Genomic DNA, 134,833 nt, shown 5'->3' with positions numbered 1-134,833 from the left:
AACTTAAATTAGCAGGGGAGGTTTATTCTTTTATCTAGGCAGTAGGTTATTTATAGCTTTCTATAGCTTATTTAGTAAGAAGATAAAGTAAACTTTAATTAAGTTTAGGAGCTTAATCTTATATAGGTTGCCTACTTTATTAAGAATCTTATACGGTCCTACTATTTTATAGTCTAGCTTATAGCTAGGCCGTTCTATCTTTTAGTTCTTTGTTATAACCTAGACTATATCGCCTATAGTAAAGTTAGGCTTACGCCTATACTTATTTGCCTGCTATTCTATTAATTTCTAAGCCTTTTTTAGGTTTATATAGGCTACTTTCTAAGCTTCTTCTAAGCGCTTAGCGTACTACTAGGCTTCCTTATAAGATAGTTTTTTACGTATAGTCTAGGGCCATTTTAGTCTTTCCCAGTTAAAGCTTATATAGGGTAGGTAACCTATTTCTAGTTAAATAGGGGCAAATCCAGTAGAGTTATAGGGTAGGGTAGCTTAGGCGTAGTTTATTAAGGGTAATAGTTTAGTCTAGTTATCCTAGAAGTAGTTAATAAAAGGCCAGAGTTTTTAGTCTAAGTATTAATTCACAATCTCCGTTTAACCGTTTGTTTGGGGGTAATATACTATAAAAAGCTTTAGCTTTGTTGGAATGTATATATTGGAATATATGGACAGGTTGCGTAGTTATGTGTCCCTAATTAGTCATCCTTATAGTGACTCATCAACCCCCCCCCCCTATTTAGGCACTGCGATCCTTACGATCCTCTGCGAAGGACAGACACGAATGAATCAAAAACCAGAACTACTTATATTGCAATTGCAGTACCCCCCAGGTGATACCGACAAGCTTAATACCTAGGATCTAGGTAAACTTATTCTAAAAGACTGATATAAACTGCGGCCTATAGTCGGATATAATAGTGTCTAATAGTCCGTAAATTTGGTAGACGTAGTGGATATACAGTTAAGCTGCCTCTTTAGTATCGATATTCTTATAACAGAGAATTAAAAACAGGCGCTTGCCGAAGCGGTTAACTAGGATTATAACTATATTATATCCGTCACGGCCTAGAGGTAGCCTATAAAAGTCTATAAAGACATATTACTAGGGGCGGTTAGGTATTAAGAGGGGTTTTAATAGTCCTAGGGTCTTATCTCGTGGAATTATGGACCTATAGTAGTTATTGCAGTTCCGTATATAGCGGTTAATATCTATAATTATTCCGGGCTAGTAGTAGCGGTCGCTAATAATCCTGCGGGTCTTATTTTTTCTAGGGTAGGCCGTAGAGACCTAGGTATATGCTTCGGCAATAAGCCGAGTTCGTAAGTTCTATTCCTTTGCTACCACTAGCTATTTATGGTGCTTAAGTAGTCTACTTTTAAGGGACTATAGGCTAGAAACGTTCTTTGCCTTTTTGCAGTACTCCTATAAAGAAGGGGCCGTATAATTTGCCTATAGCAGTTTATTAATAAGGTCTAGTTTTATAGAGTTAATAGGGTATATCTTAGCATCCAAAGAGTTTATATTTAGTTCTACCCGTATTTAGAAGTTAAAGTACTCTAGTTATAGTAGTGTCTAGGTCCGTAATGAGATCTTTATAGCTATATAGTTACTTAGGTCTTATTTACGCCTAGTAAGAGTATCCGCACGGTTTGTAGCGCCTAGTCTATATATAATTAAGAAGTTAAACTAAGATAGGATATCCGCCTAGCGTGCTTATTAGGCCGTAAGGGCCTTAGTTATTATAAAGTATTCTAGGGCCTTATAATCTAATACTACCTTAATAGGTTTAGGGGTCCCCTCTAGCTATATACGCCAATGCTAAAAGCTAAAGATAATAGCCAGCATTTCTTTATTATGGATGTGGTAGTTTAGTTTAGCATCTATTATAGTTTTTAAATAGTATATAACAGGGTGCTATTCTCCGTCCAGTTGCTTCTAGAAAAAAAATACCAGCTATTACGCCGTCTAAGGCATCAGTTTTTAGCATTAAGGGCCGTTCTAGGTTAAAGTAGGCAAGTAGGGGGGCCGACACTAGCCGTTTTTTAAGCTTATTAAAGGCCTATATATATAACGGAGCCTTATAGCAGGAACTACGGTAGACTTATTAATGGGCTAGGTATATAGGTATTACAAGTAAGTCAATAACATAATAACAACTGGTGGAGTAGTTGCCCAACAGATTAACTCTAATTGTATTCTAAGAATTACTACGAGGAAGGAACTATCTAGGTAGGGACTAAGGGTCCTTAAATACACAATAGTACTCCTATAAAAGTTATTGCTCTATCTGCTCTGTCTACTCTATCTACTCTGCCGTAGATCTTGCAGATTATATAGATTATATAGATTACATCACGTGACTCTGCTTACTATTCCTCGTTATATAGTTCTATGGGTTCCATCTTAGACCGTGCTTATATTAACTAACTAGCTTCTTCCAACTCCTCTCTAAGTAGTTATAATATTATACTTAAAGCATCCGTAATACTATCTCCCTCCTCTCTATTTTTGTCCTTAAAGATACCTAGCATCTCTAAGTTGTTTACTAGAGGTATAATATCCGTCTAGTTAATTTAGTTAATATTATTACTTATAATGCCTAAAGCTTCTTCTTTTTCCTTAACTCTTTATTATACGCGTATAGTTTCTTCCATACTATCACTTAGTAAAGTAATACTATCTCCGTATTCTTGTTGTACGAAAAAGGGGTTAGTTTGTGTTATATTAGCGAGTCCTTTATCTTAGCAGCCCTCTTTTTACTTAGAGTGTATAAAAGCAAACGTTCGGTTATCTTGCGATATTCGCTTAGTTTCTAACGCTAAGTATGCGCGTCCTATAACTCTTAATAGTCTCTAAGTTCCCTAAGTAATTTATTATAGGGTCTTATGTTTAATCTACTGCTGCGAAGCTTAATAATAAGTTGTCTATTACCTTGGCGGAGCTTTATTGTTTATATAACGCTAAAAAGGAGGCTGTTAATGCTTAGTAACGGGCTCTTAATTCTCGTCTTGCTGTGTCTACTTAACTAATTCGTCTTAAAAAGGTTTGTAAGAAGGTCCGTTTAAAGGAGTAGAAACTTATAAAATAAGGTTTACAGAAACTTAGCAATAAAAAAACGGATTCTCTTCTAATAGAGAAGGAAACAACTCTAAGTAACTCGGCAGTTACTCTTCCTAAGTCCCCCTTAGGTAACTCGTTCTTTAGTAATTCTTCTTTATTAATATTACCTAACCTTTTTTCTTCTAATACTTCTATACCTTTCCTATAGCGTTTTTTAAATTTATTAATAGCTCCTAGGTAGTCTCGTTATAGCCTATCTACTTTACTTTATACTATGTTTTATTGTCTATATCCTTATAACTAACAATCTTTAAAACTTGCCATTTATCTTCCTCTTATCCTCTATATATGTCTGCTTTATAGACCAGTGGCTTAATATTTCCATATACTAGCTCTAGCATTACGATATATTATATAGGATAGATTTTTATCTTAGCTAATAGGTTTAACTTAAATATAACCAGTGAAATTCTTTATATAATTTTAAAAGGTCCTAGTCTAACATAGTCCAATTTCTTGCTTGGTTAATAACTCTTGAAATTTTTATATAGTAGCTATACTTTATCTCCCTCCTTAAGATCTAGTCCCTTAAATCTCCTAGCGTCGTAGTACTTTTTCATTCTTTGTTATACCACCTTAGCTATTTCTATAAGGTCTGCATAAAGATTTATTAAACTCTTTATTCTTTACTTAGCTATACTACTTATCTTCTTTACTTAATATAGGAATAGTAAGGTCCTTAGCTCATATCCGTAATTCGCCTTAAATAGTAACGTACCTATTCCTTCTTATAGTATTGCATTATATATAAACTATATAACTAGTAATAGTAATACCCAATTATTTTATGTATGATTAACATAGTGCCTTAAATACTGCTCTAGTGTCTAATTTAGTCTTTCCGTTTAACCGTCTATCTGTAGATAATATACGGTGGAAGTTACTGCTTAAACTCCTTGCTCTGCTAAGAATACTTCCTAGAATACTGCTACGAATCTTAAATCTCTATCCAATATAATTTTACTTAGTACTCTATATCTTGTAAATACTTCTTTAATATAAATTCTAGCGACATCTTCCGCTAATATTTCTTCTATGCATGCTATAAAGTACCCCCACTTTATAAGCTTATCTATTATTACTAAGATCGCGTTATAATCTTATCCGGTAATAGGGTTTCTTAACTTTAGTAACTTAATAATAAAGTCCTATAATATAACCTCCTATAGTCTCTCTAGTATTTTAATAGGTTGTAGCTCTCCATATAGCTTATACCTTATTAGTTTATTCCTTTAGTAATCTAGATATTCTTTTATAACTTATCTAGCTAGTCCCTAGATTCCATTAATAATATATTCCTCTTAAAGTCTTAATACTAAGCCTATAGCTCCGTTATGTCCTTAAGTTAATCTTTTATAAAATATCTTAATAAACTCCTTTGCAATAGATCTTGGTACATATATTACTTCTTAATTTTCGTACTACTTTAAGTCTAGATCCTCTATTTATGCGTCTAGGATCTTTTATATCCAATTACTCTCTAGTAATTTATAGATCTTTTCTTCTTGTATTGCTATAATCTTTGGATAATTATATCTAATTAGTCTATCTATGTCTTTTCGCAACAAAGCCCCTAATGGCTTTTTATTATTTTATAGTTTAGCTTTTCTACTTAGAGCGTCTGCTCGTGCGTTCTCTGTACCCTTAGTATACTAAATCTTGAAATAGTATTCCACAAGCATCTTTACCTATCTAACTTATCTATAATTAAGTTCTTTCGTTATTAGGAACCCCGTTAGGTTTTTATAATCCGTTTTAACTATAAATAGTTTTTCTATACCTTATAAGAATAATCTCTATTCCCTTAATACTATAACTATACCTAATAACTCCTTGTTATAGATGTTATAGTTTAGTTCTGGTAGTGTTATCTTTCAACTATAGTATACCACTAGGTGCTATCCATCTTAATATTTTTATAGAAAGTACGCTCCTAGTGTATAGTCTAATATATCCGTTTCGACCACTATCTCTAATTATAGTTAATAGATTTTAAGAACTGGCTCTTAGGTAAACAACTGTTTAATCTTTTTAAATAGTTCCTTTTATTCCTCTCCCTATGCCTATAGTTCTTCCTTCTTTGTTAATCTCGTAAGTGGCTCGATGTTCTTTAACCATTAAGCTATAAACCTTCTATAGTAATTGCAGAACCCTAAAAATAACCTTAGCTATATTACGTTTTCTAGTTCTTGCTAATTTACTATAGCCTTGATCTTTCTTAGATCTATACTAAGTTGGCCTAGTTTAATAATAAATCTAATAAAATTGGTCTTCCTAGTAAAGAACTCGCATTTCTTAATTGCTACTAGTATCTGTTCTTCTTATAGTCTCTTTAAAACCTATTTAACGTATTCTCTATGCTCTTCCTTACTTATTAAGTAGATAATAATGTTGTTAAGGTATACCATAATAAATTTATCCAAATGTTCTCTTAACACATTATTAATACGCTTCTAAAACGTTGCTAGTATATTTATAAGCCCGAATTATATAACTAATAGTTTATATAGTCCTTCCTTTAACCTAAAGGCTGCCTTCTATTTATTACCTTCCTTAATCCTAATCTAATAGTACGCCTATCTCAGATCTATCTTTATAAAGATTTGCGCATTGCCAATCCTATCTTAGATTTTGCTAATTAAGAGTAAAGGATACCTATCCTTCCTAGTAATGCTATTTAACTATCTATAGTTAATACATAGTCTAAGTTTTCTATTCTTCTTTAGTACGAATAGTACTAGATATCCTGCTAATAACTGCGATAGTCTAATATATCCTTTTTAAAGATTTTCTTAGACAAACTCCTTAAGTGCTTATAACTCTTTTTCTGTTAACTTATATATTGGGTAGAACCTTAGACTTATTCCTAGTTCTAGCTTTATCTTATAGTCCCATACTACATAATTTAATAGCTTTTTACTTTCTGGCGACCATAGCTTCTTACTATACTTATAGTATCTCTTTAGTATATAGCTTAATCCTTAATTAGTCTCCTTATATATTGCTCCAACTTAGTACTATACCAACTTAGTTTATTATCGCATCTTGCGTCATTATATATCTCTAATATCGACCTAACCTATAACCCAATCGATCTTTAGATTATATTTCTATAACTAAGGCATTCCTAATACTGCCTTATTATTCCCTAATAGTAATATATTAAAAGATATCTTAATTTATCTCCCTTTAATGGTTATCTAAATTAGTCCTATTTTAAGATTAATAATACCTCCTCTATAGGCTATTAGATCTCCTTAAATTGTTACTAATAGGTAAGGGTGCTCTTTCTGCCTGTGTAGTATCCCTATCCTTTTAACTGCTGCTAGTAAGATATGGTTCCTCGTTGCTCCACTATCTATTAGTACTTCAAACTATTAATTTTACTAATTAATTCTTAGGTTTAGGTGTCGTTCTTAAATTCCTTTAAGGGTTTAAGGCTCTACCACTGGCTCCCTCTAGTTCTATAGGCCTCTACTTTTCCTAACTATTAGCTGCTTAATCCTATTACACTTAGCTTATTCTTTAGCCAATACCTAGTTCGCTTTTTATCTTTAATATACCACAGATAGGTGTTCTTTAGATATTTCTACTATTATCGTCTATCTAAGCATTCTTCTATAAGGAATCTTCCTGGTTAAAGTATTAAATCTCCTTCCTTTTAAACTTCCGCTGGATGCTAGCTGTGTATATACTTGGCATTCCTATACTATTGTTCGTCTATTATCTAGTACATCCTTATAGGGTATTTCCAATTCTTTTCTTTCGGATTTTTATGCATTTTATATATATTATCTATACATACAATCCATAATAGCGTATAGTATGCTAGGTGCTTTAGGTTAACTCTTAGCTCGTCTTTATCCTTAAGTTTAAACCTTTATTATGCTAATCTAAACATTATAACTTTATTCGCAGGTACTAAGACGTGCTTTTTACTTCTTTAGTCCTCTAATCGTTCCTCTAGATCCTTTAATATTATAATTAATGCTCCTTTAATATAATTTATCGCTTTTTCCGTAATTGGGTGGTCTTAGATAACTTTTTCGTCTAACCACATATAGAAATCTTCCCATTCGTCATTACGTCGCTACCTATACCACTTTTAGTATAGCTGCTAGAGTATATACGGCTTATTTATAAGGAAGTATCTTCTTATTACTGCGTTATAATAGCCCTTTATATATCGTTCTTTAAACCTAGTAGGAATCCCTAGATCCTCTTCTTGTTTCAGTTCGGTAAGCCATTTAGCTCTTAGTATGCCTATTCTCAGCCTATTGGTAATTCTTCGTACGGGTACTCTATCCTTTATACGTCCTAACATGCTAGATCTCTTATCTAGTTTTTATTCTTGCTATAAGGTAATTCTTACTCTAAACTCCTCTATAGTTTCTTTCTTTTCGTATCTTGCGAGTGGATCCTTAAAGTTTTCTTACTTCTTAATCTTAGTATTAAACTCTTAATCTTTAGTCTAAACATCTTATTTAACTAATAAGTCCTCTAGGTCTATATATCTATCTCCTAATCTAACTACTATTTATATTGCTAATTCTCTAATCTGCAAAGAAGCTCCTTACCTCTTATTTATAAGTGTCCTAATTTATACTCTAAATTCTTAGTCCCTTAGATTCTTTAATCCTAAGCTTACTTCTAACTTAAGCTTAGCCCCAGCCTTAGTCTAACTAGGCTTTCCTAGTATCCTCGTCTTATCTTAAGAGTCTTATACTATTAGAAATACTTATCCCAAGCTTATTTATATATTCTTAAACTAAGCCGCTGCTTTACTCTATTGGTTATTATCCGTTATAGGTCTCTAAGCATACCTTATCTCGTCTTAAGAATCTTAGTTATCTCTTATCTTATCTTAAGAATCTTAAGCCTTTAGCCTTTTGCCTTTATTAAGTGGTAAGCTAGCACTAGCAGTTGTTTACTTGCTTAATTATCTCTAAATATTGCTCCTTCCATCTTATAAAGCGATAGATGCCGTATCTAATAGTATTATAATGCCCGTTACTAAACCTTGCTCTATAGCGGTCTCAGTCTCTACTTTTATTGCGTTATTAAGGTTTAGATACCCCTAGTTAGTTCCTTTATTATCCTTATTACTATTAATTAATAAGTACTCCAACTCTATTATTATTATTACTAATCTTTATCCGCATGTTACTGTAATATCTTAATCTAGCTTATAGAGTTAATCTTATTCTTTATTTAACTCTTTAGTTCCTTTAAGTCCTCTTAACTCTGGCTCTTATAGCCAATAGCTTATACTATACTTAGCGTCTTTATAAATTTAGTATGCGTTATTATAACAAAACGCAAAACTTTTAATTAAACATTCTTTTGTTCCTTGCAGCGCACTATTATCCCTTTATACGTATATGTTATATACTACTAGTTTAGTTCCCTTTACTACGTAATAACTTTAACCACTTCTACAGTCTCTAGCGAAATAACCCTATTTTCTATAATTTATATAAGCTCTATCTTTAAACCATTACTTTTGCTATAGAGTTTACTTAAATATCTTCTACTACTAAGATCCTTAGTTCAGCCTATACTCCTTAGTTTTGTAATTACTTAATCCTCAACCTCTAGGTTTCTATAGTTTCTTACTCTATTTCTTATAGGTTTTTTTAGTACCACTTAAGTCTATTAGCTCTGCGCCATACTATAGTTTCTAATTTAGCTTTAGTTGTTACGTGCTTTACATCTTATATAACTATAAAACTTTATCCTAGCCTCTCTTAGCCTATTCCCTTTGGAAGATCCTATTGTTAATCTTAATCGCTTAATCTATTAATTCCCTTAGGGTATCCATATCTTCCATCAGAATAATTACGTCCTAGACTTTAGCCTTAAGTCCCTATTTATACTATACTATAAGCGCCTTATTATTCCACTTAAGTTATATAGCTAGCGTTTGGAATTATATTATATACTTAATTACTAAAGTTTATTATATTAGGTCCTAAAGCTTTCTTTCCGCTATAGTTGTTGCTTTTAGGTCCCTAAATATTTATATAAGTTATTCCGCAAATCTATTCTAGCTTAAAAACATAAACCGTACTTCTTAGTTTGTTATTATTATTCTATTTACTTATATCTCTATAAGGTAAGGCTTAAACTATTTAAGTGCTCTTTTTAATAAGAACAATTCTGCATATGCTACTTAATCCATAGTTATTACTAGCTTCGCTCCTTCTTACGTAACCTTAAAGTATATTTGTATAAGAAATCCTTTAAGCTTCGATCTTTCTCCTAAAAATCTTTTAATTAATGGTAACTTAACCTTTACTACTTCTATCCCATTAATCCTATTTTTAAGTACCGCATTATCTTCCATTAACTGATTAACTATTACTTATAACTGTTTTACTATCACAGGTTGTTATAAGTTAGTGTTTGCTATACTAGTGTTGTTACCTAATCCTAACGTAATTACCGCCGTTAATAGCGTTGTGGTGGCTACTTTTGGTAGTATATTATTCGACTTATTAAAACCGTAACTATGGTAGTAATTGTGTAACGGAGCCTTATAGCAGGAACTACGGTAGACTTGTTAATAGGCTAGGTATATAGGTATTATAAGTAAGTTAACAACATAATAATAACTAGTAGAGTAGTTGCCTAATAGATTAACTTTAATTATATTCTGAGAATTACTATAAGGAAGGAACTATCTAGGTAAAGACTAAGGGTCCTTAAATACACAATCGTACTCCTATAAAAGTTATTGCTCTATCTACTCTATCTACTCTATCTGCTCTACTGTAGATCTCGCAGATTACACAGATTACATAGATTATATCACGTAACTCTACTTACCATTCCTCGTTATATAGTTCCACGGGTTCCATCCTAGACCGTGCTTGTATTAACTAACTAGCTTCTTCTAACTCTTCTCTAAGTAGTCGTAATATTGTACTTAAAGCGTCCGTAACAATATAGTAGATTCTTTAATTAACGTCTGATACGGATCCTATCTAGGCCTACGCAGACTACTCCGTACACAAGGGGAAAGTAATATTGACAGGAAAAACCCCTTGCTATTGGGGGGAGGAAAAACCCTATAAGCCACCTTAGTAGGATAAAAAACCCCGAATTGCTATGCCTGTACGAGCAGCGGCCCTGCGGGCCTACAGCTTATCCTCCTCTTTGGATGTTTTGAACTCCTTAGGAACCACTGCTTCCTTCTCTAGCTTATCTAAAGCTAGGGTTCACTATGTCCTAGCTAGGCCTTGCCGATCGATTGCTGTGTGCTTATAGTTATGCCCTATATCTTAACCACCCCTATATACTGTCTCTTGTTGACTATTGCTATATACGCCATACCTCCCCCCCCCTAAGGCCTATCGAAGGCGTAAGGGGGATTTATCCGTTCTACTATCCTAAAACTGAAAGATAAAAGCGGGATGTATGTGTATATGTGTATCTAGGTATCTTTTATGCCTAGGCCCCAGTCACTAGGCCCTCTCTAAGGGCACCACTCCGTTAAGAGGAGACAAGGAAAACCGTACGGGGTTATCTAGCTGCCGCTTTTAGTAGTATTATAGCAGTACGGCGAGTAACCGCATGCTCCGCGGGCGATCGCCCTGGGGGTTGGGAGGGGCCGTATATTTGCTTGTTCGTTCGTTCGTTTGCGTTTACTTGTTCGTTAATATAAGGTCGTTAATGCTTTCTACTAGGGGACGGGGGGTAATATCGAATACTGTGCATCCATGTTGGATTGTACAGGTGCCCTGGATAGGAGAATATAGTAGTCGTCGTACTATAGAGAGCCAACAGTAGTGGTTTTCAAGATCTCACCATCTAAAAATTTTTCACCACCGCCCTCAACGCCTATAACCACCACAGGTCCTGTCCGCACGCTGTGCGACGTCTCTGCGTTGGCTCTGGATCTGAACTTCGAAGACCAGGTTCGTAGCCGTCACCACGTACAGGTGCAGAGTCCGATTTTGACGGCCATCCGTAACAATATATATATAGCGTTAAAGTAAAAGGGCTGGTCTTTCCTAGTAAGGCGGTTAAGAGGCTAGGTAATCCTGCTATAGTTTTTAATAAAGCGTTAGTAGAAGTTATAGAAACCTAAAAATAATTATACCCCCTTTACGGTCCGTAGGGGCGTCCACTAGTTAATTACGGCCGTTTTTTCTAGGTTGGCCTTAATTCCGTCTATGCTAATAATAAAACCTAGGTACTTTATACGCTTAATACTAAATTCTAACTTCTTAATATTAGCCTAGAGGCTAGCTTTATGGAGCCGTTATAGGACTTTATAAACGTGCTCCTTGTATTCCAGTTCGTTCTTTAAGTAGATTATAATATTATTTAAATAGGCCGTATAGAAGTCGTTAAGGTAGTTAAAGAGTATATCGTTTATATACCGCTAGTACATAGCTAGTCCATTAGTTAGTTTAAAAGGAAGTACCTTATATTTATACATTCTATAATAGGTCCGAAATATAGTAAGATCCTTAGACCTAGGGTCTATCCTAATTCGGTAAAAGGCCTAGCGGATATTAAGCTTTATAAAAACCTTAGCTCTACTTATTTAGGTAAGAGTCTTATTAAGTAAGGGCAGTAGGTAGCGGTCCTTGCGGGTTATATTATTTAGCTTATAGTAGTTAATGCAAAAGCGTAGTCCTCTATTTAGCTTTTTAATAAAGAGAATAGGTAAGTTAAAAGGGGCTTAGCTAGGCTTAATAAAGCCCTTATTTAGGTTATTAATAAGATACTACTTTATAGCCTATAATTTGGCAATAGACTATAGGTAGAGAGGGCTAAAGCTAAGGGTGCTTCCCTTGTCTTGCTTAATCTCGATCTTATAGTTATATGGTCAGTAGGGTAAAAGCATATTAGACGCTACCTTAGAGAATACGTCCTTAAATTTCCGGTGTTAATTAAGTAGTTTTTATTCCACTAGTTCTTTATCCATAAGCCTACTTCCCTATTTACTAAGCTTACTTTCCTTTTCCTTAATTATTTAGTTAATTTTGTATAGGCTAGTTATAAAGGCAACGGCATTAGGCTAAACTAGGTTCTAGTAAAATTCTATAGCGCCAATATAGCAGACATTAACTGGTAGGAGGTCCGTAGGTTTCTTTAGCGTCCGTTAGGCCGTAGTTTATAGTATAGGGTTTATAGTCTTCCTCAGCTCACGTTCTATTTTCCATAAGTTGTCCTTCCTATCTATTAGTTTAGTGTAGCGTCTAATGTCCCTAGCCTTCCTTTGTAGCTGCGTAGGGCCTAGGTTCTTTATTAGGGACTTAGCTAGGCCACTACCAACTTCCTAAGTCTTTAGTGCGGGTGGTGTAATATAGGCAGTTTAGGGGCGGCGTAATATACGGATCCGTTGCGGATTAAGCTGTATATCCTTCTCAAAAGCTTAGTCCCTACGCGTCGCATCGGCCTAGTAAACGGTGTCTATTTACGGCTGTATAAGGTTTTCTATTATAATACTGATCTCTTTTATAAAGGAAGGCGTTAAAGGCATAGTTTTAGGCCAGATAAGCTGCCTATTCTGTACGTTAAGCTATAAGCCTAAATAGGCTAGCTATTTTCTTTTTAAGATTATATTATAGCTTCTAAGGTCCGTAATAAGAAAGGGGATATTATACTACCTTCGTCCGTTAACGCGGAGGTAGATCTATAAGATAGTTATAATAGGTAGCCCTATCTATCCGTTATAACCGTAAATAGGGATTGGTTTAGGCAGTTCTTTAAAGGGTGCATTTAAAAAGTTAGCTAGTTTTACAGCGCACTTTATATTAATTAAGGTAAAGGCATTTACTCCTAAGTTAGCTAAAGTAGAGGTTAAAACTTAATATCTATTACAAAATAAAGTATAAGGGATAGTGCAGCTTCTTCTACTAACTAGCTAACCTAGATCAATATATAATATATTAATCCCTTTTAACCCTAGAGAGAAGTCTTCCTCTAGGGTTCCTCTTTTTCTAGCTCTATACTATCCTTCTAAATTAATAGGACCTTATTTGTCTTTGCCTTTATTAGGCAGTTCCTTATAGGGTGGCCTATTTAACCGCACGAGAAGCAAGCTTTTTAATCGCTAAGGGCCTATATATAGGGGTCGCTATATATAGGCCGGGTATATACCGGGCCTGCAGTAGGGGTAGCTGCATAGCTAGCCGCTAGGTTAACTATAGGGGTTGCCGATTATACTAGGGCACTATAGGCCGTACTTATAGTACTTATAGCCTAGTTTATAAGGTTTTTAGTTTTTAGCTAATTGGCGCGTGCTTTAATTCAATAGAGGCCTTAGTTAATAGCTAGGCAATAATCTATAAGTTTCTTTAACGTCTATGCCGTAGTATAAGCTGGTAATATAGCCCGCTATAGGTCTAGGATAAGCTTATTAAAGAGGTCTAGTAATAGGTCTTCCTAGGGGATCTAGGCCTATTTAGCTAGGTGTAAAAAGCGGGTTTAAAAGGCTAAAAAGGTCTCCATTATTTTTATATTTAGGCTTTTATAGCTAAGGTAGGCGTTTTATACTTTAAAAGGGTCTTTATAAATAGAAGGTAAGTATTTAATTATTTCTTCTTTAGCGATAAAGGGGTTTGCTAAGTCTTTAGTATATTATAGGCATAAATGCATTTAGGCGTCTCCGCTAATACGGCTGAAAACGTAAGCCATTCTAGCTTAGGCGTTAGGGAAGTGGTCTATATTAACTTTAAGCTTATCCCGTAATTAAAGCTTCCAATTATTAAATATAGGGTTAGTTCCGTCTGTAAGTAGTAGGGGATCCGCGACCTTTGCCGACCGCTTTAGTGCTATATAGGCCTTAATAGGTCCACTAAGGCGCTAGGATAGGGCCTAAAGGACTATAGTAAGTCTTTAGTTATCTAATAATGACTTATTATTAGATATAGGGGTATCTCTAGCCTTAAGCAGCTCTCGTAGTTATTTAATTTCGGTATTAGTAGCCGCAAGCTCCGCCTAGGGGGTTAAAACGTTAATTATTTCTTTATCTGAAGTATTTAAGGGTCCTATAGCTGCTTTACCTACTACTATAGTTTGTAGCATAGTGGTAGGGGTATTAGGTAATTCTAGGTAATTTCTTTAGGGGTTCTGGTCTATGTATATCTTATAGGTCCTTTCCTTAGGGTTCTATTCTTTTCTTTTAGGTCCTATCCTTAGGGTTCTGTTCTATATTCTTGTAGATATATTTAAGTTCCTTCTTAGGAAGAAAGAGTAGAGTAAGCTTTAGATAATGTTAGCGACTTAGTTAATTAAGGCATGGGCACGGCAAAAGGGACGCGTAAGCCTATATAATTGGATTGTTTATAAACGAGAATCTAAAGCTAGGGAAAGGAAAGGAGAAAAATAGTAGCGCCGTTTAATGTTTTATAAGATCTTCGCGTCACATAACCGCAATATGCGGCAATCTGTAGCAACTTACCGGTGCGTAGTTCTGCTAAGTTCTGCTAGTGCTGTAACACTTACTACTCTATTAAAGGTTTTATAAAGAAGTAAGGCTATAAGGGCTTACTAAGATACTAGATATGTAGATGGAAGGAGGCTAGGAAGCTTATAATATAAATATAGCGAATAGTATATAAATGCGAGGTTTGTAGGCTTCCTCTATACCTTTAGTGCTTTAATAGCTTTTATTTAGTAGGCGACGACTAGGTAACTATTTTTAATCCTTTACTTCCTTATACCTCTAATATTAAGACCCTAAAGCTAATTAAGCCTTTATAGCAGTAACTTTCTTAGCCTCCTTTAAGCCCTCCTCTACTGCCTTTAATTAATCCTCTATACTAAATAATCGCTAATTAAACCGTTTAACTACCTGTAGCACCTTACGCATCTTATTTAACGTATATAATACGTCCTCCATTATAACCTTAAGCTAATCCTTTACTGGTTTATTCTTATTAATGTTAGAAACGCGTATAAAGCGTATACGTGGTGGAAGTTTAGGGGAAGACTCTAATGGAGGATTTTCCTATATAATTAGCAGCTGGTTGATGGAAGATGGCAAGAACGTACGACTATAACGTTATGCATCATAACTTTTTACTTAACTTCCTCAAATAAAATCTGTGGTTGGTGTTTTTGGGGTTGCCTTTTGCAGTATTTCGTTGGCATTATAATGTTAAGGTGTTTTGGTGGGGCTTGCTAATAAAATTGCGCTAGCTGGGGTGCATGCAGCATGCTAACCCAAGCAAAAGCGCCAAAGGCGCCCAATACGAAAAGTGACTTTTGCCACACAAAGGGATCCCTTAACCCGCCAACGTCCACAAATCAAGTGGTCCGTGCGGGACACCAGGATCAGAACAATGCGTATACCGTATAGATTTGATCAATACAAACTATTAACTATGCCTTCCAGTTGTACTTCCAATGATATAGACCTCGTTCAGCCGACCCAATGTATCGTTCAACCAAATCGTGTCTTAAAAAGGCCTCCCCTAGAGTCTTGGCTGTTGCCCGATTTTGAACCTCCATATCAGCTGTATATTCCTAAGCACGCCGATTTTAATGCATTGATTTGATTGGTAAATCCTTATCGATAACGTGTGGACGAATTTTGGCGGGTTAAGGGATAGCTTCCTTGATCGAATCTATATTTATAAACTTTGTATTTAGATCTACGGCTACCCGCTTACGTCTTTTTGGGCCCTTAAGGTCCTTAAGCTGCGATTGCAAGCTATATATTCGAGCCTCCTGGTATATAGTATGCGCATTAAGTTGCTTAAATCGTCAAGCTACTTTTTATAAAAGGCCCCTTGTCTTCTAATTAGGCGTACGCTTGATGCGAAGGCCCTATAACATATTATATATATCGCGTGGTTTCTTTAGGGTGGCAAGAGCGTTAAATTAATTAATTTTAGGTTGCTTAAAGCTTAAAGCCTCCATTATAGCCTTCTTTTTAACCTGCAAATATTTGAGACCTTTGCGCGGATTCTAGGGGTAGATACTAGATGCGCGCTACCCAGATTTAATTACTCTTGCTGTTAGGCCTTCCTCCCGTGCCTTATAGTAATATTTAATAAAGCAATACTTTTTAATTAGAGCTGCATCGTTAATATATATAAGCTCCGTAATCTAACGTACCGTACAAATACCCCGATGCTACCTGCTGGCGCGATGCTCCTATTGAACATGAAGATCTCCTTAACGTAATCCACGCCGACATCCTAGCCAAATGCAAGGAATCTAAACGTGCCCGTAACTTATATGAAAAAATAGACTTAGAATTAATGGCGGAGGAGCTAGCTAAAATAGAGGCTAATCCTGAAGCTGCTGCCAATGGAGTAGAGGAAGATACTGCAAGTAAGGAGGACCGGCAGCCAACGCCTGCATTACCAATGACAACTCTCCCTAATCGTACGCCTTCGCAGGCGCCGTTACGATCAGTTTCCCGTACTCCTTTACAAAGCTTATCATCGTCGGCGTTATCAGGACAGAAGAGACTAGCTACTTCGCTCGCTGCGTAAGGAAGCCGAACTTAGCCGAGACTATTAGAGGAGCGATTTTAAAGCTAATATTATCGAAGTAAACAAGTACTTAAAATCTTAATATAGGCGTCTAAAGCTAAAGGCTTTTAAAAATAAGGCGTTAATTCTATTATTATTAATTTATATAGGGAAGAGGATACTACTAAAGTTGCCGCCAAAGCTGCTGTTAAAAAGGATTCTAATGCATAAAGCAATGTAGATTAGGAAGCTGGTGAAGAAGGAGGTGGGCAGGGAGGTAGGCAAGGTGATAAGGGCGATGGGAGCCAGGAGGAAGATGGGGCGGTAAGGAAGACACTATCAAATATATCGTTGTCAACGATTAATCGCAACTCAATACTATGCCAAACCTTATAATATATCAAGCATCATCTGGTGGAGCCAGTTCGAAGCTTCAAATGGGCCATTGGTTGGTTACAGAGGTCAAATTTGTAACCAACCAGACCAGTTACATCACTAGTCCGACACAGGAACAGAAGTGTGACAAGAGATTGAGTTAGAGTTAGGGCATTCAAAGTCTACAACTAGTAAGAGAAAGGTGATCTGCATGCGAAAGCGTTAGGAGAAGAAAGCAAGAGAGCGGGGAGAAGAAGTTATCTGAAATGAGCCTGACGAGGTGAACCTGAAATGATGAGAAGACTTAGTCACGTGTCAAAGTCCTTTGGAGAAAGACCACACTAAGTAGCATCCATAGCTATCCTACAATATATGCACTTTCCCCGTCACCCCAATTCCAAATAAATATTTCTACAGATACAAAAGAAGAAAGGTTCCTTAACCACAGACCATACGCCGTGCTTTTGTTGAAGAAAAGCCCATGCCCAGATCACTGCCATAGGCTCCGCTCCGGTGCTCCAACTTCTCGGCTGTCCGCACCGGCCGTCATCAATCGCGGATAGCGATAAGAAGATGATGCAGGAAAACAGCCAAAAATAAGCAGGGACAAATAGTAGGTTAGAAAAAAGGATGAACAGTCGAAAATCGGAATGTAAATAATATAAACCGAATCCGACTCAAAAAGTTCGCCATCAGATCCATTCCATGCAATGAATTCCCGGAATACCGTTACCCTCCCGCGCACGTAAATGCATCGAAGAATGTGAAGCAGACATTACTAGGTAGTTACTTGACGCGTTGCACTAACGCGTAAGGTTTCGTGTGTGAGTGAGTTTTGTTGTGTCCAACGAGCGCAACCGCCAGAAGTGCGGTTGGTCTTAGTTTTCATCGACGAAAAAAACTCCCGCTTTTGAGTGACCTGGTTCTATGCGAGAGGGCGAGGACTCTGTTGGACATGAGAGAAGAGTGCGCTGAATAGCCTCTCGACCTGTAAAACAAAGCACGCGTTAGTCGAAGAGCCGGAAACATGAAAAATGGCGTAACGTACCTCAGGCGCAGCTTTAACGAACGGCAAATCCCAGAATTGGTAGGTACGGTTCTTCAGAATCTCTAGAAGAGTGATGATAAGGCCCCATGGGTGAGGACGATGGACAAGAAGTCGTTCGAGCAGCACTCTTGTGATAGTCTGCTGAACGTCTAGAACCTGTTGGTCTGCGGTAGGAGAGCCGAACAAGTGAAGGATCGCATAGCTGAAGTAATGTGTATGGCTATTAGGCCAGCGTAGCTGATTGGCTATCGAACTGATGAAATGGAAGCGGGCCTCGGGACGGAGTTCCTTTGCTAACCTCTCGAGCAGCCTGGCAGGCGGAGAGGTGGCGTTAAAAGTAGGTCCCTTGGCACCTTGGATGGCAAGAGCAGTCGAACCAATGTACAGGACGATCGCATTCAGAAGAACTGAATCAGCTGTCATTGGCACCAGTTCAAAGCCAGTAATTCTCTGTTCGGGGAAGTACGTCGCTTCGCAGATTTTCTCAATGTCTTCTGCATTTTGGTCTGTGGTTTTTAGAAGGTTGTCAATCGTATCTTTGATCCCAGCCTGACGGATAAGTCCCTCGAAGTCACCTCGAATGGTCGGAGCCTGCCTGATTTCCTCAAGACGATCGACTTTAAGGCCAGCAGTGAACGGATCGGGCATCTCCAAGATCGTGGAAGGGTAGGCACTGACAATGAGGTTCCGGAGCTGTGTGCAATGCATCGGAATACTATTGCAAAGGCGGAAGTGATTCTCGGCAAGGAACTCTGGATAGTCATGGTGAATGACTAATAGTACTCTTAGCACACCACGATAGAAGTTGAGTGCAACGAGGGAACCATCAATTGGCTTCACAAGCTCGCCGGTGTATTTCAAAAGGGCCTCCATGAGCTGTGTGTAGAGGTCCCAGCGCTTGTCCTTAGCAACTAGGTCTGCGCGATTATCGTCTAGAAGAGCCGGGATAAAGATTCGATGCGCGATAAGAGCTAGCCACGAGTAGGAGAACCCTGAGAAGTATCTGGGTTGCAGAGCTAAGAAGGCCTTCCCCAAGACAAGGAATATGTCTGTTTTGAATCCTGCGAGAGAATTGTCTTTGGACGCAACATGCAGCTCGGAGAGAATGACTGAAAAGAGTCGGAAGAAGACCTTTTGATTAAAGCGTTCCATCCGTTCGCGATAGTGATTGCATAATATCAATATCACTATAGAGAGGATAGAGTCCAGATACTTAGCTTTGCTCTCTTTCACCGCGTTATCCTCCTCAGCTTGATAGACAACGAGTGATACAATTAATCTGCCGAGTGCATCCGCATTAACATATGCGTGATCCAAGTTTCCATATGGGAGTGACTCTTCATGTTCATAGGAGTTCACCGACGCATCAATACAAACACGGAGAAATTCAGTCACGTCCGCTTGAGTCCTCATTACTTTCATCAGGTGCATTTGATAAATGAAAGCAGCAATCGACTTCTTAGGAGTGTCCGGATACTGGAGGTGAACCCATTCATCAAATATGTATTCTAGTTGATCTTTCTTGCCTGTTGGTGGCGGAGTCTGAAGTGCCTCATCTGCTGGGAGTACTTGTAACTTCGCAACAACCTGTTTTCCAACTTCAAGGTCAGGGTCTTCCGACAACCATTGGGTCAGAGCTTCGATTGAGAGTGCAAAGTCAGCGCGAAGGGCACTTGGATGCTCATTCAGTAATATCTCGTCCATAAGGTTAGAAAGAAACTCCACTGCAGCAACGCTGCGTCGTTGTACTGCTTTCGCAATGGTAATGTTGATACGGTGAAGGTCCATAAGCCCGACAGAGATAAGGCAAACAATTACGACTGCATTGAAGACTCTGTCATCATCAATTGTTGCCAACCAGACGATAACTTGTTTAGAAGTTCCGAGAGATAATTGGCACAGATTGGCTAGGAGCTGTGTCATGACTTCAATCTCCAAACGCCTCTCTGACTCAGAAAATATGTGGCTAGTGACTTTACCAGCGACTGCCAACGCTAGATGCTCCTTCTGAGGTCCAGAGTTCTCAATTGTAGCTATGAGCTGCTCGAAGAGGTGATGAGTAGGTGCCGTGGGGTGCAGGTCCTCCACATGTTCTTCGGGCGCTTCCCTGGCTGATCGTTGTAGGTCATTTAGAAGTTCTTCAACCCGGTGAGCGCGATCGGGTATCGAAGGCTCGATGTAGCCATTAAGTTGTTGTGGAGTTGGTGGCACATGAGCAGAGGGAAGGTTTTGTAGGCGCGGCTGTTGTTGTGCGGTTTGTCTTGGGACAGCAGGGGGCTCCGCCGGAGTTGGTAGACTAGGCACAGAAGCAAACTGATCTTGCAAAACATCCGGTACCTGTCGTCCGCTATCCTGCGATGCGCTGTTTGTGTGAGGGATGATTCCCCGCGACTGGCGTCCGAACTCTTCATAGATAGCTAACTGCTCTCTATTGAGACCACCTGCTGTTTGCTTGTACGGTTCGGGAATGAAAAATGCCCAGTTACTGATGGAGGGATCCTTGAACGGCTCGTTGGGACGAGTGGTACGGAATAGTCGGCGTAATCTCACTCCCTCTTCAATTTGCATATCAATTTCTGGTAAAGACTGCATTTCGGCAGCCTGCTCAACCATGTTGCACACCGTATCGAGGTTGTCGTTCACAAACATGAGAACATGGCCTTCCGGAAGGGCCTGCTCGGGCAAATCGCGAGCCATAAGCCGGATATTATTCATGATGCTCATGCGCAACGGCTCTTTGCAGGTGACCAGAGCTAAGGCTCCAGATAGGGCCTTGACGACGGTGTGTGCGGCTTCTCGCAGTCGATTCTCATCAGGCTCCATGGCAAAGTCCTTTGCAACCAACTGAGATGTTGATATCGCTGCAATAGTAACCGAGCGCTCCACAACTGGAGCAATGATTTCCTGAATGGCTTGCTGGGCTGCAGAAAGGAAAATCTTGCGCAGCGTATTCTGTGCAACAAGATTACTTCCAGAGGGAGGATAAATTAATTGAGAACTGAAGTCTGGTAAGGTTGCGGTGATTGCTGCGGGAGAAAATCGTTCACTTGGGCCACGTCCTCGGTTTAGACTCATGATCGAGAGGTCACTGAAAGCTTCCATACTGTCCGGAACGATGGGAAGGAATTCTTCGTCGTGTTGAGGTCTGGCACGAATGCTATCAGATGGTTCTATGGCTTTGTAGTCAAGATCTAAGCCTTTGCAAAGAACCTCAATCTCGAATTTCTGGTTGAGCTTGAGCTCCGCGCAGTGATAGAGCTCGAGAAGTACACGAACAATCTCCATCAACCAAGGATTTGGGGGTTTGAAAACTGTAGATTTTGCCGCTTGCACCAGAACTTTGCAAGTGAATGGAATGACAATCAAAAGGCGGTCTGTGTCATAGCCTTCAATCAGCAGGTCTTTGAAGGAGATGTTCCTGAACTTGATCGGTTTGTCTCGGGCAATAGTCAAGGAGCCAAGCCATCCCCCAAGGTTCTTCAAGTGAGTTCGCTCGGTTGATGAACTTGATATTGACTCAGAGTTGAGCATTCGGATGACAGCAACATAGGTTTCACGGAGAACCTCTGCCCAAAGGATTTTGTCATCAAACAAACCCAACATATCGAGATAGAGTTGCTGAAAGTTCGGCTGCATCTTTGCTCGCTCCTCTACAAGATAGCAGGCGAACCACTGACGGTGTTTGTCTTCGAGGGCTTCCGTAAGGTCTTTGATTTTATCCTTGAGGTTGCGCTCCGAAACGTTGTTCAAAACAAAAAGAACCTTGTCCTGGACATCTTCATCCGGCTCCTCGTACAACTCTGGCCGCAGAGGGGGGTCAACATGAAGGCAAGTGAACTTGGCTACGGTAGATTCGGCGGCAAGGAAATCCTCTACGTTGGCGCCGTTTGCCATCCCAACGCCATTCTGAGATTCGCCGTTCATTTCACCTAACTGTCGTCCAACTATTTCCTCTGCCTTCACCCAGATCTCGGTTCCTTGAAGGCCTGGAACTGTTAGAAGCTGGTCGCAGAAACTAGGCCACTCTTGTAGTCGGTTAGAAAAGTGGAGTAGTGCTTGAAGGCCGAACTTGTACATGGAGTCTTCGGGTCGATATTCCTGGACTGCTTCAAGCACCATCGCCAGGCCCACCTGGAGTGCAATTCGTGAAAGGAGACTGTAGTTGATAATGCCGCCGAACAGAACTGCAGTAGTTGCCAAAGCTTCCAATGGGTATTCACCAAAGCAGTTGTATTCATCGAAAAGGCCATGAATCATGCAGGCAAAAAGGTCTTGCTCGGAAGGATCTTCAGATGCTTTGTAGTTCTGGAGTACGCCGATGATATCCCTAACGTCGCTTTCACCACTATACATGTTCTTATAATGTTCTTGCATCTTCTTGTCGGCATCTTCCGGAAGGCCGTTGCCATCTTTTCCATTTGCATCAATGATTTCGTCAAGCCCTTCGCCGTAGTTGATGAGTCGTGGGTAGGCTTGTATGCAAGACCTTTGAAGTTGCACGAGCTCCGCATCTGGTAAACCGCATTCTTGCAAAAACCCTAGCAATGGATGGACTGTTTTGACGGCCAGTGGCACAGTAGTGGGCGGGTGTTCTCGCTGACTCTGTAACTCAAGGTCGGCCTTCGCTAGAAGGAAACGAGTTAAGATTGTCCTGAAGATCCCTCCGACTTGTTGAAATGTTTGCTGTGCCCATGCTTCAATATCGAAAAGGCCCTGAGCGTGCGCCTGTGCCGCGAGGTCAAGGCTCAGATCATTGCTGACAGCAATCAGTGTTTCGAGCCAGCCGTTGGATTGAGCATGTTCCATTATGAACAAAAGGGTCATTTGGTCAAGATTGTAAGCATCAATAAGTCTTGAGATGAGCCACTGGTTATCCTGGTTCCACAGACCGTAAAGCACAAAATTGTAGTGAGGAAGTTTCTTGGTCAGGAAGGGGTAGAACAGTTGCTTCAAAGCCTGATCCTGGAGTCCCCCCCAAGGCTTCGGGACAGCCGCAGCGGAAACAACAAAAATGTCTGTATTGGCGTTGATAACTGACTCTGGAATTCCGAGATTTTGAGCGGTGTTATAGGACTCCTGGGACCGGAATATCATGCTAAATAGCGCAGTTGTTGCATCCAACGAAACTAGTGGATGTCTAGCAGCTTGCTCTGCGTAAGTCTTTACTTCGTCAGAGGCGTCGGCGAACAGCTCGGTTGTAAACGCCTGCCGCAAACGCGGTATCTGAGACGCGTCCAACTCCTCCGGAGTGCACGAGAGAAAAGCAACCATAAAAGATAGCTGGGTCAGCTCATGTGCCCAAGCTCCTCCCCACAACAGCTGGATATCAAAATTCTCATATTCGTTTGCCAATGGTAATAGAGCTTGATATAGAGCCAAAAACTGTTGCTTTGTGACACGAAGACCGTCTCGATCGAAAGCATGGATCACGTCCTGCCAGTCGAGACGTTGTCCAGCACGGTGCTCCCGAAGAGCTGATACGAAATTACTCGCATTGTAAGCCTGGCCATTCTGTGTGATGACCATGAAAAGGAGAACGCAAGCCACTTGCTGATAGCTGATATCTCTTGTTTCCGCCAACGCGAGCATATCCTTGCAAGAATCTAGCGTTGCCGTTGCTCTTGGGCCCGCTCGTTGCACCATTTTGACCAACGAATTTTGGGTAGCATCCGTGAGCTCGATGAGATGCAGTGCTGCGCTAATCTCTGCTGGTATCGGCATACCTAGTTTCTGGTATCTTAGATTCACTGCATATAACAGTGAATGCTTATTGTCGTCGTTCCAATCGCGAGGAGGGTCCTGAATAAGTCGGTCGATCACAGTGGCTAGGAAATTCGATGGTAACTCGTCCGGTCCGTCAAGATGCGGGTGGGCGACTGTCATCATGAAGTCCTGATAGTTGTTTGAGAGAATGGCATCGGCTAAGTAGTGTTAGTCCGGATCACAGCTATTAGAGGCGCGAAAACTCACCCTTAGTTCGGAGGTCAGACTTCGAAGCGGACTTGAATGCAAGCGCTAGAGTAGTCTTCGCGACAGGATCTAGTTTGAAGTGCGCCATGAAGGTTGAGAGATCGAAATCACGGAACAAGTCTCCTTCTGGTGTGTCGACAGATTCTGCGATCTTGGATGCTTGTTGAGGATCATGCCTGATTTTCTGCATTTCACTCACTAGCAAGGAGTAGCTTCCCGAATTCTCAGAATTCCTTCCAGCTCCGGGGAATATCTGGCCAGCGTTGCCCTGAAGCAAGCGGCGCAAGTATTTTGAGAAAACCTCCATGCCGTTGGAATCGATCAACTGAAACCAAGGGTTAGAAAAATGCGGCGAAACTTAGCACGAAGCGAGAATTTGACCAACCTTTCGAATCTGATCCGCCTGCGTCTCCCACTTGGCTTTATCCTTGTCTTCCTTTATAGAACCGAATTGACTGAGGAGTAAGAAAACTTGTGCGATGACGATTTTGGACAAAGATTGACCGGACGGGGCAGACGTGGGGTTTGTTGTGGTGCTGGGCGATCCGACAGCACTAGATTGTGAAAGTGAAGGTGATGCGCGAGCTAGCTTTGTGGTTCCTCCGCCGCTGCTCGGAGCACCTCCACCACCCTGCGATGCGGTAGGCAAGGCTGCGGCGGAGGAAGCCAGCTGTGAGGCGGTAGGGGGCGCTATGGTTCTAGATCGGGTGGCGGACAGCAGCTGATTCGAAGGAGGCTGCTGTCCCGCGTATGAAGGTGAAAATGGCGAGGAGGTCGAAGATACGGAAGAGTTGCGACTCGCGACGTGTCGAGACGATGGAGGAGGGAGCGATGGAAAAGTGGAGGTGAGTGGAGAGAAGCCAGCGCGTGATGGGCTGCTGGGCGAGGGGCTATGGCGATGTGAAGAAGTGAATGCGGTGGAAATGGGAGTTAAAGGACGTCCGCTCTGGTGCTGACTTGAAGAGCCCCAGGGAAATTGCTGGCTCATCTAGACAACCTTCCCATCGGAGGCGCGTCAGCGGCTGGTGAAGGTGATGAGTAGGCGTAAGATGGAGGAGTATGCTGAGGTGGTGGTAGTGGGAGGTAGATGAACTGAGGAGCCCTCGTTGCGCTTGCGGCTCTCGCGACACAAATGCGGTCTTGGTACTTTGGGGAGACCGACGCTTTGGCACGCAGCATCCACACCCAAAGGGATATTCAAAGCATTCATAGCGGGCAGTCTTAGGCCTGCATCATCAATTATCACGCGTAGCAATGTATCTATATCGCACATCGACCGGACTGGCGAGCACTCGGGCGTTTCCAGCAGTCTGTGACGAAATGCAGGTCCCTTGCTGCTTCGTATCGCACCTCCGTCCACAAAAACAGGTACATATACGGAGTGCTTCACAGGTGGACATGTTCTCGACATCGCATCTACAGCCGATACAGCAGTAACAGATTATTTGCAAAATGGGTGATAAGAAGACCACTGGTTGGGCATTGCTACAAGTGAGCTGGCAGCCACGGGCAAGCATGCATCTCGCCGACGGGCTCACGCTTGCAATACGCAGAGCAACCCCAAGTATATGATCTCTAAGCAATCAACCGGTCTCAGGCACATCTCGGCTGATTCGACAATAGTTAACGGTTAGATACTAGCGAATGTTTGCTGGTGAAATTTGGTGAGAGAAGCTTTCGTTGCAGTAATCACAGTGACGGGCTTAACTTATGGGCTTTCAGACACGCGCCAAGGCTCGTTGTCCCGAGAGACGGATTCTGTGTTTACGGCCTCAAATCCCTGCCCCTCTTCTCCCTGCTCCATTCCACCACCACCGATACTCCATACCATCGTTAATATTGCAATATCTAATTGTTAACCACATCTGACTGAGAAGTCTTCCCTGACCTGACCAAGGTCTACGCAATCACTTCGTCGTGGCATCCACAACAAGAAAACGTAAACAGAAAGGCGCAATGCCTGGGGCTACCGTCTCGGAGCCGCCTTCAGTGTCGCTATCATGTATTGCAATCGCATGTCCTCTCTGGGATGTAATACTAACTCTTTATAGTTGCGAACAACTTCTGGGGCAAAGATGATGCCGGTGTTGGCCCGCTGCTGGAACGTCTGCACAATGCCAAAGTCACCGGGGATGAATTGAAGACTTTTTATACTGGTATAAATACTTTAATGCTATCAAACCATGATCGCTTGCTTACATATCCATAGCTCGAGGGGCCATTGAAGAAGAATATTCCAGGAAACTTCTCAATCTTTCCCGCAAACCTCTCGGTTCCTCCGAATCCGGCACCCTACGGATGTCCCTGGATGTAGTCCGTGCCGAGGTGGAATCTATGGGGAAGGCACATCAGAACATTGCTGCGCAGATGAAGAGCGAACTGGAAGAGCCGCTGGCGGCATTTGCTGGTGGAATGAAAGAGCGCAGGAAGATAGTACAGTCCGGTATTGAGAAGCTGCTCAAAGTCAAGACGCAGCAAACAATAGCAGTAAATAAGGTGTGCGAGATGCCTAAAGCGATTTGCTCTGTTGCTAAAAAAAAACACTAGGCTCGAGATCGGTATGAACAGGACTGTCTGAAGATCAAGGGATTCCTGGCACAAGCGCATATGGTTATGGGTCAAGAAGAACGAAAGAATAAAGCAAAGCTTGAAAAGACCCAAATCCAGTTATCAAGCACAAGCAACGACTACGAAGCGGCTGTGAAAGTATTAGAAGAGACCACAGGCCGGTGGAACAGAGATTGGAAGGCTGGGTGCGACGTTAGTATACTTTCCCGGACATTATCGCTCAGCTAACATGATGTAGAAATTCCAAGATCTCGAGGAGGAGCGGATAGATTACATGAAGAGCAGTCTTTGGACATTTGCTAATATCGCATCGACTGTCTGCGTAAGCGATGATGCCGTTAGTTCTCGCAGTGCCCCTTTTCAGCGAGCTGTATCTAACTCACATTGCCAGGCATGCGAGAAAATTCGGCTCTCACTTGAGGATTGCGACGTAGAGAAAGACATAACCAATTTCATCAAGGAAGCCGGGACTGGTCAAGAAATACCTGATCCACCAAAATTCATCAACTTTTGCAGGGGAGACGTCAACGACACTACATCAGAAGCATCGGATGAAGGGAACTACTCCGTAGCTCAATTCCAACGGACGATGAATCCAGCTTTCCGGACTTCATCGCCTCAACCTTCCGTTTTTGAGTCGCACCATGATCCAAGCAATCCCTTGGTTCGAGAGTTGGGTCTCCCTCAGACTGTTTCAGCAGAGGAGCCATTAGTACAATCACGACAACCCCAACACCATCCACAGCCACAGCCCCAAGTCCGGCAGCGGGCACAAACGCAACCGCAACCGCAACCGCAGCCGCAACCACAGGCGCAACCACAGGCGCAACCACAGGCGCACCCCCAGCTACAGCCTCAAAAACAGCAGCAGCAACAGCATCAACCGCAGCGACAGCATCAGCCGCAGCAACAGCACCAGCCGCAGCACCAGCCACATCACCAGCCACAGCAGTTGCAGAAGGCCTATCCATCAAGAGGACCTCAACCAGACCCACGTTTGATTCAAGCTCAACAGCAAGCTAGACAACAACAGGTTAAGCAACAGTATCAGCAGAGCCAATATGGAGACGTGCCTAAAGTGCCGCACAATGACTACCCAATGGATGGAATGACGCAGTTCTGCAAAATTGGGGCTCCCTCCGAACGTACAAACATCCCTAGCCCTATTCGTCCATCAAGCAGGGACTCTCACAGCGATTACTCTTTCTCGAGTATTGAACCACCAAGTGGCTCTAATTCTCCAGGGAAACCAATGGCTCCGTCTCCAGTTCTAGTTCAAGCTCCAGCCCCAGTCCAGCCTCCAGCTCCTGCTCCAGCCCCTGCCCCTGCCCCTGCCCCTGCCCCTGCTCCAGCCCCAGAACCTGTCAATGATGAAAGGCAAATACAGAAAAAGAGGAGTGGATTTTTCCAAAACCACAGCCCATTCCGGAGGAGAAGCAAACATGAGAGAGAAGCCCCAACAGCGTCAATTAAAGCACCAGGGAGTCGGAATACTTGGGCTCCTTCTTCTAAGAGAAACAACAATGAAAACATCAGCCCAACCCGGCAACAACAGCCATATAGCTCAGGCACCCGTGGCTCAATCTTAGGAGGAGAAGCACGCTCGACAAGCCCTGAGCCTGTCGACCCTCGTGCAAACTTTCAACTGAATATTGGCAATAACGTTTTTGACGTTGCCTCTCCAGATGCCAGCAAGCAACCCCAGGCGAAGAGTAACGAACAGGAAGAACTCGACCCTATAGCCCAAGCCCTTGCGGAACTTAAAGGGGTCACCAAACAGTCCTCCGTCCGTATGTCTGCGGACCGTTATCACGGCCTGGCCACACCGGCACCACCAGGTACACCTGGGACATCCTCCACGCCGGTGCGAGGCGTTCCTACGCCACTCACCAACAGTGCTCTTAGCGCAGCGCAGCGTGGTACTCCTCCACCCTCTTACGACCAACCTATCTCCCGCCTAGGCGCACCCAAGCCCGCTTTCACATCGCGCCAGATGCAGCAGACAACAAAGAAATACATTGAACAGAAAACTAGCATGTTCAACACCACCTCTCCTTCGCGCACCTCCTACGAATCCCGTCCCTCTAACTCTACCGCTTCCAACTCTCGCCCACCTACGCGTAGCACTGGTCAGAGTCAGGAGGTGGTTCGCGCAACTTCCCCAGCTCCACCTCGTGCCACGAGCCCGAGGCCAGGCCTCTACTCCACTCCATCAGCCCAGGCACCACAAGTACATCGCGCAGCCTCGCCAAATCCTTATGCTATTTCTTCTGCTGGCGGACGCCCGCGTGCGCAATCCTCAAGCCCGATCAAACAATACGGAGCCGGGAACAGAGACTCCTGGTCCTCGCGCGGGGGTTCCCCAGGCCAAGCTCCTATTCCACGCGCTGCTTCCCCCAACCCGACGTACGCAAACACGCGCCAGGTACAAGCATCGGCACCGGCAACTAGGCCAGCGTCTAGGGCTGTGAGTCCGGCACCTCAAATGCGACAGCAGCAGTCGTATGACCAGCCAAGACCCGCGTCTCGAGCCATTAGCCCAGCACCCCAAATGCGGCAGCCACAGCCCTACAGCCAGTCAAGACCTGCGTCCCGTGCGATTAGCCCGGCGCCTCAGTTCCGCCAGCAGCAGCCGTACGAGCAACCCAGGCCTGCGTCCCGGGCGGTCAGTCCAGCGCCTCAATTCCAACAGCCGCAGTCGTATGACCGGCCTGTATCCAGGGCTGTGAGTCCCCAACCTCAATTCCGACAATCGCAATCCTACGACCGGCCAAGTAGCTCAAGGGGAAGCGATATGGCGCTGCAACTCGCGCCAGCTCCCGGGAGTGAGAGAGGCGAAGGAAGCGTGTATGGGGGAAGTCAACGCGGCAGGGGTGGCAGCAACGCGAGACCAATGAGCGTATACTATGCTGGCAGTGAGGCGGGGTATAGCAGTGCCGGTGGTAATGGAGGGGGGCAATTGAGTACGAGGGTAAGAAGCAAGAGCGTTGCGGAGCCTAGGCAGTACACGAAGGAGGGACGGATGATTTTGCATTATTGTGCGTTTTCCCCATTTTTACCCCTCCCTTTTTTTTCACTTTTGCCCTGGAGGACTCTGCTAACGCAAGCCTAACCACAGCCCGCGCGATGTATGTGTACCAAGCCCAGATTCCTGAGGAACTCAGCTTCGCGAAGGGCGACATTCTCGCCGTGCTCCGTCTGCAGGACGACGGCTGGTGGGAGGCTGAGGTAGTCGGGAAGAACGGCCGGCCGGGTCTGGTGCCCAGCAACTATTTGCAGAACTGCTGATATGATTGACGTGAGAACGAAGCGAGAAGTTGATATGTTTGTGGATTGGTATGCTTTTGGAGCGTTTGGATCTGCACTCCAGGTTATGGCATGACTTTTGATACATGATACACCTTCTTGTTTCTTCCCTTTTAGGGTCTGGGCTGTTACTTGCATTCGCTGAACCAGACTTGATTCTGTTGACTTTGGATTGCATGAATTGGGTTTGTAACATATCTCCTAGCAACGAAACTTTGTGCATTCCAATAACTGGCGCTCTGCAAGGCTGTGCTGCGTTTCATAAACTCAGAATTACATAGGTTACGGGTTGCTATTAACATTACGTTAAGGTTGAGCATTTCGCCACTGTAATGCCGCGCATTCTCTCATTAAGTCCATCTCCCTCCATCAAGTCCATTAAGTCCATCAAGCCGTTTCTACCTTCAATCCTAGGCCTCATCATCCTTCGCCATCTTCCTCCCTCATCCTTCGCATCTCCTCCGTCGCAATCTCCCTCCCCTAAACCAACACCCGCACCAAATCGACATCGGCGCAGCTGCTCGGCGCAGGATAGTCTTCCGGGGTGTAATATTTGTATCGCCAGAACAGCTGAGGGGCATTATGCCACCAATCGCAAACTGCACACAAAAAAATCAGCAAACCTCCAACCCACATTCTCTCCCTCATATCCCACATACCTAACCAACCCCCCCACTGCGTCCTATCCGCCATCACCAACACCTTCTCCCCGCCACTCTCCGCAAACCCAAACCCCTGCACATTCCCCTGTCCCGCATTCACCTCCACCTCCGACCAGCCCGCATACGGCTCATAGCGGAAATTAAACCCATACGGCCAGTAGTTCCCGAGATCGAACTCCTGGAACGCGCCACCCGCGGGGTCGGTGGCGTTGAGGAAGCCGGCAATGGCCCAGCTGCGGTTGGAGGCGAAGAGCGGGTCGTTGAGGCCGGCGCCCGTGTGCGAGGCGTAGAGCCAGAGGCCGGCGAGGTGGGCGGGGAGCGTGGCGTTCGCGGCGGAGACGGGCTTGAGGCGCGTTCGGAGGTGGTAGAGGGGGCCGGTGGGCGTGAGGGTGGGCGTTGGGGTTGCGCTGGTGGTGGGCGTGGCTTTGGGGAGGGCGAGGGCGAGGGCGAGGAGGGGGAGGGAGAGGAGGGTGATGAGTGAGGGTTTCATAATTTTTCTGGGTTTAGTATTTTTATTAGACGTAAAGGGTGTTTTGAGGTTGAGGTTGCAAAGTAGCGACAGAAAGACGAGGTTGTCTGGTAACGATTGAACAGGAGTTGTCGTTAGAAGCAAGCGAGTGAATGTCCAGAAAGGATGCGAAGTAGTTGATGATAGGCTTGAGAGGAGGGAAAGCACTCGGAATATATACTCGCTGGCAGATGGCGTGTTGTCATCCCCCGTCGTACGACGATCTGTTAGCCACTACTATATTTCCAGAAGTGTCACTAGACGGTGAGCGGTTTATTGCTGGTTCAAAGTACCCCCAGTCTCGAATAGATTACTTTCACGGGGCCGGGTGGCAGCGTGTGCGAGAGGGGTATCCAAGGTAGTTTATTGAGGAGGCTCGTATTTGCAGCTCTCGTGACGTATCTTCCACCACTTGCTGGTCTCTCGGGAGACGCGTTTCATCGATGCTGCAGTCCGAGCAGAAAATAGACCGTGCAGGCTACTGTACCATTCGGCTGTGGCATCTTGCTTTATCTCGAAGCTTGTTTCCCGCCCCGAGCATATGAGTTGACCTATTGCTTGGACTTTCTTCTGATGCCGTCCTAAATGGTTCTCTAGAGCTATGCCCTTAGGTATCGTGCCCCTCCAGTCACCAAGTCCCCCACTTTATCAATTTTCGCCTACTTTTATAAGTATTGACGCCTCTTTTTATTAAGTGATCGAATATATATATATATATATATAGGCACTACTTTCTAAAGCAAGAGGTTTAACTTGGTAGAATTTAAAGATTTTATAAAAATAGAGCCAAATTTTATCAAGTTTATAGAATTACGCGTTACCCTCGTGAATTTTAGATCTCTACACGAGGCTTTGGACAAAGCTCTACCTGGAGCTCTACACGAAGCTCTACTATGGTATCCGGCGAAAGTATTGTACATTGTCGATGCGTTGCAGGGGGGTTAGGTGGCTTGTGACTTATTTTTAATACATTTTTGCGGCAAATGAAAAAGGAGGAAAATTATACAAACCGGCTTTCTTATTGGTGTAAAATGCTCTGCAAGGAACCTCTGCAACACACCGACAATGTACAATACTTTTAAGACTATCCCTTGTAACGGTACAATTCGTCCTATGGTTATCGATAAGATCCAGCCCAATAGAACCAATCGGATTAAGTTGGATGCCCAATTGCTATTTTTTTTTCAGTGCACGGATCACTTGCTGGTAGGACGCTACCGTTGCATGGGATACAATAAAGAGGCTCTACAGGAGGAGGCTCTATGTAGGACAATTGAGGTTTCATCTACGCCTGATGTACGACGTATAGTGTAACATTCGGGCGGACTTTAAGGGGCCGATATGCATGGCGTAATCTTAATTTTATCAAGTACACCTCTTGCTTTAGAAAGTATATGTTAGTAGGGGGTACTTGGGCAGTCTCTTTGAGCTCGGCAACGTGCACGTGACATGTCACGTGACAGTGCGCGGGCTACCTTGTCGATATCTTCTCGGGCCCTCGAGTCCCTTAGATCCTTCCTCATAGAGCCTCTCATTTATATATTCCATGCCAGCCTAGCCACTGCCCTGACAGTATATATATACAATCACTTGATAAGAAGAGGCGCCAATACTTACAAAAGTAGGCAAAAATTGATAAAGTGGGAGACCGAAGGGGAACAGTATTTCTAGGCTCATGCTGCGATTGGCCCTAGTGCGAAGAGGGAAAATATTTGCAAGGGAAGTACCCCTTCGCTGGTATCGAGACATCCTTCTGCTGAAGGTACTGTACGGAGTGGCAGGATGTTAGTCGCACTCGAGGTAACGAGCCGTTGGCAATAAAAAATGAGTGTGGTAGTGATTTAACGGTGAGCATCAATATTGCATCATCACAATATCGCTGCTCAATAAAAAGCGTAATCCGGTGGGCTTACTAGAGATGCACGAGGTAGTATTTGATACATGCTATTAGGCCGTGTGAACATATCACTAGCCAGCCCATCTGCCAGCGCCACAATGGCACATCTTGTGGCTGGAGCTTATGGTGAAGCCAAGCGGCCAGAGCTTGAAACCAGGCAACGAAATCAACGACCCATGATTGTGTACCTCAACACCATCGGTCTATTTCGGACCGTGTCAAGGCTCCATTGTGCCTCCGAGGTGGTCATACAAGAAGAGCACCAGGTATTCCAAGACGTGTAAGACCAGGAGGGTCAAGGTAGGCAACACGTCGAGTTTCGTGCATGGAAAAGGGGGCGGCCGAACTGACCAGACAATATCTAGTGTGACGAAGTCCATCCCAACTGCGGGCCCTGTATCAGGCATGATGTTTCTTGCGATTATGCCATGCGGGATGTGGATTCTCCAACCCCTTCTACAGAAAATTTGACGCCGGTACAGAAGGATTATCTCAATTCATCATCGGATATAACCACGCCGTTATCCTATGAACAGGAGTCAAGAATCTTCAGATCGCCATCCTGGATTAGGAGGATACTCCAAGCACTCGAATGCTGGGGCTGCGTCTAGTGCACCATTTCAGCATGATGTTGCTCTCAACAGTGTAAGTCATGCCGCCCGCGACTATGATGCAGTATCCCCCTTAACACTTGCTCGCCCAGGGCATCAATACCAGACAGTCCAAGCAAATACGCATTGTTCGTCGACGTCCCCTAAATGGTCTTCTGCGGTGGCGCAGAAAACCCGCTCATGAATCTCCTGACAACATCTGCTCTCAATCTCCGACTGCTCAACCCTGACGACCAACCGGCTATTATTGTATCCGCTCACTACTTTTGCCTCGCTCTGAAAGGCTACAGAGAAATGCTCCGCAGGGTAAGCGGGGAGAACTCGTGCATGCTGTTCGCCTCCGCGGGCGCCATCGCAGTGCAGGAATTGTTGTCGCGGTAAGAGCTACCGCTAGAAACCCAGTATACCTTTCCAATCTCCTGGTTCCGGGCGCGGCGAGGCCTACGAGCCGTGGCCTCTACCACGGAAGCCTAGATCGCGCAGTCAAAGCTGAAACCGCTATTATTTATCTCCCATCTGCGACCCCTGGATTTCCATGGGCCAAGCCAACCACTTCGCGTACCTCCTTGGAGGACTAGAAGACCAAAATCTAAGCCGGCAGAACTTAGAGGCTTATTAGGGTGCAGTTTAATACCTTGACCTGGCATATAAATTGCACCAGCAATGTTATGATAGACCTACCGTACAAAGGCATATCCTGGCATTTCCAGGCAAGCTCTCGAAGGCATTTGTACTCCTAGAGATCTATAGCCTAAGGGCATTAGTAATTACCGCGCATTTCTTTACTCTTTTCAAGTTTATCGATGAAATCTCGTATTTACAAGGGGTGCCAAGACGGGAGGTTTTGGGAATTCTCTCTCCTGCAGGAGAATTGGGTGTGGGCTATAGAGTGGCCGATCCAACAGATCGAATGTCCTCTAGACACAATTCGAGATGAGGAAAGCAGTCACCAAATATCAAGAAAGACCCTGCCTAAGCCAGAACATCGACCACCGCCTGAGGAGAACGGATTTTGTTGCCAGATCCACCAGCAGAGGCATTTCATACCTCCCGTTGATAGTCTATGCTACGGATATATATTATAAGCTATTCTCTATGTATCAAGCGTCCACCAAGAACAAAACTACAATCTATTCTCGTCCCCAACAATCCAGTCACTCTATAACTTAGGGCTCCACCTCAAACGCACCGTTTCTCTGAATCGATAAAAGATCAGCGGAATAGGGCATATTGCCAACATAATAAACACGAGCAGTGAATTTCCCCACTCGACGCCGAGCGAGTCATACATCTTCTAGCCAAACAGCGGGATCATGGCGCCAAACACGAAACGGAGGACAGCACTCGCGGCGGCTGCGGACGCAGCATAGGCAGTGAAAGCGTCAACCAAGTATGTAGCGACACAGGCCCATTCAATTAAAAATGTATCGGTCAGTATCTAGACAAAACCGAGTACAGCCCGTTTGGGGGGAGGGCAAGAATTCCTCACCATAGCCGCGGACAACCCAAAACCAAACAGCAACGTCCCAACAATCGGTATGAGCCAGAAACCGGGCGCCTCAGCGCTCCACCCGTACCAGAACAAGCCGACGCACATGAACGGCGAGAAGTACACCACCGGCAGCAAGCGGAACTCCGGCATCTCCCTCCCGCCCGCCGCCACCTTCCTACGAAAGACGCTGTCACTGACAACCCTCACCGTCCCCAAGCCGACCAGGCTGCCAATTCCCAGCCCCAGAAACGTCAAGCCGACCATGCCCGTGCTGAAGCGTAGCGGCCGCCGAAGACATCCGAGAACGTCGTGAGGAGCAGGCAGAGGTAGCCATAGCCGAGCGCCGTGAAGACGGACAGCGCGAGCACAATCGGCGACAGGAACAGCAGCTCCATGGGGCGGATGATGCTGCGGGCGAACAGCGTGCGGGGCCGCAGCCCGCTATCCAGCGCAGCAGCGGGTTGCCCGTCGCCCTGTGCATGCGGCGCGTGCGTCTCGGACATGACGAGCGCGCCCGCGGCCGTGCCCGCGCTGCCGATGATGGCAAGCAGCCGGAAGGCCCAGCGCTAGCCGCGGGCCATGGCCAGAACGACATGGTCGCGCCGCGCCGCTCCTACTCGATGGTGTCGGCGATGGTGCCGGTGGCGAGCGTCAGCGGCGTGGATCCCGAGCAGCCCACGATGAAGCGGAAGCTGATGAGCATGTTCAGGTTCGCGCTGACGGCGCAGGCGACGGTGAAGGCGGCGAAGAGGATGTTGCAGGCGAGGTAGAGGTGAGAGGGCCGAAGGCGAAGCCGAGGACTTTGGTCAGTCAACTTCAGTTGGTTTCCGGCCTGAAGACAGCGGGGAGGGGTGTGAGAGGGGGCTTTACGTTATGAAGGAGGTGACGGCGACGATGTAATCATTGCTCCATTTTTTCCATGGCCCCCAATTCAGCGGGTTCTCTGGGTCGTCGTCGCCATCCCACCACACAATATTCGGGTCACTGTCAGCAAGTCCTACGGGCTGTGAATCCTTCCCTATATCCGTAACAGTCATATCGATACCGTGCTCATTTACGATACCTGCGTTGGAAGGTATGGCGGTGTCATGGCCCTTGAAAGCTGCGAGTTGGATAATCTCCTTTTCGCCGGAAACACTGGGACATCTCCAGCGTGCTTGGTGCTGTCGGAATCCGTCCCCGCCATCACTTCATACTCTCTGCATTTTATATGAGAATTTCCATTATATACCATTACTCCTACCAGCAACAGTTGGAACGCAGGAGAAAGCGGTGTTGCTGGAACTTTTGCTTTTCCTAAAACAGGCAAAGCGCCGTTCGTGTTCGTGTTCGTGTTCGTGTTCGTGTTCGCGTTCGTCTTGGGATCGTCCTTTTTCAAACCCTCCATCGTGCTTCTTTCTCCTTTCTGGCAGAACATCCTGCTCCACTTCAATAGATCTCATCGCAGGATGCCTTGATACCGGGTGAATATCTTCGGGCCCTACGCCCCCTTTTCGCGCGTGAACCTTCGCTTGCGGTTGAACAAGGCGGATTCGCCAGCCCGGCTCAGCCATATCCGACGCAATAGTTACGGCCCCGTTCATATAGCAGAACTACACTACCTCTGCCTTCACCCCGTTGCCAAGCGGCCCGGACGATTCGCACAAACTGCAGCTTCCCACCCCTTGCACCGCCTCCCCCCCGGAGTCTCCTTTCGCCGCCGTCTTGGATCGTCCACTCCCCCCGGCAGCTAAGAGAGAGGTCGCTGCGGAGGACTTCCAGCGGCCTGGGGCACGGCTTTGCGAGTCCTCTTGGCGCGCTGGGAGAGTCGGCCTGGCGGTACCGGAAGGCTCGTTGTGCGGTCCGCATGGTGCTTCCTTGGGCTGGTGCGCAGAAAGTTGCCTGGTGATGAGCGGCGGGGAAAGAGGAGGGCTGGGGGGTTGGGTTGCGATGGGGATACCTGGTTGGGGCCGTTGTGCGTGTTCGCGTTGAGCTTCGTTGTCGTTGCGAGGCGTGGGTGTAGGGCCAGGCTGGTGAGGGAAGAGCGGTATCCTGTGCGCTCCTGAAGGGAGATGTGCGTGGAAGGGGTCGTTCAGCTGGTCCTTGACGGGTTATGTGGGGTTTGGGTGAGCGGCTTAAGAACTTCAGAACTTGGTGGTCAGAACGGATGCAATTTTCTTAAGCGTCTGAGGCCGTTGATGAGTGTGCGGTTGGGAAACCGAGGATTGAGTGGACGGCTCAAATGCGCATGGGATGGAGATTCTAACGGCCTGGAAAGGAACGTGCGAGCTCATATACGCCATCACCAAGCTCAGCAAGGACTACTCCGCGTGGATACCAGGCCCGCAGATGCCATCACAAGCCAGACTCGTGCAGCGCTTCGTTCAGCGGCCAGCCCGAACGTGCACTGCTGCAAGCAGGCTCAGGAGGAGGCCTAAGATGAAGACTCCACAGCGCATGCCGTTAATGCTGTCGAGCTCGAGTATCTGAGCCGCAATTCCAGCCTTGGTTATGAGCGCATCGTGTGTTATACCAGCCGTCATCGCTTCTCGTCACAAACATCTCCCAGGACAAGTATGTGGCGGACGACTAATTCACGGAAATCGCAACCGGCCCGTATGCGGAGAGCTGCGACGTCTTAAATAGTGCTACCTGCCTGCCTCTGCCCGTGTCGGTTGGCTCCTCCAGCTCCTTGGGATTTACAATGTTAAGCAGCAGCCACAGCCTCAATCCGTCGGACTTGCCGAACCGCGTTTCTTCGTAGAAGCCCGAGCGTCCGAGGGTGAAGATCCCACGTTGGATGAATTGTGTTTCGATGGTGTGGCGCAAGATGCAAACAGGAGCGCGGATCCGTAGAGTATTTCGGCAACCATATCTAGTTTTCGTGCTGCTGTGAACATCTAGAACGTTTCCTAGTCGTGCGTATAACGATTATAGGCAACGCGGCTGTCCTATGTGGAAAGAGGACGCCAGAAGCCGTACGCTGTCTGTGGCCTTTCATTACGCGTCGTCCGCTCCTAGTCTATTTTGCACTCACGCATCAAGGATGAGAACATATCTTCTGTCTTCTGTTCGCGAATCCCACTCCGACTCAACGAGGACAACGCCTCTGTATTCGACAGTGTTGTGGCTTTGCTCAGAGCGGATGGAATCTACCGTTTTCAGTAGAGGATCGGCTACAACGGGACTGATTGACACAAACGAGGTGTCAGAACTCGTGAGGATCAATTGATGAGAATCTAAGCTATTTATGTAGGGGGACCTCCCCCCCTGTAGAACCCCTGAGCTAGGCCCTATATGGCTTTCGACACGAGGCGTACGGCTGTTAGGTGATGTGCACTACAAATTTGAGGCAAGGAATTTGGAAATTGGAGAACCGCTCCACAGACTGACAGAGAACTGCCCCCTAGGAAACGTAGCATTTCCTAGAATCCTTCGAAAGTTTATATAGAATGGTCGTTTTTCAATCTCAAGAACCCATTGTAGATCCTAGTAGTGGCTTATTATCACACTATACCTCTCTTAGCACTACATCGATTGTTCTCGTCTCAGACATGCTTTATAAAGCCGGGTATGAAGAGCAGGCAACGTTGGTTGAATTATGTTAAGTTCAAGGACACCCCGCGAGGTAAGGCTTATGAAGGAAACCAAAAAGAGAAAGTCACGGAACGCAAGTTTGCGCTTGTTAACGTTTCGAGACGATTTGGAGCAGGAAAAGACACTTCTTCTCTTGTACCTTCTCGTGATATGCAGATATGAGCTTACAACGGGAATAAAGAATATGACCGGTCACAAAGGAGCTCGAGTCAGCAGCATGACGGCTTGGCGAGTCAAGGAAGTCCGTCTCCAGGGTATGTGCGCCAACGCCAAGCGCTTGGGTAAATTGACGATGCTAAGGCAGAGTCTATTGTCCAATGCATAACCGAGCCCATATCCCAGAAGTGAAAGTCTGTGTCTTGCATACCAGTATAGAGGCGTCATGGCCGGGGTAAGTCGCATGGTTTCCGGCGTTCTGGCCATACCTAGTCCTTGAAGGCTGTCAATAGGCTTCGGCATATCGGATTCGCGGGTCTTAGCATTTGAATGAATCCTATTTGTGTATCGTGAAGTTTTCAGCGGCGGTATCGATGCTAGGGTCCAGAAGAGCCGGCGCCGCAAAAAAGCCAGCGACGGAGAAGAGGCCGCGGAATGACTATTGGAACCCGCTGCGGATAATTCAAAGTTTAGGACTCCGCGGACGCGATGCTTAACGGAGAATTGCTTCCATTACCAATTCTGCCCTCAATGCGTATTTTATTGAGCTGCTTTAAGGCCGTAAGCTTGACAGCGGGTGTTTGCTGCTGGCGGAAATTGCAGGCGGACGTGGGATGTGGGGATATTTTGGCATGGTGTAATATCGATGAAGGGACTGTTTAGGTCTATGAGGCATGTAATTTGATGTTTGACGTAAGAGTCAACTGCGATCGAGACGCATCTAGATGCTCGTTAGATTGATCATAGCGCAAAAAGCAGAAAGAAATCTCAATCCGCGGTTGAGCCTGACAATGAGCACGAATCGAGTTTCTCTCTGTGTGCACGCTCACAGTACCACATCTTTGAGTGCATTGTGTCACCACCAATCTCATACTCTGTGTTCTTGTAGTGTATCAAAGATGCTTGTAAGTTGTAGCACCGGGCCTAGATGGATGAGTGCAAGATCCTGCAATCGAGAACTACCGATTATTCATAGTATCTGCACCTTTGAAACCACGGCGTGCCCCTGACTTATCCTGCTAGCGCGGGATGAAGATAGCGGATCAATGTTGTGTTCCGTAAGACGGGGGGGGGAGCTGTCAACGTCATTGCTGAGCACTTGCCAGCACATGCTCAGGATCGCCAACGGGAGACGATCAGAAGTAGTAACCCGAGAGGCACATGTTCAGCCCCGCTGTCAGACTCGTCGCTTAACCACAGGACTTCTTTACGAACAACTTCGACTCGAGCAGCGTCGCTTACCCAAGAGTCGTGCTCAGCCGTCTCGTGACACGCAGTACAACAAACTGCGGAACAAAGGACTGGACATTCTAGCAGACGCGTGGCGCTTTGGCGAAGCGCGTGGGCAATCGCAAAGCAAGTGACCATCTGCAGATCGCCGAATGTGGAGGCGTTGGTTTGGGTCGGCATAGCCTATCCCATGCGCAGGAATCCCGTGGCTTCGTGAGAAAATGCGGGGCTGGACATATTGTGCAAAGGGCTGGGCAGCTGTGTCACATCGGCGTACTGGTACCTTCCATGGCACTGGACTGTGAGGACTTTGGAAACTGCAGGTCGCTAGTGTCACGCCAATTTATGTGGATCCGAGGCGGAAGAGGCGTGTGGAGCGTGCGAGACGCTTGGAGAAGTCTTGCGGACATCTGGTAAATACGATAGGCAGTCGGACAATGACGAAAAATAGGGAGACATGTCTAGGAGCTGACTCGCAACTCCAGACGAGGTGCATTAGCGATATGGTCAATAACGTTTAAGGTTTCACTCATGATACGTCGGGTAGGAGCGATTATGGCTGACAGGTTTCGCAACAGGTATGAATAGTTGTCCTGAAAGTACGGGACGTGGTACGGGATGGTTCGATGATGGCGAGGTTGGATGGAAAGAGCAAATACGGCCATCTATCTGGCTAAAAAAAACTCGCTTATTAGTTTTGCCCGGGAACTTTCCGTGCCGCTGCTGCGCCGCGATGGCTACTGTTTCTGCTGAATGTATGATTCGGTCGTTTGTTGCCAAAAGCATTGAGTAGGTGAATGGTGGTGGTGAGTGTGGCTTACCATGCGCTTCGCCTCGGGCGTACAGGCGACAAACTGCCACCCACCATCGGCCCGATGAGACCGGATGAATGCAGCGGTTGAAGGCAGTTGGAGGTGCGGGGGCGACAGGGCTGGCAAACGGGCTCTTCACCGGAGGGACCAGGCAACGCAGTAACGCATCATGGGCCGGTGAGTAGCCAATATAGTTTGACTGGGCCAGCCATGGGTGAAGAGGAAGGGCTCGCCACCTTTCGATTAGTTCCCCAACCACACCCCGATAAAATGACTGCATGGGGCGATCTCGGTCGAATAGAAGCACACGGATTAGAAGAGAAAGAAAAGTAGGGCGCTATGGGTGATATGGGGTGCTGCGGGTGCTGTAGGGTGTCGTGGGTGAGTGCCGTGGGTGCTGTAGGGTGAATAACTCAGCGGCGTTTTTAGAACAGAAGACCTTTGGGTTGGCCCTGGGGTGCTTTCGCGTCTGCATCACAGCGATCCATAAAGGGCCATTTGCTCTTGAGTTGAGAATCCACACCCCGATCATCTGACCTTCTGACCTCTTGCATCGCCGAAACAGAACGCCTCTCCGCGACGCCGACCATGATTAGACTTGCTTAGACTTGCTTGCACTTTGCTCTTGCACACTCCCGCTGTGACTCTTGCTGCGTGGTGATTCCTCCATCTTCGAAACTTCCCATTTCCGCATCTTAGATTTAGAAATAAGCGACATACACGAGGCAAAGAAATTTGCTTTTGTTCCGAAACTCCGACCTGGCTGACTCTGGATGATGTGCTCCGTCTGACTGCTCATATCTGTGGCGCCGACGCGAGCCCTAGAACTTGTAGGGATGGGATACCCCCATGGCCAGATTGCGAGTCCTCCATCGCCCATCGGACCACGGTGGATGGGAATCTGATGGAGAACCCAAATGCGGGCTACGCCAGAATATCGCCCAAAGGTGTCGCTCCTGTGGGGCACCGCGCCTCCTCTGACTGGTTCGTCATTAAAGTGCTCTGCATACCTAGGCGTTTTGTGCCACGCGGGGCCTTCTAGAGTGCGTGCGACTGCAGCTGTGAGTCGCGCCAGCATCCTGGTTGGCTGCGTAACGCACTCGGCGCAGCGTTCCGTATGCTTGCTTTTTTCCAGGCTGAGGTCAAACTCCTGGGGGCGGAGCCTGGACGACATGCCACCCTCCACGCCAAACGACAGACTATGGGATTATGCTTGTGACGGCAATACTGCAATTCACAAGGCATTTTCACAGCGTTTCCATAGAATATTCTCCTTGCAAGGGTGCGCTGCTAGACAATTCACGATTTTGAGTATAGAAGTCACCACCGGGCAATGCAGGCCAGGGTTACAAAGGCTGTGTATACGTGCTGCAACTACGGTTGCCTCACTAATGTATGTTTTGATATTGCTCTGGCTATTGCAGCGAGAGTTGGTATGCAGTCTCGTCGGACATCGTTAACGTACAAAGTGTGAGCCAAGCTGCGAGCCTGCTCTGGTATCGAGAAAGAACGAGAGTAACGTGATGTGGAAATTTTTCAATCCATGGATTTCGTCCAAGTCCGGAATATTAAGTAATAAAACTCCATGTAAATGCGTCAAACCACTACTCCAGTCACAACCTGACTAGGTATATAATTGTAAAACGAAAGAAATCAAAATGGACATGTATCCGTGTGCACGTGTAAATATCAAGAACACCCCGCCATCTAGGCATCGCTAAGCTCCCCCAAAACGCGAAAGGTAATAAAACACCTCCGTGGAAAAACATTTTCTAACCATCCTCGGCGTAACGGTAATCCAGGAATATTGTCCGAGGAACCGGAGCCTGGCGGATGCCGGATGCGCCATATCTAGTTTGCAACGCCTGTGGAACCTGATCGATACAAAACACCATACAAAACACCACCGCTCAGAGAACTATCATCTCATCACGACTTTTCGAGTAGGAAAATAATGGAACATATAAACACATTGTTGAAGAAACGTAGCAAATGAGGGGAACTTTCCACAAGGTGGCTTGGATCCAAGGCATGTCCCGTATCAATAGACGTGCACTGGGGCCACCATAAGTGGTGGCTGGAAAGACACATGTTTGACCAGATTGGCAGCCTGGAGAAACGAGTTGTACCAGGCATGTGATGGAGGGGAAACGTATGAGGGTTGGGGTCCGCGAGGAACACCTTTCGGAGCAGTCGGAACATGGGTAAAGGATGATGTTGACGAAGCCGACGAAGCCGACGAACTAGATGAGAACACGGAGTCGTTGTCTGAGTTTGAGCTTCCCGTGGAGGTTGAAGGTTGAGGGAAGGGGAGATCAAGGGGAGTCAGGGAAAAGAGCGGAGCAGGAAGAGGGGTAGCTGGTGGAACAGTTCCGGATTGGTAAATACCGTTAAAAGCGGCACCCCGGGCATAATCCACAGGCCTGAATGGAGGAGAAGACAACGGCGCTGGCGCTGCTGACCTGGTGGTAAACCTTGGGCATCTCAGAATCAATTCCCTCAACTCGGGAATCGTGGTCCTCTTGGCAGGGTTGTATTCAAAAATACGTCTGAGAATAGAGTCAAGCTCCGCGGATAAAGGAAGGATGGATCTCAGAAACTTCGGGTCCTTCATGTACGCCCGGAAAGTGGTATCATCAAAGGATGCTCGCTTCCATGGATTACGACCACAGGTCAGGTTTACCAGGATAACACCCAGTGACCACACATCATTCGGCGCTGATGCATAGCAGGAATAGGCCTTGGGAGACGAAGTTTGACACTCTGCGAGAAAAATGATAGAGTTAGTTTCTGACTTGAAAGAAATGAACTCCGGATTGGAAAAAAGTTACCTGGCGACATGTAGAAAGTTGAGCCACATCCAAAATCGGAGGTAATATGGTCATCCGTGGCAAGTCCAAAGTCGGCCAGTTTAACGGTCATTCCTTCGTCCGTCACCAGGATGTTTTCTGGCTTCAGATCCCTGTGGTAGATTCCGATGGAATGACAATATTCAACGGCATCAAGGATTTGGAGAAAAGCCCTCTTGGCAAGAGCATCGTTGCCGATGTACTTTCCTCGTTCGGTGATATTGGAAAAGAGATCGCCCTCAGGACAGTACTCGATGACCACGTATGTGCAATCAGGAGAGTCCATAATCCGTACCAAGGAAACAACATTTGGGTGGACACTGGCTTGGTGGTGCAGCTGGATTTCCCGTTGTTGGAACTTCCTTTGCCGTGGCTCCAAACCCAGCTTGTTGAGGGCTTTGACGGCGTAGGGAATGTTTGTCTGGATGTCCACGGCTGTGTATACAACTCCATAGGCTCCAACGCCAAGAATACCGGTCAACTGCAACCAGCCAGCCAGGACTTGGCCTAGTCGTTCTTCCGGCGCGGAGAATCCATTGAGGGTTGGCGATGCTGGTGGGGTTGGCAACATGCTGGTGTAGGGGGAGGGGAATGGGTCGTCCTCAAGTTCCACTAAAGGCCTCAAGGACTGATATGGTTTCCACAAAGACTAGGTGGCCTAATGGATCGTAAAGACCAGAAAACGGAATCCTTGGACTGGGTAGGAAAAAGAGAAGCAACAACGTATTAAAGAGAAAGGCTCCAGGCGGACAAGCAAGCGTGGCAAAGGTGGAGGAGGCGACAGTAGGAGTGAGTTCGAGCTAAGGAAGAGGATGAGGCTGAGAGAATGAAGCTATGGCAATGGGTAAATACACGTTGAAGGGCGAAGGAGCGGAAGGAGAGGCAATGGAGGAGGATGGTTTGGTATGATGTATGATGCCGGGCTGGGCGGCGTAGGAGGGTGATAAGTGGTGCACAGTAGCTGATGGGCCGTTGCAGGGCGAGACATGCTTTCTACAAATAGGAAGGATCAGGCTACGTGACGCTATGACGAATACGGGAGTGCATACAGGCCCGCACGGGCCTGGGGCGGGAGCATCCATGTCGGTGTTGGGCCAAACAGGAGGCTTGGGTGGGGCGCGACGAAAGCAGAGGCTGACGGGCTTGTTCCAGTGCTCGGGGTTGACGTTAGCGGCACCGGACGGGCAGGCCAGCAGTCATGCCATGGCTCGCCTTGCCTCGCAGCAGCCAGAGAGCTAGTGGGAGCCCACCCTCGCAGCCAGAGCAACCCTTCTCGCCCTCTTGCACGCCCGCAGTACCCTTAGCCCGCAGGGGCTTAGAGCACCGAGCAGCAAATCAAAGTCGTGGCGCCTGGTCACTGCTGCGGTCGCATGCATCGCTTTTCTTCCGGGGCCAGCTTTGACACTCGACTTGCTGTGACACAGACTCCCGCCGGGGCTCGATGCTCGCAGTGCAGCAGCTTTCTCCCGCCAAAACACACCAAAAGCTCACCAAAACAGCTGCATGCGTCCTCCACCACAGTTCCACTGCCCTCCGCCGTCCTCTCACGGTGCTAAGCGGGCCCGACGACCACCCGGCAACCGCGCCCGCATCAGCAGCGAGCACTGTTCAGCAGAGGAGGCTCGGCAGGCCAGCAGACGCCAGTGGTGCACAGTAATGCAGCATCAGCTTTGTGCCGCTGCCCGCCGCCGGCCCTCAGCCCAGCAGGTCTTGCCCGTATCGAGGCAGGAGGCAAAAAATATCGCATGCACGCGGCTTGGTGCAGATTTGCAGCGAGAGGGCCTGCGAGCGTCGCTCCCAAGACCGCCAGACAAAGCGCTGGTTGGTCATCGTCGCCAGCCTTCTGAGTGGCCTCTGACCCAACGCCCGCTCTGCACACACCGGAGGAAGATGGAAGATGGCAGGTCGGCCCAGGCAGATGTTGCCGTTGCCGGCTAGACGCCTGCAAAGGCGTGCGAGATGATGAGAGATCCAACGCTCTCCAGCCCGAACCCCAGCCGAATCCCAGCCGCCGCTGGGCCTCTGGTTGGCTTTGAGCTGACGAGCGCTCGTAAGCGCACGGCCGTTCGATAGTCTCGGCCTAGCCATGTTGGCGTTGATCGCGAGCACATACCATAATGAGGCCAAAGTCACGCCAAAGTCGTTGTCGACACCGAGGTAATGAGCGTGAGACGCAGATCTTGCAACGCCTGCGGCACCGTCATGCTTCCTCCACACAGCTGCTGCTATTCCCTCCCTTCCCCTCCCCCAAAGTCCCTCCTTGTCCTCCCATTGTCCTCCAGGGCCCTTGCTCGGTTCTCTCCTGCCTAAACTTGGGTTGCCGCCGGCCTCATACATACATGACCCACGGTCGCTTGGCGAGGAAGGAAGTGGCTGGCAGCCCTGGTTTGCGAGGCGTAATATTCATAGCAATCGGAATTTTAGCGACGTCACGTTTTGTGTTAGTGGTGTTGGAGTCACTGTGATCGCTGTTGGCTGTCTGAGTCGAAACAGGACTCCCAGCGTTCCCAGCATTATTCCCAGCAAAACCCGCGCCTTAATTTTGCAACATGCTGCCGCCTGAAGAAAAGGGTCAAGAGGCTATCGCCCTTGGATTTGCCGATGACACATGGCTTGTTGCAGCTGATTGGGCTTCGTTCCACCCAGCGGCCTTCTGGAAAACTGCAAGGCTTGCGGATTGCCAGTTCGCCTCGTCACAGGGTCCGCCTCGATTGGCCACATCTCACATATTGTCAATCTAAGACGGGCGGTTGGATGACTAACAGGTGTTGGCTTTGCTCATCACTGAGCCGGAGGGTAATTTGCGGCACTAAGACTGCTTCCACCAGTGACACGCCACGCACCTTGGGATTAATTGCAGTCTGCTCTGCAACATGGCAAATGGCCCGCCGAGATATTTCCAAATCCAGCCAGTCATGATTTTTATGTCATCCACTTTGTCCACCTCACCTTGCTGCTCATCTTCTTTTGTCTCTCATTTGGTTTCACCCACGGAAATCTCACTGTGGTCACAAGGCCCGCACAGGGGAACCCTATTCACCATCGTGAGCTGAGAGGCTGTCCTGAAGGTGGCAGAGCGGCGCCAATCTCAGCCAACGACTGCCTTTGACTGCCTTCGACCACCAACAATTACCGAGACCCTCCGAGCCCATGAACAACGTGGCCGGTTGCGCAATGAGCCCACAAAAGAAAGTGGGCGCCTTCTGACAGACCAGCAATCGCGATAGAGTTGCGAGACGCTGCTGGGCCGCAGGGCCAAAACAAGAAAAGAAGGCCCGCCACACTTTGATTAAGCCGTTAGCTGCAATTTCTTGTTCGTATCCGTGCCCGTTGAGCGCCGGGGCATGCAGCCGTGGCGCCCAGTCCAGACCAGGGCTCTCGCCGATGGGATACGATCCTGTGCGTAGTGCGTAAAGCACCTGCATATTTTTTCTCCCGGCATGATCCGTGCTTCCAACCATTGTTTGTTTCCCGCTGCCTTAAGCTGCCCATGCGGATACCAGCGGGAACCTGTGAAGGCGATCGTCGCCAATGTCGACACCAACTATGCTATGTCGGTCTCTAGGTGTTCAAAATAGAAAGAATTTTCCAAGGGCATGGCTGTGGTATAGACGGAGGCTCCGTTTTCGGTCCACCCGAAATTGCTGTTCGCTTGCGCAACAGCCTCAACCCCAGGCAATCAAAACTGCCCAAACTGCCCAAACGGCCAAACTGGCAGGCTGGCAGCTGGCAGACTGGCAGATTGGAAGACTGGCCTCTCTCCCAACCGCCGCGAGCATGCTCCAAGTTTGAACCTAGGGTTTAGTCAACGTCGGATTTATTACTCCGCATTTCACCACCAACAATCTTTCCTTTCAGCTCGAGCTCAGCGCACGCTGTGTCACACTCACCGCTGGGTATCCCAAACCAGTCCAGGTCTAGTGGAGCGGACACGCGGCTGTCATTGCTCTATCTTATCGATACTACTCTTCCGCCCCTCATCAAGGACCCCGCCATCACGATCAAAACTTGCTGCGGTCGAAACTCAGACTGATGACCGCACTTGCATCATCCAACGTCCCAATCAGTGGCTCCAAACGCTATCTGGTCGTGATGTCGAATGGTGGCTGGCTGACAAAATTGTCCGATCATCCCAGCAAACGCTGTGCCGCAACGACCAAACGTGCTCCACAGGGCTATGAAAATTCCAGAAGTCCAGGCACCGCGATCTTCGTGAATGGCTAGGTAGAAGATTGGCATATGACATCGTCAGCCGCTTTGTGGGATCATGGAACTTGTCGCTGCCCAGTCCAGGTCTCACGGCTAACCGCTATGCCAAAGAGTAATTGCGGTAATTGGAGGGATCTCGAAGATGCGGTGCAAATAGCCGTCACACCGCCCCCAGCCCGCGGCAGTTTTTGCTTTGCCTCAGCCGCGAATGATTCCAACGTCCGAGAAGATCTAATTCTGATCTTCATGCCTTGGATGCACGATGGACATTGCATGGGACCATCCTTCGTCATAATTATCGTGATCATAGTGAACAAAGCAGCACGGGTTGGAATCGAAGGCCAAGCATCTCACCTCAGAAAGATGAAACGAGGTTGCGCAGATCGAGGCGCTAAAAACGGCCGTATTCGACGGCCACTTTGCGTTATCTCTGTACACAACATCAGCCCGCTTGAGCAGAATACTGGGTTTGGCCCATTTCCAATTACCTGCTCAAGCGCCCTTGGTTGAGGGTTCTTCCATGACGTGTCAAGCCATTTGAAACTGAAGCTGCATGAGTGATCCTGCAGAGCCGACTTTAGAAGAATATCGGTATGCCATGTCTCCGGTCCGAACGTCCGCACGGGCAGTCAGTCAACGACATCGTTCCAGCTGTTGTAAACCCGATGCTAAACACAATAATGCCCTCAGTGACACAACGTTTCGTGAAGCCGCACCAGCAGAGCATGATTCCGGTACAAGGCCGTGTCTAAGCACAGATCCTCCCGGCAGAAACAACGCGTATGAAAAGCATAAGCAACAAAACCCGAGCGGCTTCTGAGGGAACAGGCATCCAAGAAAAAAATTCGATCAACCAGCTGAGAACAGCGAACCATCAGGCGTCCACAATACGCTCAACGAGAGGGCCAGGTTGACCTTGTCGACGGAAACGGGACACAATCTGCGAACCATCAATGAGAAGCCTAACAAGACTTCGTCTTTCGATGTCGCCGTCTCAAGGCTTCCATCAGCGTTCCCGAACAAGTATACGACGACGAGCAATTTCATTTTCGCTGTCCGCGTGCCCTTTGTGCCATTTACCGGCGAGCTAATGAACTTTGATCATCTTCTAGAATCTTGACAAGAGTGGTAGCCGCGAAGCTTAACGTGGCAGTCGAAATTAAGAAGAAAATCGTCGGCGTGGCCTTGTCACTTTTTACTCGCCGCTTCATCTTTGTCAATGACGGGTCGTTTCACTAGTGTTTTGCAGATGGCCCACGATATCGCTCCCTGAGGCCCACATATTTACCGACGACGAAACCCGACGGCAGGGAACGCCTTGGAGTGCGCCTTGTTCGGTAATTTTTATGGAGTCTTCTGTCTGCCTAGCGAGGGCGCCATTCGGATGTGTTAGGAAGGATGTCTGAGATCAGAAAACTGTGTTGAATAACGGGAAGGTTCGGAAGCGTTAGTAACGTGCTGGACGCCGTCGAAATTGTGGGTAGGTATGCGCAAGTAGTGTTGTACTACGTGGAAAACCGAGCACCTCAAGCTCTATTGATAATTTACGAGCCTCATCGTATTGCGCACCACATATTACGTGAAGTGACATTGAACGTGCTGTGATGCTCTTCTAGGCCAGATAAGGTAATCGAGCATTTCGACGGGAAAGTGCCGTCCAGAATTTGAAGGCGCGACAAGAGCTAGAGCACTCCATCCACAGTGTCCATATCGAGAGCTTTTCAGAATTCATCTGTACGGAAAATATGTGTTTGCAATATCCGAAAGCTGCCATCCAACGACGTATCTTGTTTCTGATGTTATCATTCATAAATCTTTTAAATGCTAAAGGCCTTTGCTCGACCGAATTATTATGTTACATCTTCAATTGCTAGTTGAAGAACGCAAGGAATCGACCGCGTTGAAGCCAGGTTTTCAGCGGATGGACTAGCTAGGAGGTAAATATTTTAGAGTAGGCAATGAAAATATTCGTAGTGCTAGGAGGAAACCATGGAACTTCAGAATTCTCCGAGTGCGTTACTCACAACAGAGAGAAATTTTTTTATCAAAATTGAGGTGGGTGGTGTGCTGCCGAGGTTTCCGCCCCTAGCCCATTTAGTCATGGCCTCGCATACCAAAACCCACCAATTTAAGATAGGTTTACAACTTTACTCAGGCTCCAATAGCTTATTTAAAAGGTTAAAAAACTTCTACATAAATAATATCAATAATAAAATACACTATAGCTATTTTATTTTTATTTTTGTTAGAAGGCTTTACAGCTAAAGAACTGTCTTCCGAATGTGACGTGGTTTTATGAGGCCACGACTAAACAGGTGGGCCTCGGCCTTTCCAATTAAATTTTCCCACACTTATTAAGGGGTCTGTTCTTCCCACACGAAAAGAGATAGCCGGAGTTAGAAGCAAAAAACTTTGAGCATCCTAGGACTTGAACCTAGAGCGATTTGAACGCTCAACCTTCTGGAGATTCCATATTCTGGAATCAGACGCGCTACCTATGTGGATGTTAGCTTTGATTCAAATAAGAATTAAAGGTAAAACCTCCCATTGCGCCATAGGTCCTATTTTGAATGGTTTGGAAATTAAATGTAATATGTAGATAATTAAAAGAGTTGAATATCTTCAAGGGCGATAGGTGGAGGTATAGCGGCCCTAAAACATCTCCACGCTTAACTAAACCCTATTGGAAATGGCTATACACGCTCATTTATCCTTCGTAGGTCTTTTTTCTAGGTCCTTAGCAACTAAATATCATCTATTCTCAAGGTTTTGCAGTTTGCGGTAGAGATACCTCCACCAGGGGTTCTAGAATGCTCTCCTAGCCCAAGAAGTCGGTTTTGGCCCTAGAATACTACACCTGCAAATACTCTCCGCTATACAAATTTCCTGTGCTACAATAATTAAATATAATCGCTACGGTCCTTTGAGTAGTGAATGTCCCTAATTAGGAAAGTCACGTGAGACCCTCTATAGTCCACTCATGCAGCGTCTAGAAAATAAAGATGGATTAATTGCTACCCGTAGATATTCGCAATATGTGGAACACAGTTATGGTAAAACCAGGCTGTTATACTAAATTGTAGGTTAATAAGATTCTACATTGAAGGGTTCTCTATTAATCCCTTCTATGCTATCGAACCTTAGATAAGCATCTAAAGAACTCTAGAGCTTTATACCAGGGGAGTAGGTTTGGTATTCTTAATTACTAAAGTAATTCATGAAGGCATAATTGAAAGACTACTTAAGTATATGCCGGAACGGTCCATAGGATAAAACCGCAGCGGCTGGGTGCTAGCAGCATGGGTAATGTAAATTGTATTGTCTATTTAAGCTGGAGAGCATCCACCGATGCCTAAAAAAATCTAACTCGAAACTAGCCTCACAATTCCTTCGTTACTCAGAAATAGCTAACGCATAAGCTGGATTTTAGTAGAGGCACTGGATTGCTGGTTGATTGGTTGCACGAGATGAGTACACTTATCATCCCACTTGTTGCTAATTTATGATAACGCAAAGAAGAACTGCATTGCTTTGCGGTCTAGGTGGCCTTAGAGGCGGCCCTAGCATTTGGCGAACACTGACACGTTGCCTTCAAGAAGAGCAAACTGGGAGAGAATGCTCAAGAAAGGAGATGGGAATTGCACTAAGAATTTTTTGGATTCTCTGGTGCGGTTTTCCACTATAATCATTGTAAGTAAAAGCATGGAATACACCTTTCAAAGGTGGTAATGTCACATGCCCATTTTGCAGTCGTGATTTACAGTGGTTGGCAGAGAAAGAGTTCAGATGGATTCCTGAGAAGCGTAAAGAACATTGATGAAAAACACTAACCATCTTGCCAAGCTCTTTCTGCTGTTCCTTGAAAGAAAGCCCGGGGAAGTTCGAGCGGTGCTCTTTAACTAGAGGTTTGGAATTAGCATGAGGACAAGATTGCGCCCATAGTGGAGCTCGAGGCCATAAGCCAAACGTATCGGAACTGTCGAATTTGACGATTCATATCCTATTTAGAAAATAAGTGCGAGGAACATACAGAAATTTTGCATTAGGACAGTGGCTTTGACAGTGCCATTCTTCGCTGTTCCCTTGGGCGGACGTCCGAGGCCTCTCTTTACGCCAGCAGTTGCTGAGGGTTTAGGTTTTGCTGGCTTCGCTTTGGTACGGGGAGTTGTGGCGGCCATGGTCAATTGTACGTCGGGCTTTTATGACTAGCTACGTTGATTCTGAGCTTGATATGATGTATTTTGATGTAAGAAGTCGCGTGAAGTGTTGTTTTCGATGGAATTGATGGTGAAGGCGAGCCAGGGACATTTCATAACAACGTGTCCCTTGCTAGCGTTTCCAAATAGTTGCGCTAATCGCAACTGGAATTTTGATACGTCCGTGCTTTAGTCTGAATGGGGCGCTGGCGCTTCAGGGCCTACTTAGATGTACGCCTTCCTTTCAAGTACCTTGAAACGGCTCACTACAGTAAAAACTCTTTAGTACGATATTTAATTACAACGATATACTCTATATTACGATCTACACCCCTTGGTCAAAGCTTTTTAGTGTAATATACTGACTATTTACAATATCATTAAATTTTCTCTACCAAAATCGTTATAACTAGTAGGGATTTTGTATAGGCCCTACTTTGCCCGTAAGGTAGATGCTCTACGCCTTTTAGGATACCCGACCACGCGTCGTTATCTCAATCCAACACGATTATCCAATCACAGGCTGCTTACATAACGCTTACATCAGCTTGGATGGTACTCGGAGCGGGAAAATGTATGTGTTTTTCGCTCACGCCATACTGAGAAACCATTAATCAATCAACCACCAACCAACGCTTATACAACCGAAAGGCCAACGAAGGTTGTAGATCTAGGCGAGGCGAATCCAGCACCGTAAAAATAGTTCCAATTGGCCTGGTAGTTGTTGCTGCATTTGGGTTCGGGCAACGTAATTAAGACAGCAATCGTAAAGCCAAAGGCATTAGCCATCACCACTCCCTCCTGTTTAATCCCCTTATTAATACTTATAGCAGATAAGCTTTTAAACAGCTAATATAATAATAATTAATAATAATAATAATTTATTGCTTAACGTCCGATTCGGATCCTTATTAGGCCCACGCGGACTACTCCTTATTTATATATGGGGAGAAAACTCTATTTAAGAAAAATAAGAAAACCCCGTGATCCATCTCCCCGCCTTTTGGGACTCGCCTGCTTAGCGCCTACAAGTCGCCTATAGTGCTCTACTACCTTACTATTTAACCTTCTTGGGAACCACTGCTGCCGTAATAAGCCTATAGACGCGCTAGTATTATAAACTATTACTCTACTACTGTAGAGTTACTAGGGGGCACCTGCTGCTTGCCCCCTTACCTTTTATTACTATTTCCCTTACAACCTAGAACTGATTTAGCACATTTTAACTAATAAGCCACTGGGTAACCGCCTTAAGGCCTTTTTATATTGAGAGTAGTATATTATAGTTCTCTATGCTAGCTGCTGAGAGCATTATTTCTTAATTAGTGCGTAGGGGGCATAGCAGTATTACATATTTTGGTGTCTGTCTTGGCTAGCTATATTCACATCTTAGGCTACTTACTAGGACACCCACCCAGTAAAGCCAATCTTTTAGTCCTATTATTCCTATTCTTAAGAGTGTTGCTATTATATTTTCTGCCTTTATTAGGCCTTCTCAGAGCCCTTGGGTATTTACCCCCTATGGCGTTAACTATACTATAGCTTGGGTTTGTCTTACCTAAGTTAGCCTTTATACTTTTAACTCCTATTTACCTCTCCAGCGTTGGTCCAACCAGTATTGTATTGTAGTAGATGGTTTCCTAGTATTCTTATATATTCTACTTTGGCTCCTTTCTCTATCTTACTATTGTCTTTACTAACCTCTTACGCGTCTCCCTTCCTCCTCTATATAGGCCTAGGCCCTAAAGCGGCATTATTCTTCTTCTGCTTTCTTTACCTGTTTCTCTAATATCTCTTCCCTACTTTAGGGTTGTTGGTTTATTCTCCTACGGGGCACTTTAGGGTCCCTCTATAGTTTATTTAGGCGTGTTTTAATATACTTTATAATATTAGAGTTACATTTATTTTACGTTCTTTATATTATAGCGGCTTTAATATATAACTATAGGGGGGGAATATTAGATTCCTTCTTAAGTAGTGCTGTGGCCGTTCGCTTATATCCGCCTATAATACTCTAGAGGCAGGCTGTTTGGACCTTTTAAAGTAGTTTAAGGAGTAATTTTAGGGGGCCCTTCTTAGTTTCTTTAATGGCCCAGATACTGGATCTATATATTATGGTTAGCCGGACGACTGCTATATATAGTAGGCGTGACCTTTAGAAGCATGGACCCTATATAGAATTAATAATCCTAGATAAAGCGATAAACTATGCTTGGCCTTTATAGGCTGCTTATACCACATATACGCTCTACTAGAGCTTACTATCTACCTATACTCCTAATACCCTTAGGCCTTAAACTGGTTAACCCTTAAAGCCTTAAATGCAAATTATATGCTAGAGATCTACAGATTAGTTACGTTTTCTTATAAAATGGATTAGCTGGTATTTCTCTAGTAAGAATTGGACTCTATGGCGTTTTGCCCACTCTATATAAGTGTTATGGGCTTTCTCTAGTGTTCTGCAGTTCTCTGCGGCTATTAGCCCATATATAATTAGGTTTGTATTATTAACGAAGCCTATCCCCTAGGTCGCCCCTTCCTTAAAAGAGTTAAGTAGGTTGCTTATAAAGAAAAGGAAGAGTATAGGTAAGAGGGGTAATTCTTGTGGTATTCCTGTTGTAACTGCGATAGGGGGGCTCTGGTATCCGCTAAAGACTAGTAATATTTCTTTCTGGCCTGTAAACCCTTGGACAAATTGTATAATCCATTTTAGGAAGCCCTTTGCCCTAAGGATATGTAGGAGACGCTCGTGGGGTATATTGTTATAGACACTACTAATATCTAGGCTAAGCATTAATACTATAAAGTCCTTTCGCATCGCCTATGCAGATTTAATGGTAGTAGTAAGTAGCGTAAGTGCTGATAGTGTTAAGCGGTTCTTTCTTGCCCCTATTTAGCTTTGTGGTAGTAGGGCGTATTCCTCTACCGTATCTACTATATGTTCCGCTATTACCCTTTCTAAGATCTTATTAAGGGTATTTTCTAAGGCAATAGGGCGGTAGCTTCCTGGGATTGAGTAATCTACTTTGCCTTCTTTTTATAGGATAACCGTCATTATAGATCTTCCGAGTCGCGGGTAGTAGCCTATAGTAAAGCATACTCTAGCTATATCTATAAGCCAAGGTGCTATAAGTGGCCTATAGGTTTTTAGGGCCTTATTTGGAATCCTATCTAGTCCTAGTACTATATTGTTTAAAAGGCGGCTAATAGTTCTAGCCATTTCCTCTGTTATTATATCGCTGTTAACCCGTAGGCGAGTTACCGGTGTTTCGCCCGTGATATTACTAAGGTCTGCTAGAGCTAGTTAGGGGAAGAACCTTTCTATAAGGATCTTTGCCTTCTTATTGTTGTCGTTTGTGGCCTATAATTCTCCTACTCTTTATAGGGGTGGTAGGTGTGGGTCTTCTGCTAGGCGCCCTGCCTTTTTCTTTACCTATTTTACTATATCCTAAAGGCCCTTGTTATAGGGGAGGCTTAGGTTAGAAGTATACTTATTTATAAACCGTCTCTAGTTATTTCTTGCTTCTTTTTTTAGGGTATTCTTTAGCTAGTTTCTTGTATCTTTATATTATCTCTCGTCTTTAGGGTTATAGCTGCTTATATATTTTCTTCTTGCTCATTATTAGCTAGCAACCAGAACTGCGTATTATATAGACTATACGTATTACATATAGGGGCCCGGTTTTAAGATCGGGCAGTGCTCTTCTAGCCCATTTTTAATTACTGCCTAGATCCTTTCTAGTCTTCGGTCGATTTCCTCAGGGGTAGTTAATAGGCCTCGCTTATTTAGTATTAGGTGGATTTCTTCTAGGTCTTAGAGTTATTATTTAACTGCATTAAGGAAACTATCTATCTTAAGCTTCCTTATTGCGTATCTTTTTCTATTTAGTTACGCTTTAGTATCTAGGTCTAGCTATATTTAAATAGGGATATAGTCTAGAGTAAGTGCCTATTCTTCTTTAGGGTTACACCTTTTAAGTCTCTGGTATAGGCCTTTGTCTATAAATATAAGGTCAATTATACTTCTAGCGGTGCCTTATTGCCATATAATTGCTCCTAGGGGGGTGGCTAGCTTAAGGCCCCAAATATCCATAGCTCTTAGTAGGCACTCTAACTATTAGTCTGCAGCAACATAGATACCCCCCTACCGCGGGTAGTAGAGGTTTATATCTCCTAATAGGATAGACTCTGTACCTTCGGTTTCCAGTAAGCTTATTACCAATATAATATTCTCTATTTATAGGACCCCTTCGACCCTAGGGTTATACACATTAATAATTTATACCGGTCCCCTATATGTTTAGATTGTTATAACTACAATGTCTGGGTTAACTGCCTGCCATAACCATAAGGACAGGCTGATAGCCTTGCTAATCATAAAGCACACACATGTGGCTGCTTTTGGTTCGTATAGGAGCTAGAATCCTTGGGGGCAGTATGTTGATTATGTAAAGGTATTATAATACGGCTCTTGTATAGCAAGGATATGGTGTTTCTCTAGGTCTAGACTGTCTAGTAGGGGCCTTGCGAGGCGGTGGTTTGTGTTGCCGCAGTTATATTGTATAATGGATAGGTGGCGGACCCCCGGCGAGGGTCCTTCGACTCTCCTTCGTTCCTCGCTTCTTCTGTTTCCACTTTCTCTAGGATATTCGGAGCTTCTGTCTCTTGTGTCTACACCCTGGTTACTACTCATTTTGTGTAGAGCTTTCCATTCCCGTGTCTTGTGTTCCTGTTAGCGCTTCTATGTCTGAAACAGCTAATATATTATAGGAAGGCCTCTTCTACGCGATTCTACCCCCCCAGTAACACTCTACTTGCTGCGGTAGGAACGCCGCTTCGCTGGTCGACGTTTGGGAGCAGAGCTGGAGCTTCAGGACGTTGCGCGCGACGACGCTACAACGAGCTCAAATTTGGTAAATCGGACTATGTAGTCTTCTTTACCACGGTCGATTTAGGTATTCTAGCCGTTAGAAATAACTTGAATCGTCATGGAGGTTGCTAGATTTAGGTTCAGAGAAGGTGTATATTAATCAAATTATTCCGCAATCGCATTCCCAGACCTTCTAACGAATATTTGACCCAAAAAGGTTTAGTGCATCGGATGAAGGTCTGGGAACGAGATAAACGCGCTTATCTTATCTCATAAATTAGACCCATCGTTGGTACGTGCACTACGCGCACGTGCGGGTATACTGCTCCTAATCACCAACGAATTTTCCACCGAGGTCTGAGAGCTTATGGTCCTAGTTGTGGTGGTAACAAAAGTTTTAAAATCTCTGCCTTACTGCCAAAACTTATATACTTCTCTAAGTCTAGTTATCTCTAAAATACTAAGAGCTAAAAGCCCTTTGTAACCTCTATTGCCTCCACGTTATAGCGATATCGTAGCTCCATTCTATAAGAAGTTGGACGTGGGCAGTTGGTTAATTTTGGTTGAAAATCTACGAAGATGTATTTGAGAATCCTAACTTACGTTCTTCGACGATGTATCTCGCCCCTTAATATTCTAGATATAGGGCTATAGTATATATTTATGAAGACATAATCACCTAAAGAACCTATTACATTAAACATATATAATATAACTATCGTGGTTGAGACTGTAAGGGGTATTTTATCCCTTACTCGGGTGCATCGTCCGAGGGCTGCTTAGGGGTAGCCAAGGCCTAGCCGAAGGCTAGGCTTGGCACCTTCTTATAAGCACCTCGGGCTTGCAGCCCTCTTGCTCTCCTCATCGGTTCGTCTCTCTCTGTACGAGGCTATTGCCATAATCTTTACCATATCGTCCTCTCTTCCATCGACTCTCCTGTGACTCATGCTCGGCTTGCCTGCTCCCTACCGTACACCTGGGCAGTATGCCTTACAGAGGCATGGTTCGTAGAAATACACAAAATTCGATTGTTAAAATATTCAGTTTGTACCAAAACGACGCCCATAAGCTCTCAGACGCTCCGCAGGAGATTTTTGGGGGGTATAGGGAGCCGTTGCACGTGCTTCTCCTGTCCCGTAACCAAAATCTACTACGGAGCGTCTGATTTATGAGATAAGCTACATCAGAATAAGAATCATCTCGTATCAATCTACCCACTAGCCTCTACCAGGTCTGTTATTCGTATGACCGCAGCCTCTCCAGACTTCCGAAGCCACCAGCTAAAACATTACGAAGTGCGCCCTCCACTCTACGTGTGCCTGAATTGACCGTATCTGCTCCTTGCCTCGCTTGCTTTTTTAACTCTCATGTTTCATACATATCCATAAGGGGTTTACGGGCTATTCCTATCGGCTTCAGAGAAGCTGAAGGGACACTCGATCAGTGGAACAAGTGGTTTTTCGAGAGTTTCACATATGTATTGCTCCGATATCTAGGCTATCTCACTCCAAGCATATCGTTTGATGACAGTAGCAATCGTTGGACAGTCCAGTGGTTTCTCACGGAATGGATCTGTATGACAGTTGCTGAGAATATCACGAAGCTGGTACTAGAAGACAAAAGGCCATGGCAGACCATACTGGCAACTTTATATCCGAAGCCCCAGACCTTCCGCGTGCTCGACTGCATAGGCTACTGTCACGACGAGATCAACGAGAGATTCGGCCTCATATTCTGCATACCACTTCAATTCTCTAACACCGGCACCACACCCGAGATGCTCATCCTGCGCGATCTCCTGCAGTCCCGCACGCAGTCCAAGATGCCTTTGCCAACCCTCCACGATCGCTTCCGCCTCGTGGCCAGCCTCACCAATTCACTCTTACAGCTACACGCCGCCAAGTGGCTGCACCGCAGCCTCAGCAGCGCGAACGTCATCTTCCTGCGTCGTCCTTCTACCGCCCACCCCGGCAGCAACAATAGCAAATCCCTCTTCGAGGATCACTTCATCGTCGGCTTCGGCTACTCCCGCGAGGACGCCCCCGGCGCGCTGTCGCTGCCCGTGTCCACCACGGCTTCGGAGGCGGCGTACCAGGACCCGGAGCTGGCAGCCGCTCCGCGACAGGGGTACCGCGCCGCGTTTGACGCGTACAGCCTGGGCGTTATACTCATGGAGATCGGGTTCTGGCGATCGGTGGACGTGTTCCTGAAGCCACAGTATACGGCGGCACAGAACCGGGACCGGTTGTTGAAGTACCAGCTCAGCGGGGACTTGGCGGACCGGATGGGAACGGCGTATGAGGAAGCGACGATGAGGATGCTGTGTGGGGAGGCGTATGATGAGGAGGATGGAGCAGGGGAGGGTGAGAGACTAGTGAGATTCTTTCAGAGGGTGATTGTGCCGGTTGAGGGGGCGCTGGACGGTAACTTGCGAAGCAGAACGGTAGATATCCCATAAGACATACTTGCTTGCTTTTTTCGTCACTGTCTTACTGGCTGGTGCTCAGGATCGGTTGTTTTGAGTGTTTTCAAGAACCGCTGCCATTGTGGTAGCGGGGTGCGGCCTAGGAGCGTGGCGAGGCTTTCAGTACGGCTTTTTAGGAGGGAGACGGTCTGCGGAGATTCTCCTTGGTGCTTGCGCCACTCGAGGAGGACGGGCTTGTGGTCTAGGAGGCAGATGTCTCGTTTTTTTGGCTCGTTGCAAAAAGGGATGGTGGGAACCGACATGGAAATAAGCGGCGCTGTGCCGTAGACATGCACACCGGGCGCGCTGCGGATCTGGAGCATCAAAGTGTGAAAGTGCTGGTCCGAAGCTCGTGCCAGACTGTCGTATGCGTCTTGCGCTGCCTCGCGTATGGCCCGGAGCGTGTTGACATTATCCGTAGACGTCGACCGGAGACCCATCATGGCGAAATCGCGGTGGTAGTTGGCCGCTTGGCCTTCCTGGAGCAAGGCGTTTAGTCTATTGTTCAGCGTTCGGAGATCTTGGACGATCTTCTCAAACTTCCCACGGTCAAAGAGCCAACGCATGGCGAGCTTGGCGGCGGTGACCCTCCGCCTTCCCCGGAAACTTGGCTAGGAGATAGTTCGGGGCCGCCGATGATATACCTGATGGGAGCGCGAACCTCGCCATCTTCCGCAGGTGTGTCGTCTTTCAGTCTATATCTGGTCCTGAGCGTGCCCGCGTCTTGAGTGATGACCTCTATCTGGCGGAGCGTGCTGATGACGGTGTCGAGGTCGCTGGTAGGAATGAGGCAAGTGTCGTCGAATAGACCAGCACTGCGGCTCCAGAGTACTAGTCTCCTCTCCTCAATCTCGAGACAGGTGGAGGCCTCGCTCCCCTGATCGCGCATGGTGCGCAGGGCGCCATAGCCTTGAACGCAGCTTGAGAAGAGCGCGATGACGCTGAGCGCTAGACCGGCAGCTTCAGCCATACTCTCTCTGTGCGGCGTTTGCTGGCAATTCTTTGATGCCAAAGTCGATATTAAGCGTCGGCGTAGTGTGAGGAGAAGAGAAGTTAAGTTTGGGGTAAAGTACTTGTCTCAAAAAGGTGACCCCAGCCACAGGGTCAAGCCATATATCGGGTGATCTAGAACGCATTTATCAAGGCCCCAAAACCCTACAAATGGACTTTAGATAATTCTCAAGTGCTATGTTCTATTCGGCTTAGCGGCTTGGGCTTCTCAAGCGTGGTTTAAGATGAGGCTGAAATTGGAGTATTTCAGCTCACATCCCCATCCACCGTCGTCGAACATTCGCCGTCGTGGATACGCCCATCTTTTCGCCTATAACACGCTGGCAAAGCCCGGCATGGCATCATCCTCAAATCAAAGGCCGACCTCGTCCTTGAGACACAGTTCGGCCGGCTCTGAATTCCCGAACGACCAGCCTTGCACAACAATCGACTTCGCACTCGCACAGCTAATCGTCTTAGGAGTCTGGGTGCACAATAATATACCGGAAATCTCTAATGGAACCGTGCTTTCGGACAACCCACTGGCATTTTCATCCGCCTCGGAGTCGAATTCGCAACCTGTCGGCCAAGGATTCACAGCATCGGTTTCTGTGGCGAATACTATCATCCTAAACGGTTCAACCATGTCCGATCTAAAGTCTGGTCTAGATTCGGCTCTCTCGTCTCTCTCCACGGAGGAACTAAGTTCGGAATTAGATTCTGGAGGGATAGTCGTGGAGAAGAGAGTCCGAAGCTGGCAGGGCGACTCCCAGGACTCAGGAATGGCCATCCTTAGAGAACTGAAAGTCTTGATCTCGCCTTCTATACGCCGCCATCCAAACATTGTCAAGCTGGTGGTTTACGCATGGGAGGATTCTCTGACTGAGATTCCTCGACTGAGATTCCTCGAATCTCCCCCGTGCTGTCTTTGGAGCGAGCCGCTGGCAGTCTGGCCCAGTTCCAGTCTCAGGCGAAGCTGTCATACACCCAGAAGAGAGATATCATGCTTGGGATATCCCTTGGGCTTTCTGCTCTCCACGTCGCTGGAGTTATACACGGAGATCTGAAGTCTGAAAACGTGTTGCTGTTTCGAAAGGGCAGCGACTATGTTGCAAAGCTATGCGACTTCGGCTTCAGCATCCTTCTCGCTGACGTGGAGGGATCGAGGGCCCGCCTTCAGTGGAACTGCTCTCTGGATGGCACCGGAGTGTCTGACACAAGACGAACTTCTTACCGGGACGTTCAAGAGGACCGACTTCTACTCGCTCGGGCTTTGTTCTGGAGGCTCCCTCTCGATGGCTACAATCCATTCAATATCCCCGGACTTACCAGGGGTCGTGACCACGACGTGCTGAAGCTGTCTGCGGATCCGTCTCTTCTTGCAATTGCTCAATTTTCTATACTACTTATCGAAGAGTTCAAGTCGAGGTCTAACGAGATATTCCAACTACTCGCAGCAACTATTCAACAAAACCCCTTTCACCGGAGTCTTCGAGCCGTCCTAACTATACTTGACGACCGTAACTTCGCAGAACTCAGCACCAGTCGAGTAACACTTAACCCGATGGAAACGCTAAATGAGGAAAGCGGATTTTTCGACGTCCGAAATCTTCCTGTTGGGCTCCGCCACAAAGCCTTGAAGCATCTTCAAGCAGGAGCGAAAGCTATGGAGGACGCTACACAGAGCCAGTTGCCTGGGTTCTGCCCTCTCTCCAGGACCCTGATGAATTACAGTCTCGGCGATGGCGGCTTGGACATAGACGACGATCCGGAAGGTGCCCTCCGTCTGCTGGCAGAGTGCGCAGAGAGGCGAAACGTTGCCTTCCAGGCAATCGTCGTCAGAATGTATGACTATTTCGGAGTCCAGATGCCCGAGGCTGTGGCCAAGCACGCCAACGAATACCTCGCGAATGGGGTAGCGAACGGCTCTCTTACGGCTTGCTTGGACTACGTGACCTACTGGCCACAACTCAAGTACCAAACGGTAGATGAACCCGGAACATTCTTGCTCAACTTGAAGACGCGGTTCTCGGGCGGGGTAGGCATCGAGGTAGACGGCAGGGTAATGCTCCTCCAGGACACTGCCCTCCTCGAAACTCGACTCGCCAGCGGCATGAGCAAGACTTTGTTGAAGGCAGCATATGGGCTGGAGCGAGGGAACAATCTTATTCATGGGGCTGCCATGCTAAATCTATGCGAAACGGCAGAAATGCTGATCCGCAAGTTCAACATAGACCTGAATGAGCAAAACGACGACGGAGACACCCCCTTGCTCCTGGCCTGCCGGCACGGCAACTTCGAGATGATCGTCAGGCTCCTCGCGAACAAGGCGCGGCCCAACATCGCCAACAAGTGCGGCGAAACGCCGCTGCATTGGGCCATCAACGTGCCCGACAAGCCGTCCGAGTTCGGCGGGCGCCCGATCCCGAGCATCCTCCAGCTCGCCATTATGATGCTCGTCGACGAGAAGGCCGACATCAACGCAAAGGCGCAGCTGTGGTCCTCCAGCGCTGATTGGTTCCTGCGCCTGAAGTGGGCGGCAGGAACGCCGCTGCACCGCGCCGTCTCGCGTCGCAACTTGGCGGCCGCTGAGTACTTAGCACAGAAAGGGGCGGATCCGCTCGCCGCGGACGGGCAGCGAGAAGAGGACTCCGTGACGCCGCTAGATATCGCGATGCACCACCACAACGCGCCGATGCTAAAGCTGCTACTCGACGCGTGCCCGCGGTACGACGTCAACAGTATCGATGAGTATGGGACCACTTTGTTTAGCAGAGGCATCTCCACCGTGTCGGTCATGGAGATGATCATCATCCACGGGAAGCAGTACCCTAAGGCCATCGCCGACACGATAGACGTCCTCTTCTCCCGCGGCCTCAACCTCGACGTTGTCCAGGTCACAAGCGACACGAGCCCGCCCGCGCCATTGAAGAAACGCAAGGTCCGTGGCCCCAAGGACAACTGCTACGAATTCGACGCCCTCTACCTGGCAACCTACTTCGAGAAGCTCGCATGGGTGCAGTACCTCCTCACCTCCCCAAAGTGCGCCGCAATGGTATCCCGCAACATCAACCGCCCCAACGATTTCATGGGCCGCATGCCCCTGCACACCTCCATCGAGGCCGGCTGCCGCGGCATCTTCCGCGCCCTCCTCGCCGCGGGCGCGGACCCGTCGCTGCAAATCAATCTGTACGGCGCCCGGATTGCAGGCAAGCACGGCCTTCAAAATCGAATAGGCTGCCTGCACCTCGCCGCAGCGCAGGGGGACCCGGGCCTCTTCTTCACGAAGCGCCTGCTGGGCTACGACGTGGACTTGGAGTCGGGAGACATCCGGGGCACGACGCCGCTGTGCCTGGCGGTGCTGGAGGGGCAGTTCCATGTCGCGGGCGCGCTGTTGGCCGCGGGAGCGGATATCAATAGGCTGATGGGGCCCCCGAAGGCCGCCAAGGACAGGTGGGACACGGTGCTGGAGAGGGTGATTTCGCAGGGCGCGAACGACGCGCGCCGGCTGCTATACCTCCTGTCACCCGAAGACAAAACGGGCGGCGACAAGACGTCGAGAGCCCCGTGGCTCACACGCCACGGCCCCCCAGCCTCCTTGAAGCTAGGCAACACCACGGCGCTGCACTTCCTCCTCGACGCCAACGCCTCGCGGACAGACTCGACGTTTATGGCGTGCCTACGCGTGGTCCTAGATGCCTGCGCCGCTACACAACCGGACCTCCTGAACGCGCTCGCGCTCCCCCGGCGGCAGCTGGACGACGACACGGAAAAAAGCATTAAGATGGCGCCACTGCATCTGGCCGCGATGCACGGGAACGCGGTCGCGGTGCGGATGCTGCTAGAGGTAGGAGCAGATCGAAGAGTCAAAATGGCGCTAGGTGTGCAACCGCTGCTGGTCGCTACGGAGGGGTTGAAGCGGCGTAAGGGTGAGAAGGAGACGAGAGGGTATGAGGAGGCGATTCGCCTGCTAGAGGGACGAGGAGAAGGGGTTTCTGGGAAAGGGGGTGCGGATATGGGAGAGCGGCTGTCGAGTTGGTTGGTGGCTTTGAGTTGAAGTGATAAAATTAATCTCACCCACTATCTTGCGGAAGCACTCCCGGCCCAATCCATGAGCCAGTGAGGAACCGCCAGCGTCTTCATCGTGTCAAAGCAAGCTCTTGTGTTCCCAACGTCGATCTGCCTCCCTCACCGTCGTTTTTCTCCCCATCTTTCGTAATGATCAAGAAATGCCAATCATGCCCTTGTGCGATAAGGACCGGTATTGCCGGCGATTGCAGCGGCAGCCGCTCTCCCGATGTTCCACTTCATTTAGCCCGGCAAAGCAATTTGAGCCGCTCCAACCGGGCATCAGTTCATACCGCTATCTGAGGTTTCCCATCGGTCCATGACTTCATTGGACCTTTAGTTTCGATGTTGATGGCGGTGGGATCGCGGCGAAGTCTTGTTGTATGGTTCCAAGACTTGGAAGCTGCGCCTGACAGTGGAAGAAGGGTGCGCCAGGTATGGGTAATGGTGGGATCGGGGTTGAGGGCGACGACATAATCAATGCGCAAGGGAGGAGGGCTCAATCCTCATAGAATTTTTCAAATGAGATTAGTATGGGGAAAATTTCAGGAGCAGATGGCACTTACACATTATGTATGTCAAGAGTATTTTGCATCTAGATATCTCAAGTATGAGTTTGAGTAACTGTAGATTGACTTAGTGTTCCAGTCATCCTCTAACGCGCCTCCACCACGGTCTTTCTTTCCTGCTGTTTTTACAATATCCTTAACCTCGCAACTTGAGGGCATTGATCTATATGCACTGCGATGCTGCGGTTCGTTAGTCCAGGGATATTGAAGTCGCGTCTTGTCCGATTGTGTAAGCGCATTATGGCTTTCCGTGAGTGCGGAAACTCTATCATAATACCCAAGAATACCAATGCCATCTGCAATCTTTGAATGGCAACTCGCACGGCTGCGACGTCCTCTGGCTCCTCTCCCTCCACGTCGTCGTCGAAGTTGTAAAAGACGACGGGCTGTTCATCAAAATCTTCGCAATGCCAGTTCTTTTTGACAAATCTGCACCTGCGGACTTCTTCTCATAGATTTCCAGAGCGTCTGTTCCCGCGGACTTCGCTCGTTTGGGCTCTGGTAGACGGGGCTGGATTTGATTCCAGTGCCGCATAGGAGTAGAGGTTCAGGGTTGGGCTAGGCCGTTGGGTAACGAGGCTGTTGAGCTATTAGGTTATTGGTTGTCAGGGAAAGACACGGTAGCGTGTAACAGCAGCTCTTCGCTGTTGGCCAATAGCGAAGTGACACAGTGCCGGCTGTGGCGTAGGCCAACATCCCGCGAGGCGAAATGTAGCCAACACATTATCCCTTGCACGGATAACCAGATAGCAGTAAAATCAGCCTTTTACCTTTAAGTGATTTCCCTCTCTCGCATTTAAGGACATTCCATTATTGTCAGAGAAGATAGCTATAATGAGTTCTCGTCAGATGACCGAAGCAGATTCGTCTCGGATTCAATCTTCCTAGGTCTGTCCATCCCTTAGCCTTGGTCGACCATTAGCTTAGACTCCCTTAAGCAAAAAGTGGTGGGGATATGTCGTCCAAAGGCTTTGCCGCTCGAGCACAGTCTACTGCTGATCGAAGGGTTGCGGGTGCCCTAATCAGTAGTCGTGGAATGAATGCTGGAGGGCCAAATAGTGGGCGGACTGGCGGGAACAATCAAGGTGGACATAATGGAGGGTGGTTTCAGTGCAGCCTCATGTGATACTATTTGAACCGCTAGATGCTGCGGAATTTCTTGACAGTCCTCGATCTCCACTTCTATCTACAGCGTTGGTTGCGACAGCTCGCAACAAAATATCATAGAAGTTGTAAAACAGAACAGTAATTCTCCAGCCCCCCTGCTTCAATTTCCTCCTCCGCAACCTCTAATTCACTTCTCCGTGTCCGTTTAGCTTCCTTCAACACTGGTGCAGAGCTTTTCCGCTTCCGACCGGGGTTTCCTTTCACCACGGCAGCTTCTTTCGTATCACGCTTCGCTTGTGCCTCTACAATATCCTTATAGCTCATCACCTTCGCTTTCCCCACTGCCTTTGATCGAGTCGATTGGCGACATTCTCTCTCGTTTTTCTGCTGGAACAAGAGCCGATTCTCGTCGAGGAGGAGGGCGCGCTCAGAAAAAGCCTTTTCGGTGGCATTGACCAGCTTCTGCAAGCAGTATTAGCTCGGCTCATCAAGCATGCGAGTATCCTGTTTAATTAGGCTACACAGCGAAGCAAGAGCCTCCGCTGTCACTGGCGTTTAGAGTACTTACGGACAAGATTCCACCTTCACTTCACCTTCCCAAGGAACGCTTTCGGATACCTTTGAGTACCCTGACTAGGTTGAACGGCCACAGGCCGGCTGCTGACCAACTTGCCTTAATATTTCGGGGTGTGAGCGACCTCTCCCGTGCAGGGCCATGGGGAGACGTGAAATGCTACTTGCCGACTGTATCTGTGCCTCCTCGATACAGTCGTTCAATCTCTTCGCGGTATGCAGCCTTCAGTAGGTTAAAGCCCGACATTACAGGGCTGAAGCTTATGGGAGGTGTGTGACGGAATACGGCAAAGGATGATGTTGTTCTTAAAATAAGACTGCATGACCTCGACCGACTCGTGAGTGTCGAAGCCGTCACAAATGAGAACCCGTGGTTTCTGGTTAGCCCGCGCTTTGGGCTGGGGATTAAAAACAAGTTTGAGTTACTTTAAGCTAATCTTAAAGTTAGTGTATTCAGATTGTCAGCATGGGTAATGCCATCCAGGTTGGGGTATACAGTCCGGTTGCTTCGATGGGTTGCGGCGGGCCAGATGATTATTAGAAGGAGAGGCCTACCGTCTGCGAATATGCACTCGATCGCAGTCACCATTTCCCGCTTAACACCCGCGCTTCTATAAGTTCGCGGGTCGTCCTTGCCTACCAGGACTTTGAGGGAGCCGAGCATGCTTAACATGACTCCCGTTTCGTCTATGTTGTATATATTCTCCGGCAGAATAACCGGGTCATGCAGTTCCTTTCCGATTACCTCAAACCAGTGTATGATCTTATTATAGATGATATTACCATGCCGATTATAATCTAGCGCCTTGACCCGTTTATGTTGAAGCTCAGGATGGCGTCATGGAGGGCCTGAGGCTAGTTCTTGCTAGGAGGTGTGATCGTATCGTCGGTCGCGGGAGCCTGAAAGACGGAGGAGCGCTATTAGTGCCCGGGTACCTTAAAACCTGCTGCGTACATTCTCTCTAGATAAATTTCACCCCACATTCCGTTCGCAGTGTGGCGGTATAAAGCGTCCATAGGCAGAGTTCTGGAGGCTAAGAGTGATAAGCAACGGGAGGCCCTTGATTCGTCTCTACCTTTGGGATATTCATAATCCAACGGAGGAATAATTTAAGACCATCGATATTCTCATTCTCAAACGATATATGTTCGGTCTTTCGAATGATGAATTTGCCGTTCTCGTAATATGCTTGAATTACACGTGCATTCCTTCCGGCGATTGAGTACACAAATACCTAGTAGCGCTACGTTAGTAAATACTAGTAGCAATTCTTATATCAATAAATACTAACTGGGACAATTTCGTGCTTTCGATACTCTTTATCCCGCAGTCTACCAGCCATTAAACATGCTGCCCAGCATACCTCGCTCCATCGCAGCCTGTTATCTGAATCAACTCCATCGGTGAGTAGGGTTCCAAGATGTGGTATCGACGGGTTAAGCGTATCAAAGACGCCCTTAGCATGGGATGGTGGGTCCGTACGGCTACCAACATCGTTATACGCTTCAAATGGTGTATTATTTCGTAGGCTATTACCGCAATTAGTATGAAAATTAACTAAGACAACAATGTCATCCACCTTCTCCAAGCATATTTACTTTGGCTTGCTAAGCCTCCACTATGGAAAGTTGTATAAATAAGCTGCCCCATCTGGATCGCTGCGAAGTAAACTCCAGGTCCATTCCGCCGTGGCCACTTCTCAACCATATTAAACATGGCGTCAAACTCCTTCTGCGGGCAGAGATCGCAGAATTGTGGACCAGAGTCAGCTGGTACGCCGGTTTCAATATTCATTGTGGCTACCTCAATGCCGGCCTTAGCTAGATCGTCGCTGCTTAGATATTGTTTTGGGTGACTTAGGAGTTCTGCAAAGAGATTGCGGACATGGTAGTAGGGGTGGTCTCGGTTATCTTGGGAGTTGGTCGTGGCCATGGTTAAGGAGAAGGTGGGCAAAGTTCCTAACTAATGTACCGTGCTTCTGGAGGAATGATTGGAGTCAACGTAGGTTTACGGACGTTGTTGTTCCAAAACGCAGACGCGAGCTGCTTGGCTGTGCTGTTTTAACTGACCTAAGGGTGAGAAGCCTGAACTAAAGGCTGAGCGCGTCTGTGCAAGGAGGGTGGCCGTTTCCGAACCCCCCCCCCCCCTTGGTCAGCCCTAAATAGTCCCGTTTTTAGGCTACAGTTATGTACCACGAAGCAGCAGAGAAGCCTACTCGGGGGGCCGCTGCTGGGGCCTGATGGTGGGCGGTGACGAGATCCCAGTGGACACTTCACGAAAACGAAAACGACAACTTCACATTGTTTATTATCGTAGTACAGCAAGACACAGCTTACAGCGTGGCGAGCTTTATTCCTATCGAAGATATACATCCTTGAACAGGTGCTTCAAGACTATCTGACTGTCGCCACCAATGTCGAACCCCAACATCCTCATCTCTGGTTCCGGCATCGCGGGTAGTGTCTTCGCATTCTGGCTGCTCCGTGCCTTTCCCAACGCCAACATCACTATAGTTGAGCGCGATCCTTCCCTCCGCTTGACTGGTGCCAGCGTCGACATACGCAGCTCAGCCGTGGACATCATTAAATGGATGGGCGCAGAACAGGAGATCCGTACTCAAACTACAAACGAAGAGGGCATACAATTCGTAGAAGCAAATGGCAAGGCTGTGGCAACACTCAGAGCGACCGGCAGATCAGACATTCAGAGCATCACATCCGAGTTCGAGATCTTCCGCGGGGAGCTTGCGAAGATCTTCATCGATTTAATCATAGAGCGGGTGAAACTCATCTTTGACGAGTCTGTCGACCACTTTGAGCAGCGCGACGACGGAGTGGCCGTCAAGTTCGCAAAGAGCAAGGAAGTGAAGACGTATGACCTTCTCGTGGCTGCAGATGGCCTTGGCTCGAAGATTCGCGGCATGATGCTAAACAGCCAACCGCACGAGCAACTCCACGACGAGGGCGTCCATGTAGCATATTTCACCATCAAGAGCGACCTGCTGCAGGGCGGCCGCCTGGCCAAATGGTACAACGCGACGGGTGGACGCGTTGTCTTCCTGCGCCCCGATCCCGATCCTGCTGGCCGTACGAGAGGCAATCTCATAAATGTGACCACGAGGGGAGATATTGAAACGAAGGAGAGACTCAATAAAGCTCTTCGCGAAGGCAATGAAAGCTACGTGAAGCTGATGGAAGAAATGTTCCGCGACGTAGGCTGGGTGGCACCAGAGGTGCTGCAAGGCATGCGCGAAAGCGACGACTTCTACTGCTCTCTGTTCGGGCAGATCAGATCACCCAAAATACACGATGGCCGCGTGGTCCTGCTTGGCGATGCCGGCTACGCGACACCCGGCTTTGGCACCAGTCTCGCAATCATTGGCGGCTACGTCCTAGCTGGAGAGCTGTTGAGTCATCCTGGCGATGTCAAAACGGCCTTGGAGCGGTATGAAGAAATAATGCTACCGTTTGCAAAGAGTTCGCAGGGTGGAGGTAACGCGATGCAGCTAGTCAATCCGCAGACGCTATGGGGCATTAGAATCAGGAATGCGAGTTTAGGTTTCGTGACATGGACGAAGCTAGATAGATTGGCGATGGCTGTAGCCTCGGCGCTGGGCTTCGCCGGGAAGAAGGTCTCCATGCCTGATTATCAATGGCCGGCTAAATGAGGATGGCATCCCTACTTACTCGAAAAGCAACATGCGGTTCTCCCCTCTTGTAACTGGAGTATGAAGTCGTTAGAAATGGGACTGCCATCGACAAGGTGTTCAGTCCCTGAAACCGATCTCGAATACTACTGTAGCACTCTGCTTTTACTGTAATATGTTGGAGACTACATGATTGGATTACCGGAGGGCGAGAGGGAAGGCGCCTGAGCACAGGGTGAACAGCCTGGGTGGTGGGTGAGCGGCAGGTGAATCGTACCTGAACAAAGGCGGCAATGCTGACCAACCCATTTCGGACGGCAGCAAAAAAATCTTATCTCTTAATACCTCAGGAGCTAGCAAAACCCAAGTCAGGTTTAGGGGGAACCCTACTATTTAAGGGCATTTATGTGGACGAAGTTAGTAAATTAAGCCCTCTCTGCTCAACCCATTTCGATGATAACAGCACTAAACCTAAGGGACATAATGACGATATTCATTCCCTGGTTTAAGGAATGTCGGGATATAGCAAAATACCACTTAAAGGACCCATATCCACACCGCCCAAACGGATCGCGTGCCGAGGCCTTCTGGCGAACTGGTCTTAGTGACCATGCAAGTGGGTTCCGTCCAGCAGATCCAGCCTACGCACAGTACTATCGTGCTGTGGAGCAGAACATGATTCTGCTCTTATCAGACAAGGGCTCTCTGCGACTGATCCTGACTTTGATAATCGACTCGAGACAAATGCAATGAGAGTCTGCGCAGCCATAGGCCTTTCAGACCAGGATTACCATAATTTAAGCATCGAGAGCAGCAAATACTTTACGCCCGCCAGTCAACGTTTTATTGGGCGCAGATTTTGCGTTACACGGAATGGTTATATGAGACGGGTACCCCCAGGCACGAGATTGGCGATTCTATCCGCACCTTTACGGGCGGAAGGACACCATATATTCTTCGTCAAACTTCCACGGGCGGACAGCCACCCCAAGACTGGAGAGGACTCTCAAGCTGAGGAGTCTAGCACCTTCAGCTACATCCTTGTAGGCGAGTGCTACATGCACGGCATGATGGATGGTGAGATGATGAACCTAGGTAAATTAGTGGAAGATTTTATAATAAGCTGAATAATGAGCCGTCTTTATGCCATCAATGTGAAGGAAATCCCTCAATTAGTCTCTTGGGTTTTAAGTTGCAAAAAAAAAAACTTATTTCTTGATTCAGGCATCTAGAGGACGCTTCAGATTTATCATACCTTTAGAAAATTACCTTGAAAAGGTAATTAAGACAGTTCACAATAGAATTCATAATGAAAGTGGAACTCGTACAGAGCCTCGTACAGAGCTTCGTGCAGAGAGCTTCGGTATCAAAACTTAAGGGGGGAACCCCCTTAAACCCCCTTCACTGCGTGGCCAATTCACCGCATGGCAGATGCACTGCCTAGCAGACGTTTTATATAGAGCACTAAGGGGGAGGCCCTCTTGACCCCATTTTCGTGCAGGCGTTCGTATAGGCGTTCGTGTTCAACTTCGTATTTCCTACGATATAAGGTCATACACATTTTACACCAAATGTTGACGTATTTTAGAACAAGAGCAATAAAATTAGTATATTTAATTAATACAGTATATAGTAATTTTTTAATATCATTTAGGCAATAGCATATTTTTTCTTATTAAATATATTAAATATTATAAATATAGTAAAGTTATAGTAGTTAATACTCTATACCCTAAGTAAAGAATATCTTTTCTATAGAGTTTACTGATAAATTTAATAGTTGCTCTAGTGGTTTAGGTATACACATCCTCCCCCTTAACGCCTTCTGCCTCCCTCCCTCCCTCCCTCCCTCCCTCCCTCTCTACCTCCCACTACCCTCTATCTCTATTTTAGGTTAATTATCCCTTATTTATATATATAGTTGCTAATACAAAGCTTAGGGAAACAAAATATCGAATAGGAAACAAGAAGAGAGGCGCAGAGGTAGAGACAAGGGCATAGGCAGAGATAGAGGCACGGGCAAAGTTGGGGGAAGCGGTTGGGGTAGAAGTAACGGTAGCTTTTATGTAGAAAGTATATTTTCTTTGCACGTGCATATACTATATACTATATACGTATAATATAAGTATAAAATATATAGATTTTTAATACAAGATATATATAATATTAATTTAAAATGTATATAAAGTCTATAAGTAAAACTCCATAGCATCAAAATCTAGCTCTAAAATACATTAAATACCACCCCAAATCAACAACAAAAATCGACTCAAGATGCACCAAAGTCTACCCATAAAATGTGTCGACCATACACCGTAGAGATTTGTGTAGTCTTTCTAGTTTATTACTGCTGCGTGTTAGTAGAGCTTTTGCAGAGCTCTGCTCTCAACCCTGAGCTCGTCCGCAAAGCTAGCTCTCTGCCTGAGCAGAATTTCTGGCGTTTTGTGGCTATAGCAACTGGCGCATTTTTTAGTTAAGTACAGCATTATTAAAAATTTCGCCAGGATCCTACAGGAACTGTATTAAGCATTTGGGGCGTTCAAGAGGTTTCGGATGAGGGATGGGACCTACTGCTCCCAACTCCATGGCATAACGCAAAACAAACATTCATGACGTCCTAACTCATTGGTGGGCATAATACGCTAACGATTGTCCTGAACGCAGTGACTCCCTAATAAAGTGACTCATAAAGTGACTCAAATCTCTTTTACCTCAGCGTTGGGCAACCTGAGTCACCGAATGCACAGCCACAGGATCAAGCCACGTTCAAAAGACTCCCGATTTCCAATTGCGTTTCAGTGTCTTCTTCCTTATCTATCTAGTCTTTCATTTTATCAAAATAATAAACTCAAGATATACAATCGTTCTGCGAAATTGTTAATGGCTCCACAAACTCGGCGTTCGTCTGGGAAGACCGCCGTTTCCAAGAAAACGACCGTGTCTAAGAAGGTCGCGGCGCCTAAATCTGCTTCCACCCAAACAAAAAGTAAGAGCACAGTAGCTTCATCATCAGCCGGGGGGATGGAAAGCAGGTCTATCTATTTCTGGCGCGAATATGGCCATGATTATGGTTTCTTGTCACAATGGTACGAAAGTGCGTGGGAACATGAGGGCACGACTTACGTCTCTGCGGAGATGTGGATGATGGTGCAGAAGGCGAGGTTGTTTGGTGATGAGGTTAGTAAACCATCGACTTGATTGATTGCTGTAAGCAGGACATGTAATAGTTCGATTTGTTCCCAGACAATCGCGCAAGCCATGCTTGAGACGACTGACCCGAAGGCGCATAAAGCCCTTGGAAGGAAGGTTGGGGATTTTGATCCAGAGGTCTGGGATCAAAGTGAGTATTGCCTTAGTTTTATGGCTCGAATTTATTTGAGGTTGACTTACTGTAGACAAGAATCGTATTGTCGAGGAGGGTAATTGGTATAAATTTACAAAAAGCAAAGATCAAGCAGGGGAGTTGCAGAAGTTGCTCCTGGCAACTGGAGATAAAGAACTCGTTGAAGTGAGTTACGCCCAAAACTAAGTGTTGTTCCCGTATGCTCATAAACTGGTAAAGGCATCGCCGTTTGACAAGATCTGGGGTATTGGGTTCACCGAGAAAGGAGCAGAGAAGAATCGGCATAAATGGGGACAGAATTTGCTGGGGAAGGCGCTCATGAAGGTGAGGGATAGGCTCAGGGATCAGGAGAAGGCTGCTGGTGAAAAAACTCCGTTAGAAGAAGCCTAGGGAGGAGTTGCGAGTCATGGACTGCTGTATTGAAGGTAAATTAGGATGAGGGCCAGAAACTATTCGGAGTTTATGTGTCGGTCAGAAGACGTTTATGCTCTTCTTAAATCATTGAAGGAAGGATGGAAGGGCACAGAATATCATGTAAAGGCCCAGTGAGTGTAATTCCGAGATTCTCACTACTGCAAGTAACTTATTGAATAAATTGTTTCTCCGGCTTGAGGATGCCATACGGAGCTATTTTATGCCTTTTATTCTCATCTCAGACAAGCGGTTACTTCCCGCAAAGGCTCTTCCTTTCACCTTGATAAACGAGGTAATCTTGTGAAGATGAATGCTACGTTGGGTATCGGAGATTCATTATATTTCTGTTCAGTGATGACAATGTGTTCTCCGGTAGCATTATCGGCTCATCACGAACTCCTTAGCCTGAACCTCCTATGGGAAAATTTCCGAGGTACTCTCAGTTCCTCTCGCCCCATTGCGGAAGAGTATTGCGTACAGGTCCCGTTGCCTTCGCGGTAAAGCTCGGTGGGATAATAAGACCGGTCCCTTCGCCCATCTGTAGTGTTCAGACCCATTCCGGTAGCCCATCCTGCCACCCGAGCTTTCATGGCTACTTTGTTCGTGGTCCGTCCTTAGAAAGTAGTTGAAGACCGTGGGTACATTAGGTCTCTCGCACCAAGTATTAATCAACACGAAGTATCATAATTTCACCGCACTTGCGTATTACGGATGTTGGTCTGGCGGAGAATGTTCCAATATACTTGTAGTCCTTAGCAGGAGAAACTTAAGGCAGGCTGGCTAGACACGATCGCGCGCTGGAGAAACATGACAGCTGCAAATCCGTATCTTAGCTCGAAGATATTGGCATTGCGAATTCGGGTGTGCAACTGATGCTGCTGTTCGGAATGGTAGTACGTGATGGAAAGGAGCAATATCCGGCTTTCGAAAACATCGATGGCTTGGTGAAGGTTCAAGACGCGGGCTTGAAGCCGAGAAAGGTGACGAAATGCGGAGGTGGCCCGTGCAGCGTTCGCTGGGTCGTCTTCGGGAATTAAGCACTGGAACACTTAGCGTTCATGGTATATTCCAACCACCTCGCCATGGCTTTGACGTTGTTTGTGTCTTACCTAATTTGATTGTAAATAGTTGAATTTTTCCAGAAGACATACTGTGTCCACCATGATTACATTTGCAGCGAACAACGAGTTCTTTCGAAAACGGAAGAGAGTTCACCGTGCGTGTAAAACATGCAAAAAGCGTAGAGTGAGCCAACTAGAAATCATGTTCTTGATCGTACTAATAATTACTCGTAGAAACGTTGTAGTCATACATTCGATGAGGATACGGAGGGTGGAAGCTCTTCGAAGACCGCAAACTTTGCTGCATTGGTTCCTACTTCTGACCAGGATACAGTTCAAGCAGGTCTTTCCACTGAATTACCAGCTCCAACTATTGAGGCCGAAGCTGACGATGGGATACTTCTGATACTAAGCCCACAAAGTCACCATGAAAACGCTGGATCGACGACTCCTCCAAATTTTGTTGGCTACCTTAGTCCGGAGGCTGTTCTCCGTGAGAAAATCCATGAGCGTGGACAAGCTGCCCGTTCCCAGTATGTCCCGGTTGGGCAATGGCTTCAAGGCAGAGAAGACGAGAAAGACCCCGGCGTGGGTACCGGATCTAGAGCTTTAGCCACGCCCTTAACCCGGACTAGCCCTCGATCATCTCAGTCATCTGCAGTCCAACAAGCACTTCAGGCGTATCTAGATGCAGTAGGTGTTTCAATTATACCTCCGAGGCGGCATCAAGATGCTTTGTTGAATATATATCTTGAATGTGTTCAACCACTGCTACCTATATTGGACCAGAAATTTTTCCAAGCACGCTATGCGCAAGGCATGGAACCTCGCATGTTGATACAAGCAATATGTATCGTAGCGTCCAAACATGAAAAGGCCCGTCCTCATCTACTTCTTTCGGATGAACCTCAGCCCCTCAGCCCTCGGGAGTTTTCTCAAAGGTTATACAACTCTATCATCACTGCTATTGAAGCAAAAATAGAGGCAAACCGCATCGTACTGATCCAAGTTCTAGCCCTCCTTTCACTACATTGCGAGGGTCCAGATGGTGCCGAACAAGCCTCTATGCACTTAGCTCAAGCAATTCATCATGCTCATACATTCGGCCTACAATTTGGACGTCAGTGGAAGCATTCAAGGGACTCTTCCCCGGAAAACTTGGAGGACCTCTTCTGGTGTCTCTGGAGCCTTGACAAAATTAATGCATGCATAAATGGTAGACCACTAATTATGCATGACCGCGACAATGGCCTTGCGAAGCTACCTACAGATCCCGAAAGGCGACAGAGCCCTTTTGGCGTATGGCTTCAGATAGCAGAAATGCTGGATAAGGTGATTGACTTCTATCGACCTGGAGTTGACCCGGCTATGACAGGGTGGGAAGATGATTTCCTAGGATTCGAAGAGCTTGTTGGTGATGGAGAAGATAGACTGAATGGCCCAATGATAAGTACGAACATATTAGCTCTCGTTTAAAATAGTAGACAGTTGATACTGATTGACCCAGCACTTCTCGCACTCTTCCACCACGCCGTAGCGATGGCCTCGCACAAGTCGTTGTCTGTCAACGACCCAGTCCGTTCCACCCAATCCTACATCCGCCAAAGCCTGTCCGCAACAAGAGTGATTTCAATCCTTAGTACTGAACCACATGAAAACTTGCCGCCATTACCAATCATTCCTTACGCACTTTCTCTGGCCATGTCGGTTGTCTACCGCCACTTCCGACAACGGAAGCTACAGATGCACAAAAATCGTGCGAAGGAAGAACTCAAGAGCTGTGTCACGCTCCTGAACCGGTTGAGGACATCATGGTGGACGGCCGGGGCCATGGCAGATTTAGGCATGGCAGCTCTCAGCAATGCGGACCGGAGCAACAGACCAAAGCCAGCTCATATGACTGAGGAAAACGCATCTCAAAAATCTGCAATGGCCAGCTTATCCCAGAATAATGACCAGCCTCACCAGACTACGATCGACAGCGCAATTGATCCGCGCCTCCAGGGACGGCAACTGACAATTTCTCCACGGGTGAGCTTCCACCTCGATACACTTCCACAAATGCCCGGGCAGCATCCCATCAGCAGTGAACGTGCCGAACAGCCACCGCTGAACGACTTAGACGTTACCGAATCCTCTCCAGGTTGGCTAAATTTTGATAATGCATTCGAGAATATAGATACTCTACTTGGCAGTGCTGGAGCAGATCTTTCGAATGAGCTTTTGAAGCCCTTTAATTACGAGGGGCTGGATTTCTTTGACACTGGGACCGGGTCTTAGAATTTCGAAGCGTACGTAGCCCAGAGAGAAAGGATGTCACCCACGGTCTAGTCAACAGTCTTCTGCAACGGCCCCGGCATGATTCTCATATAATAGTAAAATTTCCGTAATGCAAGCAGCCGGTAACGGATCGGGTAAATGGTATCTAATACGTCTCGCATATTCGCCCTGAACCTTTAAATGCAATGCCTCGCTCAAAAAATTTCCAGTCATTTAACATTACAATTGTCATTTCCAGCCCTTTTACTCCCTGGGGTGCTCCGTTTCCTCCCCTTGCTGCTCACTCCTACCCGACTAAATCGTCTTGTCGGCCTCTACAGGATGCTTACCCAGACTCTCATACCACTGGACGACACTTCCAATCAGGAAAGCCCAGCTACCCCAAAACGTGCTCAGCGAAGCTTGGTACTGCGCCCAGCTCGCTGACTTGTACCCGAAACACGGACACAAGGTAAAGCCAATCCCGCCTATGAGGTTCCAAAATCCAATATGCCACCCCAGAGTCTTGAAAGCAGGTTTCCACCACTTGCTCTGAGTTTCGATCATGAAGAGCGTTCCGGAGACTATGAAGCCACTTCCGCCAATCACTTGAGGCGTCCAGTATATGCCATCCGTCAATCCCGGCGACATGTGGTCGAAGATACCTGGCAGCGCCGTAAAGCCAGAAATCCAGAAAATAGTGGCGCCAAAGAGCTGCGCCAGCGAAGCGATAAAGCCCAGTTCATGGAAATAGTGATTGCGCAGGTTAGCGTACGATGGGAACCAGACCCAGGATTTCCTTCTCTGACTGCCCGAGGTTGAGGCTGCTGAGGTCATCGTGTTGCTGGCGCCTTTACCGACCAAGTTCCGCTTGTTGCGGTGGTGGTGCACGCATGCTGAGGCGGACGGACGTAGTTGTAGCGTCGCACCGCCTTTCTCGTGGGTGAGCTCGGAAATGACGCGCTCGATGGCCCAGCCGAAGCAGCCGGTGCGGTTCTCGTTCACGGCTTCGAACATGAGGAGGATGGAACCGATCTCGAAGATTGTGGCGCCCACAAACGCGGTGATGCCGCCGCCGTACAGTATCTCGGTGCCGAACTCGGTCGATGGCTGGACCAAAGGAAGGAACACGAAGAACGCATTGATTACCCACACCACACTTCCCAGTGTAAATATTGTTGCAACGTCGTATGATACGTCCCAGACGGGAAACTTAGTGAACATCCGCAGGATCCCACGCGCTATCTCGCGCAGTGAGCTGGTCGGAAGAGGCGTGAGGTATTTGGTATCTGCAGGCGAATTCGCTAGATTAACAGCGAGCGCGTGCCGCCCCTTGCGGTTGTTTCGGGACGTCCATCCGTACGCTACGGTGGAGGCGGGCTGCTCGTTCTCTGACTTGGGTTTAGCAGGGCTGGTCTGCCGAACTTTTTCACTGGAAGACTTGGGGGATGCTTCGTGGTGCGCCTTGAGCGAGGAGGTAGGCTGGAAGTGCGCGCTTGTTGGGTTTAGGAAGGGAAATGGACCGGTTACTCGAGCTGGGTTGAGGCGGAGGGAGTGGTGGTGGCGCAAAGGGAGTCGTTCGAGGCGGAAGTTCTGGCTTCGTCTGAGGGGAGCTGGAGGAGGTATGGAGCTTTCTGCAGCGTCATTCTGCTGCATAGCTGCCAATTAGTATCGCGGGTACGAATATAGTAGGATCATAGTAGACATGGGGATGCGCAGAGGTTTTGAGGCTGGTTTCGAAGACTGGCATGATATCTGCTGCCAAAGTAAATGGAAAATGTGGAGAAGGTGCCTGCCAAGTGCCAAGGTTGTCAAGGCCAGCGATCGGCGCCACACGGGCCAATGCACGGGCCACCTTGTAGATGCCTTCTCGAGCGATCGAGCTCCATAGGTTTTCCCTTATAGAGCCTCTTAGGTCCCCGCGCTCTATCAATAATTTTTGCGATGGTCGGATCTCCGATTCCTCTATAGCTTTGTACAATATAATTGCAGATTATATGGTTAGAATAACCGCGAAGGGCCACTTCTTTGCTTTGCTCTCATGAAGAAAACATCTATTTATTATGATTTAATACATCAAGCCCTCTGTCGCCAGATATTTTTCATGACCATCTTTTTGTCACGTATGTAGTGAGGAAAAGTTGTGGTGTTGAATCACCGAGACAATGTGAGTATTACGAAAGATTATCTTATATGAGGATCTGCCCGGATTTCCTGGTTATAGTATAGATAATCGCTTCTTTATCCTCATATTTGCTCCAGTAACCTATCGATGATGATCTGTAAACCTCTCAAACCCGCGCATCATCATAGAAAACATCTTCACCGCACCCATTGGCCTCGGTGGGAGAAATCACGTTTCTGCAGCTTTAGCTTCCTCACTCCCAACCGCGACCAACTTTCCGACGACCAAGTATTTCTCGGAGAACCGCTCCTCCCAACCTTGCAGAGCCTCCATTTCTTCAGGGCTTAGATCTTTCAGAGTATCCAATGGCGCCTCTAGATCCTTCGTCAACATCTCCTCGTCGAAACTTCCGCATGCCAGCCCTCGGCTAGCGTCGCGCCCGGCAAAGTTGGCGTAGGGTCCACCGGGTCCGTAGAAGTTCCTGCCGGAGGTCACGTCGAAAACACGGCCTCGAACGGCGAGGTAGACGGGCATACCGTTCAGACCATTGTATGGAAGTAATGTAGGCGGCGTGAATGTCCGGAAGACTGTTGGAGGAGGGGCTCGCGGGAGGGTTTGCGGAGTTGCAGGTCGGAGTCGGAGATAGACGATGAAGACGAAGAGGGAGAGAAGGATGATGTTTATGGGGGTCATGATAGGCGCTCTGAATGGAAAAGTTAGCTACATGTGTCTGGAGTATGGCTTTGGGCATAATGCTTACGCTTCAGCAGCCGGAGGACTTGAGCCAACAGCTAGTTAAGTCAGTTAAGGTTATCAAAAAATTAGTACAGACGTCTTCACTCACTGTCTGCCATTGTTTCTCTTTTTCAAATTGTCAGAGCCTTTAAGAAATGCTTGAAATCGACAAGTACTGCTATGTATATGTGGTGTATGGGACCCGAGGTGTGGGTTTCGGAGTTGGGCTAGCGGGGTGGCTTATGAAAGCGCATGACGGAATGCTAAAATTTCCCAACACCAAAGAGTGTTACTCGTAACCCTGGTTGTTCGTCCAAGCTGCATGTACTCCGATCGGCTTCTGAGTAATCTCCACCTCTAAACTCTGTGTTAAACCCTGCGACCCCGAAGACGAGGATGTCTGCAAATTCCCGTGCATAATCGAGCGCTGTGGAGTATTTGTCCTACAGGGTCTCTGCTGATCTGACTTCAGCCGTGGCCCACTCTCGCGCAGGCTCCATGTTGATACACTAAGAGAATCACCTCATCACCAAGGGCTCGCTACTAACTGTCATCGTCAAAGCCACAATTCTTAGCAAGGACGTGTTCTGCACCGGACACGGTCGAGAAATAGTTTTCTAAGGAGTGTTGACCAACGTGGTACGCGCTTCGAATCATTCTGAAACACTGGCCTTTTGATGAAACTTCATATCCAGAACTTTGATTTGGACATCCCCTGGCATCCTTTAATTGGCATCTAGCTATCCCGACTTCCCTCGGCGCCGACTCTCCCGGAAACATTGCATCTTCTTTGAACGAACCGTTCGGGAGGCCTTAAGCATTCCTGACCTGCAGCTTGCCTTGGGAGTACGAAGCAACCTTTGACTGCTGCGCCTCATAATAAACCTACCGTGACTTCTTTCCCTCCACGCTTTTCTGTCTCTTCATCGCCTGTGCCTGCCACTGCTCCTCTGTGACTTCTCGACTTCTCCCTTCCTTTGTTGACTAACACTGAATCTACGCGACTGCACCATCCTCACTGAAGAGACGTGCCTGTTCAATACAACGTCTGCTTCCACTTTGTCTGTCTATCTGGTAAGTGCGACCTTTCCTTGAGTACTATTCCTTTTTTGCTTGTTTCTCTCCATTTCGCCTCCACTCCTCTCATACAAACACCAACACTACCAATCGCTGTTGCGGACTCCTATTGTTCTTTAGCCTAATCACAACATAATTCTTCACCCATCGCTTACTGGAACTCCTTCCTCTCCTGCTCTTGTTCTCATACCCAAGACCTATCGCCGAGACTGGGACAATGATTGCAGACGGTCCTATCCATACCGAGAAAGAAAAAAAAAGGCTGGTCGTATTTGCCCTTTTTCCTACCTACGCTTGCTATCCGCCTTGATGGTGGATCCAACGAAAACGTAGCCGTCAACTTTTGCCTATGCTTTTTAGCCGGTATCGTTGCTCAAACTTATGCCATCATTTTTATCCGCCGCCCCAAGGAAAAACGGCACAATTCTCTACCTGCACGCTTCTCATTAAGGAGAAAGCCCAAGGGTGAACTAATGCTCCCGGTCCCCACTAGTCGGGAGCGCATAGTGCAAGAATCTGAGACGTCTTTGATTACATCCGGGCATGACCGTCCAGAGTCTACGAATCTAAAGGAGTCGACCAACGAAAGCATGCAGCCTCCGGAATACAGAAAGAAATCCTCGGACGAACAGCTCCGTAAACGCAATGATCTGGCATGACCGCACACATTTTCTTTTACCTCGTTGTTTTTGGTATTATTGTTGACTGAGAAGGCTGTGAGTCCTATGCTGAATTTCGAATTTTCATAGTTCTTCCACCCGCAATCATGTGGAAGCGGATACAGCGCCCCGGCCGTGAAAGAGAAAAGCAGATCAGCAATCCGGTCCTGATCGAAACGACCTACGACGGAAAGACACTTGGACGTATTCCTAACATCTCGGACCTGCAACCTACTAGTCCCGACTCTTATACATCGCCAGCGTACGCTGGACATAATATTACCGATGTCTCTACAGAGCTTCCAACACATCCTTTGTGAGTTGCAGACGCATAGCTTTTGCTACCCAAAAAAATTTCCGCATCACTAATGATCTTTTAAATAGATCTCTAGCTCCACCAAAGAATCCTTATCGGTTATCGGAAGCTCCCACAGCATCTTCGGTTTATTCGCAGCCTTCTCCTGGTATGAGCTATGACTGGCCGGAACACCATATGGCGGTCCAGCCTGTATCTAACTATGCAGATGTTTCGCCACCAAGCTCCCCTGGAATGGAAGCTCAACATCGTCCTAGTGGATTACCCACAAGCCGAGACGTCTCTCCTGTAGGCGCTCATGCAGATGGTCTCGAAACCTCTAGGAGAGAAACCCGGCCAGGAAGTCACATCCCCGTCTTACGAAAATCCCCTCCAGGCCGAGCGTTGGGTAAAGAGCCAGTTGCTAACTCTGGACGAGGTAGAACAGCGTCTTCTCGTCTTACACGATGGGACGATTTTTCTGGCGAACCTACAATGAGTTATGCGGGAAAACCTGCCCAAGTCGTACCGGAATCTTCGAATTATGCACCTTACGCCGGCAGCAGACCTCAGGACCATGGTATTGGATATCAAGTTTCTGTGAGTGGTGGACAACAGAAACCAAAGAAACATACATTCTCGGAGCGCGCAACGCGCTTTGGCTCAAAGGCTCTTTCTGTAGAGACTAAACCCCGAGAAGAATGGAAAGGCGCTAGCGGACGAACAGCGATCGTTCAGCCCCTGGCAGATAAACCAAGCAAAATGCCACTCAGTATACCACCCCAAAGCTATCGAATGCCTAGTCCGGGAGTATCAGATGAATCAGGCCGTAGTACTCCGTCCTCGGCTGCGATAACGGTGAGGAGAATACCTATGGGGGCTGACACATTATCCGTCTCACCCAGCCACGACCGACATGACGCGCATGATGACCCCATCAAACCGACCGTACCCCTAAAAGTTGGGAGAAATAGTCCTCCAAGAAGCATTGCATCCCCGACTTCACCAAATACTCAAAAGCACCCATATCCAAGTCCAATTACGCCGAGTGTGCAGAATCCAATACCCACATCCATCGCCCCAAGCTATACTCAGTACGAAGACATCGTAGACTCATATTCAGGCCCCTCCCAGTCAAACGTCCATCGCAAGTCTATCGACAGCACCCACGCCTTCAATAAAGACGACAAGGTGCCCGTTAGCCGCTTCAGCTGGACCACCTACGCAACGAACACGACCTACCAGCATAGCCCGCCGCCTTCACCTCTGCCCACCATACCCACCGCCACAGTCGCTACAATAACGCCCACTCCTGCCGTCTCCGTCCTCAACCGCCGGCGGCCAGTCGCCAGCGTCGCCTCCATCTCCACCCCTACAACCCGCAAACCTGTCCCCTCGCAGCAGCCGCAACCAGACCCCACGACCCCGGGCCCATCCCCCCGCTTCTCCATCGCCTCCAGCAAGGCGCTCCCGCGCCCACCGCCGGAGCTCGAGTCCGTCGACCACGTCTCGAGCCTCGAGGCGCAGCTCGACGACCTGCGCCTGCGGCGCCGCAACGTGAACAGGCTGCTGGGCGACCTGAACGGGACGCAGCCGCAGAACCCGCTGGTGACGGATCTGGCGAAGCGGCGAGAGACGGAGAAGCGGCGGAAGGAGTTCGAGGACGAGCTGGCGGAGATTGGGCGCAAGGAGCACGATGTCGGGCTGAGGCTGCATCGGGCGTGGAAGCGGAGGGAGAGGGAGGATGGCGCGGCGGGGACGACGTTGTGGATTCGGCGCGTCACGGAGTAAGGGGGTGGTTTGGTGGATATAATGCGGGGAGTTCTACTTTAACTTTCTTGAGAATGGGGTGGGGCGGGCTAATGGAGCAGGTACTCGGGCGGAGGGCGTATATTTGGAATGGCCGTTTTGTGGGGCTTCGAGGGCTATGGCAGATATATACCTTTCTTGGGATGGGATCGGGTGGAGATGTTGTATGGTACCTACCTGCTACTACGCTGAATCGAGACATTATCAGTCGGATTCGAAATGCTTGGCGGGGTTGTCAGTTTGCGAAGTGGGGCCCCTGGACTGGTATCAGAGGATTGATCTGCCGTAGAGTCTTGATTCATAGCCTCTATGGAGCATGCTCGCGCCGTCCCTCATGAAGCAATGCCGCATCTCTTCGTTACCTACATAAACCTCTCCAAATGTAACCTAGCCACCGTCCCACTCATCTCACCATCCCTTCCATATCCGGAGTATGCCTTACTCGGCTGTCGCTTCAGCAGCTATCCACCCGGAACTCCACTACGCAGGGCCGCCTCTAGAAAAAGGGTGTAAACGGCAGGACGATAGGGTTTGGAATCATTCTCTCTGGGAGTGGAGGATGAGGGGGTGGGAAGAAGAGGTGGGCTCACTTCTTGCCAGACTTCTTGATGCCTTGCTGGCCGGCGTTGAGGGGGCCTTTGCCTTTTGCTTTTGCGGCCATTTCGGCGCGCGCTTTGGCGTCTGCGATGTGCTGGCGTTAGCTTGGGTTTGTTATGTAGACTGACGTATGTGTGTGGACTGGTTTCTGGCCATGAGGGACAAGCGTCCTTTTCTGGTGTGTCCGGGTGGTAGGTGGTGAGACAGGTGGTGTGGGCGGGATGGGTGGGGAGCGGAGGGGTGAAGAGGGTATTGGTGGAGGAGACGATGTGGAGGATATTGGGGGGTGTGTTGAAGCGTGTATGCGGAGTGTAGTACGAGAGACGTCGGTGTGATAGGCCGTGCGGATGGTAATAGCCGTGGCTGTATGAGTGATGGGTGTGCACATCCGGCTGAGGGTGAAGGGGCGACGATTCTAGGTACAAGAGAGAGGAGCGGTGGAGCTATAGAAGAGGTAATACGGACCGGCTTGCTGCTTTGCCTTGAAGGCCTTATCCTCGTCGTCCTCCTCCTTGTGCTGCTTCTTGGGCTTTTTGTTGTGGATGGGGTTCGTGCCGGCTGCGGGGAGCGGTCAGCGGGGCTGTCGCGACTGGGGATTTAAGCAGTTGGGACATCGTACTCCCTTGTCCTGAAGGCATGGTTGCAGGATTAGCGTGTTAGTGTGTCGGAGTTGTTCTGGTGTAGTGGTTGGCTGTGTGTGGGCGCTGAGCAAGATCAGGACGGCGAGGATGAGTTGTGGTGAGGCTCTTTTAGCGGAGCGACATGTATCCACAACTGCAAGTCGCCGAACAACGGGAAAGGTGTGGGCTCGAGACGGGGGAATTGATAGCGAACTGACTTGACAACTACCTTTATTTCCCGGGCGCGGCTTGGCGGTGGGAATATAAAGTATAGCGATAGCTCCCCTTTTTTGCCCTTTTGAATTACATGAGCATCTTGCTGAATTTGCTTCATTTGCTGGAATTTGTACACTATGTACATGTTGGTATCTTGCACGCCATTTAGTTCCTTCACGTTTCACATCAAAACCATCCCTTCGTATGTACAACTCGAAGTTGTTCAAACACCAACGATGAAATGCCAAATACCCTCCCAACCAGCTGACCATAATGCTGAAATATATTTAAGACCCTTGAACAAGATCAGCTGGGCTTGATTGGAACCATTCCTTCAAGAGCTGGCATTATTTCAAGCGCTTTATGGTCCATGGCCCAGCTTCCGAGGTCATTGATATGGCTTTCAAACAGTGGAGTTAATCTCGTGCAGCCAGAATTGATGTCCCAGTAGTGGCAGGCCCCGTCCGTATAAGGCCAGTTCACGGATACAAAACCGACGAACGCACCAACGACAAAATCGCCAGGATGCTGGTAGAGATACTGTCGCAATTCCGGCCTGCAACAATTAGCATGAAACCAACAAATCGAGTGGCCGCAGCTCACCAAGGAAGAAGATCGACAAGAATGTCATATGGCATACAATCTTGTCGCGCTAAGGGCATCAGCCACTCTGGCATATCGTTCATGTTCTCAATGCTCGGCCATATGTGCCACTAGCGTTGCTTCAGTGTTGGGCTTGGTCAGCAGAAGTTCTCAAACTTACCCGCATCATTTTCGCTAGTAAATACGCAGAGGCGAGCCGTACCGGCAGTGGTTCATTCACCAGCGTTTTGCCGACCATTCGCGCAGCCCAGGTTGGCACCGGGTGTCCCTCCTGGGTGTCTGTGAAGCCCAGAAGAATCGAATCAACATCAACCTCACCACGGCCGAAGATCTGTACTTCATTCCACCCATTTGCTAACATTTCCCGCTTAGATCTTCTATAAAAGCTGCAGTCGAAGCTGAACTTGTTCGCCTCACTCGGCTCTAGGTATGTGAAAGAGGGCGCCGGCTGTATTAGATTCTGTGTCTGGCAGGCTAAAGCTGGTTGACTCTGTTTCCGACTTTCCTATCGTCAGCCGAGTCCTGATTCATTATGCTTGGCTTCCCTAGTCTATTCTAACCTGTTGTCCCGAGACGATCCGCCGTATGAAGACGCTGTAGGGGTTTGTGATAGCTGTGTATATACTTCGGGTCCGGAAGTTTCCATGATGTCACCTTGCTGTTGGGGCGCCTCCTGAATACTGATCAGTCCATAGGATCTTTATGCTCCCATGGAATAGCGCTCACCTGGAAAGATTTTCTAATTTCATCAATCGAGTGATGCGAAAATCCGTGTTTCTTTATTTCACTAGCCCATTCCAGTGCTGCCGTTTGGTTTGGTGTTACAATCAGGAGCGGAAGGATCGATTTAACATCTTCAAGTTCTCTTTCCAGTCTCCTAACATGAGTACGTAGTTGTGTCGTGGTTTTTCCATCCTCGGCAACATCGTATATACATGAAAGATTCTTAGACTGGCACGTATTGCACCTTGGTCTTACTCCATCGCACTGCAAGCTCAACTTTCGTGTCAGGCCCGATTTTTCTACATTTGGTTGTTGGGGAGAGTCTGCCTGACCTTCGATTTCCGCTTCCTACAACTCTCACATGCGATAGATGTTATTTTTCCTCTAGGAGTTCGAAGGGCGTATGTTCCGGAGATAGGCGAATGGTTTTGCAACCCCGAGTTTCCGAAAGATCCAGCAAGTCCCTGCTTAGGAGCAAGCGGAGCTTTATGAGCTAAGTCTGTCGAGGGGAGTGGCCGAAGAACAAGTCCGGAAAACTCTGGCGGGTTGGTCTGGCTTGGTGTTTGCTGTGAAACCCAAGATTGTGGGGAGTCCTGGCTATTCAACTGTTAGCATAACTTTTTCTTAATGATTACAAGTATCCACAAATAATCCGGAGTTGCCAACAGCATGGTGGCATGTTAAACCATGCTCTCTGATGAATTATAGGCATACGGATCCTCGCCCCTCGATGTCTCTTTTCGGGAGTCTTCCTAAAGAGTGCTACTCGAAATTAGCATTTGGTGGCAGCTGCCTCATTTGAAAAGGTAGTAGTCCAAATTAGCATTGCCGCTCGCGAATGTTTTAATGCTCGGGTAGGAATTCCAAAGGTTCCCAAAGGCTAGGGATGTTCCAAGGTTTGCAAGGTCATAGCCAGCGCTGTCGTTGCAATGGCCTGATTTTAGACGCCACCGAAGGGTTCCTACCCCTAAGGCCGATTTGGAGGCAGCTGATAGAAGCATGAGTCCAAATATGGTCCCAGTTTTAATAAGACTCGAGCAGTTCTTGTAATAAATGATTACAGATCTTAGACGTTGCTGGTCGAAGAGCAAAAAAGGCCAATAGTCATCATGGAGTTTGACGGAAATTGAAGAAAATGCCAGTATATGCTACGATCTTCATGCCTGATGAGGGAGATTTCTTTGTAAAACGCGAGACATCGGTCTAGTTGAGTAATGTCGATAGGAGGCTTCTTGACCGAAGCCACGGAAGCGGGGCTAAAACCGGATAATACAACCGAGGAACGAATCGTGTGCTCACCTCTGTGCGCCATACGGATTATTAACAGCATGGGATTGGCGTCGCAACATTTTGTGATGATGGCGATCTTCGAAAAAAATACTGGGCGGTCCGTTCGAAAAGCCGTTACTATACCAGTAGTTCGCCTCTGAAATGGCTGCATTAACTCCGGAGTGCGGCGTACACATGTAGTACTTACCGAAGGACGCATTCGTCGTTCCTGGAGGCATGAATGCAATCATTGCTTTTCTCGAGGGCTGGAGAAAATTTATTTGTCGATTGTTGAGCTGCGGAGACTTCAACGGGACCCTGTGTTTATGATCGCCCTTGCATGCGGCGTCTATTTCTATAGTCGCTGTTAAGACTGTATGCTTAAAGAGTCTACTAAGGTTGGCCAACCTTGACGTCTTTTGCTGCTGACAAGGTTGACGCGCTGGACTAGACCGCTCTAACAGTTTGTGCCGCCGCAAGGCCAAAAAGCCTCAGTGCTTCCCACCTTGACGGCAGAGTGGGATCTGGACCAGAGCCAAACGCCGCGGGCGGGTCGGCTCAGGAATGTCGGTATTGGCAAAGGTTCGGGGCTTGAGATTCTGCTCCCAACAGCTGGAAGAAAGGTAGGGTCAAAATGGACTTCATCGAGGAGGGCCACACGAGTTACAACTGCTCGCCCAGCGTCATATCTAGCCCCAACCATTAGCCCTAGCATCAGACTCTCGTGCCCCTACCACGAAGTTTGGGCGGGCATGGTAAGCTCGGTTCAGAGGCTTTTGTTTCCCCCATGACGCAGCCGCCCAGGCTGGCTTTGACGTGTGGTAAGGCCATCTAAGCTCCGGCAACTACCATTCATGTAAAGTTCTAGACCCTTGGGTTGGCCAGGTTCGTCTGCTCCAAGNTGGCATTTGGTGCAAGCCTTAAGGCACCCCTGCTACATGAAACGGCACCAATTGAGACGGTGGCAACACTCAATACAAAGCCGTCGAAGACCAGCCCACGCTACTGTCGGTCCGATGGCGGTTGAGGAGGATAAGCGTGCAACGCCATTGGAAGGCGCACCGTGCTTAAGAATTTAATTGTTGTTATTATTGCTGTTGCCGTTCGATGCGTCGTGAGCCTTCGATGTTGAGGGGATTATGGCAAAAGTGCTGCCATTCCCTCATGTTGATTGACGCTGTGAGGTTTCCCCGTATCTTTGAAAAATTTACGCCAATCCCTCCGCGCTGTCTCTCTAGATGAGCTGCTCTGTGGAGGAGAAATGAGACATTATCAGCTACTCGCCGCGCAAACGTCCGTCGCGTCCATCTCCCGCTAGCCAACAATGCCACAAGCAGTAATCCGGGAAAACGACTCACGGACCGTGCACAGCCCACTGCCGAACCGCGTCTTCAGTGTTTGCCTTCTGCATCTGATTTCTTACTTGAGCGTACGCTTTGCCCAACCCAGCATGTCTAACCCATGCCACTTCGTAGGGTAGGACCATGCAAGCAGGTGGCCCATGTGAAGGCTCCCATGTGCTAGAGTCGTCCGATCTTCACCTGTTGATACCGTCATCCGACCGTTGTTATCCAAGTACACTACTCAAGCGGAGGCACTCAAGAAAGGTAGGCGCTAAGATCTACACTGCACCAACAGCCTTCGATTTCATTGCTAATAAAACCATTATTTCTCTACGGACAGAAAAATGGGGTGTCGGAAAATACCCTCCGAAAGACCTTCCGAAAACTGGGCTGCCGCCTCTTGGTCTGCTATGCGTTCTTTTTCCCCGCATCCGCCTTTGGGACTTTGAAAACGCCACGATCTGCCAAGTCCGCCTTGAGGCGTGAGTGATGCAGGTTCACACATCCCCAACCTACGCTACTGCTGCTTAGGCTTCAACGTCCGCTCACGCTCTTTCGGCTTGAAGACTCTGAAAAAATTTGGTACACGTTGGGATTCTTTGGCAATCACATTCGCCCTTCAGCATGTCATGCTTGGCACTTTAGCCGCTGTCGTCAGATTGCTCTGGCAAGATCGGGGGACTGTTGAAATTTAGAACTACTCTCCGATCAGGAGAGCGCCAAAACCGGGGTACTCTAAATTTGGCTGGTTCTTTTGGAAGGTTTAAGCTGTCCGTACCGCCCTGATATTTAAGTGGCTTTAGCTTAGTTGTATGCGGCCACCATGTCTCATGAGCAATCTAGCGTCTTCTTGTAAGAAGTTCAACCTGGAAATCGCTCATCGAAAGACGCTCAAACTCCAATTGACGATGCATGTACCTTCACCATAACTCAACTTTGATCGGCCCTTTGGCAACGAACCGACCCGCCGGAATCTTGCGCGTCTGATTCGTAAGCTACTCCGACCCTTGGAAAGGTTCTTTAAGTCAAATTGTCTTGTCCGTTCCGTGTGCATCGGTTGGGCCTTTCCATCATTCCGTCTGCTTACCTACCCATAGTTTATTCCATTAGATGCAAGAAACATCATTACACGCAAACTTTTACTCACTACAATGGCCTGAAACTCCAAGGATTCACCTAGATTCCACTTGCGTCGTTGTAGCGCGAAAATATGAACACACAGGAGACTACTTTATTAACAAGCGTTAATCACGGATGAAAAATAACGCCGTTTCATTTCTCTAAGTTTTCTATACTAATTCTTCTTGTCAACAATTGGGATCACCCTTCAATTTCCAATGCCTCGTTCGGGAATGGTTCTGAGAAGAAACTGAGACAGCAATAGTCTTTATCACGAGAACGCTGCTTTATTTCACTACCATAACCCTCATGAATGCTGTGATTGGGATCTTCATGCCTGACCAAGAACAAGCAGGTTACAATTTTCTCCAAGCAGGGCTATCCTGACATAAAACATTTCCAACTTTGCTTGGCATGGGCAACCGTGGGATCCGCACAAACTTGTTATAGAGTGTATCCATAGCCAGATGCTAACCGTCTAGTCATATAGAAAAAGGCCAATACGTAAGAGACTGTTCCAAACTATTCAGTAATAAACTTTCCCTAGTGGAATTGGAGCGAACAGAGGTCGCATAGAGGTATAATGGAAGGGTGGAAACTCCAATACGCACTTATAGGAGAGCACATCACATGGAGGCAAGAACTTCGTCGTTCCTTTCCTATTCCGAAGTAATTGTAACGGTTCCTGTTTATCTGGTTACTAGTTTTATTAATGATAGCGATGAGACAAAACTGATCTGACCATTACGTATCCAGTTGTAATATTAAGTATCCAGACTTGAATCAGAATCATCTGCATAATGGCACTGCGTTAAAGCGAAGCCACCATGAACTTTAACTTTTCGAAAAGCCTTGGAGCAAAGGCATTGTTAGTCAGCAGTCTAGTTGCGCTAACCGGAAGAAGCCGGGATCGCGAAAGCGACTCTAGATTTTTGAGCAGCAGGTCCCCACTCTCATCGTCACTTCCAATCACCGACCCACCATCGCCAACAATTTGACATCTATTTCCGCATACATCCATTCTCACTTCCTCTTATGCTGCTGGGCGTGTGAGTAAACTGTGAGGTCTCAGGGAGGAAGGGTACATGCTGGTTCGGCTTCTTGACAAGCCTCCTCCATTTGGTCGAAACGCACGCTAACACGCTTTTCCATCATCACTCGTAGGGGTTTCCTGAGGCTACAGCCATTTCATGATGGCTTCAAGCTCGGAATCAGAGGGGGAAATCTTCGAAACTACGGTCGACAAGGCATTTGCGACAACTCGCTCTATAGATGACAGCTCGATTGACCGTCAATCCAGAATTCGTGCTTCGGCCTCGAAGTCACCTCGAAATACAGTAGAACATGTCTCCGAGCGCTACAAGTCACGATCCAGGTCTCCATATCGACACAGATCTCCTCGCGGGGAGAAACGCCGCCGTGATGATGACTACAACAGCGAACGCGATCGATCGGACCCTCGACGTTTCAGGGTACACTATGAGGACAGATCTTCCTTCCAAGACGGCCGTCGAAATCGAGTGTCTTACGCAGACATAGATCGAAGCGATCCCCCTCCATCGACACGAGGTGGACGCGATAGCTATCGAGACGGGTGCCCGCGAACTCGCAGCCGCTCACCAGGACGCTCAGGCCAGAGAGGGGATCGCTATGATCGTCGTGATCGATACGACAGGCATGATAGGTCTAGGCGTAATGACAACTTCGGCGGCAGGGATCATGCGGGCAGATCGAATGGAGTAGACAGCCGGCGTTCTAGAGAACTGTCAGTGAGCGAACGGGGCGACCCGATACCCGATGCTCACAAGTCATGGAAGAATGCTGAAATTCGCCGTCACGATACTCAGCAGGACAACGCTAAGACCCACTCTTCTAACGGAGTGACCACGTAAGAACTTTCTACCAATATCTAGTCTGTCGATTCGAGGCTAACATTAAATTTCAGGTCCATCGAATCTACTAATGGTGTTGGAACCTCTCCTAATGAGACACCTGTAGTTATTTCGACCGGCGAATACACTGAATCAGCGATCGAGGATGAAGCAGCGCTGGAGGCATTACGAGCTGAAAAGCGGCGAAAGCGTGAAGCCATCAAAGCTAAGCACAAGGGCCAGTCTGCGCCTTTGCTACCTCAAGTTCTACTCGGCAATGGTTCAGATTCTAACACTCCTAACCCTGACACTCCAGGCAATCGTTCTGAGCGTTCTGGTCAGTTTATTCATTCTTATCAGAGTAAATTTTCTAATGCCCATTGTTTAGTATCCCCAATGGTAACATCCCCGGGAACTCCATTGCAGGATTCCACTCCAGACTCCCCTGCTGCCTTCATAGTAGATAACGACGAAGGTATTAGCAATCATAGCCCCGCTTATCAGCCAATCAATGATGGAGACGGTCCATCAGCTGCTGACTACGACCCTACCATGGACATGGAGGAAGATAGAGCTCGACAAAATCAGAAATATCACCAAGAAGATGTATCGGCTGCTGATTATGACGAGACCAAGCCTGAGGAGCAGAGGGTTCTCTTACCTGAACCCGAAGCTGAAGAACCCAAGTCAACGCAGCATCCGAAGAGTGATTTTGATATGTTTGCCGAGGATGACGATGACGACATGTTCGCTCCTGAGCCGAAAACCAATGCCACAAACGGAGGGCCCTCTAAAGCCGTACCGATCCCTAAAGCCAGAGAATTAGATCAAAGCTTACTAGACAACTGGGATGACGCTGACGGATATTACAAAGTGTATATTGGAGAGCTCCTTGATGGTCGGTACCACGTTCAGGCGAGCTTGGGGAAAGGGATGTTTTCCGGAGTTGTTCGAGCTACGGACAACAATACTGGCAAACTGGTTGCCATTAAGATCATTCGGAATAATGAGATAATGTACGCTCTCCCCTGATGATTGGTGGGTTCTATTACTAATTGGTTGACAGGAAGAAAGCCGGGCTTAAAGAGGTAGAAATCTTAAAACAATTGACCGAGGCAGATCCAGATGATAGAAAGCACCTGATTCGTCTGGAGAGACATTTTGAGCATAAAGGCCATCTCTGCATGGTATTTGAGAATTTGAGGTGAGCTGGAAGATTGAGACCATCATTTTTAAATCCTGCTGATGGTGAACTAGCATGAATCTTCGAGAACTTCTGAAGAAAGTCGGCGGAGCCGGCGGTGGTGGGATTACGCTTGAAGCTGTTCGATTCTACGCTCACCAGATGTTCCTCGGCTTGAGCCTGCTAAAAAAAAGCAAAATCCTCCACGCCGATCTCAAGCCGGACAATATTCTTGTATGTATTGTGTTCCCGGTCCCTCTTCAGCTTTACTAATCCATGTAGGTCAATGAGACCCAGAAAGTTCTCAAAATTTGCGATCTTGGTTCCGCTGCCAATGCTTCTGAAAGCAACGAGATCACTCCTTATCTTGTGAGTCGATTTTACAGAGCTCCGGAAATTAGTAAGTCATATTGAAGACTTATTCTATTACAATACTAACCTTTGATCTAGTACTGGGCATGCCTTTCGAATATCCTATTGATATGTGGTCCGTGGGCTGCACACTTTTTGAGCTGTGGACGGGCAAAATTCTCTTCACTGGGCGTTCGAACAATCAAATGCTTCGCTCGATAATGGAGTGCCGCGGAAAGTTCAGCCTCAAGATGTTGAAGAAAGGCCAATGCGCTGCTGACCATTTCAACGACAAACTGGACTTTCGCAGCGTCGAGAAAGACAAATTTGGAAAAGTGAGATTCTCGGTCTCCTTTCTCCTGTTTTCCCTTTCCTTTCCACAGCATACCTACATTTCTTGCATTCATCTCGGACATCGTAATCCTTTGCCATTCTTAAAACAATATATCTCATCGCTTAGATTATTTATGGGCCTCCATAGACTAACTTACTTTGGTCATGACAGGATGTGGTAAGGTGGATTACCTTTATAAAACCCACGCGCGACCTCAAATCCCGTATCGCCGACGCATCCAAAGGCCTCAAGAGGCCTCCGGATCCTAAACAGGTCAACCTATTCGCCGACCTACTCGATCAGTGTCTACATCTTAACCCAGAAAGACGGATTACCCCGACAGACGCACTGAAGCATCCTTTCCTTCAAACAAAGTTTTAAAAGGTCAAAAGTATATTCTCTTAGCGGCAACACTCACTGTCGAGTTCACATCTATATAGTACATTTAATATTTTGGGTAAGATACCCATTTGGTATTCAAATCGTAGAGAGTTAGAATGGCAATTGGCGCATTGCTAGAATATTGGCTTACTTAAGATACTTATTATTGGTTCCTAGACCATGATTAACTGTGAGAGACAGGAGGTGGAAGGCTGGAGGCCAGAGGCCGCATTGATGATGTATCGATGGAAGGTTGGATGGTTAGCAGGAATTCTGGTCATCTCAGTATCGAGATAGGGCATATCCTGTAACTACATAATACAGTATCGAAGAATTCCGGTTGAGGCAGCCAAATTTCCATGATGAACATAAGTCAAAATGTGCTTCCATGAACTCTTCTCTTCCGACCGAACTGTAGAGCGCTCAGGCCAGCTGAGACGTTTTTGCGTTCAATTTGCCAAGCCTCTTTGTTGTGAAAAGGTGTCTCCAGAGGCTACTCCTAACCACAAATCAGAACCAAGGAATATCCCACTTCTCGATGTCAATGTCAGCCGTCAAATGCCAAAAATGCGTGATAGAGCTCCTAGAAAAAGGTAATTCGAAGCGGGCACGGAAAATTATCATCTCCTCTAACTTCGGCCTAGGCAGCGGTGCATGGCGCGTGAAGAACACGAGTTTGACAGACCTAGAACAAGAGGTATATCACCCGTATCTAAGCATATTATACCCATCTTACCGTGCTTAGATTGGCTCTCTGCATAAAGTGTGTGTCATGTACGTGACTTGAGGTCTTAACAAAAGCGGCATTGAGATTAACGACGCTTTAGCTTCGCGCATACGGAGCAATTGATAGAATGCCAGGAATGCCGCTCAAGGCTCTCAAAGCTCTTTGAGATCTCATCCAGCTTCTGGAAGACCTACTGCCAGCGATCTAATGGGTATTTTCGCAGCGAAGACAGCTATGAGGGAGACAACATCAGTGGTTATAGTATACATTAGCAGCAATAGTTTATTACTATCATGAACTAAGCAGGCTCAGATACCTGGTGTCGATTTCAGGTGAAAAGAATCCTAGAGAATCCAGGATTCGATAAGAAAGACTACGCCTGGTTTGATATAACAATTATCACCAGATGGATGCAAACAGGCCAGAACATCATCATCAGTTTTGACACCCCTGCAGCTCTCCGGATACATTTCCCTTACCCCCTACTAGAAGACGTAGACGAATGCTCCATTCACGATCCATACTGGGTCCACCTCAGGCTTCTTGAGGAGCTGGTAGTCGAACATGATAAGTCCGTATGGTCCATTCGTAATCTTGTGAGGGAAACAGAAACATTACGTAGTGAAGTAGCCAAGGTGCGTAGTATTCCTTGATGCAAGACAACGCTAACAAAATAGACTCGAAAGTCTTTCTCGCAGCCTCCAAGTCCTGATTACCTACGCCTTCACGAGATAGCAAGACATGCTGGCCATTCAACGGAGACCTTGGGCGTAGCCGTGCAGATTGTAGAGACCATGATTACGCAGCACACCCTCCTTATTCAAGGGAGTGCATCAATGGACTCGGGAGCGCGCAGGATAAATCGCCAAACTAGCAAACAACTCTTTTTCTATTCTCAGATGCTGCAAGGCCTTAAGGCCCGGTCAGAGGCAAATAGAGAACGTCTGCAGAACGAGATCACTCTGGTCAGCCACTCATCCTGCACACGTAATTAGTTAACTTTGCGCTGATCCTTAGAAGGCTTTCAACACCGTTGCACAATTCGATAGCGGGGTCTCCGTGCAGATAGGCCAGGCAGCGCAAAGCGACAGCGCGGCAATGAAGACGATCGCGTTCTTGACGCTGGCATTCCTGCCCGCAACTTTCATCTGTGTAAGTCGTTCAAGCAGGTGAGCTGTAAGATTAGATGCTGATCCATCGTAGGCTGTTTTCAGCATGACTTTCTTCAGCTTTACCCCAGGCGACTCAGGACAACCGCCGAAGTGGTCCGTTTCGGATAAGATATGGATATACTGGGTCGTGGCGGCGCCGCTAACGGGTATTACAATAACCCTATGGGTTGTGTGGCAGCGGTATTTTCCGGTGAAGCCCATTGGGGCTAGTTAAAAGTTATGGTGTTACAATTGGGAACGTGTGGTGTATGAATGTGCTGATCTGAAATTGGCTGTGCAGACTTGAAAATGGAAAGCTCATGAATGCCAGAGAGAGCCGGCATGCTTCTGCGAATAAGAACTTAGTTTCGCGTAGTTTAATCTGCGCGATTAACACACGCTTTTAACCGGGTGCGCTAAGGTGGTATACACGCGCCTGCGAGTTATTATATAGATTGGCGTTGTACTAAGCTTAGATTGGCGTTATACTAAGGGGCCGTTGGGTTGTAACTTCAGAATCAATCTGGAGGCTCCAGAATATAGCCGATCTGAAGCTCAAATCTGATTCTGATGCAATCGTTCGGTAGAGCTGACAACTTTCTAATCTAAAGCTCCTTCAGGTCGACAACCGCCGTCAAATTTACAAGCTAAACCGTATACAGTAGTTGAAATGAGGTTCCTAGCGCCAGATTGAAAAGGAGCTCCAAGCTCTTGATTCAGAAATCAGATCAATCTGGAGCTCTCGCATACGCGCCCGACTGACGACTTTTGGTGATATGGCGACTCTACCCACCCTGATCGCGATACCGCCCTCTATGATGTTATAATATTTAATTCTTGTGCATAGTGATGAACTGGATCTGAGGATAAAAGAATGAATGAATCTATCGAATCTAACTACAAGGAATATGGGCCTTAATATAGGCCTATATCTACGGGGTCCGGGGTGACTACTACGGATACCGAAGTGGTTGCTGCGGAGACCGAACAAGAAGGGACTCTGCTTATGTAAGCAGGAAACGCATGTGGAGGACTCCTCTAGTACTATTATTATACCCCCTAGTGCTCCACCAAAATAGAAGCAGATTCTTCCTAAATTAGTATTAAACTTGTTTATATATAAAAGAAACACCTCGTAATCCTCTGAGTGTCCTATAGGTCCTATTTAACCTCTCCCTAAGCTATAATCGATTACCTGTCACGAGCTCTCTATATCGTTCCCATCCCCCATTTAAAAGTTGTCAGTATTGGTTAGAGTCGTCGAATGGCGTATCCTCTGAGGTTTTGCCGACCTGTGTATGATTTCCTACTTAGGTTTAGTGTCTATGTCGCATTAAATGAGGCCTAGCTGCTTAACAAAGTTCCTGAACTAAGTCATCAATAGTGGCTTCGTAAGACCGTCTGCTACTATACTGCTTATAGGAACGTACTGTAGGTAGATTACGCCGCTTTAAACCTTGTTACAAATATAGTGCTAGTATAGCTTAAAGTGCTTAGTGCGCGCGTGGTAGTTGTTGCTTTTAGCAAGGCTAATAGCTAGTTAATTGTCGCCATATAAATGTATTGGTAGTAGATCCTTTTTAGTATAGCCTAAATTAGTAAGCAATTAACGGAGCTATAAGGCTTCCTTAGCCGTATGCGTTATCGCTATATACTTAGCCTCTGTAGTAGAGGTTGTAAGAATTAACTGCTTACTTGATTTGTGTGAAACTGGGCTACCCGCTAGCTTATAGATATAGCCAGAAGTTAACTTTTTGTTAACTGTATCTGCGAACGCTGTATTGCTATAGCCGTGTAGTTATAGGTTAGGTATATTACCTAGTGCGCTTCCGCTATACTCCCTATTATAATTAGGGGTAGTATGGTCTGTAGCTAACGCCTTAGTAAAGGCTTTTGGAGGTAGCTGCTGCCCTTAGGGTAAGACGAACTCTATGCCTAAGTTGATCGTCCCTATATAGTAGGCGAGTATCTACATCGCGGCGTCTATATATAGCTTAGTAGGGTTATATAGGAACTAATAGAGCTTTCCTATAGCCTAGGCTATATTGGGCTAAGTCCAATTGCATGGATATAGTAGAGAGCCTATTAGTGATTAATACCGTTTTACCAGCTCTAGCGGAGCTTAATCCTTAAGCTCGCGTGGCTTAAAGTCTACTATAGATAGGTGGATTGGTGTAGAGGCTGGTGTGTAGTCTTCTATATGGAACGTATATAGGATCTTCCTAATATAGGCGTCCTGTACTAGTTGAATTAATCGCGCCTGGCGGTTTCTTATAATTTAAATACCTAGGTAGTATGTAATTGGGCCTAAGTCTCTTACTTTATACTTATTCCTAAGTGCTTCTTTAAGCAGTTTAATTGTCCGTATATCTTGTTTAATTAAGATAAGATTATTAACGTAGATAATGATTGTTGGAAATATAGGGTGACTTACCAATAACGACTACTTGAGTAGGGTTACAGTGATATTGGTTGATTCTTATTGATAGGAATGAGGAAAGGGGTAAGGAACTTAAGGTTCCTTACCACGCTAGGGCCACGTTGACACGTGACGGTAATATGCTTCATGCGACGGCAACTTGCCTTATTCCCGACACTAGCAACTCTTCTTTTTATGGTTGCTATATATATATATATAAATAGATAGTATATAATAATACCAGACAATATGCAATAAAACTAGATAATATGTAACAAAACCAGACGATATATAATAATGCGGCAGTTAGTAGAATTTAGTGGATAACGCGAAGACGGGTGGGCCGCTAAGACGCTAGTAGTAAGCGAGCTAATGGCGATTTTCTATGCCGGGTATGGAAAATCCTAATTAGTTGGCAGAAGTCCACACCGCCACCTAAATTAATTAGGTGTGGCGCTCTTGGCAAGGATCTAACTAATTAGATAACTTTAACCGGCGGTTAAAGTTTTATAAGATCTTAACTTCTTTAAATTTCCCTCTTAACCTAACCTTTAACTTATATATGTAGAGTATTTATATTAACAAACGTCTCTAGTGCCTTGTTTGGGTTTGCCTTTATTATTACATCTACTAGGTTATTTTAGCTATTAATTTATTAGATTTTAAAGAGTTTTTAACGCTTATAGGACTGCCGAAGTGCCATAATATCAATTATAAGACGCTTCTCCTTTATAGTACTAAGCTTAATTAAACACTCGTAGAGGGAATATAAGTCGGTATATACGATTATAGGGATAGCGGGAAGTTTAAGCCGGTCTGTAATTATCTTAAGGGTAGTTCTAATTGCAATTGCTATATTAACTCCGCTAACTATTTTATATATCTTTAATACTAGAACACTTTAAGTAACGCGTTTACTCTTAGTTAAGCTCTAATAAATAAAGTTGCCGTAGATTGTAAAGTTATTCTCTCCGGTAGATTTGTTTATAATAATAATTTTATATCCTAGCTAGAAGCTAAAATCTTTATTATTTATAAACGATCTATTAACGAATACGAAGAGCTTAGCGGTAGGAAGGTTAATAGGCACGTAGAGTAGTCCCCTGTTGAGATGGTTTATTTGCTAGAAAAGACGCTTATTTAGGGCAAGAACGTTATCCTTAGTTAGTTCCTGGTGTTAAGTGGCAATAGAGAGATTAAAGGAAGCCTTGGGTTAATAGATAGAAGCTATATAAGCTCCGCGAGCGCGTTGCTCTATATATCCTTGCTTTAGAGAATTAACGTTAATAACGTTAATCTTCTTGCTTTAACCTTTCTGGCGTAGAGCAATAGAGCCCTTATTTAGGGAGAGGATATATCTATTAAAGAGTAATAGTATTGCTAAGTTAAGTCTTTCCTTTAGCTTTGTTATAAGGTTTGCCTTTACTAGCTTATCTTCTTTAAGAGCTAAGAATTGGTTATTTTCTAAAATAATTGTATCGTCTATTTATATGCTAATAATTCCGAATAGAGTTTCTATAGTTGTAATAAGGAAGCAGGGATTAAATATAGAAGTAGTTATTAAAAGCTTCTCCTTATAGTGCTTGCTGTAGGTAGCCCACTAATAAGTTCCTGCCTCTGTAATTTTATATAATGGCTTAAGTACGACCATAATTATATCCTTAGGATATTAGTGGCGAATTTGCTCTGGAAGGTATGCTAGTATTAAGCGCTAAAGGCGCGTCTCTAATTGGGTATAGGCCTAAGTAATGTCTTATAGGTAAACCGCTATCCTATTCTTTATTAAGGAGGGAGCTAGTATAATAATGACTTGTTAACTAGCTTGTTAAATTATAGGGAATTACGTAAGAATTACTTCCTTACTATTATTATTATAACCTTAAATAACTAGCCTTAACTTCTTAAATGGGGTATTAATAGCTTTGCCTTTAATCTTATTAACTATTCTTAACTTAAATATGCGGACTCTATCGAACTTAGTAGGGTTATATTTCTTGAATTTAAAGACTCCTCTTATAATAAGACCGTCGATCTCCTGCTTATTAGATGCTTAGAAAGGAGCTCCTAAAGTTATAATGCGGCCTTCCTTTTAGAGCTGTTTTACAAGTTTAAAGTTAGCCTTTTCTTTAGCTGTTATAAAGGCTATTAATAGTTTATCTCTATTCTTAATAGCGGTAATAAATTGCTCTTTAAAATTAACAAAATGTTAGCAATTTCGTGATCCCTTTAGGCGACCTCTACCGCGTTGTAGTTGCGGTACGTCTACTATAATTATATTAGAATCGCCTTCGCCTTCTAAAGCATATTAATCGTGGTTCTTCTTTAGGGTATCCTTTGGGGCATTCTATAAAGGCTTAGAGCTGTTATCCCTATAGTAGGGCTTAATAACGGTTAAGTGGAATTAAGTAGGTCTATAGGGCATCTAAAGAGTACAAGTTTGACTATTAATTGTAATGAGTTTATATGGGCCTAACTATCCTCCCTTTTTACGCTATACGCGTACCTCTAATTAGAGTGGCAGATTAAGTATAGTTAAGGTATTTAGGCCATTTCTTATTCCTAGTGCGTTGTTAACCTAACGCGTAGCGTAGAGACGTTGCACCTCCTTCGTTGCCTTATAAATAGCCTTAGCTTATTATATAATGGAGGGAGATAGTAGAGAATTATTAGTTATTTAAGGGTAGGCGCTAAAGACTAATAATGTAGGTACGAGCCTATCTGGGCCAGCGGTATCGTTAATAGCCTTAACAGCTATCTATAGGATAAGCTCTTCGCTAGCACCCTCTAGTTCTAAAGAAATAATCTTATATGCGCGGCGTAATGGCGTATAATATTGTTCTACTTTTTTAATACTATTATGTGCCTTAACGGGGACTTCCTTAACCTTAATTGTTATTGCCTTTACCTATTATTAAAACTCTATAGATAAAAAGTTCTTTCCTATATTATAAACGATTTAATTAGGGGGTCCTAGGTAGATATTAATCTAGTATAATTAAAGAGTATCCTATGCGTTTTTAGCTGATATATCTTTTAAAAAGCGTACGGCTTAGAAGGAGGTTAAGAAGTTAATAACTTGGAGTACTGGCTTGCCGCTAAGATATATAACATCTATAATAATGCAGAAGTTAAAGTTGTAGTTATTTTTAAGAGTAAACTTAAATCGGCTAGGGGACTTCTAGTTTATTTAGCAGTGGTGGCAGTACTTTATAAGATATTTAATTACCTTAACCTTGACTTTATAACCTGCTCGCTAAAGGACCCTAAGTAATTAGTGAATAGATAGGTGGCTAAAACGATAATATAGTTAACGTAACTCTAACTTGGTTAGGTGGCTCTAAGTAACGCTCCTTTTTGGCTGTTAAAGGAGCAACTAAGGGTGACCCTATTTACGTATAACGGGCACCCAATTATCTCCCTGGATAAGTATATTCTTAAGGTTGTTAAGCTTAATACCTAATTTATTTATATTTTGGATGCAGAATAGGAATAGGGTGTTTATAGGGATAATGTGGAAAGTAATATATCCTAACGGGGTTTAGACCTTAATTGTGCTAAGAGAGATTATAGTACCCTTACTAAAGCGAATTGTATATTGGCCTACTGTTAATTAGTTAATTTAAATAGAGCTATTAAGCTGCTAAAGAGCTTAAACTTAAGGCTCTCCTACTATAGATACTCCTGCGGCTCTAGTATCTAGCATAATATTATAGAAGACGTTTACCGAGTATCTATTGTTAAAGGAGAACGCGGAACTTTCCTTTAGCTTATTAAAGATATCTAACTTTGTAATAGAATGGAGCGTAGATTAGTTATTAAGGATAGCGACGGTTTATGTACTATTTACCTTACTATACTTAGTAAAGTATTAGTTAGGAGAGTAGTCCTTAATTTCTATATCTATAAGGAGCTATTCGGCCTTGTTAACCTTACCCTTAAGATCTTTTTCGCCTTTATATTAAACTAGGAAGTTTTGGAAGTAGGCTATAGTAACCTCTTAGTTTCCAACGTTTTGTGCGCTCTAGTAAAACCTATTATATACCTCCTTTTGTTTATTAAGAGGGTGTCTAGTTAACTAGCAATTTGGCTTCTTATAAACATAGCACTTCTTCTAATAATTGCTCTAAAGTGAACCTCTATAAGGACCTCTATGATTGCCTTATAGTTAACATTAATTATACCCTTTACTGTATCCCCTACTACGTCTACTATATGTTTGATTAGTCTAGTTATAATTATATTAGTTAGCCGGGTTAATTAAGGTAGGTTAAAGTTAGGCGTTAAATTGCTATACTTCTTAAGAGCGTAGAGCGGTGCTAATAGAGGATCTTAATTAAGTATATACTCCTTTGTAAGTACTTATAGGGTTAAAGAGAGTAAGATTATATTTTTTGATACCTTGGTATACGCTAATAACTTAATCGCGTAGGCTAAGGTCTTCTTAATATAATTCGGATAAACCATACTAAATTATCTAAAGTTAATTGAAGAGCTTTTAAAGATAATTAAGCTAAGAGACACCTGGGTTCGTAGTAATAATTTTTAGAAAGGTAGTCTCTCTTTACTCTAATATATATTGCTGCTTATTCTCTTCTATTTTAAAGTAGCATCTTATCTTATATATTATTTGGTTAAAATCATATCTTTTTCCTACTAAACGATTATAATAGAAGGTACTGGCGCGGCCCTTAAGCATAACGGAATAGACGTTGTAATATTGGTTAGGTTTTAGTCTAACCTTCTAGTAATAGTTATAGAAGATACGCAGCTTTAAATTAAGGATGTTATATAGTTCCCTGCTAAACTTCTTCTCCTAGTCTATATAGAGCTTTATAAGCTCTATAAGCATTTTTAAGGTGCCTTTAAGTAGTGTTAGACCACGTTAAAATTGCATTAGAGATTAAGGTGGGAATTGCTTTATAGGCTGCAGTAAAGATATAAGGCTTAGTGGAATACGGCGTGGTACCTAATCTTCCTATAGTAGAGTTTAAAGGTTATTAAATCGCGAAGCAAGGGGATCTTGCGCTTGCTCTTAAGGAGTAGTAGTTAACGTTGCTGGTTAAATTAGTGGATCCTAGGGAGCTAGAGATAGAGGTGGAAGCGATGGATATGGAACGTAAGAACTTATACCTAGAGCAATAGAATTAGAGCGCGTCTCTATTAGCGTATTATTTGGATTCTATCGTAAGTTAAGCTTCCTCTTAGTGCGTAGTTGGTGCTTAACCTCTTGTGGAGTCTATTCGTGCTCTTCTTTTACGTTAATAACTTACTCCTAGATATTGTCTCTAATGGCACCCCTATCTATAGGGACAAATACTCTATTCTCCTAAAGGAAGTTACAGAAGTCTTATATAACGTCCTTCTTCGCGAGAGCCTATATTTCCTTTATCTATCTAATAAAGTCCTCCTTTATATAACACTATAGCTCGGTATTGTTATATTTGCTATCTATATAGTATACTATACAGTATACTAAGAATCCGTTTAGGTCCTGTTCCTTAGCGTTTATAGGGTTAATATCTATGTCCTATATCTCCAGGTTAATGCTTTTCTTATACTTCTTTGGGTAGGTTAACGCCATAGTAGGTATAAAATTAACGGGGTGTCGTACGTTAAAGGTAGGTAGGGTTTTTGGCTTTATAGAATCTCGTAGGTTTGCTATTAAAAGGTAGGCAATTAAGATATTATTGACGCGTTTTAGACGTTGACTTTGGGACCGTAGGTTTAATAATACTTCTAACCTAAAGTACTTAACTAAATCTTCGTATGCGTAGTTGTTTAACGCGTTTTAGACGTTAATTTTAGGACCGTAGGTTTAGTAATACTTCTAACCTAAAGTACTTAACCAAATCTTTATAAACGTGGTTGTTCTGCGTAATAGACGCAACTTAGTATCTCCTAGTACTTAGTAATACTTCTGTTACTAGTTTTCCGCAAGTCTAAGGTAGCATAGTATCGCCGGGATCCATTCCATATAAGCGCATATGGCACCTCTATACGAGACTGTCTCTTCTATTCAAAAACCTAGCTGCTCTATAGTTGACTGTGTATTTAACCACTAATTAGTATTGGAAATACAGGGTGACTTACTAATAACGACTACTTAAGTAGGGTTATAGTGATATTGGTTAATTCTTATTGATAGGAATAAGGAAAGGGGTAAGGAACTTAAGGTTCCTTACCACGCTAGGGCCACGTCGACACGTGACGGCAATATGCTTTATGCGACGGCAACTTGCCTTATTCCCGACAATGATAATTTAGCCGCTTTGCTGGCTGACAAAGACGTATAGGTTAGCTAGAATTGGTATATATTTAAGGGTGATAAGGAAGCTCTTAAGCTCCTTATACTAAAGATATGGCGCTTACTTAAGACTGTAGAGAGCCTTAAGCAGTAGGCCTATAAGAGTAACGCCGTCCTTTTAATACTAGCGGTATCCTTCTGGTAGCTGAATATAGATATTCTTACGGTCAAGCTTCCCATTAAGGAAGGCCGTGATTACGTCTAAGTGCTTACACTCTAGATTGTATACAGCAACTAGGGCCATCAGTAGCTTAAATATACTAGGTTAAATGACGCTTGCGAATATATCGCCATAGTCAATTCCTAGGCGCTGCTTATTACCGCGTAATACTAGCCATGCTTTTTATCTAAATAGGACGTTGTTCTTATTAAATTTGTATATAAAGACCTATTTAATAGGTAGAGCCTTAGCTCTAGGTGGAAGTTCGACGATCTTAAATAAGATATTTATTATTTGAGACTCCTATTCCTTATCCACCGTAGCCTTCCACTCCTTCTTAAATATTAAATTTATGGCTTCCTTCTAGTTCTATAGCTCTAGAGGTAGTCCTTTAATTATCCTTATTTACTAAGGCTGTAATAGAGCACTTATAAATGTATAGGCGAAGGACGGGGTAAGGTAGGTGGCCTTTATAGCCAGCTCCTTCCTTCTAGTTCTATAGAGTACGCTATAGTTAAGCCGTAGCTTTAACTATATATAAGTATTCGCTATAGGTTTAGGTTTATTATCTAAGTACTTAGGCAGAATCTGCTTTAGATCCTCCTAGTAGATATCCCTTAGGGGAGTTACTTCCTAACGGAGGTGTCCTCCTAGATTAGGTAGCTCTTGCTAGTTAAGACCTGCCTGTTCTTTGTTAGTGAGGGGAGGTTGATTAAGCTGTGGTGCGATATCGTGATTGTTAGAGGCACCCCCCGACTGAGAGTTACCCCCCAACTAAGAGGCCTAAGAGACCTTATCTGCCTCCTGCGGTGACTGAGAAGCCTTACTTCCTTCCTACAGTGACCGAGAGACCTCCGGTGTAGTGTCTTTGGTAGGAAGTTCCTTAAGTAGTATCTAGCAGATATTATTGTCGCCACCTTCTTTCTCACTAATTAGTGTAGTAAGAAAGGTTCCTAATTCGTTAAAGGTGACGCTGCTTAATTAAACGACCCTATTCTTGTGAGGTAGATAGACGCGATATATATATAAACCTTTGTAGCTAACTAATTGTCCTTTCTAAGCTTTTATAATAAACTTATTACCCTACTACTACTAAGGGTCTTTTTTATTAATATGGACGTAGGTAGGATAGCTATAGATCTTCTAGTTAGCGTATATAATTGTAGAATTGGTATTACCTAGGGCGTAAGCTATTACTTAAGCGGGCGAAACTTTGTCCTTATTAACTAATATAGGCAATATATTAAGCCCGTATACGGCTACCTTAGTAACTTTAGGCTAGAGCTTTAGTAGCAATTAAGTTTTAATTAACATTACCCTAACCCTTTCTTTAACTAAGTAGTTGGCCTTCTCTACTATTTTATTTTGGTATGCAGTATATAGGGTAGAGGCCTTAGTAACTATGCCTTCGTTCTTAAAGAAATCGGTTATATCCTTACTAAACTACTTAGCAGCTCTATTTAATCGGAAGCAGCTAATTATTATCCCTGTTTAAGTCTTAATTATACAGACAAATTGCTTTAAGGTAGAGGCCGCGGAGCCTCTATTTAATATATAGTAGATCTATCTAAAGCGTGTTTGGTTATTAGTAAATAGTACCTAGTACTTCTTACTATGGAGACCTTTATATTTTAATGGCCTAACTATATTAACGTGCACCTTTTTAAATATGTAATTGCTGCGTTATTGTGGGCGTCTTAATATTTACTTCTTGGCCTTTCTAAGGTGACAGTCCTTATAGTAAAATGGCTTATCCTTAGTAACTATAATCCCCTTTATACTTCTGGCCAGTTAACGTATCTAGTTAGGAGGAAGATGTTATAGTCTCTTATACTAAGTCTCTATAGTAGCTTTAGTAAGCACACCTTTCTTATAGAGGCGCGATTATGCAGTAGCCAGAGCTATTGTAAAAGGAACCTCTATAGGGTTGTCTACTAGTATAAATAAATTAAGTCCGTTAATATATAGGATATAGGCTATTTCTACCTAATCTTTAATGAAGTTAATTATGTTATAGAGACCGTTAAAGAAGACTCCTTTCTCTTATAGAATACTGAGCGAGACGATATTTGTAAAGAAGTTAGGATAGTAATATACTTTAGTAAATGTAATTATATAGGCTAAGTGGTTAGTTTAGGTAACTATAAGCTTAACTAATCTAACGCTAATGGCCTTTATTAGGCCTCCTCCTGTCTAGATTTAGATAGGTTTAATTTCCTAATACTAGATAAACTTCCTAATGTTATTGCCTATATAAATATTCGAGCAATTGTTGGCTATCCAGGAGTCCTTAATATTTGTTCCTAAAGCTATAGCTGCTGGCCTAATGGCCTGCGTAGCAAAGATCCCTCTAGTTGCCGAATTGGTAGCTTAAGAGGGGCGATTGGATGTCCCCTTAGAGGCCTCATTGGTAGTCGTTAAGGCTGCTCCGTCACCTAAGCGCTGAGGTCGTCTCTCTTCAGGTCTCCACCATTTAGGCCTTAGGTAGGGGTGCTTTATCTAGCAATTATCCTCGCCACCTAGATGACCTAGCTTGCACTATCTATACTTGTTTAAAGCATCCTTGGCAGAGCCTTAATTGCCTAATGAGGCACTACGGCCAGCTCCCCCGCCTCTGCCTTAACTATTGCCGCGACTACGGCTATTGCCGCGTCCTTAACTAGAGTTACCTGGTGGCTTATTAACTAAGGCGAAGCTCTTAAGTAAGTCCTTTCGCCGAGCCTTATTAGTAAGGTTAGCGATTAATTGGACTAGTATAATTGTGTGGCCGTCGCGAATCTTATTACGTTGGATTTAAGCCTATATAGGGAAGTATTCGTTAACGGCGTTAATAAATTAATAGTTAATAATCTTGTTATCTAGGGCAAGCTTTACCTACTTAACTCCTTAAACCGCTTCTTGGTAATAGCTTAAGAAAGTAGTAACTGCTTAGTCTAATTAAAAACAGAGCTTAATAAAAGTCTCCTATATATTGGCCTTATGGATTAAGCCACAGGCCTTAAACGTCTGCTTAAGGTAATTAATATAGTCCTTCGCCGTCTGCTTATGTTTTAAGGCAGTAAGGATCTTATTATTAATTATACTAAGGATAACTAAATAGACTTTGCCGTCTTCCTTACTGTACTGTTTAAACTCCTTATTATACTTGTAGGAGAGTGCCTTATTAGCTGAGTAAATTAAATCATTAGTATTTGCAATAATTTGAGACCTCTTAAGGATCTTGTCTCGCTCCTCCTTATCGGCGTCCTTTAGTACTTAATTAATAGATATCGTAGGCTTCTCTTCCTAGAGCTTTGGGTAGAGGGGTAGGCCCGTATCTTCCTAAATAATATACAAAAGGCCCTTACCACGTAGGTACGTGCTAAGCTGCGTCCAATATTAGGGCCAATTTAAGCCGTCTTTCTTAAGGTGTTAAATGCCTAGATAATCTTTACCCATGGCGACGCGTAAATAAAAGGATTTGACGCGTAAATACACGAACTTAACGCGTAGATTTAATAATAAGAAATAATGCAGAGTAGTAAGGAATGACCTAGCACGGGTATAGTAACCCTTGATGCAACCTGTGGTAAGGTGTTAATCTTCTGACGTCGCAGCTTAGTAGCAACGAGTGCTTATAACCTAATAAACTAGATCTAAGGATAAAAGAATAAATGAATCTATCGAATCTAATTATAAGGAATATGGGCCTTGATATAGGCCTATATCTACGGGGTCCGGGGTGACTACTACGGATACCGAAGTGGTTGCTGCGGAGACCGAACAAGAAGGGACTCTGCTTATGTAAGCAGGAAACGCATGTGGAGGACTCCTCCAGTACCATCGTCACATAGTAGGGGCGCCAATTGAAGATCTGGAGGACTACACCATATGCTAAAGTCGCGATAGAAGTGGTAGCAGAAGTGATCGCTAAGATCGCTCGGATAGCTCACCAAAATTAATCACTCATTGTGCGACGTCAAATTCTGAGAGCCTCATCTGGAGCCTCGCTGAACGATCAGCTTATTTAATTAGACTCATTGAGCCATGGTAGTAGACGCCACTGATTACAAGCTAATCAACACTAAAAGGTGCACAGATCAAGAAGATTGATCTGGAGGCGATTTGCAACCGAATGGCCCCTAAGCTAGATTGGCGTTACGCTATAAAGCTATTTAGCCTCAATTGGCAGGAGGTGGATATCAAAATAAACGAATAGGTTAAGGTGAATTTGTATTAACCCCTTGATTTAATTGGTATTCGATTCACTGTACATATTGAGAGTCTAAAATGTATTCCTTTTTAACTCTAGTACTTGCACTCGTTCCAACAGTCGTTGCAGCACCCAATGCCCTCTCCAACCGTACCCCGACAGTCTATCTTGCTGGAGACTCGACGATGGCAGAAGGTGGTGGAGGAACGCAAGGTCAGAAAGCAGTTCTCTTCTGATCATATTTACTCTCCAAGTCTGAGCATTTCTTCCTGACATTGATACGATTAGGCTGGGGACACTACCTCCAATACTCACTCTCAGTCCCCGTCGTGAACAAAGCCGTGGCTAGCTGCTCCGCCCGTAGTTACACAGTCGAAGGCCGCTTCCAAGCCATAGCCGACCTCCTCGTCGCCGGTGATTTTGTGGTCATTGAGTTCGGCCACAATGACGGTGGATCTCTCACACCCAACGACAACGGCCGCACAGACTGCCCCGGCGCAGGCTCCGAGACTTGCGCCTCCACCTACGACAACGAAGCCGTAACCGTCCTCACCTATCCAGCCTACATCACCAATGCTGGGAAACTGTTCGCTGCCAAGGGCGCCAAGGTCGTCGTATCTTCCCCGACGCCCAACAACCCGTGGGAGAACGGCACGTTCTTGTACACGCCTAGCCGCTTCACTACGTATTCTTCAGCCTCGGCAACAGCTATTGGCGCCGCGGCTGCGTTTGTCGATCACGGCCAGTATGTGGCGAACATCTTCCAGGCGCTCGGCGCGACGGTTGTGGATGCGTATTACCCTAATGACCATACGCATACGAGCCCGGTTGGGGCGGATACGGCGGCCAAGGCATTTGTGAAGGGGTTGAAGTGCGGAGGGAGTGCGTTGAGTAGCTACCTGAAGAATTCGACGAGTAGCATACAAGGTAGCTGCATTTAGCGAAAGCGCAAGGTGTTAAGGGCAGGAGTGAGAAGTGTTTAGTAAGGTTAAAAAGTGCTGCACGAATGGGCCCGGTGAGGCTCTAAGACCACATATCCAATAGCCTAGAAAGCATTTTAGATTTAATACTCTAGGTTATTCATCAAATCACTTATGGACCTGGATAGTGAAGTTCTCCAAATAAAGTTGGCCGAGCGCCAGCCCAGATTCACCTTCTAACCTAACACTAACTGGCCCAATTCAAAATTACACAGGCGTGTCACTGGGTAGAAAAAGGTAGCCTATAATATTTTCATGGTCTCGAAGGTGAGATTAGCGGGAAATCTATCCAAGCATGATACTAAATAGCTTAGAAAAGGGTTTAAAACTCTAGTGGTAGTGGTAGGGAGAGGAGATTACGTCACATATCCGACCCCCAATAGCTAAATTTTGCTTCAGATGTTTAGAAGCACATGCTCAACATCTTACCATTCTCTACCGATACAGGCCCGGCGGAGACGAATGAGCAGAAGCATCGACCGGGGCTTTTAAGTGGCCAGAGGCTGGTCGAATCTCAAGTTGCCAAATCTTCTTCAACGTCGCGCTTCAATAACCTCCGCGACCGCCCCGGCCTAGATGTTAACACCGTGCTAAAGATGCTCAAAGGCAGTTTGCCTACGACTATTGCTGTAGCAATGCAAGCCATCGGTTGGTGTTCCTACTCAGTCAATTGATTAGTGTATGCACCAAAGCAATACTATAGCGGGCATAACAGTGACAGTTGGATACCTAACAACCCTCACCACAATTGTTTCTCAAGGTCTTCTACCACGCGCAAAATTCATGAAGACCATGCTTTTCAACCTTTTGGCGACATGTGTGTCTACATCTATGTGTTGTTTAACCATTTTCTACGCCATCAAGGCCCGAGAACACATTTTACTCCCCGGTGGAAATATTCAAGACTACAACAGCAGTATCTATGCCGTCTCTACGCTCTGGCTTATATCTGCTATTCGATTTGTCTTTCTGTAAAGCTTCTTACTCCAAGTCAGTTCATAGCGTAACTAGGGTTTCGAACACGCTCCGAGCGTATCGACCAGTCGAGCCGCAAGATCCAATGGTCCCCTTCCCCATCTTCTCGGGAATATCCTTAACGCATACAGGCCAGTTCTCTACTATTACGGAAGGGTTAGAATTCACAAGGCAACTGCTCCTGGCATTTTTGTTTAGGTTTGCGATTGCAATTTGAGTGTCCCTCATTCTATCGATCACCAGCTGTCGACCCAGTACCGATTACTACTATATTAGGGTTAGATCAGGGGTGCCTGTGATTCATCCACCGTATATATATAGCCTTATTTTCTTCGTAGATCAATCTACACACGAGTTCTTTCGACACCAGCAGGCGCAATGTTTTCGAAGAGGTCGAGAAATATGCAGTAACAACACAGACGTGTCGATCAGGTGGCAATGACGTAACAGCCTCAAATCGTCGTCATTGTCGACGTCAGCCTTTGCCACCTACCCCATGTATATATAGCCTCTTTTCTTCCATAGATCAATCTTCACACGAGTTTCCTGACCTCAATTTTCCGGTCGACAAGGTGGTACTGAAAGCGCGGGCCGATTATCTCGAAGCCGGTCAAGACCATCTTACGAAAAGAGAAGTCGTTGAAAATGCAAGGTACTATAAGTGAATCTCCGGATAATGGGGACCAGACGCGAGATGTTAATAAAGGAGCAATGGCCCTAAAGTCAGCCATGGCTAGCCTTATTGGCGTGCATGATAAGCTGCATGCGGATTTATCTTACGCGAAAAATGAGGTAGCTTGGGAAACTCTCTTTAGTATATCTCGAGGTTATCTTTGGACTGCTTAAATCTTTTCTCCTATCTCTAACGGGATTAGTATGCTTCCAGACATATTCCAAAATTAAATCAAGGAATAGGTAAATTCGGATCATGGAGTTCATAACTCTGGATTTCCAAGAGAGGAATATAAGGAACGATTTCTACTATTACAAACCGCCCCTGCGACTACTACAGAGCTTATCAATATTGGAATTTGTCACACCCTTCTCCTTCTCTAGATATCCTCCAGGAAGCAAAAGCGTGTAAGGGGCGTCCTCGAACAAGACTTTAATGCCGGGGAATCTCTAAACCCTGGAAATTTGGACTTCGCTTCTGATTTCCAGGCTACAATTGGCAAATTTTGCAACCGACAAGATAAAATCGACGCAGTTAGTAGTCTCACAATGATGATCGAATCCGGTTAATAAGAGCAGGCTAACGTCCGGGGTAATAACTCTGAAACTCCTCCAATTGCTGAAGATCTCTTCGTGTCGGTATATATACATTCGTTTCACGTGTTACGTGCGTAGGACACGTGATCTACGCGAGACGCGTATATGTACCATCAACACTGCATTGTAGAATAGAACCTTAAGAATCCATTAACAACACCGCATAGTATATATCATTGTGATATATGTATTCTGTACGTTGTTAAAGTATTCCAACACTAATTAGTGAGCGCGCACAGATTAGGAAACACGCAGATAGCTTAGAAGACAGTTATACTATCCACCTTGCAGCGGATTGGAAGATAGTTGTACTTATCTACCTTTTGTATTAGCCTATTTTAGTTAAAGAGAAGAAGAGAAACCCCCTAGGAGTACTTGTCTGGTATCCACGACGACTTCTAGATATCTCGTTCTATCTATTCCGGAAGATTACTGCGCAGAACACCTTACCCCTTACCCCCTTGACCGCCCCTTAACCGCCCCCTTAACCGCCTCCTTAACCGTCCCCTTAACCGCCTCCTTAACCGTCCCCCTACCTTTACCCTACGAATACTCTTACCCTTACCTACACCCACCTGAATAATATATAAAATATAAGATGTTAGGAACAGAGAAAGACTAGGAAGAAGAAGCAGTTAAATGGGAAGATGGAATTAACCTAATAGAAGTTACTAAGGACGAGCTAACTAACTACTTATAATATAAGATGTATCTATATATAGAGATATATAACTAGCTAGACTTAACACTCTAGGAATTGTTCTAGGGAGATTTTAAGGACTTTACGGTTGATATTTTCACGCAAATCCCCTTATACTGGCTTTAGCAACTACGTAATTGCCTAAATATTAGAGGAGTATAGGTTAATGTTAACCATAAACGAGGCAAAACGCTCCCTTAGTCTTTATATAATATAGTATAAGAAGAAGACTAAACCAAATAGAGCAGAGAGATGATTAAATTAGCCGATAATAAGTACGGACTAATACTATCCAGATTAATTAAGGTATATATAATAAAGGGCACTTTAGAGAAGTAATAATAAGCTAAAGCTACCGCAACCCAACCAACCGGTATACCGACTACTTCCCCTTTTATGTTACCCTCTATACTAGCATATACTGCTCCTATACCTATATATGCTACCCCCGCACCTATATAGACTCCGGCACCTATATATACCCCTGTGGATATAATATAAGGCTATAGAAAAGAGATCGCGAATATAGCCAAGATATATACGGAGGAGTAGAAATACGGCGGCATAAATGAAAGCCTTAACTATAAATTAACAATATTTTACGACATCTGTAATCGAGCGGATGTACCCCAAAAAGCCTACCTTAAGGCATTCCCTACTATACTAAAAGGACTAGCTTTAGACCACTTTTATATAAACTAACTGTCCTGCCTACCATTTGCCAAAACTTGCGAACACCTTTAGAATTTCTTTAAAGGACTAGGATTTTAACGCAAGAACCTAGATAAGTGGAATACCATTATACTTATAATAGTAATGGCAGGAAATATAGATAAGTCTATAAGTAAATACCTCTAATTGTTAATTTATAGACTTTATTAACTATAGCATGGCCTTAAACCTACCTTATAAACCATAGACTTCCTTTATAATAAAATCGTCACTTCTTGCTAGGGAATACTAGTATATAGATATGCAGTCTCTAACCCACCGGATAACTTTAAAGCCCTTATTAATAAACTTTAATCGTCTATTATAGTATATAAAAAAGATCATGCGGAGAAGATATAAGCTTTCTTTATGGACCGATAATTCTATAAAAGAGATAATAACTATAACCGTAACAACCGTAGCAACTATAGTAACCCCCTATATAACCACAGCCGATAGAAACTATATTGCTTTATATATAATAAGGAAGGATATCGCTTATAAAAACATACTAAAGAGGAGTAAGAAGAGTCTAAGACTAAGTTTAAAAATAAGTTTAAGGACCGCTTCTAGGAGCGAATAAAGTAATATATTATAGACTATAAAGGCGACGACGACGAGGATAATAACTTAGATAACGAGATTACCGACGCATTTAACGCCCTAGTAGTTAATATAAACCCTAGCACTCTATTAAACGAGGACGACTAGACTATAGTATACTATACTTTGTACGGTAAGATTGAACCAGACAACGCGACCGCTATAGCTTTAGAACTGGCTAACAGAGCATATAGCTACGCAGTTATAACTATTGATACTATAATAGATATATTCCCTACTAACATAGACCCGTTTGCGTATAATACAACCTTATACTATACCTCCTTAAAGTTTATAGGTGTAATAATTGACACTAGAGCCTTTAAACGTTCTATAGTAGGATATAGCTAATTTCTTGCGCTTTAGAAGATTAATAAAGTATAGTTAAATAAGTCTATAAGAGGCATAGTTAGTATATAGTTTGGAATAGGTTCTACATCTTCTATTAGTTCTATTAAGGTAGCTACACTAATAGGTATAGTAGAGTTTCACGTTATTAAAGTTGACACCCCTTTCCTATTTTGCCTAGTAGATATAGATAAATTATAAGTATACTTTAACAACCTAAAGAATGTCCTAATAACCCCCTTAAAGACCGTACCAGTTATACGCTGATTTGGACACCCATTTCTACTATAGAATATTTTATTATATATGTTTATTACCAAGTCCTTTAACTAAAACCCATGCTATTTAACTGATATAGAATTGCGACGCCTACACCAACGCTTTAGATATCCGTTAGTACAGCGACTTAAGAAAATATTAGACCGCGCTAGCTATAAAAATGATACTAATCGCAAGACCCTTGAGCATATTACCCGCTACTGCCTGTACTGTTAAAAACACGGAAAGTTACTAGGCAGATTTAGATTTACCTTAAAGGACGATATTAACTTTAACTACTGCATTATTGTTAATATTATGTATATTAACAGCAAGCCCGTACTTTATATTGTTAATAAAGGCACCCGATTTTAAACAGGTAGATAGCTATAAAATATTAGCATTAAGTATATATGGGATATATTACGGACGTGCTAGATTAATATATACCTAGGCCCCCTAGATATAATTACACACGACGTAGGAAAGAACTTTATTAGTAGAGAGTTTAAGTAATACGCGGTTAATATAGTACTATAAAGAGCGTACCAGTCGAAGCTTATAACTTAATTGGCATAATAGAGCGTTACTATGGCCCCTTACGACGCATATACCACATTATTACTTCCAAGATACTAGGAATTAATAAGGACATGGCACTATAAATGGCCTTTAAAGTAATTAACGACTCCGTAGGACTAGACGGCCTAATACCCATACTGTTAGTATTTAGAGCGTACCCCTAAATGATAGAGTTTAATGCACCTTTACCTACAGTAATATAGCGTGTGATTGCATTTAAGAAAGCTATAGAGAAAGTGAAGAAGATATAAGCGGAGCGCTAAGTCGTAATGGCCCTAGCACTACCGCAATTTATAATCTACCCCTTAACTCTTTAGTACTAGTCTGGAGAGAAGGTAATATAGGACAACCTGGATACTAGATAGGACCACACAACCTACTAAATATTAAAGGAGAATTGTATATTGTTAACCTACCTAGCAGCCCTATAAAGTTCTGTAGTATTATTGTTAAACCGTACTTAATAGACCCTAAATATATTTAAGTTAAAGATACTTAAGTTAACGGCACCCAAATTGACAATATTTAAGTTAATAGTATTTAACCTATTATAGAAACCGTCTTAAAAACTACCTATATAAATAAACCACCTATAGAAGCCGCCTCTATATAGAAGCCATCCCCTACTAAAACGGAAGAAATATAACTACCCCGCTAAGGAAGAGGAAGACCCCGTAAGTACCCCCCTTACATTAACACTGCCGACATTACTGTATTCTTATAAGAGGATAGCAACTATAAGCAGTTTAAAACGTCTCGTTAAAAGGAAATTACAGAACTGATTAAAAAGGGCGTATTTAAGATAATTAACCCTTAGGACGTACCTACAGGAGTTAGAATCTTTAACTTACGATTTATAGATAAGATTAAGAACCCCAGCACTAATAAAGCCTTTAAGAAATTAAGACTCGTCGTCTAAGCGTATAACGATCTTAAAAAGGGCACTATACTAACCTAGTTACCTACTATTTAACGAGTTAGCTAACGCCTTATTCTATGCATCGCAGCAATATTACGAGGCAACGGCACACAGCTATACCTACAAGATATCTCCTAGGTGTATGTTTAGTCTCTTATAAAGCTGAATTAAGACTTCTATATCTAACCACCTTACGAGTTAGGAAGCTAACTAGGCATTAAAAAGAACTTAATCCTAAAGGTAATTAAACCTCTATATAGTGTTCTAGAAGTAGGTAATTACTAGTTTATAACCTACCACAATTATTATATTAAGGAGTTGGATATAAACTTATTAACGTATAACCCTTGCCTCTTATAGAGCAATACTCCTAACTACTTTGGTATTGTTGGCCTTTAAACTAACGACACTCTCTTCCTGGCTAATACTACCTTTGCGGACGCGGAGCAACAATATCTAGAAGAGGCTTACTTTCTCGTAAAGGAATATAAGCAACTTACGGTTAAGCAGTCACTTAAATTCAACGGATGCATTATTTAACTCTTTTAGAAAGGTAATATTATAATAACCTAGGAACGCCAGTGTAAGAACCTAAATATAGTTTACCTTAGTAAAATAGCTATAACCACGAGCTTAAGAGGTATTGTTTATGATGCACTGACTATAAAGGAATAATACGTTGTATAATGTGCTAGAGGCGCGTATATTACCTCTATATGCTAACCTAAAGCCTCTTTTAACCTCTCCTTTGCTACCTAGGTAATTAACCCTAAAAAGAGTAATATTATAGTACTTAACAAACGACTTTAATGGCAAATTAATAACTTAGCAAGAGGCCTTACGTATATTAAGCTGGACATTAATATACTACGCCTACTTGTATTTACGGACGCCTTATTTATAAATAATAAGGACCTCTTATTGTAAATAGGCTATATTCTAGTATTAGCAGACATAACGAACAAGGCTAATATCGTGTATTGGTTATTAATTAAATGCAAGAGAGTTACTAGGAGCGTGCTAGCATCTAAACTCTACGTAATGGCCTACAGATTTAATATTAGAGCCGTAATTAAGGTAATAGTTAAACAGATCTTATAAATCGAACTTCCACTCATCCTCTGCACTAATTTAAAATTACTTTATAACTGCCTTATTAAATTAGGCACTATATAAGAGAAACGACTTATAATAGATGTTATGTGCCTCCGCCAGTTATATAAACGTAAAGAGATCGCTAAAGTAAAATTAATTAATGGTAATAGCAACCCAGCTAACTTAATGACTAAGAGCAAGGCATTTATAGCTCTTAAGAAGCTAATTAATACCAATTACTTAGAATTATAGGCTAAGGAGTGGGTGGAATGAAAGGACATCTAATAGAGAAAAGAGATTTAATATAAAAGAAGTTAAAAGTAATTATATGTTAAAATACTTACCGTTACGGCCTTAGCAGAATTTGGCAGAATTTAATAGACCTAGCAGAATTTGGCAGACTCGGCAGAATTTAGTAGAAGTTACGGATATTACGGATATTGCCAATATTGCGAACATATAATGGTCTTACGGTAGTAGGCAGAATGCGGTAGGACGTGGCAGGTAGCGTGTGTAAGGTGTTATAGGATGGTCCTGTAACACTTACTATTGCAAAAGAGGTTCTATTGGTTTCCTAATATTTAAAGAGTTGCTAGTGTCGGTATATATACATTCGTTTCACGTGTTACGTGCGTAGGATATATAATCTACGCGAGACGCGTATATGTACCATCAACACTGCATTATAGAATAGAACCTTAAGAATCCATTAACAACACCGTATAGTATATATCATTGTGATATATGTATTCTGCACGTTGTTAAAGTATTCCGACACTTCGTTTTTTTTTTATGGAGCATCTACTAAAGTCTTTGCTGCAAGCCACTCTCAATATAGTACAATTTGCTGATCTGAAGGTTAAGGATGGGACCATGAAACGAGATCGGTTGACATATCCCCGATACCAGCTTGCTAAAAACTGTTTTCTCTTGGAAGCAGTAATATAGGGAATGAAGTGGACAAGGAGGCCGCCATTGTGGAAAGCGAACCGAGCAAGCTATTGTCACGGCCAACTGATCCTGAACATTTGCAGCTTAGTAACGCATGGGAGAGAGGTGGTAATTGGCTTCGCAGCGTGTCTCACCTCCTTGCGTCTGGTGAAAGGCACATTTGGATTCCGCGCAGCTGCAGCATCTTCTACAGTTGCTCTTCTAACGCATCTTCGCCAAACGCAGACCTTTCTCTTCGAGCAGCGCTTATGCGTTAATTGTCTTATTAATAAAAAGGTATTAGACATACTTTAAAAACCTATTAATAAGTACGAGGACCGAATTATATATTTATTCTTAGCTATCTTTAGATAGCGGGAGATCCGTAATAAAGTCTATGGCGTAATATTACTATAGCTTACTAGCGGGGGAAACTAATTTAAGTAGACCCTATGGCTTGTGCTACGGATCTTATATACTTAACACTTTTTATAATAGCTGATATACTCTTTTACTTCCTAATTAAGCTTTAGCTAATAGTATTTACGCTAAAGTAATTCTACTATTTTTGCTTAACTATAGTGGCCGCCTAAAGGATTATTGTAATTCTTTATAAAAATCTTCTGTTGTAGATTTACTCCTTATAGTACCTAAACCTTACTACCTCTACGTAGTAGGCCTATTAGGTCTAGTTCCTAATAGTAGTACCTAGTAGCTTCTTTTTCGTTATATTTCCAGTCTACTTCCATATTAAGAATGGCATAGAAAGCGTCCCTTTATTGCACCTTATAGATAAGATCCGTTAACCTTTTAGATAGTTTTTAAGTAAAAGCTGTTTTATCCTATACTGCTCTAAGTATAAGACTAGATGGTTCTCTAGATTTTATAACTCTTTAATGCGCGTATATTAGAAAGGCCGCTATAAGGTTAAAGTCCTTTAGTTATTATAGGGCTCTAAGTTCCAATTGCTCTATAGCTTTGCTATTAGTTTAAGGGGATAACTTAGTAATTAGAGATAGTATATTACTAGGTTGCGAGAATATATTAGGGACGTCCTATTTAGGTATATTTAGACCCTTATTAGTAACGGACTAGGTATTAACTAGAATATTAGTGGAAACTAATAGGGCTTATACCGCCTAAGACTTAGTATATAAAGCTATAGGTGCTTAAGTATTCTATACCTAAAGCTTGTTCTATAATATAGGGAGTAAGATATCTATTATTTGTTTTCCTTCTCCTATTTTAAAGCCTTTGGTATAGTCTGGCCGTTATAACAGTCTATTAGTAGGGTTATTTTCCTCTAGCTTATATTTAATCTTAAAATTAAATTATATAAGCTCCTCTACCTATCTAGCTTATTAAGGTATAAGCTCCTTTATAGTTATAATATAGCGTAGATTATAGTAATCTAAGAGTATACGAGTAGTATAGCTCGTGTGCTTAAGGTAATATCGCTACTATTTAAAGCAGTTAACTATAGCCAGTAGTTCCTTATTATAGGTATAATACCTAACTTTAGGTCCCAGAAATTTTCTGCTATAGAATACTACTGGTCTTTAGTGAAGCTGGGTAGCGTCTAGATACCTATTAGGTTATAGTAGGATACCAATAAGGGCAAAAATTAATATATTAGTAACTATTATTAGTAGCTAATCTAGGTCAAAATGCCGCAGTAATAGAGCTTTTGTAAACTTTGCGCGTAGTTCCTAAAAGGCCTTTTAAACCTTTTTAGGCTATAACTATAGCTTATACTATTTAGTTAGTCCCTTCTTAGTTTTCTTCTTTACCGCCTTTAAGCTTTTTACTCCTTAGGTTAGGTCTTAGGAAGCTTCTATAATATAGTTAAATAGATATTAGGCGACGTCTAAGTAGTTATAGATAAAGCGCCTATAGAAATTGGCAAAGCCTAGGAATACTTAGATATCCTAATAGCTCTCTAGCTCTAGCCACTTTTAAATCGTCTGCACTTATACTAGGTCTATAACTATACTTATAGGTGTTATAATATAACCTAAGAACTCGACCTGCTTAGTATTAAAGATATACTTTAACGCCTTAGCGTAAAGGCCCTAATTATCTAAACATTCTAGCACTTTGCGGACGTGTTACTTATACTAATCCTTATCTTTTAAATAGATTAGGATATTATCTAAATAGACGATATATATACGGTCGACTAGTCCCCCTAAGGCTCTGTAAATATATAATTAGAATATTATAGGCGTATTAGCTAGCCCAAAAGGTATTATTAGATACTTAAAGTGGCCGTATTAGGTCTTAAAAGCGGTCTTCTATTTATCCCCTTTTTTAATATAGAGCCTATAATAGGCGTCTTATAGGTCTAGCTTTATAAAGATCTTTACCCTAAATAGTTAATCCAGCATTTTACTAACTAGTAGTAGTAGGTAGCGGTTCTTAATTATAATCTTATTAAGACCGTAATAGTCTATATATAGCTTTACAGTTCCATCTAGTTTTAGGATAAAGAGGATTAGCGCGCCTACCGGTGACTTATTAGGCCGGATCTATCCCTTTTCTAGTAACCCATTAAGGTTGTAAGCTTTGCAGTGTGGGAAAAGAACGAGCGACTTGATTGTAAATCTATGGAAATCAAGTGGTATAAATACATGAAAGTAGACCCCTAACTCCGGAGCCCATGAGTCATTTGAACCATATCCGAGACATGCGAGGGTAGTGCTGACGCAGGTGAAACAGGGTAATATGCAAGGTCCGGTAGTCGGTTACACACCCCCCCAGATTTGACGGTGTAGTCAAAGCTGTAGAAAGAAAAATGAAGGTAGAAACTGTACTCCCCAGCTTTATATCTCTGGACATAGAGCTGTATTCAAAGAGATGTCCTCCGTAGCCTCCCAGGAGACTATATTCGAAAAGGTGTCCTCCCCAGCCTCTCAGGAGACTGTATTCAAAGAGGTGTAGTGATTTGATCTGCATTCGAGGCAGTCAATTAATCCGTGCTTGGGGTAGTCATTTGATCTGTAACCGAGGTAGATGTTTTGATCTGTATTCGAGGTAGTCATTTGATCTGTAGTTGAGGTGGAACTCGAGGTAGTCATTTGAGCTGTAGTCGAGGTAGATCTTTGAAGCTGTTCAATTGCATTGACGTGCTTATGAAGCTGCTCAATTGCATTGATGTGCTTTGGACGCTGCTGTTGTTGCAGGTGACTGGTGACGTTAAGACGTCGTATCTGGTGACGTTGAGACGTCGAATTTGGTAACGTTGCGGTTGTCGCAACTGGTGCCGATTTTAGGCTGGTGCCATTTAGGCTCGATTGGTGCTTTGGAATCAAAATCAATTGTTCCGTTGTAGTATTGGTGCCTTCCTAGAAGGCCTTGATTTGATTTGGTGACAGGCCTATATTGAGGCTCTGGTTTGGTTTGATCCGATATTCGATGTTCGGTCCAGTCGAATTGATCTGGTGTTCGCTTGCTGGTCGTTCGAACGGTTGTCTAGTTTTGGCGACGGTCCTCTGCTGGCTGCCGTCGGTAGTGCCTTCCTTGTGTCTACCCAATATCCTTGTCTCTCCCATCAGTATATCCAAGCTAGCTTCTGCTCTGGCTCCGTGCTCTGGCATCTCGCTCTGGCTCTGTGCTCGGGCTATCGCGCTGGCTAGGCTCTCACTTGGACNCCATGAGGTCGTTACGCTGTGGTGGATAGGTCGACTCTGTCGAATGGTTGTGTATCTGGGTTAAAGGAGGTTGGGGTTCGTACGGTCGGGTTCGTACGGTCAGGTTCGGTTCGGTTCGATCGATGTTCAATGCAATCGATGTTCGATCGTCCGTCCGTTTGGTAAATAAAGGTAATCACGAGTACAAGAGAGGTACCCGGAAGAGGCTTAAAACACTTGCAAAGGTGGAAGAAGTAGTGACTTCTTGAACGAGGTAGCAATTGATTGCTTAGTAAGCGCTGAATGTACAGATCAGATGCAGTACGGTAGGCAGGCCGGGCTCATAACTGTAAGCTTTGCAGTGTAAAGGATTGAATGAACGACTTGATTGTAAATCTATGGAAATCAAGTGGTATAAATACATGAAAGTAGACCCCTAACTCCGGAGCCCATGAGTCATTTAAACCATATCCGAGACATGCGAGGGTAGTGCTGACGCAGGTGAAACAGGGTAATATGCAAGGTCCGGTAGTCGGTTACAAAGGTACTCCCGTAGAATCTTGAGCTCTTTGTAAGAGAGGTTATAGATAGGAAGGATTAGCGGTTATTTACCTTCTTTTAGATTAATTATATAATCGTACTCCAAGTTCTGCGGTAGGACTTTAGCTCTCCTACCTAAAAATACCCTTAGTAAGTTTTTTAGGCCTACTAGAATATTTAATAAATTGGGGTCGCGTTTATTTTTTATATTATTATTAGGTGGGTTCCGGGGCTCCCTTAAGATACTCGCGGGCAGTATTATACGCTATAGTAGTTACTTATATATAGTTGCCACCGTATATTAAACCGTTTTATATAATAGCTAGTAGAGGGTAGAGAACTCCTTAACGTAGCGTTTAAAGTGCTATAGTATATTCTCCGTATATTGCTTAAGCTAGAGTAACCTATAACGGTTAAAGTATCTTATAAGATCCTTAAGATCGCCGCCTCCCTATAATGTCTTTATAACCTATCCGGCAGTTCTTTATAGAATCTTTATTATAGAGGGGTTATTACCTATACTAGGCTCTATACCCATCTTGCTATTAAATAGGGGTTAAATCCGATACTTCTTTAGGTATAGAGCGTATACTATTTTACCTAGGGCTATATTCTCTAGGATGTCCTTTAGGCTTATTAGTAATATACGCCCTTCTAAATCTTTATTATTCTACTATTTAAAGGCTTTAGTTTTAAAGCGTATTTTAGGATCTACTTCTATAAGCTAAGGGTATCTAAGGATAAGGTTATAACTTATAAAGTTAGCCGTCTAAAAGGGTTGCAGGCTAACTACCTTAATACGGTTGTATATATTAGCTACTAATACTATAAGCTTATAGGTACTATATAGTTTAATTTAACACTTATTTAAAAAGCCTATAATAGGTTTCCGCCACCTTTATAATAGAATAAGTTTATACTCTTTTACTAAATTATATCGTATAAGATTAATTTTAGCACTATTATTATATAGTGCTTAGAACTAATACATCTTACCTATAGGGAGTGTTATTTCTAGCTTAATAGCAATACGGAGAGTTTCTCCTTCTATATTTTACTCTAGTTATAGCTAAAAGAGGTCCACAACTAGGGCTTTTCTTTTTTTAGATTATTAGTGCGGTTATTACCCTACTTATTTTTCTAATAGGATCTACCTCTAGAGTTTTCTCTTAACTTTTTAGAGTATTCCCATAAAGGTGCTAAATAGGTATTAGGTTAGCCCTAAAAGTTTTTTCCATTATTTAAGGTTTCTAACTTTAACCCTTTTAAAGCTCTCTTTAAGAACGGCTTCTTTAAAGGTTAGATCTGCCCTATATTACTACTAAAGTGCCTATACTTTTAGTAACCCCCTAACTTCCTACTAAAAGAGGTTTAGTTCCTTACTATATCTTTAGCGTTTAGAACTACTCGTTTAAAATCCGTATATATAGTAATTCGCAATAGGGCTCCTACGCGCTTTATTTTGTTATAAATTACTAGCTTAATTTTAGCCTAGATAAACCCGATCTTCTCCTTATAAATATTACTATCCTTATTTTTAAAGGGCTCTAGATCTATTTATTAAGTATAAGTTTCTATAAAGTTTATAAACTGGCGAAAGTTATAGCGGTTAAGCTGTGTCCTATTCTAGAATAGCTCTATATTATTATATTATATAATATACGGATTTTAAGTCTATTTCTTTAGGAAGGTTTACAGCTATAGCTATATAGTAATTTACTCTGTTAGGAATAAAGGCAAATGGTCACTATATGAGGCATATTGCCGTCACGTGTGGCAAGTTGCCGTTACGTGCGGCAAGTTGCCATCACGTGCCGCCGCGGCACTAGCGTGGTAAGGAACCTTAAGTTCCTTACCCCTTTCTTTAAAAAGAATAAGAATTATCATACTATCTACGAACCGTAGCTACGTGATATCCCCTTATGAGTCCAACACTAATTAGTGGTTAACTTCACAGTTATACCACAGAATAGCTAGGTATTTACCAAGAAGAGACAAGCCACTATACCAGTGCTACTCGTGCTAAGGGAAGCTATCTTTTAAGGTTAGAACTAGTCCTAAACCTTAAATAGAACTCTTTTACGAATCTAAGGATCTAAAGGCTAGAACTGGTCCTAAGCCTTCCCTAGATTACAGATTCTTGCGTTTATTATACAAAATAACACGCTTTATAAGTCTTCGCGATTTAAGGCTAGAACTAGTCCTAAGCCCTATAATCGCAAATATACGTCACGAACGCGTACTAAACAACAATCCCTATACTACCAATATTCCCTTCCTCTAAAGATATAACTATGGCTACTCCAAATAACTAGAGAGACTCCTTACTACTAGGGGTAGCTATATACGCGAAACTTATTAATAAAGATTAGGACGTATTTACCTTTAATATAACAACCTATACTATAAAATAAGTTAACGGCTTTCTCCTACACTATATTCTATTCTACCGAGATAGCTACTATACCGATTTACAGTTATAGGAATACTTTAGGGAGGATTTTATAGGATGGACCGCCGACACCTGGGCACTTGGTAATATTAATATTATTTAGGATTTTTAAGACTCCCTTTAAAGGAATAGGGTGTATATTACTAAGGACGGTAACCTAATTGCTAGTAATATTTACGCCGTTCTTACTAGTATAAAAGAACATCAGGAAATTTTTTTTTGGGCACGTTGTCGCAAGCGAAAATCGGGGTCTGCAAAACCTGCGTAAGTCGCGATTTTAGCGATTTGCGGCAACTTGCGGCGATTTGCTACAAATACATAGGCTACCCATATAAATCGCCGCAAATTGCGACTTAAGTAGACCCTAATTTTCGGCTGCAATAAAAACGCAACAAAAATACTATAAAGCTCTACACGAAGCTCTACACAAAGCTCTGCACGAAGCTCTGCACAAAGCTCTACACGAAGCTCTGCACGAAGCTCTGCACGAGGCTCTGCACAAAGCTCTACACGAAGCTCTGCACGAAGCTCTGCACGAAGCTCTGCACGAGGCTCTGCACAAAGCTCTACACGAAGCTCTGCACGAAGCTCTTGCACGAAGCTCTATACGAAGCTCTGCGTATAGAGGCTCTGTACGAGGCTCTGCACGAAGCTCTACACGAGCTCTGCACGAAGCTCTACACGAAGCTTTGCACGAAGCTCTACACGAAGCTTTGCACGAAGCTCTACACGAGGCTCTACACGAAGCTCTACACGAAGCTCTTACACGAAGCTCTACACAAAGCTCTGCACGAAGCTTTGCGCGAGGCTCTACACGAAGCTCTACACGAAGCTTTGCACAAGGCTCTGCATGAGGCTCTACACGAAGCTCTGCACGAAGCTCTACACGAAGCTCTACGTACAGAGGCTCTGCACGAGGCTTTGCGCGACATACGGAGGCTCTACACGAAGCTCTGCATCGGGTCCCCGCTATATTCCCGATAGCCTCTACACGTACCTCTGCCAAGTGTACCCCTTATCTATATACCTAGGTAGCCACCTTATTTTTTACCCTTCCTTCCTTACATCCTCCCTACCTAGGGAGGCACCAGAACGGCAGCCAGCTGAGGACCGTCGCCAGAACCAGACGACCGTCGACCGTCGCCAGAGCCAGACGACCACCGTTCGAATATACAGCCAGCGAACGGCCGTAGAGAACGATTTAAATTAATACGATTAATCGATCAATCAAATCAGGCGGAGCCTTTGATCGGGCCGACCTTTCCCCCAAATTATAGATAGGTAGGCATAGACAGTAGCATAGATAGGAGGCACAGACGGTAGGTATAGACGGTAGGTATAGACAGGTAAGTATAGACAGGTAGCATAAATAGGTAGGTATAGACAGGTAGGCATAGACAGTAGGCACAGATAGTAGGCATAGACAGTAGGTATAGGTAGGTAGGTATAAGTAGGTACAGATAGACAGACAGACAGATAGATAGGTAGGTAGGCAGGCAGGCAGGCAGGTAGGTAGGCAGGCAGGCACTAGGCCTAGTTAGGAAATCGGTACACAGCCAGCAGATCGTTAGGAATACCGCTAATTAATAATTTAGAGCCTTTGTAAAGGGTATCCCCCTTATCTTAATTGCTTAATAAATAGCTTTACATTTTATATAGTTATATAGGAATATAAAATATGCAAAATATAAAATGTATAAAATGTGCAAAATATGCAAAATATATAAAATATATAAAACGTGTAAAATATATAGGCTCTGCGCGTTTGCTACGAGTTACTATAAAATACGCAGGCTCTATGCAGTTTACTACAAGTTGCTGCAAAATACGTAGGCTTTATGCAGTTTGCCGTAAAATGCGTAAACTACATAAGACTATATACGACTGCCGCGACCGTACAGTTTGCCGTAAATTGCCGTAAACTGTAACAACGAGCCCGAAAAAAAATTTCCTAATAAACTAGTATAGACGGAAGCTAAGATTATACATTAACTACGGAAACCCAAAACCAACCTATATTCTTTGGAAGGTAACTTTAATTTGGAATAAAACCCCTAGAACGCTACTCTTCCACCTAAAGGTACTCTCCTACCTAGAGGTGCTCTTCCTCTACCTCTACTACCTCTAACTCCTCTATCCCAGCTAACTAATAAGCCTCTATTTTAAGAAGTCACGAATCTAATAAAGGTATATTTAGACGAAGAGAAGAAGTTTAGAGAAGAATTGTATAATATACTCGGAGTAAAACTATAGGTCTTTTATAACTGCTGCAATAAGATTAGAATTTAACGCTACTAGTTCCATTATACTTTCTCTATTATATTAAAGGGACGGGCGGCAACGTTCTATTACGACTATATTGCAGGTAAAAACTATAGCTTTAATATAATGCTTTAGCTTACTAGAGCCCACTTTAAAACCGATAAGAACCGCTAACTCTATATATCTAAATAGCGGGAGACTATATTTTAGAGAGTTATCGCTTTTAACCTAATAACGACTTACCTAGAGTATCTTTAACTACTCTTTAATAAACTTTAGAAAATCTAATGTGGTCTTACCAAAACCTACTAAAATAAGAATAGTCTAAGGGACTAGGTTATCTTAGCATGCCATAGCATTTCTAAGTGCAACTTAGCGCTATATAAACCTGCAGATATATTTAAAGGAGTATATACCGAACTATGCTCCGCTATAGGCACTATAATGCGAATATAAGAACCCTAACAATTCTATACTAAAAACCCTATTTAAACCGGAATTCCAAACTAATATAATTATAACTAGACTAATTAAATATATAGTGGCCGGAGTAGGGGATATAGTAGAGGGTATAATTAACGTTAACTATAAAGCTATTGTAGAGGTCCTTATAGAGGTTCATTTCGGAACAACTATTAGAAAAAGTACTACATTTATAAGAAGCTAAATTGCTGGTTAAATAGACACTCTCTTAATGAGTAAAAGGAGGCATATAATAAGTTTCGACAGAGTATAAGAAACGTTAAAAATTATAAGGTTACTATGGCCTACTTCTAAAGCTTTCTGGTCCAATATAAAGGCATAGAAGACCTTAAGGATAAGGTTAATAAGGCTGAACAGCTCCTTATAGATATAAACATTAAGGACTACTCTCCTAACTAATACTTCACTAAGTATAGTGAGGTAAATGGCATACAAACTATTACTATCCTTAATGACTAATCTACGTTCCATTCTATTATAAAGTTAGATATCTTTAATAAGCTAAAGGAAAGTTCCGCGTTCTCCTTTAACGATAAATACTCGGCGAACGTCTTCTATAATATTATACCAGATACTAGAGCCGCAAGAGTATCTATAGTAGGAGAACCTTAAGTTCAAGCTCTTTAGCAGCTTAATAGCTCTATTTAAATTAACTAATTAACGGCAGGCTAATATATAATTCGCTTCGGTAAGGGTACTATAATCTCTCTTAGCACAATTAAGGTCCAAACCCTATTAGGATATATTACCTTCTATATTATTCCCGTAAATACCCCGTTCCTATTCTGTATCTAAGATATAAATAAATTAGGCGTTAAGCTTAATAACCTTAAAAATATGCTTATTTAGGGAGACAATTGGGTACCCGTTGTACGCAAGTAGGGTTACCCTTAGTTGCTCCTCTAATAACCAGAAAGGAGCGTTACTTAAAGTCACTTAACTAAGTTAGAGCTACGTTAACTACACCGTTGTTTTGGCTACCTATCCGTTTACTAACTACTTAGGGTTCTTTAACAAGCAGGTTATAAAGTTAAGGTTAAGGCAATTAAGCATCTTATAAAGTACTACTATTACTACTAAATGAACTAGAAGTCCCCTGGCTAATTTAAGTTCACCCTTAAAGATAACTACGACTTTAACTTCTATATTATTATTAATGTTATATATCTTAACGGCAAGCCAGTCCTCTAAGCTATTAACTTATTAACCTCCTTCTAAGCCGCACATTTCTTAAGAGATATATTAGCTAGAAACGCATAGAATACCCTTTAGTTATACTAGATTGATGTTTACCTAGGACCCCCTAATTAAATTATTTATAATATAGGAAAGAACTTCTTATCTACGGAGTTTTAATAACAGGTAAAAGCAATGGCAATTAAGGTTAAGGAAGTCCCTGTTAAGGCATATAACAGTATTAGAAAAGTAGAGCGATACTACACGCTATTACGCCGAGCATATAAGATTATTTCTTTAGAACTAGAGGACGCTAGCGAAAAAATCATCTTATAAATGGCTGTTAAGGCCATCAACGATTCCGCTAGCCCAGATAGGCTTATACCCACGTTGCTAGTCTTTAGCGCCTACCCTTAAATAACTAACAATTCTCTACTATCTCTCTCTATTATATAACGAGCTAAGGCTATCCACAAAGTAATAAAAGAGGTATGATGTCTCTACGCCACGCGCTAGGTTAACAACGCACTAGGAATAAGAAATGGCCTAAACACCTTAACTATGCTTAATTTACCACTCTAATCTAAAGTATGGGTATGGCGTAAGAAGGGAGGATAGTTAGGCCCATATAAACTTATTATAAGTAATAGTTAAACTTGCACTCTTTAGATGCCCTATAGACCTACTTAATTCTACTTAACTATTGTTAAGCCCTATTACAGGAATAACAGTTCTAAGCCTTTATAGGATACCCCAGAGGATACCCTAGAGGATACCCTAGAGGATACCCTAGAGGAGAATCACAATTAACGTGCTCTAGAAGGAGACCATAATTCTAATATAATTGTAGCAGATATGCCGCAACTATAACGTAGTAGAGGTCGCCTAAAAGGATTACGAAATTGCTAACACCTTATTAATTTTAAAGAGTAATTCGTTACCGCTATTAAAAGTAGAGACGAGTTATTAATGGCCTTTATAACAGCTAAAGAGAAGGCTAACTTTAAGCTCGCAAAACAGCTCTAAAAGGAAGGCCGTATTATAACTTTAGGAGCTCCTTTCCAAGCATCTAATAAGCAGGAAATCGACAGTCTCATTATAAGAGGAGTCTTTAAATTTGAGAAGCATGACCCTACCAAGTTCAATGGAATTCGCATCTTTAAGTCAAGAATAGTTAACGAGATTAAGGGTAAGGCTACTGACGCCCTATTTAAGAAATTAAGGCTTATTATCTAAGGCTATAACAATAACGGCAAGGAGACAATCCTTATATAATCCCCTATAATTTAACGAGCTAGTTAGCAAGTCATTATTATACTAGCTTCCTCCTTAATAAAGAACAGAATAGCAGTTTATTTATAAGATATTACTTAGACCTATACCTAATTAGAGATACGCCTTTAGCGCTTAATACTAGCATATCTTCCGGAGTAAATTCGCCACTAATATCCCAAAGATATGATTATGGTTGTGCTTAAGCCACTATATAGAATTACAGAGGTAGGAACTTATTAGTGGGCTACCTATAGCAAGCACCACAAAGAGAAGCTTTTAATAACTACCTCTACATTTAATCCCTACTTCCTTATTATAACCACGGGAACTCCATTCGGAATCGTTGGCATATAAACTAATAATACAATTATCTTAGGAGACAATCAATTCTTAGCTCTTAAGGAAGATAAGCTAGTAAAGGTAAATCTTATAGTAAAGCTAAAGAAAAGACTTAATATAATAACGCTATTGCTCTTTAATAGATATATCCTTTCCCTAAACGAGGACTCCATTACTTTACGCTAGAAGGGTTAAGGTAAGAAGATTAATATTATTAACGTCAATTCCCTAAAGTAAGGATACGTAGAGCAACGCGCCCGCGGAGCTTATATTGCTTCTATCTGTTAGCCTAAGGCTTCCTTTAATCTCTCTATTGCCGCTTAATACCAGGAACTAACTAAAAAGGATGTCCTTGCCCTAAATAAGCGCCTTTCCTAGCAAATAACACATCTTAATTAGGGACTACTCTATATATCTATTAATCTTCCTACTACTAAGCTCTTTGTATTTATTAATAGATCGTTCGTAAATAATAAAGATTTTAGCTCCCAGTTAGGATATAAGATTATTATTACAAACAAATTTACTAGAGAGAATAACTTCACAATCTATAGCAATCTTATCTATTAGAGCTTAACTAAAAGTAAGCGCGTTACCTAAAGTGTTTTGGCGTTAGAGATATATAAAATAGTTAGCGGAGTTAATATAGCAATTGCAATTAGAACTACCCTAAAGATAATTATAGATTAACTCGAACTTTCTATTATCCCTATAATCATATACACCGATTTATTTTCCCTCTATAAGTATTTAGTTAAGCTTAGTACTATAAAGGAGAAGCGCCTTATAATTAATATTATAGCACTTTAGCAATCTTATAAGCGTTAAGAACTCTTTAAGATTTAATGAATTAATGGCCAAGATAACCTAGTAGATATAATAACGAAGGCGAACCTAAATAAGGCACTAGAGACGTTTGTTAATATAAATACTCTACGTATATAAGTTAAAGGTTGGGTTAAAAGGGAGTCCTTAGAAATTTCTTAGTCACGTAAGGTCTTAAGATATCCAGGAACTTCGACCAGCGGTTAAAGTTATCTAATTAGTCAGATTCTGCAGACCCTAACTTAAACTAGCTAATTAGGATTTTCTATCCCCAGGATGAAAAATCGCTATTGGCTCGTTTACCGCTAGCGCCTTGGCGGCCCTACTAACAAGATACCTACCCATAACTTATAAGTAAGAAAGCACCACGTGCTAAGAGGCAAATTTTAGGATAGCGAGACTTATATTATAATAGTAATAGTAAGTAAGGAGGATTAATTTTTGTTCCGCTAGTTAAGCGGTATATATATATAGATGGCAACTATAAAAGAAGAGTTGCCAGTGTTAGGAATAAAGGTAAATGGTTACTATATGAGGCATATTGCCGTTATATATGGTAAGTTACCGTTACGTACGGTAAGTTGCTATCACGTGCCGCCGCGGCACTAGCGTGGTGAGGAACCTTAAGTTCCTCACCCCTTTCTTCAAAAAGAATAAGAATTATCATACTATCTACGAACCGTAGCTACGTGATATCCCCTTGTGAGTCCAATATACTCTTTATTAAGCTAATTAAGTGCGATCTAGTTTAGCAATTAGTCTTTAATCTTGCTAATAATCCAGCGTATACGCTCTTTAGTATTATCTTATATTATTAGCATCTTGAAAAAGTTATCTACTTTACGAACCCAATTGTCTAACTACTAGGCGTTAGGTCTATAGCGGAGTTCTAAACTATTAAAGGCCTTAGCTAGTTAGTCTATATCCTTTTTTTATTTATAGTATAGGTAGCCCTTTAAGTCTTCTATACTCCCTTAAATAGGTATTAAGTAGCTTCTAAAGAGCCCTTAGCCTTAACTAGGTTATAAAAGAATTTACCTAGCTTAGATTAAACCCTACTAGATATAGATTTGCCCTTAAAGGGTTCTAATATATTTATTAATAGCTTCCTCCCGTATAGCTTCTAAGGGCTTTATAATAGCTTCCTAATATATAACGGAACCTTGTAGCAGGAACTACGATAGGCTTGTTAATGGGCTAGGTGTGTAGGAAATGCAAGTATAAAAGTTAACAACGTAATAATAACTGGTGGAGTGGTTGCCCAACAGATTAACTCTAATTGTATTCTGAGAATTACTATAAGGAAGAAACTATCTAGGTAGGGACTAAGGGTCCTTAAATATATAACCGTACTTCTATAAAATCCTCCTTATATATAATATACGTATACTCTACCTACTCTATTATAGATTATGTAGATTATATAGATTATATAGATTATATTATATAACCTTAGCTACTATTCCTTGTTATATAGTTCTATTAGCTCTATCCTAGACCGTGCCTATATTAACTAACTAGCTTCTTTTAACTCTTCTTTAAGTAGTCGTAATATTGTACTTAAAGCGTCTATAACACTATCTCCCTTCTCTTTATCTTCGTCTTTAAAGATTCCTAATATCTCTAAGTTGTTTACTAGAGGTATAATATTCGTCTAATTAATTTAGTTAATATCTTTACTTATTATACCTAAAGTAATTTCTTTGTCTTTAACTGCTCATTGTGCTCGCACTATTGCTGCAATATTATCTCTTAGTGAGATTATACCGTCTCTATATTCTCGTTATTTAAAAGAGGGGTTAGTTTATATTACGTTAGCGAGTCCATTTTTGCGATAATTGTTCTTTTGCTTAGAGTGCACTAAAGTAAATATTTATTCGTCCTATAACGTTTACTTCGTCTCTAATACTAAATATACGCAACCTATTACTCTTAATAGTTATTTAGTTCCCTAATTAATTTATCTTAAGGTTTTATATTTAATCTACTACTACGCGGCTAGATAATAAACTGTCTATTACTCTAGCGGAGTTACGCCGTTTCCGTAATGCTAAATAAGAGGCTACTAATGCTTAACAACGGGCTCTTAAATCTCATCTTGCGGTATCCGCTTGGTTAATCCGTTTTAAGAAGGTTTATAAAAAGGTTTATTTTAAGGAGTAGAAACTTATAAAATAAGGTTTATAGGAACTTGGTAATAAAATAACGGATTCTCTTTTAATAGAGAAGGAAATAGATCCAAGTAGTTTAGTAACTGCTCTTTTTAGGTCCCCCTTAGGTAACTTTTTTTTTAGTAATCCTTTTTTATTAATGCTACCTAACCTAATTTCTTCTAATACTCCTATACCTTTCTTATAGCATTCTTTAAATTCTTTAATGGTTCCTAGGTAGTCTTAGTATAGCCTATTTACTTAACCTTGTACTATATTTTATTATTAATGTCCTTATAACTAATAATCTTTAAAACTTACTATTTATCTTCTTCCTGTCCTCTATACGTGTCTACTTTATAAACTAGTAGCTTAATATTCCTATATGCTGGCTCTAGCATTGCGATATGCTATATAGGGTAGATCTTTATCTTAGCTAGTAGGTTTAATTTAAATATAACTAGTAAAATCCTTTATGTAATTTTAAAAGGTCCTAGTCTAATATAGTCTAACTTCTTACTTAGTTGTCAACTCTTAAAATTTTTATATAGTAGCTATACTTTATCTCCCTCCTTAAGATCTAGTCCCTTAGATCTCCTAGTATTATAGTACCTTTTTATTCTCTTTTATACTTTCTTAGCTAATTCTATAAGGTCTATATAAAGATTTATTAACGTCT

General features: G+C 44.6%; 32 protein-coding genes across 32 annotated transcripts; 17 read left to right on the top strand and 15 right to left on the bottom strand.

Moving 5' to 3' along the window:
- Positions 1-17,860: 17,860 nt before the first annotated feature.
- On the bottom strand, positions 17,861-24,941 carry K441DRAFT_585833 (Not1-domain-containing protein; the record flags this gene model as incomplete). The annotated part of the gene is made up of 4 exons (XM_067644600.1): positions 17,861-17,923; positions 17,984-23,904; positions 23,954-24,278; positions 24,339-24,941. 4 exons carry the CDS (start codon positions 24,939-24,941, stop codon positions 17,861-17,863), a joined length of 6,912 nt encoding a protein of 2,303 aa, XP_067498523.1.
- Positions 24,942-25,909: 968 nt separating this feature from the next.
- K441DRAFT_708533 (uncharacterized protein) lies at positions 25,910-29,947 on the top strand (the record flags this gene model as incomplete). Its single annotated transcript, XM_067653783.1, has 10 exons — positions 25,910-25,955; positions 26,005-26,109; positions 26,163-26,449; positions 26,501-26,713; positions 26,760-26,858; positions 26,913-27,278; positions 27,576-27,732; positions 27,838-28,978; positions 29,243-29,559; positions 29,640-29,947. 10 exons carry the CDS (start codon positions 25,910-25,912, stop codon positions 29,807-29,809), a joined length of 2,901 nt encoding a protein of 966 aa, XP_067498522.1. The 3' UTR covers positions 29,810-29,947.
- Positions 29,948-30,187: 240 nt separating this feature from the next.
- On the bottom strand, positions 30,188-31,334 carry K441DRAFT_668273 (uncharacterized protein). The gene is made up of 2 exons (XM_067649973.1): positions 30,487-31,334; positions 30,188-30,426 (listed from the first exon to the last, which is right to left on the bottom strand). The coding sequence occupies exons 1-2, from the start codon at positions 30,977-30,979 to the stop codon at positions 30,308-30,310; spliced, it is 612 nt and encodes a 203-aa protein (XP_067498521.1). The 5' UTR covers positions 30,980-31,334; the 3' UTR covers positions 30,188-30,307.
- A 1,658-nt stretch (positions 31,335-32,992) lies between these two features.
- K441DRAFT_681449 (uncharacterized protein) lies at positions 32,993-34,083 on the top strand (the record flags this gene model as incomplete). The annotated part of the gene is made up of 3 exons (XM_067651475.1): positions 32,993-33,174; positions 33,431-33,539; positions 33,796-34,083. The coding sequence occupies 3 exons, from the start codon at positions 32,993-32,995 to the stop codon at positions 34,081-34,083; spliced, it is 579 nt and encodes a 192-aa protein (XP_067498520.1).
- A 581-nt stretch (positions 34,084-34,664) lies between these two features.
- On the bottom strand, positions 34,665-36,034 carry K441DRAFT_690284 (uncharacterized protein; the record flags this gene model as incomplete). Its single annotated transcript, XM_067652371.1, has 6 exons — positions 34,665-34,796; positions 34,833-34,943; positions 34,995-35,223; positions 35,259-35,528; positions 35,615-35,797; positions 35,868-36,034. The coding sequence occupies 6 exons, from the start codon at positions 36,032-36,034 to the stop codon at positions 34,665-34,667; spliced, it is 1,092 nt and encodes a 363-aa protein (XP_067498519.1).
- Positions 36,035-40,311: 4,277 nt separating this feature from the next.
- On the bottom strand, positions 40,312-41,207 carry K441DRAFT_298526 (uncharacterized protein). The gene has a single exon (XM_067641024.1). The coding sequence runs from the start codon at positions 41,049-41,051 to the stop codon at positions 40,485-40,487; it is 567 nt and encodes a 188-aa protein (XP_067498518.1). The 5' UTR covers positions 41,052-41,207; the 3' UTR covers positions 40,312-40,484.
- K441DRAFT_668268 (uncharacterized protein) lies at positions 40,854-41,563 on the bottom strand. Its single transcript, XM_067649972.1, has one exon. The coding sequence runs from the start codon at positions 41,359-41,361 to the stop codon at positions 41,197-41,199; it is 165 nt and encodes a 54-aa protein (XP_067498517.1). The 5' UTR covers positions 41,362-41,563; the 3' UTR covers positions 40,854-41,196.
- K441DRAFT_298832 (uncharacterized protein) lies at positions 41,096-42,068 on the bottom strand. The gene has a single exon (XM_067641027.1). The coding sequence runs from the start codon at positions 41,943-41,945 to the stop codon at positions 41,364-41,366; it is 582 nt and encodes a 193-aa protein (XP_067498516.1). The 5' UTR covers positions 41,946-42,068; the 3' UTR covers positions 41,096-41,363.
- Positions 42,069-42,812: 744 nt separating this feature from the next.
- On the bottom strand, positions 42,813-44,191 carry K441DRAFT_681446 (Pkinase-domain-containing protein; the record flags this gene model as incomplete). Its single annotated transcript, XM_067651474.1, has 2 exons — positions 42,813-43,534; positions 43,603-44,191. 2 exons carry the CDS (start codon positions 44,189-44,191, stop codon positions 42,813-42,815), a joined length of 1,311 nt encoding a protein of 436 aa, XP_067498515.1.
- A 1,105-nt stretch (positions 44,192-45,296) lies between these two features.
- On the bottom strand, positions 45,297-46,304 carry K441DRAFT_298520 (uncharacterized protein). The gene has a single exon (XM_067641023.1). It carries the CDS (start codon positions 45,955-45,957, stop codon positions 45,316-45,318), a length of 642 nt encoding a protein of 213 aa, XP_067498514.1. The 5' UTR covers positions 45,958-46,304; the 3' UTR covers positions 45,297-45,315.
- K441DRAFT_298651 (uncharacterized protein) lies at positions 46,090-46,596 on the top strand. The gene has a single exon (XM_067641025.1). The coding sequence runs from the start codon at positions 46,222-46,224 to the stop codon at positions 46,537-46,539; it is 318 nt and encodes a 105-aa protein (XP_067498513.1). The 5' UTR covers positions 46,090-46,221; the 3' UTR covers positions 46,540-46,596.
- An 874-nt stretch (positions 46,597-47,470) lies between these two features.
- Positions 47,471-48,508, top strand: K441DRAFT_298659 (uncharacterized protein). The gene has a single exon (XM_067641026.1). It carries the CDS (start codon positions 47,860-47,862, stop codon positions 48,337-48,339), a length of 480 nt encoding a protein of 159 aa, XP_067498512.1. The 5' UTR covers positions 47,471-47,859; the 3' UTR covers positions 48,340-48,508.
- A 9,761-nt stretch (positions 48,509-58,269) lies between these two features.
- On the top strand, positions 58,270-59,365 carry K441DRAFT_298403 (uncharacterized protein). The gene has a single exon (XM_067641021.1). It carries the CDS (start codon positions 58,472-58,474, stop codon positions 59,351-59,353), a length of 882 nt encoding a protein of 293 aa, XP_067498511.1. The 5' UTR covers positions 58,270-58,471; the 3' UTR covers positions 59,354-59,365.
- A 1,229-nt stretch (positions 59,366-60,594) lies between these two features.
- Positions 60,595-64,406, top strand: K441DRAFT_681442 (ankyrin; the record flags this gene model as incomplete). Its single annotated transcript, XM_067651473.1, has 2 exons — positions 60,595-61,203; positions 61,314-64,406. 2 exons carry the CDS (start codon positions 60,595-60,597, stop codon positions 64,404-64,406), a joined length of 3,702 nt encoding a protein of 1,233 aa, XP_067498510.1.
- A 1,315-nt stretch (positions 64,407-65,721) lies between these two features.
- Positions 65,722-66,251, top strand: K441DRAFT_668261 (uncharacterized protein). The gene is made up of 2 exons (XM_067649971.1): positions 65,722-65,874; positions 65,925-66,251. Exon 2 carries the CDS (start codon positions 65,942-65,944, stop codon positions 66,110-66,112), a length of 171 nt encoding a protein of 56 aa, XP_067498509.1. The 5' UTR covers positions 65,722-65,874; positions 65,925-65,941; the 3' UTR covers positions 66,113-66,251.
- An 842-nt stretch (positions 66,252-67,093) lies between these two features.
- K441DRAFT_586042 (uncharacterized protein) lies at positions 67,094-67,504 on the bottom strand (the record flags this gene model as incomplete). The annotated part of the gene is made up of 1 exon (XM_067644608.1): positions 67,094-67,504. A coding segment is annotated over one exon (411 nt), but the record flags the coding sequence as incomplete, so codon positions are not given.
- A 14-nt stretch (positions 67,505-67,518) lies between these two features.
- On the bottom strand, positions 67,519-68,799 carry K441DRAFT_298476 (uncharacterized protein). The gene is made up of 3 exons (XM_067641022.1): positions 68,247-68,799; positions 67,959-68,196; positions 67,519-67,901 (listed from the first exon to the last, which is right to left on the bottom strand). The coding sequence occupies exons 1-3, from the start codon at positions 68,597-68,599 to the stop codon at positions 67,701-67,703; spliced, it is 792 nt and encodes a 263-aa protein (XP_067498507.1). The 5' UTR covers positions 68,600-68,799; the 3' UTR covers positions 67,519-67,700.
- Positions 68,800-69,080: 281 nt separating this feature from the next.
- Positions 69,081-70,334, top strand: K441DRAFT_585885 (FAD/NAD(P)-binding domain-containing protein; the record flags this gene model as incomplete). Its single annotated transcript, XM_067644602.1, has 1 exon — positions 69,081-70,334. The coding sequence occupies one exon, from the start codon at positions 69,081-69,083 to the stop codon at positions 70,332-70,334; it is 1,254 nt and encodes a 417-aa protein (XP_067498506.1).
- A 2,221-nt stretch (positions 70,335-72,555) lies between these two features.
- K441DRAFT_298342 (uncharacterized protein) lies at positions 72,556-72,872 on the top strand. Its single transcript, XM_067641020.1, has one exon. The coding sequence runs from the start codon at positions 72,611-72,613 to the stop codon at positions 72,788-72,790; it is 180 nt and encodes a 59-aa protein (XP_067498505.1). The 5' UTR covers positions 72,556-72,610; the 3' UTR covers positions 72,791-72,872.
- A 115-nt stretch (positions 72,873-72,987) lies between these two features.
- K441DRAFT_668258 (DUF1768-domain-containing protein) lies at positions 72,988-74,287 on the top strand. Its single transcript, XM_067649970.1, has 4 exons — positions 72,988-73,490; positions 73,557-73,653; positions 73,709-73,821; positions 73,876-74,287. The coding sequence occupies exons 1-4, from the start codon at positions 73,194-73,196 to the stop codon at positions 74,044-74,046; spliced, it is 678 nt and encodes a 225-aa protein (XP_067498504.1). The 5' UTR covers positions 72,988-73,193; the 3' UTR covers positions 74,047-74,287.
- Positions 74,288-75,135: 848 nt separating this feature from the next.
- On the top strand, positions 75,136-77,558 carry K441DRAFT_298308 (uncharacterized protein). The gene is made up of 3 exons (XM_067641019.1): positions 75,136-75,315; positions 75,366-76,581; positions 76,639-77,558. The coding sequence occupies exons 1-3, from the start codon at positions 75,232-75,234 to the stop codon at positions 77,409-77,411; spliced, it is 2,073 nt and encodes a 690-aa protein (XP_067498503.1). The 5' UTR covers positions 75,136-75,231; the 3' UTR covers positions 77,412-77,558.
- A 147-nt stretch (positions 77,559-77,705) lies between these two features.
- Positions 77,706-79,174, bottom strand: K441DRAFT_620323 (uncharacterized protein; the record flags this gene model as incomplete). Its single annotated transcript, XM_067645922.1, has 2 exons — positions 78,824-79,174; positions 77,706-78,754 (listed from the first exon to the last, which is right to left on the bottom strand). Exons 1-2 carry the CDS (start codon positions 79,044-79,046, stop codon positions 77,706-77,708), a joined length of 1,272 nt encoding a protein of 423 aa, XP_067498502.1. The 5' UTR covers positions 79,047-79,174.
- Positions 79,175-79,408: 234 nt separating this feature from the next.
- On the bottom strand, positions 79,409-80,527 carry K441DRAFT_708527 (cytochrome b5). The gene is made up of 3 exons (XM_067653782.1): positions 80,360-80,527; positions 80,276-80,306; positions 79,409-80,218 (listed from the first exon to the last, which is right to left on the bottom strand). The coding sequence occupies exons 1-3, from the start codon at positions 80,367-80,369 to the stop codon at positions 79,744-79,746; spliced, it is 516 nt and encodes a 171-aa protein (XP_067498501.1). The 5' UTR covers positions 80,370-80,527; the 3' UTR covers positions 79,409-79,743.
- Positions 80,528-81,780: 1,253 nt separating this feature from the next.
- K441DRAFT_668254 (uncharacterized protein) lies at positions 81,781-82,118 on the top strand. Its single transcript, XM_067649969.1, has one exon. It carries the CDS (start codon positions 81,801-81,803, stop codon positions 81,984-81,986), a length of 186 nt encoding a protein of 61 aa, XP_067498500.1. The 5' UTR covers positions 81,781-81,800; the 3' UTR covers positions 81,987-82,118.
- On the top strand, positions 82,094-84,072 carry K441DRAFT_681434 (uncharacterized protein; the record flags this gene model as incomplete). Its single annotated transcript, XM_067651472.1, has 2 exons — positions 82,094-82,302; positions 82,371-84,072. 2 exons carry the CDS (start codon positions 82,094-82,096, stop codon positions 84,070-84,072), a joined length of 1,911 nt encoding a protein of 636 aa, XP_067498499.1.
- A 426-nt stretch (positions 84,073-84,498) lies between these two features.
- Positions 84,499-85,331, bottom strand: K441DRAFT_668252 (translation machinery associated TMA7). Its single transcript, XM_067649968.1, has 3 exons — positions 85,307-85,331; positions 85,153-85,245; positions 84,499-84,771 (listed from the first exon to the last, which is right to left on the bottom strand). The coding sequence occupies exons 1-3, from the start codon at positions 85,323-85,325 to the stop codon at positions 84,677-84,679; spliced, it is 207 nt and encodes a 68-aa protein (XP_067498498.1). The 5' UTR covers positions 85,326-85,331; the 3' UTR covers positions 84,499-84,676.
- A 33-nt stretch (positions 85,332-85,364) lies between these two features.
- Positions 85,365-88,765, bottom strand: K441DRAFT_620316 (uncharacterized protein). The gene is made up of 9 exons (XM_067645921.1): positions 88,527-88,765; positions 88,327-88,473; positions 88,149-88,275; positions 87,182-87,446; positions 86,853-87,113; positions 86,687-86,799; positions 86,287-86,626; positions 86,127-86,236; positions 85,365-86,079 (listed from the first exon to the last, which is right to left on the bottom strand). The coding sequence occupies exons 2-9, from the start codon at positions 88,367-88,369 to the stop codon at positions 85,830-85,832; spliced, it is 1,509 nt and encodes a 502-aa protein (XP_067498497.1). The 5' UTR covers positions 88,370-88,473; positions 88,527-88,765; the 3' UTR covers positions 85,365-85,829.
- Positions 88,766-89,543: 778 nt separating this feature from the next.
- K441DRAFT_297921 (uncharacterized protein) lies at positions 89,544-90,145 on the top strand. The gene is made up of 2 exons (XM_067641017.1): positions 89,544-89,725; positions 89,802-90,145. Exons 1-2 carry the CDS (start codon positions 89,603-89,605, stop codon positions 89,949-89,951), a joined length of 273 nt encoding a protein of 90 aa, XP_067498496.1. The 5' UTR covers positions 89,544-89,602; the 3' UTR covers positions 89,952-90,145.
- A 1,529-nt stretch (positions 90,146-91,674) lies between these two features.
- K441DRAFT_297930 (kinase-like protein) lies at positions 91,675-94,841 on the top strand. The gene is made up of 8 exons (XM_067641018.1): positions 91,675-92,468; positions 92,526-92,788; positions 92,840-93,467; positions 93,518-93,655; positions 93,709-93,868; positions 93,917-94,034; positions 94,085-94,320; positions 94,491-94,841. Exons 1-8 carry the CDS (start codon positions 91,771-91,773, stop codon positions 94,698-94,700), a joined length of 2,451 nt encoding a protein of 816 aa, XP_067498495.1. The 5' UTR covers positions 91,675-91,770; the 3' UTR covers positions 94,701-94,841.
- A 345-nt stretch (positions 94,842-95,186) lies between these two features.
- On the top strand, positions 95,187-97,204 carry K441DRAFT_620310 (uncharacterized protein). Its single transcript, XM_067645920.1, has 8 exons — positions 95,187-95,293; positions 95,345-95,397; positions 95,446-95,474; positions 95,528-95,690; positions 95,742-96,062; positions 96,105-96,392; positions 96,448-96,579; positions 96,631-97,204. The coding sequence occupies exons 1-8, from the start codon at positions 95,239-95,241 to the stop codon at positions 96,811-96,813; spliced, it is 1,224 nt and encodes a 407-aa protein (XP_067498494.1). The 5' UTR covers positions 95,187-95,238; the 3' UTR covers positions 96,814-97,204.
- A 12,461-nt stretch (positions 97,205-109,665) lies between these two features.
- Positions 109,666-110,692, top strand: K441DRAFT_620308 (carbohydrate esterase family 12 protein). The gene is made up of 2 exons (XM_067645919.1): positions 109,666-109,866; positions 109,942-110,692. The coding sequence occupies exons 1-2, from the start codon at positions 109,731-109,733 to the stop codon at positions 110,592-110,594; spliced, it is 789 nt and encodes a 262-aa protein (XP_067498493.1). The 5' UTR covers positions 109,666-109,730; the 3' UTR covers positions 110,595-110,692.
- Positions 110,693-121,748: 11,056 nt separating this feature from the next.
- K441DRAFT_668239 (uncharacterized protein) lies at positions 121,749-122,391 on the bottom strand. Its single transcript, XM_067649967.1, has one exon. The coding sequence runs from the start codon at positions 122,098-122,100 to the stop codon at positions 121,936-121,938; it is 165 nt and encodes a 54-aa protein (XP_067498492.1). The 5' UTR covers positions 122,101-122,391; the 3' UTR covers positions 121,749-121,935.
- Positions 122,392-134,833: the final 12,442 nt, after the last annotated feature.

The sequence above is a fragment of the Cenococcum geophilum genome (genome assembly GCF_001692895.1).
Source record: "Cenococcum geophilum 1.58 unplaced genomic scaffold K441scaffold_61, whole genome shotgun sequence".
NCBI classification, from domain to species: domain Eukaryota; kingdom Fungi; phylum Ascomycota; class Dothideomycetes; order Gloniales; family Gloniaceae; genus Cenococcum; species Cenococcum geophilum.
Note: the sequence above shows the minus strand (reverse complement) of the source record. Positions and strands in the feature narration are given on the sequence as shown.

Excerpts from the sequence above, each read along its gene's own strand:
- K441DRAFT_668273 (XM_067649973.1), bottom strand. The coding sequence starts at position 30,979 with ATGAAACCCTCACTCATCACCCTCCTCTCCCTCCCCCTCCTCGCCCTC. Across the intron at positions 30,427-30,486 it reads GCAGTGGGGGGGTTGGTTAG|TTTGCGATTGGTGGCATAAT; the intron begins GTATGTGGGATA and ends TTTTGTGTGCAG.
- K441DRAFT_298526 (XM_067641024.1), bottom strand. The coding sequence starts at position 41,051 with ATGCAGTCATTTTATCGGGGTGTGGTTGGGGAACTAATCGAAAGGTGG.
- K441DRAFT_668268 (XM_067649972.1), bottom strand. The coding sequence starts at position 41,361 with ATGGTCGGCGTCGCGGAGAGGCGTTCTGTTTCGGCGATGCAAGAGGTC.
- K441DRAFT_298832 (XM_067641027.1), bottom strand. The coding sequence starts at position 41,945 with ATGTCGTCCAGGCTCCGCCCCCAGGAGTTTGACCTCAGCCTGGAAAAA.
- K441DRAFT_298520 (XM_067641023.1), bottom strand. The coding sequence starts at position 45,957 with ATGTATGAGGCCGGCGGCAACCCAAGTTTAGGCAGGAGAGAACCGAGC.
- K441DRAFT_298651 (XM_067641025.1), top strand. The coding sequence starts at position 46,222 with ATGACACATGGCTTGTTGCAGCTGATTGGGCTTCGTTCCACCCAGCGG.
- K441DRAFT_298659 (XM_067641026.1), top strand. The coding sequence starts at position 47,860 with ATGACATCGTCAGCCGCTTTGTGGGATCATGGAACTTGTCGCTGCCCA.
- K441DRAFT_298403 (XM_067641021.1), top strand. The coding sequence starts at position 58,472 with ATGACAGTTGCTGAGAATATCACGAAGCTGGTACTAGAAGACAAAAGG.
- K441DRAFT_668261 (XM_067649971.1), top strand. The coding sequence starts at position 65,942 with ATGTCGTCCAAAGGCTTTGCCGCTCGAGCACAGTCTACTGCTGATCGA.
- K441DRAFT_298476 (XM_067641022.1), bottom strand. The coding sequence starts at position 68,599 with ATGGCCACGACCAACTCCCAAGATAACCGAGACCACCCCTACTACCAT. Across the intron at positions 68,197-68,246 it reads AGTAAATATGCTTGGAGAAG|CCTACGAAATAATACACCAT; the intron begins GTGGATGACATT and ends TTGCGGTAATAG. Across the intron at positions 67,902-67,958 it reads GAAAGCACGAAATTGTCCCA|GTATTTGTGTACTCAATCGC; the intron begins GTTAGTATTTAT and ends TAGCGCTACTAG.
- K441DRAFT_298342 (XM_067641020.1), top strand. The coding sequence starts at position 72,611 with ATGTGTCGACCATACACCGTAGAGATTTGTGTAGTCTTTCTAGTTTAT.
- K441DRAFT_668258 (XM_067649970.1), top strand. The coding sequence starts at position 73,194 with ATGGCTCCACAAACTCGGCGTTCGTCTGGGAAGACCGCCGTTTCCAAG. Across the intron at positions 73,491-73,556 it reads CGAGGTTGTTTGGTGATGAG|ACAATCGCGCAAGCCATGCT; the intron begins GTTAGTAAACCA and ends ATTTGTTCCCAG. Across the intron at positions 73,654-73,708 it reads TCCAGAGGTCTGGGATCAAA|ACAAGAATCGTATTGTCGAG; the intron begins GTGAGTATTGCC and ends GACTTACTGTAG.
- K441DRAFT_298308 (XM_067641019.1), top strand. The coding sequence starts at position 75,232 with ATGATTACATTTGCAGCGAACAACGAGTTCTTTCGAAAACGGAAGAGA. Across the intron at positions 75,316-75,365 it reads AAACATGCAAAAAGCGTAGA|AAACGTTGTAGTCATACATT; the intron begins GTGAGCCAACTA and ends AATTACTCGTAG. Across the intron at positions 76,582-76,638 it reads ACTGAATGGCCCAATGATAA|CACTTCTCGCACTCTTCCAC; the intron begins GTACGAACATAT and ends TGATTGACCCAG.
- K441DRAFT_708527 (XM_067653782.1), bottom strand. Across the intron at positions 80,219-80,275 it reads AGTCCTCCGGCTGCTGAAGC|AGCGCCTATCATGACCCCCA; the intron begins GTAAGCATTATG and ends TTTTCCATTCAG.
- K441DRAFT_668254 (XM_067649969.1), top strand. The coding sequence starts at position 81,801 with ATGCTCCCGGTCCCCACTAGTCGGGAGCGCATAGTGCAAGAATCTGAG.
- K441DRAFT_668252 (XM_067649968.1), bottom strand. Across the intron at positions 84,772-85,152 it reads CAAGGCAAAGCAGCAAGCCG|ACGCCAAAGCGCGCGCCGAA; the intron begins GTCCGTATTACC and ends AGCACATCGCAG.
- K441DRAFT_620316 (XM_067645921.1), bottom strand. The coding sequence starts at position 88,369 with ATGATTGCATTCATGCCTCCAGGAACGACGAATGCGTCCTTCG. Across the intron at positions 87,447-88,148 it reads AATCCGTATGGCGCACAGAG|CCAGGACTCCCCACAATCTT; the intron begins GTGAGCACACGA and ends ACAGTTGAATAG. Across the intron at positions 86,080-86,126 it reads CTTGTCGATCTTCTTCCTTG|GCCGGAATTGCGACAGTATC; the intron begins GTGAGCTGCGGC and ends TAATTGTTGCAG.
- K441DRAFT_297921 (XM_067641017.1), top strand. The coding sequence starts at position 89,603 with ATGCAAGCAGGTGGCCCATGTGAAGGCTCCCATGTGCTAGAGTCGTCC. Across the intron at positions 89,726-89,801 it reads AGCGGAGGCACTCAAGAAAG|AAAAATGGGGTGTCGGAAAA; the intron begins GTAGGCGCTAAG and ends CTCTACGGACAG.
- K441DRAFT_297930 (XM_067641018.1), top strand. The coding sequence starts at position 91,771 with ATGATGGCTTCAAGCTCGGAATCAGAGGGGGAAATCTTCGAAACTACG. Across the intron at positions 93,869-93,916 it reads TCAAGCCGGACAATATTCTT|GTCAATGAGACCCAGAAAGT; the intron begins GTATGTATTGTG and ends TAATCCATGTAG. Across the intron at positions 94,321-94,490 it reads AGAAAGACAAATTTGGAAAA|GATGTGGTAAGGTGGATTAC; the intron begins GTGAGATTCTCG and ends TGGTCATGACAG.
- K441DRAFT_620310 (XM_067645920.1), top strand. The coding sequence starts at position 95,239 with ATGTCAATGTCAGCCGTCAAATGCCAAAAATGCGTGATAGAGCTCCTA. Across the intron at positions 95,691-95,741 it reads ACAACATCAGTGGTTATAGT|ACCTGGTGTCGATTTCAGGT; the intron begins ATACATTAGCAG and ends GCAGGCTCAGAT. Across the intron at positions 96,063-96,104 it reads TACGTAGTGAAGTAGCCAAG|ACTCGAAAGTCTTTCTCGCA; the intron begins GTGCGTAGTATT and ends CTAACAAAATAG.
- K441DRAFT_620308 (XM_067645919.1), top strand. The coding sequence starts at position 109,731 with ATGTATTCCTTTTTAACTCTAGTACTTGCACTCGTTCCAACAGTCGTT. Across the intron at positions 109,867-109,941 it reads AGGTGGTGGAGGAACGCAAG|GCTGGGGACACTACCTCCAA; the intron begins GTCAGAAAGCAG and ends TGATACGATTAG.
- K441DRAFT_668239 (XM_067649967.1), bottom strand. The coding sequence starts at position 122,100 with ATGACTACCTCGAGTTCCACCTCAACTACAGATCAAATGACTACCTCG.